A 126723-nucleotide genomic window follows, 5' to 3' on the forward strand; every position below is an offset into this window, starting at 1 on the left:
GGGGTATTGATTTTACAAGTCTCTGGATCCCTGCTGCATGCTGCTGATGGAACATTATTCTTCTAAAAGATATTCCCCTTATTTGGTGTTTTGATAATTATGGTGGAACTTGCGATTTATATAATGTCTATATTCAACCCAACCATTCAGTATCCCCATGTGTCATCTGAACGAGTGCATTCACATCAGGACAGAAATGTTTCTTCATAGGATTAAAGAGATCACCCAGAAGAACTGGTATTCATCAGCAGTGACCCTTCCCTCTATGGGAACCAGTGGACCCAATTCATGTAAGCGAAATCCCCCGATACAGTGTGGGCTCAAGGGCCCAGGTATTTATTTTTATAAAACACCCACTTCTTTCCCACTAGATTAATTTGGATTAAAGATTTGACCACGTTTGATGTTGTTTAAATAAATTTTTATGTATTTTTGACCTCAAAGGTTGGTGTATTTTCCTTTTTCTATTGGTTTTTGCAATAAAACCATATGGGTACTGATAAAGAAATTCTTAAAGCTGATCTTCACTAAAATGAGGAGAATGAGCTAGAGTAAATCGCTGTATTTTAAATTGTAGTTTTAAGATTATTTTTTACATTTTTGATTTTTTACATTTTCTTCTTGGCTCTTTTATAGGCTTCCTAGAGCGTCCTCTAGTGGAGCCTGCAGCCTGCTTGGCAGAGAGAGTTTGTGAGTTAGTTACGAGCGCTTAGTTTGACAAAAATGTCATTTTTTCCCCCTACTAAAACATTAAAACTGTAGAAATGTTAAAATGCTCACCCCAAATTCCAGAACACTCACACAAACGTGGTGGGCTTGCTTCAAATCTTAATGACTCTGCGCGCGCACGTCACGGAATCGAGCCGTGATTGCTCACCCGACACTGGATGGAGTGGTGCACGCACTTGTCCGTGTGCGCACGCGTTTATGCGAGTGCGCTCTCACGTTCTTGAATTTGTCCCGCGGATGCCTGAGAGGGGAAGATCTCCTCCAGTTTGCAAGCACTGCAAAAGTGTTGCTGGCACGAGGCGATGCGCGCACTGAGTCTAGAGAAGCGGACGTGGTGAGACAAACAGATTTTTTTGAGGGCACGGAGACGAAACTGCAAGCGATAAACAGGAACGACATCATCAAACCCCGATCATAACTCTGTATTTCCATTTTTTATGAGCACGCGCTTACAGAAAGCGAAGCGGGGGGCGTCGCGCGTGTGGGGTGCACCGTCTACTTGTTATTTCACCAGGACAGTTCAGTCTGACCGGCCCGGCTCTCGAGTACCAACGCTGCCGTGCGCTCCGATGATGGACCAACCTCGGTAATTCAGTGAAGGAGACGAGCCGCCCCGGATGACAGCAAGTCCACCGTGGTTTGAGAAAATGGGTTGTTTTTACATTGTGGCGGGGAGGGCTCTGCTGTAACACCGGCGGATCATGGCAGGGGTACACGCTTCAGATGGGGTGTCGGGACATTTATTGGATCCTGCCATCAGCGCCCCGCCAGCTCAGGGCGCGACCAACGCTGCGGGGATCACCGGCGATGCGGCCGCTCTGCCTCTGACTGGTACCCGGACGTACTTGGAGGTGTCGGCCGCCGCTCAGGGGTACGGGGCGGAGGGAGTTTACACCAATGGACGGTACAGGGACCACGGCAGTCCAAGGATCGGGAGTGGCAGCCGTGATAATTCAGCGGAGAGAAGTCAGGGAGCTGGAAACACACCTTGCGGCATCATGAAGGTTGGCGTTTAAAGCACTTATTCTCATTGTCACCGATCCTCAAGGTGACACAAGGGGAATTTGCAAAGTGGCGGTGCTACAGCTGTAAAGCAAGGCAGCCAATGTGTGCAGACTTCCAGAGTTTCCGAAAATGCCCCATAAAAAATGCGAATTAGGCAGCTTTTAGTTTTGCAGCGCCCCGTAGAACTTCGGCACAATGTCAAAATTCATAACCTTATGGGAATAAAGCCGAAAAGTTCGTTAAGGTTTCCGTAGAACATCTTTATTTTGTTTTTCACGTGTGGATTTTCCTGCTCAGTGTCAAACCAGTCGGGACACTTTCAGTCACCTTGAAAACCTGATATAAGGTTACCGTAAAGGTCCATATTATATTAATATTAGTTATCCTTAGGTTGTATCTGAATTGGAATTTGTTACAGGGGTAAGAAATGTGGGAGTGGAAGAAAGTCGAATTGATGGCGTGTAGAATTTGGTGTCCTTTGAAACTTTTTTTCCCACAATATAAATTTAGATCGTTGGCCAGGGCATACGCATTTCTTCTTATAGCTCCTTCAGTAATGGATAGTGTCATTCTAATGTTTTTAATGGCGCCCAACCCTAATTAGTGCTCCCATTACTAGAGGTTAATTAACTTGTCTTCCGCAAACCTGCACTGTCAAAATGGCAAGTTTCCTCATGTTATATATAATGCGACCCTACATGCTTTTAGTAGGCTACTGCATAATATCTGCCTTGTTGCAGTCTGTTAGCACGACAGACCATCATGGGGTCTCTGGTGGATATAGAAATATTATGGAGGTGGGACACACTGGAGAGTTGCAGTCTGTCATATCAGACTCAGCTTGCATAGCAACTGACAGCATGCAGGCAGGTTATTTGTTACCCCCCATTATTGGATTTCCCCTGAATGTGAACAGACACAAAGTACTCTCCTTCAGACCTTCAAAAAATGAACTTTCATATGTAAAATCCACTGCAAATTCCACTTATAGTGCCAGTAAAATACCTATAAAGGAGCCATTATTTGCAGCTTACATTCCTTAAAAAACATATATTTGTCACAAACAAAAGATGATCTCAAACCTCAGGTTTGTTTGTTATTCATAACAAACCTTCAAGGCTGATGGCTCATTGGAATCAACAAAACCCCCCCCAAAAAGAATACAGTAGGTATTTGAATATCTGGAATTACATGAAATATCTGTGAAAAAAGGCTTATCATTAGTGTTACTTAATTACAAGTGATACCTTTTTGATGCAGTATGGTCTCTTGTGAGAGATGCACTGATGTTTCTGAGGCTATTTTTTCTGCTGGATGTCCGTGTGCACTTGACTGCATCATGCATGTCCTTGGTGAAATAAAATAGAAGGCACATAAGATAGAATTTTGGACTGACAAGAAGGCCAGACTGATAAAAACACAAGGAAACTATAAACTGGCCATAGTTTGAATTCCCTTTTTTATGTTACACGTTACATGGTACAGTGTTAAGTTTAGAAAAGTCCTCTGCTCTATAAGGTTACTATGATACTTCAAATATTGTTACAGTTGCTTGTCTTGACATGTAGAAGAACGTGTAGATATTCGCCAACAGATATTCATATCTTGAAACGTTGATACTTTCTAATCTTCATCGTGCATCCAAGTAGGGTTTAATTTCTCTGGTCAGCGCTAGAACGATGCACTCCACTAATAAGATAACGATAAAGTATACACTGGTCAAGCAGGGCATGGTGGGAAAATAGATCAACCATTCTGTGCAGTTGGTTTCTGTATAGCTCCAGTGCACCAGTCTGCTTTTCAGCGGTTTACTGCATGTATGTTTAGGGCAAGGTCTAAAAGGTGAAGGGGTTGTGGGTGCATGTGAATCAGGAAGCAAACGAGCTATTGCAGCATTGCATCAGAACATTAACTTGGCCCTCGGTATGCAAATCTTGGAAGGAAGGAGTTTGCATGTCTGTCCTCTTCTAATTTCCTCAGCGGGGTGACATTTTCGTGGTGGAGAGACTGCAAAGTGGCTGGGGAGGTGGGTAGGTGGGGGGTGTTTGTGATGCAGCCTTGTTATGTAATGTCGGACTGTGGACAGCTGCAAGGCCGGCTCCAGCCTGGCTGCAGGGTGGAGGGGACTAACAACTAGCATAGCTAGTGAAGCAGCAACCAGTGTTTTATGAAGAATGTAAGGCGGATATTCTTGCAAGTCAACAGAATATACAGTACATTTAGCATATTGTTCCATTCATCTTTATGCATTCTAGATGGGTTTTTTTTCAGGCGAGTACAGGCAAGGTAAAGCATTTCGACCTGCAAAGTCAGGTTCTAATTTATTAGAAAAGCACAGACATAAATGATATAAACCCACTTCGACAAAAAATAAAAATCAATACGGGTCACACCGTTATCAGTTGTTCTTGCATAAGAACATCTCACCCTTTCACCTCTTTTCTCTTTTGCCACGAGAGGCAGGACATCACTTCAAATTTTCATTGATCTCATGTAATAGATTTGAGTCAAAATGACCCACTGTACCCCTCCCCACCTCCAGAATGCAATAGAATACTTTAAAAGAGCCTGACCTTGCGAGGGGATTAAATCATTGAGTGAAGTGAATGTCCTGGATGAAGATAGGGGCAGGTAAATGCTATGTTCAAATAATCTCAGATGAGACATTCAAGTTATTTACATATTTGCATGCAACTCATGCAATTTAAAAATAGATGCTGAGAATGTTTTTCTGTTATCTAAAGGACAAAATGTTCTCTGGGTTAAAACCAAGAAACAAAAGATTTTTGGCACTCTTGTCTCTGTTAGAGAAAAGCGTTCTGCCAAATAATTCCAAATAATCCTCGGTGCTGAAATGTTCCTTTCAATCTCAAGGTCATAGCCCTCCACTTATTTATCATATAAATAGAAAGAGCAGTTTATTACTGTGTTGACTACCCCTGATCTCGATAACAAATCCAGGACATCTTTCCCTTGTCTCAGCCAGATGACCTGTATGGTATCAGTGTTAAAGCTGACCAGGCAGATATCAGTGGATTTCATAACGCTCCAAGGTTGATGAGGGAGCAGTCCTAGTTCATGCCACAGGGGTTTTGTAAGATTAATTGGGAATGGTCACCATGACATGAACTGTTATTTCAATTTGAATCTCCTTAGAATTATTTCTGCAGGATTCTTGCAGTTTGATTGTATTTTTCAGTATACTGACTTGGAGCATGCTTCCTTACTTTTTACAAGAACACAATAACAGAATTCTTTGAAGACAGATCTTCTGGTTTGTATTATTCCAGTGAAATTTAAAACATGTCGAACACCTGGATAGAAACATAGCTGTAGGGGATCTTTCGCATATGAGACAGTGTCTTAAATCTCTGCCTCTGAGTCTGGCTATTGTTTCACTAATGTGAGTTTTGTCTGATCCTTTCCAGGGCTGTGGACAACTCAGTACAAGCCTGAACTAATAACACTGATTACATATAGAGGGATCATCTGAGATGATGAAAATGAGAATTGGAATAAGAGCCTGTTTATGCATCACTACTCCCATCACAGGGTTTATGAAGAATAATAGCTTTCTCCAGAAACTTACTTTAAAGGGAATATGGGTGCAGATAACTGAAGTTTAGGTAAAATGTGTGTCTGTTCATGGATTTCAAAGAGCATAAGTAATTCCCATGTGTCCTGCAGCAGCAACTTGTACTAAACGCCTAGATATTTTTGGAAGGCAGAGATCTGCACTGCGTTGAAAAAGAGGCACCAGAAGATGTGAAGTGGTGATTACAGACGTCTGGGGCTGCTGAATCATCGCTCGCTCTCTTGGCTGGTTTTCTAAAAGCAGCAATCTACGAAAGACAAACATCTCGAATAGGCTTTATTGTATGTGAAACCGCAGCTTAGCATCAAACGGGGAGCTAAAGCATAAACAGTTTTGTAAAGGTCACTCACCAACAAGAAGCGAGAACAAGCTCACGATCAGCCAAATCCAGTTATTGAACAGCAGTGATTTTAGAGTGTAGAATTCTGTGTGTTTTAAAGTTTTGACTTGCTATTTTAAGCATATTTGATAGGCATAACAAAACACTTTCCTCCGTTGAAGCTGACTTGCGTCATAAAGTATAGAAAGGACAAGCAGCATAAGTGCAGCGTGGTGTCATAGTGGTTAGCAATGGTGCCTCCCAGCAAGAAGGTTCCTGGTTGCATGAAAGTCTTTCGACTTTGAGGTGGTGACTCTAAATTGGTTGTGGATGTGACGTAGATAAAGCGCTTAAAGTGCAGAGAATAAAGCACTGTGTGAATGTGTGGTAAAATGTAGCTTGGAGGCTAAAGCGCTTTAAATGCCAGTATGTTCGATCTGGTCAATGGGAAAGTTTGATATCCTTGAGCCACTGTCTTTATTGGAGTTTTTGAAGCTTGGTTATAAACGCTTTCTAGAAACAGATTAAACTTATCCAGGTTATTATTGATAACTAGGCAAATTTCTAAATACAGTTCTAACAAAGATTTGGAGATTTTTATATCAGCTTCTTTAAAAATTGTTAAAAGGTCTCACGAACCAATCAAGTTTCTCTTGTACTTTTGGCCATTCATGTGCATGGAGCAAAGGTGCCTCCTAATCCTTTGTCCTGGTTTATTCCCTTGAAGGATAACAACTTTAACTATAACCCCAATTACCCATGTGTCAAATTGCAAAGAGATCAAACGAGAACAATTAATTTGATTGGACACCGTCAGGGAGTGTTTGAGGTGATGGCTTATCTTGATGATCCTTGAGGGATGTGCACAACAGTGATGTCATCAGAGGATAGGCAGGTTGTGTATGTAAATGTGGTACTCATGCCAGAGAAAATCTGCGGCTGAAACAATCCAGGCAGGGCACTGGTTTAAACATACACTATAGTAGAGTCTGGTATGGTCTTGGCTCTTCTGTAGAGTGGTTGTAAGGTTGAATAATGGTCAGATATGTCATCTGATCATTCCCAGGTTCATCTGAGCTAGGGGATGAGAGGTTTGAAAGATAACTAGAATATGTCTGTCAGAACTGCACCATCTCCATCAGGCTTTGCTTTTGCATGCTTTTACTGCCTTCATGCCACTTCCTCTCATCACATGTTTTTCTTCTGTCAATATACAGTAAGACAGAAAGTGAATGTAACAGCGCATCCTCAAGACTACTTTATGTGAATGATGAAACAATTTGCAATCCTTTGCAAAATACAAAAGCTGCATGTTTCGAACCATGAACATATTGGACGGATGATGACTTTTTTTAATGCAAATTGCATAATTAGTTCTGTTTGTTAGTAAGAATATTGACTGGTCCCCTCACTGATTCTCACTTAGAGTCCTGTGTGGAAAAAACATGCTTGTTTTTGATGCAGGTTTTTGTTACGAGCAGAACTGTTTGTTATCTTTGAATCTGAACATGCTGTAGAAATAGAGAGGGAGAAACCTCAAAGCAAAAGCTTCGCTGTCGGTACAAATGCTCTACTGTCATAAGGCTTATTTTACTGTTACTGTTCCATTGTGCAACTGTCAGAAAAACATGCCAGCATTGATAAAAGGAACAAAGGATTGGGAGGTTTACAATTCTTTTGGATTGGATCATTTCAACTGGAACCAGTCAAGCTGTTGTGGCTGATAATAAATGAAGCAGTAATAACTATTGAGTACAAATGGATAGGAATATGAAATCCCTACAGTATGGTGATCAGGATCACGTGTTACCACGATCACATATGCACATAGGCGCCTGTGTGCACAGACACACACTTACACAGAAATACAAGAGGAGAAAAGAAGGCTCGTGATAACATATATTAAAGGCAGTTTTTTCATTTCTTTTATTGACTCAGTCATTCTTAAGTTTGGTCTGCCAGATAGAGAGCTCTGTCTTCACGTTTGCATCATTTATTCATCCTCTTCTGCAGACAAGCCATGCCAGGGTGGTCAGGAAGACTTATCTCTGAGACTGAAATTTGAACATGAGGAGAACCTGAACAGTAGAGGGAATGATGTGAGGGATATGGAAATTTCTAACAGTTATATGCGACTAAAGACTGAACTTTCAGCCACATCTTTCTGTGAGAATACAATAAGATGAGAGAAAGTTAATACTGTAAGATAAGACCAGAGATTTGCTGGAGGAAGAAAGCGAGTCAGCATCTGACCGTCTGACCTTCTGGGTGGATTTACATGAAGGCATATCAGAGCTAGTATTATAAGTTTGTGTTAAAGATACTAATAAAGCTTAAAGTCTTTATCACTTGCAGTAATTCCCCTACAGGGAAAAAAAGAGTGTACTGCTGCACTTTTGTTGTCATATTTTTTGATTATGCAACACTGAAATACACCTTTTAGACTACTATACATAAATGAGGTCTTCACTGTTGTGAGCCTATCCTGGCTGTCATAGTGTAAGAAGCAGGGTACACCCTGGACAGGTTGCCGATCTGTTGCAAAGCTAAGGCATATAGAAAGGCAACCAGTCAAACTGACAGCCAGTTTAGAATGATCAATTAACTTAACCCCATGCATGTCTTTGGACTGTGGGAGGAAGCTGGAGTATCAGGAGGGAACCCACAAGACATTGGAAGAACATACAAACAGACTGGGTTCAAACCCAGGCCCTTCCTGCTATCACCATGGTGCCGTCCCCCCTTTATTTGTGTATTTAATTAATTCATGTGGATTTCCATGAATGAACCAGTTAGCACTTGCATCGACTGCTTCTTTTGCTAAAATTTTTAGAACTTTAGGGTTCTAAAAAAAGGGTATGAGGCTTTATTGTCTCTACTCCAGCCTGTCTCGTCAGCATTTTTATATCCAGCGCTGTCCTGCATCATGTTTGCTGTCTTCAATTGGTATAAGTTTCTACAGCTATGAACAGTGATTGATTTCTAGAGACCTGTAGCTTCATTATGCTGTCTGATTTCAGTATTTCTTTCTTTTTGTCAGCGTGGACGCTCGTGTACTCGATTTCTGTGTACTCGATTTCTGTGCTAGATATTTATTTATTAATTTTTTTATGTGTGCTTTTCCGCTTCGAGGCGCTCACCATGTCAAGACCTAGCCAACCTCAAACCTCAGCATATTTATAGCTTTCATAATCGTGGGACTGAGCTTATGGTAATTCACACTGAAAGCTGGACTGCACAAGTGCATTTTTCTGCTTCTTAGATGAGAAGAGGAGCTTGCTTTGTTTTCACATCTCTGTTGATAGATGAACGGTGAAATTACTGTATTTTATAATCTGTTTTTGGCTTACAGTCAAATATTTGTGGTTTCAGGGTGTAAATCTCAATACTTCTTTTTGGTACTGACTGAAATGCATGTTCAACACAAAGTAACAAAACCTGCCAAGTAGACCAAAATATCGAAACTAAGTCTGATTCAGTTTGTAGTCTTCATTGTTTAGATTTTTAATCATTGATCAGACAGTTTCAAGTTTAATGCTTATTCTATTAGAGACTTTTTCATAATTGTGATTGCTTAACAAAACATTAAAGACATTAAATGTCCAGTAGAAATGACAAACAGCAGCAATGATTAGCTTGATGAAAATTACTGTCTCTAAAACTGATGCTCCTTTGAATGATCATTCAGATGATGCTTGTAGGCTGACTCTTTCCTCAGTCTTATTTAGAACCACAGCTTAATACACAGAGTGATATGAAATTTTCAGCCTTAACATTGAGTATTGTGCTTGTCAAGATGCCAACTTCAGGTAATCGGTGCAGAGTACTGTATAACCACAAACCTAATTGTGTGAAAATCATTGTGTGCACAATACCAAGCTGCCTTCACTTTTTGCGCTGCTTTAAAAAAACAAAACTAGTCCAATGCATTGCAAAAGCATTATTCAAATTGCCCAAAGCATTATGCAAAACTGATACTGGAAAACAAGACACATCATCTTTTGGGTGGTAAAAACTTGCATGATCAGGTTCCTGTCTACTAACTGTGCAACTGTTGTACTCACTGTTATGAATCTAACTACTGGAACTCTGTCGGTGTTCAATTACACATTTAAGCTTTTTGGGCTTTATGGTTAGTGATTGAAGCAGCACATCACCAATGCTCATAAACAGTATTGGCTAGAATCTAAAGGCCTGCTGTCAGCTCAGCTATGCTTTATGCTTTCTTACCGTTGTGGCTGACGATAGCCACTAGTACAGAGAGTTTGCCAAGGATTCACAGATGGTCCCATTTTCTCTTTCTCTGGCACAGATTACATATGAACAGAGAATTTGGGGCTTTAAGTATAAGAGCTGAATGTTCATATCAATGGGAAGAGATATGATATAGAATTAATTGTCTTGTTGTGTGATTCAATTATTGACCCTTTCTGGGAATTTGTGTTTGTGTCTTTGTGTCTCATTTCATCCAGGAAGTGCTTAGTTTAAGCCTTCTCATTTGTGCATTTGATGGTTTGTGGAATTTGCCAGAGTTGCTGTGTCCGCCCAGTCATTCTTTAACTGCATCACCTACACAAACGGAACATGAGTTGGAATCAAATTTGCCTCAAACTTTTCAAACAAGATCTCTTAGTAATTCCGCTGTTTGTTTGAAATCTTGCACAGATGCTGCTTAGACCATATGCCTGGTTTATTTGAAAGATGTAAAAGTGGCTGTGTCTTGTGCCGCTGTGTCCTCAGTGATGCTTTCTGTGACCTAGTATGTATTGCCCCAGGGTGTCTTTCTGCAGGTTACAGTGCAAGCACAGACATGTGACTCAAACATTCCACTGATGTTCTGAAGACACGCACACACACGCACACACACGCACACACACATGCACACATGCAGATTAATACTTTCAATGCATATGCATATATAAATGACTCCTTTGCATTGCACAACTGGGTTTTTGTGTTTCCAGCTCTGTTTATCTGTTCATTACATCACCTGTCCACTATATGTCTGCAGTATTGTATTATATGTGTGCACTATATATATGTACTGGTAGTTATTGACAAATTTTAGGATTGGCAGACTAAGCTCAGGGGTGTCATGCAATACCAGCTTTCTATTTGCAATGGACTTCTGGTCTGCCTTCCCAAAGCTGCTGAATGTACTGTGCATCGGTTTGTATATTTATATTTTCTCTAAAAGTACACAGTTTGTGTGTGACTAGAGAACAGATAGGGCTTTGCTGTGACTTTGGAGTAAAGGATTATATGTGTGTTCTTTTCATTGCATGTGTAGGGTTCCTGAGAGACATAGATCTGGACTTTACAGTGTGAAATATGATACTATGCAGTGAGCTCTTCCTGGAGCTGGGAAAATAATAGACGGAGAGGGAGGAAGGAGAAGAGGCACAACCTGAAAGCAAATGAGAGAGAGCTCATTAATGTCTGTTTTCCTGAAAAGATAGAATTCATATTTAACAGCGCAATTTGTAGAAAAAGAGGTTTCCCAGGGGTCGCTGTTCTATCTGTTAAGCCGTGTCGACATTGTGAAGGCTCATTCATCATCATGTACTGATATTTGTGTTTTAATACTGACTCAGAGGACTCTTGGATCAGTGTAGAATACATCAACAGGATGGAAATTTATCCAACAACCAACCTGCATGTTGATCTGATGGATAACATATGCAGTGATGGCTTGCTGTAAAGACCAGGCATCTAGACTTCGCTTGATGACATTAGAAACAGTCTGCCAGGAAGCAAAACTTTGACAGAGGAACAGTGGTTTTCTTCACTTCTTCTTCAATCAACTCTTTAAACCAGTGGTGGTTTATACACCAGTCCTCATTTGTGTTTAGTCCTGTTTCCCTACCCTCACCCCTAATTGGTTGCCCTCTGGCAGATTCAGACTTCAAATTCAGGAGGTTTCTTTTTGTTAAAAGGGAGTTTTCCCTTTCCACTGTCACCAGGTTCTTGCTCTTTGAGGGTTGTCTGAGTGTTAGGGTTTCTCTGTATTATTGTAGGGCAGGGGTCTCGAACTCCAGTCCTCGAAGGGCGCTGTCCTGTTGCAACACACCTGAATACGATTAGTAGGTCATTAGCAAGACTCTGTAGAACTTGACTGGATGCTGAGGTGGCAATTCAGCCTTTTGATTCATGTTACAGAAGCTCATGAGTGAATGAACACGGTGCAATAAAAGTACTTGCAGAAGTACATTATTCCAAACACTTACATTTACTTAAATTTACTTGAGTAGGGTTAGGGGTTGCCACTTCAGCATGCAGTGAAGTTCTATTCTCTTGCTCATGACCTACTAATTTTATTCAGGTGTGTTGCAACAGGGACACATGGAAAAGTTTCAGGACACTGGCCCTCGAGGAGTGGAGTCCGAGACCCCTGTTATAGGGTCTTTACCTTTAGATATAAAGTGCCTTGAGGAGACTGTTGTTGTGAGTTGGCGCGACATAAATAAAACTGAATTGAATTGAAATGGAATTGGTCCCTGCTCAGCTTAAAAGCAACCCTCAACCCAGCCTGCTGTGTTGTCTTCTGTCCAGCCTGTTCTTTAGCTGTTTTTGCTTTACTTCAGCATGATTGACAAGAGCTCTGAATCATAGACTGTTTAAAAAGGAAAACAGCTTCTTACTTGCTTCTTACTTTTCTAATGTTGGACTGGGGAAAGACTGGTTGCGAACATGACTAACTATCCTGTCTTTAGGCCCAAAATGGTTCGGGTGCTACTTAGCAACTAAATTCACGTCTCTGCATCATAATACATAGAGGTTCTTAGAGTTGTCATTCTACTTTTTGAACCACTTAAAAAATATTAATGAACTCTGCTAACTGCTGCTTTTAGGGACAGAAATGGAAAGAAAGGGTTCTAGACCACAACCTGCCTGTGTGTCTTAAACCACATGATTGATGCATGGTGTGACAGCTGACACTGGCTAAATGCTTAAGTAGCAGGAATAGTATATCCACCACCTTGTGTTTATTTTTGCTTCTTTGACTGCTGCAGCTCCAGTTGAGCCTATCAGCAAGGAGCAAACACCTTTCTCTATTACAGTAAGATGAACGATTAGTCGGGAAATAGGTGATAAACGTCTGTGAATAGCAACAAAACGTGTAGTGAAATGCCCCGAATTCCTGTGGTTTAGCCAACCAGTTCTCTAAACCTTTCTTCTATTTAACAAGTTACTGTAAGATGGATGTCCAGTCTTCAAAACTAGCCGCCATGAGTGTTTGCACCAGTACAGACCAAAAAATCTGCTTTCATAAACTTCAAACATGCCAGAGTAATACATTGCAGGCAACATGTTGGCTCCATGTTTTTGCCTTCTTGCTTGTCGCTGGAGTAAAGCAGTTGTGAGCAGGAAATGTTTGAAAACTATGCTGGGTGGTCTGTTATTGGACATTCTGAGCTCTGACATTCCTAAAAAAAATAATTTACGTATGAGGTGGTTGTTTGAAAATGATGGCAGGGAAATCAACATTGAACAGTTTGCTGTTGGTTTTGACCAAAACAGGCAGGCAGACAGTCAGAAAGGAAACTTAAAAGTAATGAAATGTCGGATTTCCTTGAATGCATTCCCATGAAGGATTATTGCACCTTCTTACAACTGCAGTTGGATACGTTGAAACCAAAGTAATCAATTTGGAAACTGATAAATATATGCAATTTATTATTAAAGGAGGTGCAATAATGGTCCTTTATTGAGATCCTACTACCTAGATGGCCTTTTTATGCATTTACCTTCTTAATGCCATTGCGTAATGTCAGATTCCAATTAGCTTGAACAGAACAGGCCAGTCATAGTAAGTGAGTACAAATTCTCAGCCCAGTGTGACCCAGATGTCAACTGCCATGACAAGTTGTGTGAAAGGAGCGCTTGTTGTCATTGGCTTTTTCTTTAGTTTTTCTTTTTTCTAAAATTGAGGCAATTTAAAGAAATTGGAGGGAAAAAAACAGCTCGACTGTCTGGAATACAGTTTCATTTGTAAGCTTGTGTGTTTGTGTCGCCATATGATTGCACTCAAGGAGTGGATGCAAAGACATGAGTCAGTGTAACTTTGAGTGTGCGATTGTGTAAAAAGGTCAGACACTCATGCAACACGGAAGTCTGTTTAGTAATCAGGGAGAATTAAGGTCAGTGTGTAGATCTGATTGCCAGTGAGTTGCAGGTGCTGGGAGGTGTGGGTAGCACGCAGCGCGGGCCAAAAATAAACATAAGGATCTCAATTACATCTCAGTTTTTTTTAAATGGATTTAAATGCATCCACATCCAGCTCAACTTGATTTAATGTGACTGCGTATCCTAACTTTAGAAGGAGAGTAGGACATTTTACGGGAATACAATAATCAATGTCAATTTTCCCAATCAAGTGTTCCATTGATTACTCTGAGGGTTAATCATGTTAATCGATATGGACACAAAAGTAAATAATCTTTGCATTAACTTCATTAGTGACTTCTTTTTTATGGAAGTGGTGGGAAAAGCTTTGAGATCCTAGATTACCTACACTAGTGTATGTGTTATATTTGAAATTATTACATTGTTAATAAGGTATCAACCTCGTGCAAGCAGTGTTTTTTCTGGATGTTCTGAATGTCAAATGGCCTGCATTGAACAAGAAGTGAGGGAATAGCGTACCGATCAATGTTCAGACATCTCTGGTGAATGCTGTTCAACAGGGGAGAGGAGAAGAAAGAGCAAAGATGGAGCATGAAAAGGAGGATGAACAGAGGACTAGACCAAAGGAGAAGGCACTGTGTGTTCTACAGCTATAGGCCATTAGCACCTTCAGTTGGCAGTAAACCTGAACAGCCAGAGCTGCAGTCTTCTCCCAACAGCCCAGTCACGAAGCGGGAGGATGCAGAGAGAGGCAGGGAAGTGAAACACAGATGAACGAAGAGAGTGAAGATATGAGGGCATACATTTTGCATGTACATGCTTCAGTGAAGTCACAAGGGTGTTCCTCCTCCTTCTGCCTCTCTGTCCTCATTTAACCTGAGTATAGCGTGGGCGTTATCTGTAATTTATGAGAAGTTTGACTTAACAAAAAAGAAAAATGCTGTTTGTGTGGGTACCGGACGGATGCTATCTTCCTGAAGAGGCTCACGGTTGTGTTCATCAGATTTAGAGCGCCAACTTGAAATGAATTGTAATACGACTACAAAACAGTGTAGCTGTGTGCCATAGACTGAGGTCCTTACTCAAAGGGGTTGATTTGCGTGTGTGTGTGTGTGTGTGTGTTCAGATTGATGTGAAAACTAGTTCTAGTTGATCTAGATGGATGAGCTATAATGGCATATTTAATTATATTGAGTGACAGTCACCAAAGTAAATCGGTCATTCTAATTTTTTGGAGTTTGATATTCAAATCTTAGATTTGTTTAAAGTTTAGGTTTTAAAATTTATTTGCTCAATTTTCAGAGTTTTGTGCTTTAGTTCTAGTTTGTATTAATGGAATTTAGTCAGTTCCCTCATCGTTTCCCCCCAAATGTTAAGTTTATTCACGTGTCTGCGTTTCCTGATTTTCAGTTATTTTACTTACTTCCTGTTTTCTTTGTAGTCTTTTATATGTTTTGTCTTGCAGTTAGTTTTACTCCCCCTGCTGTCTCAATGTAATTGATTGTCTTTATCTGTGAGATTACTTTCATATGCGATTGATTCAAATTCCCTAATTATCGTCTTCTACCTAGTCTGTGTTGCAGTGTCTGTTGATTCCCCCCTTTGTGTTTTTATGAGTTATTTGACTTTTGGGATACGCAGCTTTTGGAGTCTAGTGTATTTTTCCATTGACCTGAATGACTGTCTTGCCTTTTGTTAAAGTCAGTTGCTTACTGATTACTTAATAATTAATCTATTCATTTTCTGTTCAAGACAATCCAAGTAGTTGCTGGAAATGTGGACATTTATACATGGCAATACAGATTTTTATCAGCATACATGTTAAATATTGAATGAAGTAACAAACTGGCAGTTAAACTTTTGGCACACCTGATGAGAGTATTTGAAGATCTTTATATTTGTAGTAGGGGCCAGCGATATAACCTCGAAACTATACCACAATAATTCAAGAAACTTTTTTGATGACATTTATGATACAGGAAAAATAGATTGCATCTTGCAGGCAGCAACATTTATTAGCTCAGACAAAATGAAGGGTGTTTTCCATCCTTCTTTTTCACTGAGCTCCTGTCATTGATGAATAATTATCTAATTCAAAGAATGAATCTATTGCCATGAGGGGGTTGCTGCAGTAGCTTTATAGCAGAATAAAAGTGTCACAACATTAGGGTTGTGGCATATCCTGTAGTCGGTGTGCTATAGACTGGTATAAAGGTAACTTTTTGTGTTGTGTGTCAGCCTCTCATGGTAAAAGCTACTTAACAACCTCCAGCAAAGCAGAATGCTTTTATAATACAATGAAACAGTTCCTGCTAAAGATGGAAACAAAAAACTTGTTTCACTGCTTGAAGTGAAAACACCATTGAGTACAACCAGACTGCAAAGGAGAAGAGGTGATGTGCGACTCAAAAGTAAACAAACGACTCAACCAAGTATGGCTGTAGCACTCACTAGTTGCACGCCATATGACAGGAAGATCAAATGGTCAGTGGATATTACTGATGAGGTAACATGGCGAAAAAAGAGGACTTTAAGCACATGGTTAAAAAAGTTCAACCCATTTTCATTTTTTTATGTCACAGTTTTGTGCATCTTGTGCAGAGCTGCAAGGTTAGCATGCTTTTTGTGTTAAACAGTGAAGCAGACATGTTATGCTTTTACTAACTGAACCTATATTAATGTAAGAGCAATATTAATACATGAGATTACAAACTTTTTTTTACTTTGCCTCTGCATGCAAACAGTCAGGGTTTAAAGTGAGATTTGGCAGGTGGAAGAGCCCTGATTGGTTGTAGTGGCTCAGCATGGTGAAACAAAATAACAATAATTTCTATTGTGAGCTTCAGTAGATTTTCTTTGTGTTCAGGATGTTTTTGTCTGACCTGTGCTGATGCTGCTGCTCCTCTGACATTTACTGCTCTTTGTGGGTTTACACAACCAAATTCAACAGGATGTAACCCAATATTTCACCTGCTATCTTTGCTGATTTCCATTCTCTACACGAACAATATGCTGTTTATACCAGACAGTATAAAGTTAGCATGAAGTTGGAGTTTAAATAATTAATCTAAGCTAATAATTAATCTAAGCATACACTATATGTAACCTAACACTGACCATGAACATTACAACCACTGTGCAGTAGACAACAGACACACTGTTCTTCACTGTAAATTCACCACAGTACAGCGAACTTACATATTTATCCTGCACTAAACTGCAGAGTATTTTCATGCAGTTTGTTTAGCTTTATTTTGACGAACATTTCACAGGATGGAAAACGACTCCACCTCATTCAGATCCAGTACCTAATTTAAAAAATAGAGCACCTTACAAGTAAATAATGTACAGTTCCAGTTCACTTTAACCTCTGATCATAACACTAAAGATTATGCATAAATCATCTTTTTGCTTCTCTCTTATATCCCTTTGTATGTGATAAGCGTTGGAGATGGAGACACCAGTGGGATTGTCTCTTATGTGTTATTGTTGCCTTCATAGTCTCAAATTAGTTTGATCTTTGAATGCAGACAGTGCAAGGAAATAAAAATTTCCCTCAAATGCGTTGAAACTTAACATAACAAACCTGTTTTGAAAATGTAAAGAGTAGAAAGTACAAATATTTTTGTAAAAATGTAGGGAGTAAAAGTAAAAAGTGAACAAGTACAGTAAAAAGTACAGAGAACAACAGAAGTCAAAGGTAAGAGGAAAAGTATCCTAGGTAGTGTTTTACCTGAAAAATGTAAGTAAAAGTATAGTATAACATCTTCTCACTGTGCTTTAACAATAACTACATTAACATAACTTTGCAACTCTGCAAACTGCTTTTTTGGATGTTTTTTTTTTTCTTTCTTTCAGGCAAGTAAAACAGATTTTCGTTCTAACATGTTGCTATGTATAGTTTCTGAGTCCTTACTAAGTGAATATGACAATGCAGATTAAAAATAATCTATTTATTGTGAGAAAATAACTTTACTCTTGCTCTGCTTTGACCAAAGATACATCCATTCGTGGACGGCTAAAGATTGTGTCTTATGTCTCTTCTACGCTTTTTAAATTTTCATTTAGTGACCAACAAATTAAAATGATTTGCCAATATCAGTATTCTAATAAATGGCTAACGCTGGCTGATAACATTGGCCAGCCGATATATTTTTCTGCCTCAAGTATGAAGTAAATGCTAACGCAACTGGAAAATGTCCTACTGCTCCAGGTACACATTAAAAAGTTTTGACCGCCAAAACATGAGCGCCTGCAGATGAGCAAAGGCCACAACTAAAATTTGAGTTCTGAGAAACATTCAAGGAATCTTTTGAATGTGTTAAACAGAGCAGATGCATCTAGGCTGTCAGTAATCGAGTCACCTCAGGTAATTAGTATTGATGCTGTATTACAAAAACACCTCATGCTAACGAAACTCCCTCAGGCATTACATAAATAGCAAATGGAAACAGGTGGACATTTCCTCTTTGTTTACACTGTTTGTGGTTGTGAGGAGGGTGAAATGTGGTGTGTGTGTGTGTGTGTTGTGTTGTTTATGCTGTGGAAGAAGCATTCATGGTGCTACCCCTTGTGGTGCAGCCTCTTTCCTAACTACCACATACACACCAGTCTCTAGAGACCAATAGATTCGCAGTGTGTGTGCGTGAGAACTGCCTTAAAAGACTCATACAACCCACACAATGGCACCACAATCGAGCTACCTGCTATCACAGTCGGAGCTGAGTGAGGGGGGCTAAAGTGTGCAGATGAAAGAATGAGAAAAGGAGGTCTGGCAATAAATGCAGCTGAAGGGAAAAAACAGCAATTTTTAAAAGTGTTGCTGCACAAGGAAAAAAAAGTGTGATGTATTTTTATGTTCCAGAAATGAAGAAAATAAAAACAAGCAAATTCAGGGGATGAGAGAAAAATGCTGGTAGTACAGGAGTAGATGGAGATTGACAGTGAAAACTGGCAGGAGTGCGGTTGTTTACAAGACCGAGAGGTATTCAGTTAAATGGTGGTGGAATGCAAATAGGAAGGAGCAGGAGAAGAAATTAGGGGTGGAGAGGCAACGCTGATGCTGTGCTTAGCTAAATCTTGCTGGCCATTAGATTAGCAGGAAATCTAATGGCAGTGATCTGTACAAATGTTAGTTTATAAAGCACACCGATGCTTTGGCAAAGGCCAAACTGCACGACAAGACCAACATCGGATCACAAGCAGAAGCGTACATTTGGCCACGCATACACGTGCATTGCTTGCTAATGTTGTTAAATCCTTTCCTTTCTACGCAGAAGTTTGTCCTTGTAGGTGTACATGCTGCTCCTCCCTGTTCTGCTGCTCAGCCCCTCCCACCTGTGTCTAAACTCACTGCCAGAAAAGAGAGAAATAGAGAAGGAGTAGAAAGAAGATCACATTTCCCAGAGTCAATGCTGCATAGGTGATATAGGAATCTGGCAGCCGACTATCAGTAATAAGCATCTACCAGCCCAGCCTGCACCAAGCACATCCACAGCCTCCTCCCCTACATTAAGTATTGATTTCTGACAGACAGGACTTGTGATTGCCAACGTAGATCTGCCACTGTGTTTGTCTGCCCTGACTTGTGTGATACCTGTCATGTATGTAGGGGCATTTGCATGCTTGTGCTGTCAGGGCGATTGCTGCATCTCTTATTGATGGAGCTGTTGACTGCGAGTAAATTGAAAAAAAAGGCTCGCACAGTGGAAATGTGTTATTGACTGGGGCCATAAAGTAAAGTATATCCCTGCAGTCCTGAAGAGGTGAATTGCCATGCACGCCTACGGGGCCCTGGCTTCCAGCTAAATAAAAGGGTCGCTGTGACACTGTGTGAATTATATTCTGTTTTAATGGGGTGCACTTCATATTTAATGTTTCATAATAGGCACATTTGTATGCAAAAACAAATAACTAAACTCCCTATGCATTAGCGTGTGTAAGTATGACAACATCCATCTATCCTCTTCTGCTTATCCCTTTCAGGGTAACAGTGGGGGGTCTGGATCCTATCCCAGATGTTATAGGATAACAGGTTGCCAGTCTATCACAGTGCTAACACAGAGACAGATGACCTCACATCCACACACATGGCCAATTTACAATAGCCAATTACCCTAACACGCATGTCTTTGGTGAGGTGAAATTACTTGTCTGGGCGTGCCACTGCATCAGGCAATAAACGTGACATATTTTACGTTGGCATGAAATATATATTTTTGTTTAAAAAGAGACAGCCGAAATGAAAATGACACAATAAACAAGGAACTGGAAAGCTGACTGCCATTTAGATCATCCATCTTTGTACTGGAAATGGAAATGCACAAGGCTGCGCAACAGCTTGAAATTTACTCGTGCACTCTTTTTTCTGATGTCCTCCCTGCCATGCTGTCAAGTTTATAGTGATAATGGTGTGTGGCAGATTCACCATAAAATGAAAGATGTAACTTTTAGAGCAACAAATCCCTTTCTGCTGTTGGTAGAAAATCTCAACAGATTTTTGTTTTTGTTTTTTACGTAATATTGTCCTGGAAGTCTTGAGGTTAATAGATGTCCAAAGCAAAGACTAATTGCCATCGCCACCGTAGAACTAGTTTGTTCCGGTGTTAAAAGCGTAATGCTAGAAGGACAATCAGAAAGGGCAAACTTATTCCAAAGCCATTTTTTTATCATGTGTAGGACCTCCCACACTACGAACAGAAATAACATTTATTCAATTTAATTCAATTGTATTTATACAGCGCCAAATCACAGCAACAGTTGCCTCAAGGCGCTTTATATTGTAAGGTAGACCCTACAATAATACATACAGAGAAAAACCCACCAATCATATGACCCCCTATGAGCAAGCACTTTGGCGACAGTGGGAAGGAAAAACTCCCTTTTAGCAGGAAGAAACCTACGGCAGGACCAGGCTCAGGGAGGGGCGGGGCCATCGGCTGCGACCAGTGGGGGTGCCTTATTAAAAGCATTTTGCTGATTGCAGTAGCTGATTCTAAAGAGTTCCTGAGGAAGACCTCACTTCTTATTTGGCAGATTTTCTGCTAATTTCCTATGATGGACAAACGGAACAGAAACTCAAATCCAGATAATTTTAGTGGAGCATGATCTGAAGAAAGTCTGTTTTCAAACCACATCTTCAATTTTTTGTTTAGCATGTTTAATAGCCATAATTTTGCATCATTTCTCTATGCTGGATAATAGCTAGCAAAAAGTAGTGTATCATACATTGTTTTGATAATGTTCTGATTTTAATGATTTAAAATAAAAGTTTTAAAAAGTGCTTCTGAGACTGACGGGGAATTGCTGTTATGTAACGTTTGTGTGTGCGTGAATGTGTGAAAGTGACTTGTAAGCCACACAGTACATGAAGGTCAGAATTATTCAATAGTCTAGCCTGCTTTTGAGAGATGCACTGCTTGCATATCAATGAGAAATATTCTCCTCCTGCATGTCTCAACATTTCTTCATGTTTGCAAGATGCTTAATGGAGGAGACACCTAATTTCATGCCTCTGGTCAATCCATTGTGTGTCTCATAATTTTCCCCTCAAATTTGATCGTTTTTTTTTTTCTTGCCACGAAGGGAGCCTTGCAGTGCCACTGACTCATTTAACCAGTGATTTTCCACTTAGTCATTCATCAGAATTCTTTCTGCTGATTAAAGCGCATCAATCAGGCTGTAGATTTGTGATATCTGTGGAATTTTGTTTTTTAAAAAGCCCAGGATGACACTTGTACTTGTACAGCCTTCAGCTGCACATACGAGCAGGGCAACTCACATTTTTTTAGACAAGGAAGATGGGAATTTAATCAAACATGCAATGGTGGTGTAAGTCACTATTGTCACTAAAGGTGGCAACGTAATACAGTAGTGGCATTGCAAGACAATTTTCTACTATGCAATTATCATATGTGTTTAATTGAAGCGGGGAAAATAGAGCTAAGAAGGCAGAAACTATATCTATTTACTGTATTGTGGTTTTAGTGGGTGTAAATTATTGTTATTATACAGTTTTGATAATCTGTGCTGTATGAACTGAACAGTTTGCTCTCATTCAATTGATAAACACCACCGTAAGGACTCAAGGCGCTGCTTCTGCTTTATTTCTTATTCTGATTTTTAAAATAATACTATAGATATATTGATTGGTGCCTATATATAGATAGTTGTACTGCAAATTACAAGTGAAATTATGTATAAAGTCATTGTTAGATATTTTTGATAATTTGAACATTAAAAGTAAAAAATGTGCTGCAGTGGCTTTTAAAAAATGACAAATCAGCTAAATGCGCACGAGTATGAGTGTTAAACGTGAACAACGTTAACTATCACACTGGCTTGATCATCCTGAAGTCTCCATGTGAGCTTTTTGTTTATTTATTTCAAGAATCACAACTTTGTCTGGTTTGAGAGCATGGCAAAGCGAAAGAGGATGTATAGCTGGAAAATGTTTTCTCTTCACTTTAAAAAGCAGAAGCTGAAAGTTGAGCATTCAGCTGGAAAAAGTGTCAACTTGGCTGTAATTTTGCGTGAATGTTTTTGAGTGAGGGGGGGGGGGGGAGGCAGAAAGAAGGGGGGGGGGGGGGGCAAAGAGAAATCAAGACATCTGTGAGGTAATGCCTCATAAAATGTTGTCTGTCTCTGTCTGGCTTTATTTTGGAGGCACAGGGGATGCTGGGTCGAGTGTGTGCGTGCGCAGCTGCTTGGAAAGAGCCTGTAACAGACAGCTGAGACTGAATTGAAAGGACAGTGACCAGTGAAAATTTGCATGCCTCAAGGCAGCTGATGTGATATTTTGCAGGCTTGGGTCAGACTGGTGATTTGCATGCTTGCATCATGCTGACTCAGCACCTAAAGGAAAAGAGAAAGAGCCAGAGGGAGAAGCACTGATGGCAGCTCCTTGGTGCCATTGAACTCTTCTAAAAACAGCTCTACATCACTCCTTTCCTCCTATCTTTTTATTGATGATTGATGTCTGGTGTGATAAAAGTTTTTGTGTGCAAACTGAAACGAATGCTGAAAAACTGAGACAAAGCTGTGATTTCATCTGTGTTTTTGTTTTTTCTTTTGGTAACTCTGCTTCAGAAATAAAGCTCAACCTGTGTCCCGTTTGTGCTTTCTGCCCTTAACCACTCGGCTGGAAAACGCATAAGCAAACACCCACAGCTTCACCTACGTTCTCTAACCCTTCAGTCAACCTATGTATTGATTCCTCACTGGATTTTCAACCAGTTTGAACAAAACTAAAAAAAAAATGACTCATTTCTCTGTCCATTGTTTTCCTCGTGAACTGGCAGTACACACCGAGATCAGCGTCCTTCAGGACGCCTCTGCATAGCTCCTGAACTCGATACACAAGGCTCAGCGAGTGGTGCAGAGCAGCCCGTCTTGTCATCTCTTACTCGAGATGAGTTGGGCTCCATCGATGCTCATCACCTACAACTGCTTTGATGTGTAGAATCAGTGATGTGACACTTTAGGGCTAATCATTCTGGCATGGCACATACATTTCATAGTTGCCAGTAGAATTTCTGTGTCGTTAACGCCTCTATATTTTAAATATATATAACATGGAACATGGACAATTATGGTAAACTGTGAAGACATACAGTGAGGAGTGTTTCTTTTTTTTGAGAATATATTATTGGCAATTTGTTTATGTATTTCCTCTTCCCGCCTGTTTGTGTCGGATCATAGCGGTTCCTTCTTCTGGTGGCTTTGAGTGTAAATTAACAACTGAAAGACATCACTGAGTTGCTAAGCAACTTAGACACCCTATTAACCTCATTGTACATCTCTGACTACATTTCAGATGAATGAAATGTTGGAAAAATGCTGTATAAACAGAAAGATACCACTGTATATACAGCATTGTACATAGTATACAGTACATAATGGCTTATTCTTAGGCTACATCAAGTTGCCAGTTTATCATGCGGTAATATTTAGACTACCTTCATTTATATGCATCTACATATATATTGGAGTTGCACATTTAAGTAAACACACTAACAATAAATGTTGATGTTTTGGAGCTGACCTTTTGAAGTTTTTACCGGCAGCAACTGTGAAAGAACTATATGACAACTCATCAGTAAACAGTCAACATAACCTCCCCAAATGAAGCACATTTATATACAGGCGTGAGCAAAATGCACAGAAACAAGTAAGTTGATCACTAAACTGTTACATAACAGCATTAATATTTACAGCAATGTCTTAATTTAATAATGTGCACAGAATAATCTGGCAACCGCATATGTAGCATATACTGTATAAAGTGAACGTCAAAAATGTATCAAATTATTTAATGTGATTTTTTTTTTTAAGATATGTTCATAATTGTATCTGAAAGAATCGGTGGATTAGTCTCTGCACTGCTGCTCAGTTTTTTTTCTTGCCTTGGCAGAAAAGCCATCAGTTTGGCTCACAAGTGTTTTAATTAATAAATCTTTTGGCCTAAGTGTGACAACACTGTTTATTTTATTAGTTGCTCTTTTAATATCCTGCTTTAACAGGAAGGAAGCACATTTTAAAATTCGTCACAGTTATGTAAAAGAAGTCACAGCAAATGGGTTATTCCCTTTTCGAACTTCACAACTCTTCAAGATAAAAGCAAATATTAAAGCATTAAATTTTTTTATGCTATGTTTCTTAGAGTGAGTTTAACAAAAGGTTTCTTTTTTATTAAGAATGAAATTATCTTAAATATTTAGCAGGCCTCTGTTTCTTGCTGTGCATGCTTAAACTGTATATACAGTCTCACAATATTTATGAAAGATGAAAATGTTATGCAAGCTTTCTAGTGTGCACTGAGCATGCAACTTTTTATGAATTCATACAGTCGATAGACTAAATTTTAAACAAAACCTCTCATCACCTCTCTTTTTTTTTTTAAACTTCCGTCTTGCAAGGCTAGTTGGGATTTATTAACATTTGACTTTCCTCCTGAATGTTTTTTTTCCTGGGATTACCCACCGTGGGGTTTCCCTGTTAGACTGATCTGTGTTAGACTACTTGCAAAACATGGATTCAAATTCCCGTCACATATCCTGTATTATAATTTTTACCTTTTTTTATTTATAGATTCTGGAAAAGCAACATATGTCAGTGTCCCTCCATTTTTAACTTTATCATTTTATCTACATGCTGACAGTATGCTGAACACCATATGGTTACTTTCTGTATTTGCAAAATCTTGTTTCATTTTCCAGCTAATATTTTCCCAGTTATCACAGGAAAACTTGTGAATAGTATAAAAATCTGGATGCAGTTATGTAAGCGCCCCTAAGGGAGGCCTTTCAGTTACTTATACTCAAGAAATTGGCAGTCAGTTGTAATCATGGTTCATATTTAGTCAACTTTGACATCACTTCACACTTGTAGCTCGTGAAAAAAAAAATCTAATCTGTGTTTGATGGGGAGGAGTTCTGCAAGTACACCCTGCTGTGCTCTACTGAAAAACATGGATTAAATATACATATGCATGTGGTATTTTCATTTTTCATTGAAAGTGAATACTGAATCTTCTTTTCTCAGTTCAGCTTCAACATTATGTTTGCTCACTGATGCCATTCTTCAGGATTATGCACCTGGTTGTTTCTTCTATCAGCCTAATGTTTGATCAGATTAGTTGTGGCGCATTTGCATTGTGTGGTGCATGCATGTTTGCAAGTGTCTTTGTTTGCTGTGTGCGACTGTCCTTCAGTTCGCTCACAGCGCAAAAAGGGGACAAACAGTAAGAACAGATAAACAGAGGCAGAAGCAAAGGAGGTCCAGGCATACACCTCTACCATGTAGTAAAACTCTCAGTGTTATCACTTTGCTGCACTGTGATAATTGTATTAAATCCCTCCTGCACACTAAGCCTATACAGTGGAGTAGTGCAGAGCTGGCTGTTGTCCCTAATAAATGTAGTAAATCAGCCAGGATGCTCAAGGATGCAGCACGCTAAATCACAATAAGCTCTTTGTGCAGGAAGTGACAAAGGAGCTTCCACTTGCACGGCCCAGTGATTGAAGGCCTTCTGGTAAACTGAACAGGCAATAACAAAAACACAAGACAAATGATGGTCATATTTAGCTCCTGCTGAGGATGAGGCATACTGCAGATGCAGCTGTTTAGACCCGGAAAAGAAATGAAAGTAAGAAAGACAAAACATAAGGCGAAGTCGGGAGGAAAAGCAAAGTGCCCCATAGGACCCACATTGTGTATGACGGTCTGGTGCACTGACGTCAAACGGTGTGGAGTTCAATAAACTAGAGAAGATTGGTCATTTCAGTGTGATGCTGTCAGCCCCTAAACCATGCACTGTAAGAGTATTGATTTTTCAAGCTCACCTAGGAATTTCATTCACTTGCGTGTGTAAGCATACTGTAGATGTTGTGCAGATGTAATCGTCTCTCGGGGCAGAAAAATTGCTAGATCCTTCAGCTGAAACTTTATTCAGCTACAGCTTAGGATTTGTCACTTTAAGAAGATCATGTTTATGTGGATTAACTGTGCTTTGTGGTGTGATTTTTCTCACCTGCTGATTTTTTTTTCTCTAACCTGCAACCCCCCAAAGTCCTTAACAGCTGCTCAAACCCTGGTTCCCCTCTCCCTGCCCTTGTAACACCCACACATTCCACCCTAATATGTCAATGCGCCCACTGCAGAGGCTTTATTTACTGCTTTATTTTTTCTTGTTGAAGGACTTAGGACACCCTACCCTTTCCTTAGTAATTAAACAAATGCACAATAAAAGCGTCCTTGGAGAGATGTGAGTAATACTGGCGCTTTGGGTTTTTAAGTAAGACCTCCATCTTTGTTTATGAGCTGCTTTAAAATAGGGCTGTAGTTTCCCAGTCAGATTGTCAATTGGTGAGAAGCACTAGCTTTCCAGGAATGATCCATTAATTCTGACAGCTGGAAGAGCTGAATAGATGCGAAAAACAACATGTTTTTTACAGCTTTGAACTCATTCAGCTAAAGGGAGATTGCCGTATCTGCCTTGTTAAAGAAGTTATTTATGTGGCTGCAGGTTTTTAAATGGTCATAGATTTAAGTGTAAACCTTAAACAGTTGTTTGCATATCACAGCTCAACAAAATAGTCAGGCATATGCTGGTCATCTCTGAAATCTCTGTTTGTAGTTATCACTGCGCTGTTAATACTTGATTTTTATGTTTTTGTAAGAGATTTTTCCTCCCCTAAGACCAATCTGTTTAACTGGTTGAAGAGTAGATATGATATCAGTTGACAAAAATTGCTTGTTCACTGCAGATATTATGTGTCTAAAGATAGCAAAGAGAATGGTGTGACAAAGCTGTGAAGTAGTCACTAAAGTAATGGACCAAAGATGAGATATACTTTTGTTTTCTTTGCAATAGAATTTGAGGAAATTCCGTGTATTTTATGCAGAACCCGACCTTATTGATCCCTACTAAGCTAATGCTTCTGCTAGCTGCTGGCTCTGGGTGTATAAGGTTTCTTGTGCTTTACAGAGAGCCATACAGTCAACCGCATCAAGAGAAAGCTCTCTTTGTGATACAGCCACTGTGCACCACTCACTTACAGTATCACACTGCTAGATGCTGTTTCCCTTTCAATACAGACTTCAGTTTTCCTTATTCAGTAAGTTGCAAGGGAAGATGGATATGCAGCTGGGATCTTCATACTGTGGTGCTTTAGCGTTCAGAAGTCAAACAAACACATAAGCTGAAAATTTGAGCCATTTCAATGTGTTTTCTAAAGACAAGAGAAGATGCTGAGACGTAAAGAGAAATATTTCCAAATAGACCGTTTTTGTGACCCATTAAGAAAACGCAGTGATATTGTGGTCTCATTTTAGAGAAGGCCCGCGTCCTTTAAACAACAGTTTATATGCCAAGCACGATATTCCCGTGATAAGATTAAACTGTGTGTGATTGTTTGGGGCCCGTTGCGTCCCCCATGTGTCAGAAAAAGAGGACAGTCTGAGGAAAATATGCTGATTGTAGACGATAATACACAGAACGTGCTTCAGTTCAAGACAGTGGAATAGTTAACCATGTTTTTGTTACCCCTCTCTGATTAACCTTCACATGACCTTTAGTAACAATAATACATCCTTTCCTGCGTTTATATTGATGCCTGTTATTAGTCTGTGCTTTAAAAAAAAAACACATCCTCATCAGATTCATCTTCCCTCCTTCTGTTCAGTTCTCTCCCAGGGAATCCTGACTTCCCCCCTCTTCTTCCCGGTAAAGTAAGGCCGTTACTAAAAATAGGAATTACAATTCTCCTGCTCGTCTCTATGCATATCAACCACCTTCTTTCCTCCTGATTCAAGAGACCTTCAGTTTTTTCACCTGTGACGTGCGTCAGCCAGTCCATCACCAGTGCCATTCCACCAAGCTGGTTTCAGATTGGATTGTCCTTCCTGCAGAATTTCCAGGCAAACACAAAGGTCACCTTCAACCAGAGCTCCTCTGCAAAGTGGGCACATTGAACCACTCTCCTCACGTGTCCTGTACCCTCTCTTTACTCTGCATTTACACAAACATGCTCACTTCCTCCCATGTCCTAGATTTGTCTCCACTGCTGTGAGAAAAAGCTTTTAAAACTGCTGTTCATCTTAGCGTCAACTCGGTTCCCAGCACTTAATATGTGTTGCTTGTCATTCCAAGACATTCATTTCCTTAAATGACAGCTGTAATTAAATGAGAGGACTCTTTGTCAGTGATAACTATATGGGTATATATGATGTAGAAAGATTTTAGTGATGTTTGTTTGCCTGTTTGTCTATTGTTACCAAATAAAATTTAATTAAAACCTGGTGGATGGTTGGAGTGTAGTCAAACAAAAAAAAATGCACTGTATTGGGCTTGACAGTTGTGTTTTCCAAGCGCTCTTGCAGCTATTAGTGCGTGATTGTCTGACCCACAGACAAGAGGCACGGACAGGAGACTGTCACAAGCCAGGATGCTGGTAGTGTATCATTTGGGTTTTGTGGCTCACTTGATCTTGATTCAGTGGCTCGTGCTGAAGCCTGATCAAATTGGGATCTGGGGATTTTGGAGGTCAGGTCTCTGCTTTGGGCTTTTTCCTGTGCCCTCATTTTCTGATCAGTTTTTATGGTGTGTTGGAGGATAGAAGTCACTCGGTCTGCAACAGTGTTGAGGTAGCATTAAGCTAAGCATTAAGTTTTAGTTGAGTCGGTTATATTTTATGTAATACGTAATCATATCTGATATCCTCATCCTCAAGTATGATTAACTAAGTGCAATGGTGAATGATTATCAAAGTAAAAAGAAGGTAGCTCTTCATCCAGCAGATCAAAGATAAGCGGGTGTAGATTGCAAGCAATTTTTTTTTTACAGTGGCCCTGGAACAGTCCATGAGTCGGTTTGCCAGCCTCTTGACGAGACAGAAGGAGCCTAGCCAAGGATCAGACTCACGGGGATTATTTATAGACTTGAGTGGGCTTCACGGACGCAGGCGTGGAATGTGTCAGAAAGAAAATGCATCATTGATCAAAGCTTGCTCAAAGACATCGTCTTATTTTTGCCAAATGCTGAGCAGAGATGGGGGATTGGGAAAAAAAACAACAGCGCTCACCAACGTCTCTATGTGTGCTGTGCTATAGTAAGCTTGCTTGCTCCACCACCCACACAGAGTCCTCTGCACCTACACAGGTGACTGGACTTCACTGAACACACGCCAAATTTAGCCTCCTTATCCTCTTTCTCTACTCCGGCATCTAAATAGCTTCTCAGCTCTGGATGTTTAAAATACATACATGGTGGGTGTTTGAATGTTGAGTGTGCTGCACATGGAGGCAGGTGTGTAACTGCGCGCTAATATGTGGGTTTAACAATGAAGTAAAGTGTGTTTGTGTAGGTGTATATGAGGAGGCGTAGAAGAAAAAACAGAACCTCGTAGGCGTCGGTTATGGATTGCACATCTTGTACCCCATGTGATTTTTTTTTTTCTAACATTTTTACCTCAGGAAGAGAATTGCTATCAAGGACAGGCTGTAGTGATGTGTGTTTATAGGTCCTTCTTTTTTAGTCTGCATATCACACTAAGGAGCATCCTTCAGAGGACAGTGCATGATGCTATTCCCCCTTTATCCCCACCTCCTGCTTGTCCTGTTCGCGAATAGAAAAGAGGGGAAATGTCAGGTGAGGTGTAGGGCGTGAAATGGAGCAGAGTGTAGTAGAGGTGTCCTGTGCTGCTGCTGATGCTGCTGCTGATGCTGCTGCAGCACAGCTCGTTGTTGGCAGGAGGGGGCACTTTTCTCTCTCTGCCAGTCGCTGCAATGCAGATGGCAGTCAAGGTTATGTCTGTCCAACCACACCGACAGACTGAAGTATTGAGGATGCTCGTGCAGGAATTCCAAGAGACAACAATTAAGCTTTGGGAAACTTTTGGTTGTGTTGTTCTGTGCTGGTTTTATTTGTATGCTCAGACTTGCAAATGTCATAACAGCTCCTTCAACTGTAACAGATGTTTCTTTGGCTGAGAGGCAATGTTTTGGTTCTTGTACACTTCACTAACATCTTTTATTTTCCTCTTTGTTGGAGGGTTGTAATCTATGGCTGGTTGTCATTTCACGGGAGTATTGTATTTGAAGTAGAGGGTAAATACTGTGGACGTGGATAGCACGGGACTGGCAGCGTGACATTTGTTGTTAATCAGCCTCCTGCTCATCCTCAGCTTCCTCTGTCTGGGTGTGATAAACATGTCAGTCTCAGCCAAACTGCAACACTGAGTACCACAGGCTGTATGTGGTCAGTGCTTTGGAAAAGTATGTTCAACGTTTCTTTGGAAGTGGATCAGAGGCCATGTTTAATACTATTGTATTTGAAAGCCACTCTAACATTCTCACTTCCTGTTCAAAGTGAGCTGCAGTCTTACACGGACATGCTGAGAGAAAACAAAAGAGGATGGGCAAATTTCCACATCCTGTGTGCTTGTCTATGCGCGCATGTACCCAAAAAGAATTCCTCTGGGTTCCCCTTTTTGCTGTGCCTGAGGCTGAGGCAAACCAGTCACTGTGAACAGGTTTAAAACAGCTGCCTCTGTCAGATATTATTGAGGAAGTGATAGATCATTTTCCACAGGGTGGAAACATTTAGCACACCACTAGAATGACCTTAATTGTTTCCCAGTATCAATTTGATCTCTTTGTTGATGCTGTATGAAGGGATATGTTTAGCGAAAGAGCAGATTAAGACCAGATAAAAATGTATTGTGAACCAAGAGATGCAATGATGATGACAGAAAGTGGAAACATGAACGACTGTTAGAGGTGAAAGGGCAAACGGTAGAAAAAAGGAGGAGACTGACAACAAGACCCAAGTGTTGAAAGGCTAATATCAACTAATATCCCTTTATTGCCCATTATCAGAAGTTAGTCAAACACACTTTCATGTCACACTCCCCTACAGCCTTCACATCTCTGTCTCTACATCAACACAGCTTAGAACAATTGCCTGTGGCTGAAGACCATTTGGAGAAATGATAAAACACCGTGGTAATGAACGTAATGAGAGGAATACTTTGGAATGAGACAAAACTGTTTAATTAGGCAATAATGACCACAAGGGGGTATTAAACTTAGTTAAATTTGACGTTGGTGGTTCTAATGTAGTGATTGCATGATGGGCTTGGCACACAGCTCTGTTTGTTAGCATACGGCTGTTGTGGGATTAATACCTTGCAAATCCCTTTGTGTTTTGTTTTTTTGCTTCCATGATTTTATTATAATAAGGTGACCCAGCTCTCCTTGAGCTGTGCAGTTCTACCAGCCTTTGAATTATTAGGAAAATAATTAGCCTTGTGTATTTTATTCAAACACAAACATCCCTAAAGAAGCACTGCACAAAATAAGATTCCTAACTTAAATCAGTTTGTTTTTCCATATAAAATCTACTGTCGTGATCTTAAATGCACAGGAAGTTACTAATCCAAGCGTAAGATGAAAGCATTAAACTATTGGCTAAACAAAAACAAGGCAAATACGAGTAAATCTCCCCTGTCCTTTTTGGTGCTTTCAGTATAATGCGATCAGAGAATAGTTGCTCTGCTATGAGGATATCTGAGAAATAATTCTTTAAAGTTTTTCTATTTTTCTATCACTGTCACTTCAGTATGCAGAGGTCAATTTGGATGCATGAGGAGATAACAAATTTAATTTGTGCATAGTCTTTTAAATATTAGAACCCTGTTCTCCATTGGCACATTCTATTCTGGGACACTCAGACATATTAGTTAAATGGGGGCAATGTGCTCAACAGAGGAGGTGCAAGATAAAAATTGTGAACATGAGCTGATAAAAAGCCTTCAAACATGCTCTGCTAAACAAGATAAAACTGTGGAGTGGATGCTGGTCTGGTGATGTTAGAGAATCCAGTGGCAGTTAACTGGAGCAATTATCCCCTCAATTCCCACGCACCCCACCGCCCTCACCAGACACAAGGATTATTCTATTATTTTACACAGCTTCCATGAAATTACAAACATAACCTTACATAATCACTCGGGACATTGAATTTCTACTTGGATTTGCCTGAAACAACTAATCTAGGCATCTAGTAAGCATCCTAGTCCAGTGGTCCCCAACCTTTTATGCGCCACGAACCGGTTTAATGTCAGACAATATTTTCACGGACCAGCTTTTAAGGTGTTGCGGATAAATACAACAAAAAAAAAATGATGCAACCAAGACAAAAACTGTGGTATTTTGTAAATATGATAATAAACGCGAATTCACTGTGTAATTGTGTACGTTTATTAGCAGCTTCCTCCTGAAATGCACCAACAACATTGAGAGTAAAATCCTCCTCTCTGCCCCTTAATGCTCTCTGGTCGCTATGGTAACGCGTAAATATTTCTTTCAAAATAAGACACACAACTACATCATGGGAAAAGACCCAGGGAAATCGAGTTAACGATAAAAACCCTGAAAACCATAAATTTCATACCCGAGCCTCAACTCTCGCTGCCCGGCACCAAACGACTCACGGACTGGTACCGGTCTGTGGCGCGGGGCTTGGGGACCGCTGCCCTAGTCAGTTGGCTGAAGCAACTCAACTAGCTTCTTTTGCGTAAATGAGTAGCAGCTCTACACTAAAGCCATCCCGTATAGCCAAGCTTCTCACCCACTAACCTAATCTCCAAGGGAGACTCCAGACACCCTTCAGAGGAAGCTTGCATCCATTCTCTTTCTTTTGGTCAATACAAAGAGTTCATGGCCAAGGTGAGGGTGGCAGCGTAGCTTGACCAGTCTCAGACTGGGAACTGGTCCACACTCTGGACAGACTTAAGGGATCCTGTGCTGAAATAGCGCCTGGGATCACTCGGACACATAAACTCCTTCAGCACGATAAGGTGGTGATTTATGGAGGACCTTTCTCTCACTTTATACCTATACCTGAATATCCTGAACAGAGATGTGAAATGTGCTGTGCACAAAATAAATATGTGCACCTTCTAACATGGTTTTACAAATTAATATATAAATACATTTATTAGAATTGGTCAAACTGATAATGCAGAGTTATAGAAACTGTATGGGGTCAATGAGCATGGTGTGATTGACAGTGACTTGCACAGTGTGATAAAGTGTTCACCAAATCCACAGCAAAATCCTTGAACGTTATACTGTACATGTCTATGGACTTGTTATACATGTTCAAGGATTCAGATATGATCGTATTAGGTGATAATGGTATGATAGGGAAAAGAGACACATTACATGCTCTGTGACTGAAGTATCTAGATGGCAGCAATGGTGTGGTTTTTGTGTTGTTTTTTTGTGGTCCCTGGCTCAATACCATTGACTTCTTCTTCTCTGTGGGCCAGTAATTAGTCAGACGATTCGGTGGGCTCTGACTTGTTCAGAGTTCTCTGGGGGATTTCCACTTATTATCTGACCGTGAAGAAACTAAGCTTTACATTCCAGGCACAACAAGTGTCAAACACAATGGACCACCTGGATGAAAATGTAAATTCATTTGTGGACTAGGACAAACACAAGTACGTCTGCACACAATCAATTCAGGCATCTCGCATTCCCTCGCAGACCTTGAATTTTCTCAGCTATTCACACATTATGGTCGTGTTCTGCAAAACACTCACTAAGATGGTGTAGTGGGTTTCGCAGTGTGCAACTAAGACCACTGCTGTGAGATTTTAAGCACTCGGCCACATTAGCGATTACTGTGACAAACAGTGACGGGCCCGGCTTCTCTCTCTTTTTGATTCTCTTTCCCTTGTCTGTTTTTCTCAATTCTCTCCATCCCTTTCTCGCCTTTCCTATTTCCAAATGTGTATTCAATTCCAAGATGGTTTATTGGCATGACAGATAACAATACCATGTTGCCAAGGCAAAATGTTACTTGCATTTTATTTATCTGTCAATCCCTGCCTTTCTATCTCCTTTCCTCCTATTAGGAGTCAGTTTTTCAGCTAGATTTAATTTGCCTAATTGGCGCTGAGGTTGCACAGCGTTGCCAAAACATCTAAACAAATTAAAGTTAACATTATCAAATCATCTTTCTTTCTCAATTTCTGTCAATTTCACCTTCCATCTCACATGTACTGTCTTAGCTTTGGCCCATTTTATCCCCTTTTTCACTTTCCCTTTTTTTCCCCTGTGGATGCCTATAACAGAAGATAGAGTCTGTTAGAGGCTGAATGATGTCTGCCCTAAGCTCTGGATTCAGACGTCAGTTTAAATAACTATCTAGGATGTAGGGAAGGAGAAGGCACTGCGGTGCTTTTGGGGGGGGGTGACGGGCAGCCTACATCTGAGGAGGGGACTGACTGTGACCTCTCACCTACCTCATGCAAGCAGACCCATGCTCACTGGCTTATGAAATCCTCTGCGGTGAAAGTGCTCTTTCTTTTTTAACACCTAGTGCTTCTGCCCAGAATGGTGTTGGTCTTGCTGGACATAACCCACGGTTACACTATCACATTCATCTGTTAATTTAGTTTCTGCTGGGATTGTCTAGAATAAAGACTGGAAATAAATGTGCCTTGTGACAAAGACAAATTTTGCCTAGTTACTCAGATTCACCCTAGGCACTTTGAAACAGTAAGCATGTGCCTTTGCGATACCTGCGCTTGTGTTTGACATGTCAATGTGTGCGTTTGCTGTGTAATGTGGCTTGATCCTGCGGCTCGTTTTCTATGATCCTCAGGCACACATGCTGGCAAACAGAGCACACATACTGTGACTCACATGTTGGAGAGCACGTCATCAAGAGGCCTCTGCTCTGTTCTGTCTTCACTCCCCATTACCCACGCCCCCCTGTTGCCTATTTCGCGGATTCTCATTGCACACACACAAATGACACTGGAGCTCTGTAGGCGAGAAGAACTGAGCCATGCCTGAATACTTTCTGCAAACCTGTTTTAGAGTTGAGATATGATAGCCGTGAGTGGCAAGCGGCCAATACAGCCCTGGAGGAAGTAGGATAGTTGGAGGTTTGCTAGAATGGGGTGGAAGTGGGCCACATTAGTGAAAATGAGCAGTATGTCTAAAGTGTCATGGAAAGTCATGTGTTTAAAAACAGGATTAGCTGAACTCCTAACCTTTTTGGTTATTTTAACTGTTGCAAACCTAGTGATGGAGACAAGAACTGTTTTTGGTTTTGTGTTTTTTTTTCTTTTCGCCTGACAAACTAGAGTGTTGTATTTTGGAGGATGTGAGTGTGTGTGGTAGCAGTCAAGTGGATCATGCCACCACACAAACAACTGGAGGAAGAGGACTTTTTAATTTTTCTTGAGCACACACACAAACACTCCAGTCTGTGGAGATAAAGGAGGAATTAATCTCTCTGATAATGTTGCTTTCCGGCTTCCACATCATAGTGGGAGAGTACAGAAAAGCAAAGGAGATGGACTGTATACATTTTATAGATTATATGCCATTACAAATATAAAGATTTAAAAACTATGCAAAGACTGGAAATCTGTTAATATATTGCATCTATTGTACACAGCAGTACAGTGAAGGGTTATTGTTTTGATGTGAAGTATTCAATAGGGGACTGGAGTGTACAGGCAACCTGGGAGCCACAACTGTTGTTACCTGGGAGAACAGAGAGTTTTTTCCATTAATTGCCTCCCTGGAGTTATGTTCTGCAGTCACACTGCTTATGGTGCCCAGTGTCATAGTGTGAAAACGGTGATAAGAGAAGCGAGAGAGCGTGACACACCACTGTCTTTCAGGGGGTGTTGAAACACTCATCTCACCCTTCCATCAGGAAGTATTTGACCAAGACTCAAGTTCCTGGTGTTCCCATTGAGGTTTTGTAGACATGTGACTACTAACCATGCGGCATTAACTTCAACATTTTGGACCTGTGACAAAGCAATGTCAAGGTAATAATGCATTTGTTAACCACTGGTCATGAGAGAAACATGGGTATTCCCCAAGCGGTTGCAAGAAGTTGCTGGATGGTTGGTTGGTAGAAGTCACTGGGAAAATGGCTGCTAAAGGCTGAGTCACACAGCCCTACAGACTGGTCAGTAAACCCCTGGCAACCATCTGTTGCTAGGGAAAAATCCATATTCGCCACCTGGTTAGCAAAAACGTACTTGTTATAACTGCTTTGATCGTTTGTGCGGTTGTAATTTGAATGGAGGTGGTGGATTTGTCTGCAAACAGCAGCCAGCTACTCTCTGAGCTCTAGTGAAATTATGAAAAGTGCAACACAAACTGGAACTGTAGACCATTTACCTTCAAAGTAAAAGCTGTGCCTTATGCAACATGCAGCACTTGTTTGCATTGCTGTTTTTCAGGTTTTACTACCCCTTGGCTAGTAGTCGCAGACAAACATGAAAAACTACAGGCAACTGTGGCAATCTGTTAGCAACTAGCAACCAAATCAATTACTAGGACGTGTCTGGTAAAGTAACTTATTTGCAACCAATTTCACCCACCGAGAGCCAGCAGCCTTCAGAATCCTCTGTCAACCAGCTGAAGTACACATTTTATCCTAGCAATTGCTGGTTGTGTCACATCCAACAGGACAGACTACTTTCAAGCAATGGGCACATGATGTCACGTTAGAAACCTCAATAGAAAGGGGAATGTGGGAGCTGTGGAAGATTACCAAAATACCCCAACATCACCATAGCAGCAACAACAGGCAGTCAAGCATACACACATAAACACACGTACATAAAGAAACACAGGGCCAAAGGGGATCTGAGAAAATATGTGAATCAGAAATAAAAGAGCGCAAGAAACAGTGAAAGAAGGTTTAAACAATTGTAAACAGGCAGTTCAAATCATTAAATTAACAAAAATATTTTCCATGAACTTTGTTAGTCATGCATGTACTATTATATTATCATTTCCAACTAGTGTGTAATCATTTACTACTACACTACTAATCCTATGAAAAGCAGAATTGTTTTCAGTTGTGTTTTGCTGCTTAGCTTTGATTGAGGGGCAAAGAGAAACAGCATGCTGTCTTGTCTGGTTGTCCAGCTAATTGTAACAGCATGTTAATGAGACACTAGATTACCCTTATAGCCTTTGACCCTCTGTGGCTACATCACTTCCCTGAAGAAGGCCTGGAAATAATCAGACCTGAACAGATCTTCCCTCGTAGAACCACTTGCTCAGTCTGCTTTCAGTCATATTCCCAATACCCCAGTTAATGTTCATGTCCATCTGGCTGATTTTGCAAATAGCTCATGAAGAGCAAACCAGAGGAGAGACCAACTGTCTTTCAGTCTGTTTTTTTAAAAATAGACTAGAGTGGTAGCTGTAATTTTCTGTCACATGAGGTGAAAGGACCGTGCTCGTCAAAATAAAGTGCATGACATTTGGGTTGAAATGTGAGCTCTTGATTATGGCCTCCAGATTTATCTCCCGCTTCTCCTATGATGGATGGGGCTGAATGATCTACTGGAGGAAATGAACGCAAGACAAATAAGGATCTAAGGACAGAATCAACTCTTTGGCCCGTTTATCTACTATGTGAAGTGGTTGATGAGCCCATATTACTCTGTAAAAAAAATTTGGAGCTACAAACTGACCAAACAGCACTGTCTTACCCTTACAGTCTTGGCACGGGTCCATGCATTTCCATGTGCCTGTGGCTCTTGGCACTAACTCTCACAGAAATTGCATGCAAGTGTATCTCAAGGGGAATAACACAAATACTAGCTTTATTTTAACGCATTGCAAGCAACCTTTTTGACCTGGGTGGTCCAGGCATGATTGGGCTAAAGCACACCATCTGGTAAGATCAGTGATCACTGACTAAACTTATCCAGAAGGTATTCTCAGAAGCACTGAAGAATTAAAGATTTTGACATTATGATATTGAGTGCTTATGTGTAGGACAATGAGATAGAGGTCATAAAACAAGGGCACAAGTGGAGTAATGATCATGTCATTTCTTCAGCTCTGCCTAAAATGGTGCTCATTAATCGTGATGAGTTGCTATGCATCATCTGCTTCTGGCTGTCAGGTGGAAGATGGATAATCCGGAGGTGTTTCACTGTGGCTAAAGTTGGACCACGCTTTGGGGAGATTTATCAGGCCTGTACAAGCAGTCACTGTCTTGGGTGTTAAGGGGATGCCCTGAGGGTGGCTGCCCTTTCTGGCTTTCCAAAAAACAAAACAAAAAAAAGATGAAGACACAAGAGACAAGGTCAAATTAAGTGGCTTTGGTTACATTTATCTTCTATTGGAGGTTAAACAAACCATAGCTACCGATATTGCTCTGTAGTAATGGAAATGCCCTTTTGAAAGAGTCTCAAAGGTGTTGTGTTTAGAGTCTTTAACAGTAATTTGTGGCTTGGTTTAGGTTTTTAATGTACTGTTTGTGCTATGCATTATTCAGCAAGCCTGTTTTCCAAGTTTTAAACCAGGCCATGTGCATTCAGGCTATCTAGCTAACCACAGCTCTGTGTGGAAATAGGACAGTGCTGTGTACTCTCACCAGTTAGACTAACAGACCTAAAAGCTGAAAATGTTCAGGCATGTCATTGCAGGTGGTGTTTGCAAGTTGCATTTTACTTGTAAGTTTTACTTTACTTTGCAAGCTTTATTTTAAAACTTACAAAAATTTAGCCCGGGGCTGTGTAGAGCGATGTCTCCTTTTCAAATTATTCTGCACCAATATTCTAAAAGTCTCACTGCAGTCTGTCATTCTCTCAGATTCTATATTGTACAAAAGAAGATTGAAAACAGATTAACTTCTGGGGTTTTCCTATGAGAGAAATCATACCATCGTACCGTCCAGCATTGTGTCTCATCTCTTAAAATGTTTATTTGAAATAGTTATTACTAAATCAGAATTAATATGTGATTTAGAGTTATTAATGTGTGATGGATATTTAGTAATAACTTATTAGAATTTAATAGTTTGTCATATTTAAATTATTAGCAGATGGAAGTGGTGCTGTTGTTGTTGTCTGTCTTTACCTTTTAGCAGCTATAGTATGGGATTTTCCTTCATTTAATTCAGTGTGGATTTACATATCTACATATAGATATATTTAACTATAGACATAATGCTATCTTTTTGTTTCCTTTCTGCTTTTGAATTCACATATAATATCTAACATGAAACATTTTCTCTCATCCAACTCTTCCCTACCCCATTTTGTTCCCAGGATGGTTCCAAACAGAGGCAGGTGAGGAAGAAAACGGTATCCTTCAGCTCGATGCCGAGCGACCGCAAGATCAACAGCACAGCTGCTTGCATGGCCTTCATGATGGAGGGTTGTGAAATGAAGAAGGTGCGCTCCAACTCGCGTATGTACAACCGCTACTTCCTGCTGGATCCGGACATGCACTGGTTGCGTTGGGAGCCATCCAAGAAAGATTCAGAGAAGGCTAAACTGGAAATCAAGAGCATTAAGGAGGTCCGTTTGGGGAAAAAAACTCCTGTTCTCCGCAGCAATGGCCTCTCTGATCAGTTTCCTGATGAATGCGCTTTCTCGATCATCTATGGGGATAACTACGAGTCCTTAGACTTAGTGGCTAGCACAGCAGATGTTGTCAGCACCTGGGTGATGGGCCTGAGGTATCTGGTGTCTTATGGCCGCCACACTGTGGATATGGTGGAACCGAGTCAGCAAAGTCTACGAACATCTTGGATTGGATCAGTGTTTGAGCTAGCGGATGTGGAAAAGGAAGGACACATAGACCTATTCAGAGCCACCCAGATAATTAAGGGGCTCAACCCTGGAATGAAAGAGTCTAGGATACAACTGAAATTCAAAGAACTCCAGAAAGCTAAAGACCAGTACGGAGAGGCAATTAACTTGGACACTTTTGTTGAGGCCTACTGTGAGCTATGCACACGGCCAGAGATTTTCTTCCTGCTGGTGCAGTTCTCCAGTAACAAGGAATATCTTGACAGCAAAGATCTGATGCTTTTTGTAGAGGTAGAGCAGGGTGTGGAAGGAGTAACAGAGGACATGTGCAGGGATATTGTTCAGAAATTTGAGCCATCTGCTGAAGGCAGGGAGAGAGGCTACCTCTCCATTGACGGTTTTACACACTACCTCCTGTCCTCAGAATGCCACATTTTTGACCCCCAGCACAAACGTGTATGCCAGGATATGACGCAACCTCTTTCCCATTACTACATCAACTCCTCGCATAATGCTTCCCTTCTGGAGGACCATTTCTGGGGTTCGTCAGACATCAGCAGCTACATCCGAGCTCTGAGGATGGGGTGTCGCAGCATTGAAGTAGTTGTATGGGATGGCCCTGATAATGAACCAGTAGTGTATGTGGGCAGTTCGGTAGCCTCACAGCTAGCTTTCTCTAAAGTTCTGGACATTATTAACCAATATGCTTTTGAGAGCTCTGAGTACCCCCTTATTCTCTGCTTAGTGACCCACTGTTGCATTCCCCAGCAGAGGGTCATGGCACAGCACACGAAGAAGATTCTCGGGGACAAGCTGTATATTGACTCACCCAACAAGGAGGAAAACTACCTACCCTCTCCTGAGAAACTCAAAGGTAAAATCCTCCTTAAAGGCAAGAAGCTGCCACCCAGCTGTACTGATGCTGAAGGGGATGTGACAGATGAGGAGGAGGGTCTGGAAATGTCCCAAAGAGTGGGAACTGATGAGAAAGACCAGCTGAATGGCTTGGGCTGTAAGACATTCAGGCTGTGCAGAGAGCTGTCTGATCTTGTATCTCTCTGCAAGTCAGTCCAGTTCAGGGACTTTGAGTTCTCTAAGAGGGAACAAAAGTACTGGGAAATATGTTCCTTCAATGAGGTAGATGCAAACAAGTTTGCTAATGAGTTTCCAGAAGAATTTGTCTGCTATAACAAGCGCTTCCTCTCCAGGGTATATCCCACTCCCATGAGGATTGATGCTAGCAACATGAACCCCCAGGATTTCTGGAAATGTGGCTGCCAGATTGTGGCCATGAACTATCAGACTCCAGGCCTGATGATGGATCTCAACCTAGGGTGGTTCAGGCAGAATGGCAACTGTGGGTATGTTTTACGGCCAGCCATTATGAGGGCGGAGGTGTCCTACTTTAGTGCCAATGCTCGGGACTCCCTTCCAGGAGTGTCTGCACAGCTTCTTCACATCAAAGTCATCAGTGGGCAGAATCTTCCCAAGCCTCGTGGTTCTGCTGCTAAAGGGGATGTGGTGGAGCCCTACATATATGTGGAGATACATGGCATACCAGCTGACTGTGCTGAGCAAAGAACCAAGACTGTGTCTCAGAATGGTGACAACCCTATTTTTGATGAGAGTTTTGAATTCCAGATTAATTTACCTGAACTTGCAGTACTGCGTTTTGTGGTTCTAGACGATGACTACATCGGAGATGAGTTCATTGGCCAGTACACCATCCCATTTGAGTGCCTACAGCCAGGCTATAGGCATGTCCCTCTGCAGTCTCTTACAGGAGAGTTCTTACCCAACACGACCTTGTTTGTTCACGTGGCCATCACTAACAGACGTGGTGGAGGAAAGGGTCATAAGAGGGGTATATCTGTCAGGAAGAGTAGGAAGGCCCGGGAGTACACCACAACCAAGACCACAGGAATCAAAGTAGTGGATGAGCTCTTCAGAGCTTCCACCCAGCCTCTCAGGGAGGCCACAGACCTCAGAGAAAATGTGCAGGTAAGGAACTACATACTAAGAAAATATTAAGTTACAGTTCAGAAACTGGCTTCTCAGTCTATAGATGGTTGGGGTGGGGTTTGTGGATGTGCTCTGCATATTCCCCCATCACTTCCTTTTGATTTAAAAGAAAAGTACAATGAAAAAACTGCCATATATACAGTTAAGCCCATAATTATTCATACCCCTGGCAAATTTTGACTTAAAGTTACTTTTATTCAACTAGCAAGTAATTTTTTGACTGGAAATGACACAGGCATCTCACAAAAGATAATAAGATGATGTACAAGACGCATCATTGTGGAAAAAAAATATTTCTCAGCTTTTATTTACATTTGAGCAAAAAGTATCATGTCCAGAATTATTCATACCCTTTATAAACTGTCACAGTCTCTGGGAAAATCCAAAGTTCCATACCATTCCAAATAGTCAAAGCTGTTCTAAAGCATCCTAATTACCCTGATTAATTGGAAATAGCTGTTTTGATCAACTCAACAGGTGAAAAACAGCAGCTCTCTGCAGGTGGTCTGTGGACATTCATGGCTAAGACAAAGGAACTCAGTGAGGACCTGCAGCTGTGCATTGTGGCTGCTCACAAGTGAGGAATGGGCTACAAGGCCATATCCAAATGTTTTCAAGTTCCAGTGGCTACAGTGCAAAGTATTATTAAAAAATACAAGATGTTCCGCACTGTGGAAACTCTCAGAGGACGTTGTCGGAAGCCAAAAGTGAAACCTGTGCTGGCCAGGAGAATAGTGAGAGAGGTGAAAAAGAATCCAAGGATCACCACCAAGGCCATTCTGGTGAATCTGGGCTCTGCTGGTGGCAATGTCTCAAGGCAGACAGTCCAACGGACACTGTTGGGTTCCACGGATGCAGACCAAGGAAAACGCCACTTCTCCAGGCACTTCTAAGGCATGCAAAAGCTCATTTGGCCTTTGCAAATGCTCATCTGGACAAAGAAGAAGATTTCTGGTCTTCAGTGTTATGGTCAGATGAAACAAAAATTGAATTATTTGGTCACAATGATGTTGCCTTCATTTGGCATAAAAATGGAGAAGCCTTCAACCCAAAGAACACCATCCCCACTGTCAAACATGGTGGTGGGAACCTAATGCTTTGGGGGTGGTTTTTTAGCCAATGGACCAGGGAACCTAATCACAGTAAACAGCACCATGAAAAAAGAGCAATACATGAAGATTCTCAACAACAACATCAGGCAGTCTGCAGAAAAACTTGGCCTTGGGAACCAGTGGACATTTTAGCACGACAATGACCCAAAACATACAGCAAACGTGGTGAAGAAATGGTTAGCAGACAACAACATTAACGTTTTGCAGTGGCCTAGCCAGAGTCCCGACTTGAATCCAATTGAGAATCTGTGGAGGGAGCTAAAGATCAGGGTGATGGCAAGAAGACCCTCCAACCTGAAAGATTTGGAGCTCATTGCTAAAGATGAATGGGCAAAAATGCCTGTGGAGACATGCAAAAAGCTGGTCTGCAATTACAGGAAGCGTTTGATTGCTGTAATAGCCAATAAAGGCTTTTCTATTGATTATTGAGAAGGGTATGAATAATTCTGGACATGATACTTTTTGCTAAAATATAAATAAAACCTGAGAAATATTTTTTTCCACAATGATGCCTCTTGTACATCGTCTTATTATCTTTGGGGAGACACCTGTGTCATTTCTGCTCAAAAAAGAACTTGCTTGTTGAACAAAAGTAACTTTAAGTCAAAATTTGCCAGGGGTATGAATAATTATGGGCTTAACTGTATGTGATTCCACAGTACAGATCACTAGAACATCAAATTCAGATATGATTTTCTTTGGTAATATGATATTTAAACTGGCTTATATAATGCAACATAGGGTAAAGACAGCATAAGAGTAGTTTATTTTTTTAAGTTTACCAGTTTTTTCTAAACATTTTACCTAGATTTTGAGGCTATAAAACAAGCTGATAATATTTACTAACCTTTTTTGGCCATTTAATTAATAATTTGTGTAATATCAAGGCTTTCAAAATAAATTTACATAATATTTTATTGCATCCATAGCAATAAAAGCCATTGTAAATGTTTCGCATTGTACTTAGTTCACTTGCTATTGTGGACAGAGGCTTGTCACTAATTGTGCTCTATTAATGTAATAAAAGAAAGGGGCAATAAAGCGACATTGGTGTACAATTCTAAAGTTTATGAATAGTGTAATCATTAATGAGGGACAATTACTGCCCCAGGATGACGAGTGGGTTGCTAGGCACTTAGTGCAGTATTTTAATGCTCCTCTCAGCTCAAATGAAGATTTGTAAGCACTGATGAGCAACAGCACGGGCCTTTCAGTGTCTTTGTTGGTGGTCATTAATATATGGTGTGTGGCGACTGCAGAGTGGCATAAATGCTTGTGCCATTTGTGCTGTCTACAAATTATAATTCAACTAGAGCTGGCTAGAGTTGTTTTGTTGTTGTGTGTGTTCTTAAGTTGTTAGTTTACGGCGGCAGCCTCTTGTTGTGTTTGAAGAAGGTCGTTTTTGTACACTGCTGAAACGGCTCCAACAACAGTGTTCTATCTTCCACTAAAAAGTAGATTTTTAAGTGAAAGAAAAGACTAAAATGAATAAATATATGCATGTTTGTTCTTCTTACTTGCCTATTGATCATATGTGTAAAGGAGCCCATGACTGGAGAGAAATGAGAGATTTAATCTTTTCCTCAAAGTCTAGTTTTAAAACATTACTGTAAATCACTTTACACACTTGTGCACATGGAACAAAGTAGTGATATTTTCTTTGTTAACAAAATGTTAAGTTTCTGGACTTTTTTCAAGGATAGCTGCATAGGCAGAGATTATCCTCGCTAACTTCTGATGGAAACTCAGTCATTTTGTTCTATAAGCCGGCCTGAAATATGACAGAAGCGGCTCAGTTCAGAGAAGAGCCTCCAGGCATAGTCTTAGTAGGCTTTTAAGGGGTAAAAAGTTAGGTCTTCAATACACTTGACTTGCTGTATAACTGGTGAATTTTTATAGCGGCAGACTTGACTGAATCAAATATGTAATGATGATGGGTTTTTTATAAGTAGAAATAAAATTTCGAGGTGCGTGCAGCACATCGCTTCTACGTATCATGATCATGAGGTCTGTTTGTCTTCAGATAGCAGCAACCTCAGTCTAATGGTAAAGCAAACAAAAGACAGACTGAACTAAATTAGCAGAGATGTAATGATGATTAGAGATCCCGTGGCATGCAGTCATGCATTTTTTTGTTGTGGAAATGGGCATGTTCTGAAAAAGGGCTTCATTATTCCTATTAGCACAGGAGAAAATATGTTTGTGTTCTAGGGTGAAACTGATCCTGTGATGCAGAAGAGGAATAATAGGAAAGTACGGTATTTCCTTTTTTTCAAAATTAAGTTAAACCTGTTAATACAAGCAGTTAGTCAGCACCACTGACTGAAATAAACGAATAAATAAAAAAATCCCCAGCCTGACAAAACATTTTGACATGTGGCATAATCACATGTTTTTCTTTTTGGCATGAACCAAAACCTTGAGTTTGTCATAAGGTCCTCTTAATCTTTACTTTGATGTCTGTCAGCAGAAATTATTAATAAGTCATGAAATATGGCCAAATCTGTCTTATAAATCTCTGACAGCCTAATAAATATTCTTACTTTTGTAAGAGTCAAATAAAATTACTAATGCAGATTAAGTATTTCGTTGCAGGCATGCCATGTGTCACAGTTAAGACCCTACAGACTCTGTTCTGTAGCTATGATTCATCTCTCATAACAAATGGCTTTAGCATTTTAATTTATAAGGCTTCATGAAAAATGCTTGGTGGTTGAAAGTGAACGTGTGTTCAGCTGATGCGATCGTGTTGGCACCTCTTATTAAACCACATTTTCCTCTGGTTTGAAATGTAAATACGCCTTTTTGAAACGAAGAGATAAAAGTTGATGAAATAGATGAAAGAGGTGAAGTTATGAGGGAGGCTTTAAAGAGAACAAATAAAGGTGTTTTTAGAATGAGGCATATTGCCTTTTAAATGTAAAATAATGGACAAATGGGAAGGGCTTGTACAGACCAGCTGCAGAGAGAGCGGTTCTGTGGATCTGGAGACAGCTGAATGAAAGGATCTGTGGCCAAAAACCCAAAGGCGACAACTAGACACTCTTTAAAAAACACATCTGTTGTACTCAGTGCGCACACACGCTTATTTTTTAAATATATTAAGCAAAATGAATTATTTGATTGCTTTCATTCTTTCAAATAAAAAGCATTATTTCACCTCATTTAGCTCTTCTAAGACTCCTTCATCCTTAAGCTGCAAAGCTTCCAGGTGTTCTGCTTTGAATAACAAAGGAACAAGAAGTAAATTTGAATATTAAAAAGACTAAGGGAATCCATGAACATTGACCAGTGGGCTATTATAATAAGTTGGCATTTTTAATATGTGGATCTATCTACGCAGCAGATTAATTACTTCTGCGGGAGACTTGAATAAAGTCCTTTTCTGAGTGCTGCTGCCCGTGAATGTTATAAAGTGTTGATGGATGAGAACTGCTGCCAGCCGGGATTTTCTTTTTATTTGCTGAAAATCATGTGGGCCATCATTGGCGCGTTCACCATCACTTAGTGCTGCGGGCAAGAGAGAAGAGAGTTATTCAGAGATAGAAGCAGAAAGAGAGACAGAAAAGGGCAAACTGAAACAAAAGCAAGGTCCTAACTGGACACAGAGCTCCCATTTGGGAAATGCTGGAAGAGGAACAAAGTGGGGAAGGGAGTAATTAAAAACACAAGCCTCTCATTGGGTTTTGTAACACCATGGCTTGGAAAGACTGCGGCTTTTATTGCTCAACAATTATCAAAAAACATTTACTCGTGTCGTCCCAAGCACACATGCGAGGAATTATACAAAACATAATGAATGTTAATAACTTTAGCTCAGACCACACTGAGACATAAACACATGCAGCCACACATGCTGATCGTTCAGGCACACGCATAATCACACAGTGGTTTTTAATCAAGAGCCCCAGAGCTGTCCCACTTCCACCATTGTTTTTCTCTGTAGCTGTGCTCAGCGGTCCAAGGGGTGTTAACCGTGTATGGTGCTCAGCATACAGATCCTGTGTCCCCTGACCACACTCTTTGTCTACAGTAAGGTTGGGCCTCCCAGTGACAACACGTCCTCTAACGTATGGGGATTTTTCTGCAGGCCTAGCCCAGGGAGACAGCTGGTTTCCCAAGCAGCAGACTCCACTATGTGGACTGATTTCCAAACACCGACACCAGCTTGTTTTCTCTAAACTGTTTTTTTGCTCTCTCATATTCTCTCTTTCGTCACTAAATTTTAACACCTTTTAGTTTTCTCAGTGTTTCTCATTAACTGTCTCTCCTTTTTTTTGCTTTTTCAGTTACTCATGCTTCAAACATGACTGTTTGTCCACACTCCTTCCCTTTCTCCGTCCCTTTCTCTTCTCTCACCTCACTCGTTCTCAAGGATAAGGTCTGCTTGCTTAAATTCCCATGCAAGCAAAAGAAGAAATTAGAGTATGTGCTTACTAAATGTTTATGTTAGATGGGTTCTTTTTGAGGAATTAGTAAGCAGATTCAGTATTAGGTTGCAAATAAATTCCATGACTATAAACACATTTCAGTTTTATTTAAGGTGTTATTGACAGCTGTGCAGAATTCTGTATTTTGTTTTAGTTAACTGTACAAGCAAGTACCTGTAAGACACTAAAAAAGGCAAAATTACCCAAGGTTTTTAAAGATTTGGCTGGAAACAAGCCTTGTCGACTTACTACAGTGACACATACTGATCAATGGGAGTACTTCAAGATTCAGTATCATCCTCAAGGCCTCTTGAATCTGTGACAAGAAGGCGACTGAGGTTTGGATCACGCTCAGTCGTCAGTGATAGCCATGCAAACATGATTTGCTGAGATAGAGATTTTAGATGATTTATTTTTGAGCAGACTGATATTATAGGAAGTGGGAATAATTTTAGGGTCATCTTGGTCATCAAGAAAAACACTGTGCTGATTTATCTTGTTTCTAATCAGGCGAGAAACTCACAACTCTCTTTATTAAATCTCTTTACTTAAACTGATCCGAAAAAGTAGTTGTATTCTATTAGGACAACTATGACGTCATCAGTCACCAAGTGCAATATATCAACAGGAATTTTCCTTAGCTGGATACATTGGCAGTTGAGATAAACACTGCAGTAGCTATTCTGAGACCAATGACATACAAGGGCACAGAATGCTGTTTATAGAATATTTATGTTTATTGATTTATTTGTAGTTTAACATTAACTTTTAATTAATGGAGGATCTTGAAATTAAGAACAATGCCCACACAAATGTGTCACACAGTCTTTTTTATGTCCACCATTTGTACCTGTTTATAACCAGATTCCTATTTTCTCATGTGGGTGCTTTCTTCCCAGAATGCAATGGTGTCCTTCAAGGAGCTCTGTGGTCTGACCCCTGCAGCCAACATGAAGCAGTGTATCTTGACGGTGTCTACATGGCTGATGAACAGCGAGAGATCGCTGAGGGTAACTGTGGACCTGAGCGAGACCTATCCCACCATGGAAGCTCAGGGTGTTGTGCCTGAGCTGCTGCGCAAAGTACTGAACGCCTATGACATGGTAAAAAAACAAACAAACAAAAAAAAACCCAGCACACACAGACAAGAGTGAATGCCACAGCCTTTGACGCTGTCAGGCAAACAAATGCGTTAATAATACAGATATGCGTAAATGTTATGTGAATGGATCTGAATTTTGCACTGGAAGTACTTTTGTGTTTTCCTTTTAATTTCAGTTGTTCAAATTCAGTTCACACAAACATTCAGACACACTTGATTACATTTCGCGCTGCGTGTGTGATGAGAGACAGTAACACCTGTCCTTTATCGTGCAGCATCCAAGTAAATATCGATTTGGGGTAAAGATGAGATCTCAAAGCATAAAGCCTTCAAGTGTAACAACAAAGTCTGCGCTGGGATGATGTGATTTGCATTTCTTGCCCCGTGCAGATTTTCATACATGCTCTGCTTACAAAGGTAAACTAGAAAAAAAGGCAAAGCAGAGAGTAAACTTGTTCCCTGCCTTATTGCCTGATTGCTTAACATTGCATGCGTTAACACAGCTGGTTGAGTCATACACGGCTTCTAAACATGGCTCAAACCAGCTCAATGACCAGCCGGATTGTATAGCTTCAGCTACTCATTGTATTATTTCACACGTCCTTCTCTGTCTTGCCTCCTCTCTTGCAAGAAAACCATATTTTTCACCCACTCGACATTGGCTGTGCTCAGAAAGGGGGTTGGAGGACGCTGTCTGTAATTAGTCATCACCCGCTGTTTGTCCTCCCCTCCTCTCTTGTGAGACTTAGTGGGAGCTGATGAAGTGAACGAGTGGTGAGGAAAAGGTTGTAGCATGCACACTGCTCAGGTCAACAGCGCTCCTGCTGTTGACACCTACAGATGCACGCAGACATCAGAAAGAGCACAGGGCACAGCTCCACGTACAGTATAGTCTGCTTTGGCTTCACAGCAGGAGGCTTGGTCCTATCAAACCAACTTTCCAGTCTACCTACAAAAAGGTTTTTGGGGAAGAAGCTAAAAAACAGGCCCCAACTCTCATTGTCCATTGTCCATTGTAAATATGTAAGAAAAAATTGTTTATGTTTCTGTTCTGTGTCCTGTGTACTGTTTGTTTGTATATGTGTCTTTCTGGCTGCTGTTACAACCAAATTTCCCCTTGTGGGACAATTAAAGGATTATTCTATTCTATTCTTCTATTCTATTCATGTTTCTCATGTTTAATGTTCATTATTCTCCCTGTTTCTCTCTCTCGTGACAAATCCTGTCACCTTCCCCGATTTATTTCCCAGTGTTTTTTCTAGCACTTGTAATTGTTCTGTTAATTGTGTTATCTTAGAGGTTTGCGGTTCTACAGCAGATACCCAAGGTCTAAGGAGCTAATAAAATGTTGGATGCTCAGTAACCTATAGTCTTGTCCCGAAGCTTGGGGCTTGGCAGCTGTGTTTGCTTCTCTGAGATTGGCTTGTTGCCACACTCCCTGCTGAAGAACAGAGGACTTAGTGTGTGCGTGTGTGCGTGTGTGTTGTTTGTAAATGCTTGTAACTTCAAGAGAGCATGGCTGCCAACACAAGGCCGTTTACTGTATAATTTCAGATTGTAGTTCATGTCCCGAGTCACCCACAATTGGGTCAGTGTGAGCTACTTACAAGACCAGAGTGTAATGCAGCTTAGAGATATGTTGCATATCTTTTCACTTTTGTAAATGTCCATGAAATTAACAGTACTAACTCCAGTCTATGGGGTTTTGTGAAGATTTTTCATTTAGAAATATAGATTGATTACATATTATACATGAACATTTTTTCTATTTCTACTGTAATCTTAAACCATACTCATAATGACATTTTTGTCCCAAATGACTTCCCATTGCATAATTTCTGCATTTAAACTAGTTTTCTTGAAAAGATCAAAACAAGAAGAGGCATGTGCATGCACACAAACACACACACACACATTATGAGAGTCCACTTCCTGTCTCCCACAGGAGTGTGAAACTTCATTAGCCTCCTCCTCTGTGCTGTAGCGATAGTCCAGCTGCTCCTCATCAGCACTGTGGTGTGATGTCTATGGCTTAGAGTATAACTTTTCCATTAATAATACTGATACTAACAGAGAGAGCTGTCTAAAGCATGTTTTGTTAGATAATTAGGAAATAATGTCTGCTTTAAGACTCATTAACCGCTGACATACCAAACACGTTGCTTGCAAGTACATTCGTCTCGTGAATTTTACCTAACTTACTTATATAATTGCATAAAAGACAAAGGAAATCTCAGCCTTGTTGTTTAGATGCCCAATTAATTGAAAAGAATTTTCTGATTATGATCTTACCAGAATTAATCTAGTCAGACGTTTACATGGCAGCTTTGTTGCCTTAATTGGGTTAGGCTGAATTGTTATTGTCCCTGTAAACGTAGCAATTACGAGCTCATTCCAAATACTTCAAACTGAGCCCTGACTGAGGGGATCAAATCTGTTATAAATGAACAAAAACAATGTGGCAGGAAAGACAACTCTAAATTTTTTTGGAGCATTTCCCTCTTAGCATTTTTATTTGTTCTCATCTTTATATTCATTGATTAACCACAGCATTAAAACCACTAACCTGCCAAAATAGCTCTGGCATAAGCTACCTCAGGGGACGACAGGCACTGTAACGTTGGCAGTCCATCCTGTTGCTTAGAGCCCTGTATTACGAAGCATACCCAGAGTATCTTTCCGTTATCTGGATTCACTTACCCTAATACTGGCAATTGGGATAAGCAGTCACTCAAAGCTGGTTATCAACTCGTTAAGTTAACCCAACATTTCCCCCCCGCTCGTTCACATGAAAGGAGTGTTGTCAGCATATGATCAATCACAGACATGGAGGAGTATATTAAAAAGTAGAGCATCTGATTTTACAAAGGAAGATAAAACTATACCACAGAAAAATATGCAGCTTTTAAACACATATTACAGTTTGAAAGTAACACAGCTGCTGCGGACAAAGCGGCGGTGTGAGCGTGTGTGAGAGTAAAAGCACTGTAGAGTAAATATAATGTAGTGCTGAAAGTGTGTGCTTTGAAGACTGTAAAGAAAGCTGGCAAAAATGCTGACTTTGTAATTTAACAGACTTATCAGTATCATAGCTCTATCATTAAAACCTTCCTGTCGTGTTCGACTCAAATCTTTACAACTTACAACTTTACAACTTAAAACACTCATAAATATTGTGTTTTACATCTGATTGCCTCAAGGCCTTATGACATCCTCCACACTATGCACTTGAACATATGAAAGTGATGAGCACCTCTTTCATTGAATTTTGAGTGTTTATATCAACCTAGTTACATCTGCTGTGTTCCCGATCAAAAGTGAGCGCCATAGGAAATGAATGGGAATCCACTCGACCCCCCACCCCAACCCCATTGGCCCCTGACCCCCTGAATGGCCCACTGAATGACCAAATGAAAGACCCACTGAACGACCCACTGAATGACCCACTGAACGGCCCACTGAATGACCCATTGAACTGAATTTGGTGGTGAAAAATGTTTGTTATGCTAATTTAAGAGCTTTTAAAACTGACCGGTCAATTTTGACTGGGAACACTAAAGTAAGAATCTGATGGACTATAATTGTGTACTTCATTAAGTTATTGTTTAAAGGACAGTTTTGGTTTTTATTCTTTCCTTACATCCAATGTGGACAAAGCCATCAACAACTGAGGTGACTAGCAAACAGCTTGCTAGCTAGCCGATGCCTACCTGCTTCTTTCTGCTGTAAATCTTAATGTGTTTCTTATAAGGACTGATTCACTTTTAGAACCACCTTCAAGTGGCATTTCGAGGAACTGCAATTTTTGGGGGTTCTTCCAGTGTGGTTTCCCAAGCGGGGGTTGCGGTCTCTGAGCTCCGTGGATTAGGCTTGTTCTGGCACATCCCTCTAATGCTTGATTGGATTGGGATCTGGGGAGTGTCGAAGCTGAATGAATTCCTTGAGCTCTTTTTCATGTTCCTTGCACTGATCCAAGGAACATTGTCCTCGCTCGTCGGGGGGCGGGGATGTCGTGTTGTGTTGGAGATTGCCTTTGCCTTAGGAGTTGAGGGTAGTAATATCCACATGAATGCAAATAATCCAAGGTTTAGATGATCGAGTTTATTCACTCTGTAATTGCTTTTAATGGTGATTTTTTTCCATATTGGGAGGCCCTGGTAGGGCATTAAGGTGTTCTACAAATTAACTCCATGTCTTCTTTTTATTGTAGCTGATCCAAACCAGCAAAACGCTGATTGAGTCAGCTGATGTGGTCTACTCCAAGCTCACACAAGCACAACGAGCAGGTATGTACCACTGTTTAGTCACTGTTTAAACTCAGAAATATGCTGACCTTTATGCCTTTTCATTAAATATCTAAACAAATAAAAAAAAGAGGATATGGACGTGTAAATAAGGATCTTAAAAAGAGGTTGAGATAAACGGGCTGTTAGCAGCAACATTCCATAACAAAACTTATATTTATAACTGGAAACTTGAGTCAAGTTGATATTTATCCTTCCCGTAGGCTGTTAAAAATGTGTGATATTGTACTGTTCCTTCCTGTATTCAAAGTCTTTCTTCTTATGACACTTAAAAAAATAAGCGTTTCTATGAAGCAAAGCAGGAAACCGCAATCTCTCTGCTACTGTGATGAAAATGACTCATAATTCAAGGACAAAATTTATGAGAAATAATTTAAATTACCTCTCTTACTGGCACATTTTATTAATTTGTTTAAGAAAAATAAGATCCACAAGAAAACAGCCTGTATTTATTTAAGGAGGGATGGATGTTTTTAGCTTCTCTGCTTTAATCCCAATGAATCATGTGATGTACGAATGTGCATCTGCACCCTTTTAAACATATTGTGTGTCATGTCCTCCTGCCCAGCAGAATGAGCATAGTGTGTCTACTCCTACAGCATCTGCATCAACATCAACAGCCGTGGCTGCTGTCAATAGAGCAGGCCATCATCAGTGAGTCAGCAGAGTAGTAATCATGTCAGTGGGCAGGTGAAAACAATCATCCAGCCACACAGACAAAGGGCTGCAGGAGAAAGAGGACAGAGAGCATAAACATCCTTTGAGAGGAGGAGAGAAATGAAAAGGTTTGACAAAGTGTGCAGTAAGAGGGGGGAGGAATGGAAAACGGTGAGAAAGGACTGATTTAACAAAGCATTTTATCAGTGCAGTCTTTTAAAAGGGCTGCTTGATGCAAGAGGTCCAGTGTTTTAGGAGAGAGGATAAAATTGACCATAATAAGATCATTAAGGGAGAAATGGCTTAAAATCAAGAAATCCTGTGGCTTGTCTTCTCGAGCCTCTTTTAAATTCAGCGCTAATTCCTCCTCATTTGCCTTGCTGCTTTGCTATGCAGCAGTGCCTCTGCTGAAGAGCTCCTCGAAAAGGAGCTCAGTTTGAATAGTGACATCTTCATTTTTCATGTTAAGACATTTTATGGCTACAGGAAACCAAAGACATGATTGAAACTAATGTGAACCTTCAGATTTGGCTCCGTTATAGACCTGGTGTGAACTTGAAAATGTGTATTTTATTTTATTTTTTATGTGTGAAAACTGGGGTTGGCTAATTGGCTCATGTCAACCCAATATCTTGAGGCCATTAAGTCCACTTTAAGCCTGCTTTATTCCCCGGTGTCACTCAGAGGCAGACATATGCTTAACACCCCTGACCACAGCAAGCCAAGCTGATATTTGTGCAGCGCAGTTACACAGTGAAGTAGGCTAAACCCTGGAGCTTCAATCATAGAGATGCCCTCCCGCTCCAAGGTTCCCCAGTGCAGAGCTAGAAGCATCTTCAAAGGCGATGACAGGAGAGTTAAGCAAAGCTTAAGCCTCACACAGCTACAGCCTCAATCACATCAGTGTCTGCTAAAAATCAGAGGTTTCAGCTTTGTGTGCTGCTGCAGACACATGAAATTTTTTTAAACGGAACAGTAATAAATGAACCTTGTTCTGTTTTGTAGATTAAGTGTATGCTTTTCTGACATAACTGAAATAACATTCAAAGGGGCTCATCAAAAGCCTCCCAATCCAAATGAAATGCAAACATTAAAGTTCCTAAATATGGAGTTACATATTTTCTTTCTAAATGTAAGTTAAAAGAAACATACAGGGACACAAAAGGTAGGAGCAACAGCCTTCAGGGGCCTCAGCTGCATGCCAAACACAGCATTTTTCCTATTACTCACTCTAATTCCCTCTGCCCCAAGCACTCACACACATGCCTCGGTCCAAACCATGCAGTTCTCAAATATACATCTCCTCCGTGTGTATGCGTGTCCATACTTTCAGGCATTGTAGTTTTGATGGCAGTAAATGAGGCAGAAAAATAAAAACACGTTGGCCAAAGAGCAATCGTTTTCAGTGACACAGTATAACATTACAGCAGGCAGCAAAACAAACACTTTCCCCAACAGAGTTTAGAAAATTTAACTTACTTGGCTTTTTATGCATAAAGTTACCTATTGCCTAAAATGAAAATTGGAAAATGGGAATTCTAAGCTTTAAATAAAATCTAATCTTGTTGACTTAAGTGAATATAAAGGCAAGTTAGCCTTTATTAAGTAATTCTAGCTTAGAATAAACAGAGCCGAGTGAACCTAACACCAGTATTTCATACCATACTTGTTTTGTTTTTGCAGCTTCACTTGCTGCAATGCCATAATAATTGGCTTAATATTGTAAGATTGCTCCCTGTGCAGCAACACATGTAATCACACTTGGTATAAAGAACAAAAAACACACATTTGTATTTGTGTTAGAACATTCTTGAGGGCAAAATATCCCGCACACTATGACACCACCACCACCAGCCTGAACTGTCAGTACAGCGCAGGATCTTTGCTTTCAAGTTGTTTGTGCCAGATTCTGACCCTACCATTGGAATGTCACGGGGGGTATTAGAGACTCATCGGACCAGGCGACGTTTTATTTTCGTTTTCTGTTGTCCAGTTTTGATGAGCCTGTGTGACTTATAGCCTCAATTTCCTGTTCTTAGCTGACAAAAGTGGCACCTGATGTGGTTTTCTGCTGCTGTAGCCCATCTGCTTCAAGCTTTGACGTATTGTGTGTTTACAGATGCGCTTCTGCAAACCTTCATTGTTACACTTGGTTTTCTTGAGTTACTGTTGCCCTCCTATGAGCTCAAAGCAGTCTGGCTATTCTTCTCTGACCTCTAGCATCAGCAAGCATTATGGTCTAGAAAAGTTGGATACTGGATTCTTTTGGACCGTTCCTCATGGATGGCTATGTGGGAAAATCCAAGTAGATCTGAGTTTCTGAAATAATCAAACTAGTCTGTCAGGCACCAACAACCCACTTTCAAAGTCACTTAACTCACCTGCGTGAACTTCAGCAAGCTGTTGTACAATGTCTGCATTAATGGATATTTGGAGATTTGCATTAATGAAGAGTTGAACAGGCACTTCTAATAAAGGGGACACTGAGTGTATGTATATCTACTGATGCCTAAGCAGTATTGGTGGTTCATGGTGGTTCCTTAAATTTAAAATCTGCGGTTGACAGAAATCTTGAAAACCCTCATTTGATAAATTATGCCAGTATTTGCAAATCTTACTTCTCTTATCTAACCCTCTACCAGCAGATGAACATGGAAACAAACCCTGCTTCATGCACAAAGGTCACCGGCTTAATCACATGCTAATTTGGACTTTTTATTTCCTTATACTACTAACCAGAAGTCAACTCATGATCAGCAATCACAAACCTGACAGACGACCGTAGGCGCAGGCTTTTAGTTCCCTGTTGCAGCACTTAAAATTCAATATACTCTAAGGTTATTGTGGATTATTTTACTGTAACATATAAAAGATGCTGCCTGCTTCATCTTTAAGTGTTCAAATGTGTATTTTAACATAAATATGGATCAAAAAGCAGCTTAATAATGCAAAGCGAAACATACTGAGCTGCTTGCTGTGAAACTTCTCTAAAATTTGTTGGTGGACAAATAAAATTCTAGACAGATTTTCTGCAGTAATGCTACAGTGTCCCTTAATAGACTTTCCCTCTGTTTTGATCATGTTCTTAACCTGTGTCTCAGTTCATTAAAATGATTTCTTAACCCTGGAGAAAAGAAAAGTCATGCATTGCACTGGGTTTGACTCGACTCCCCCACCAAAACTCGGCATCATTCTGATGGCTTGGAAAGCATGAATTTACCTCTCTTGATAGATTGACAAGTACTGAATGCATCCTTCAGAAGCCATTCCATCAACCATATGATTATGTACATACTGACAATGACAGTAGCATCAGCCTGAACATAGAGAGTCAGTGAGAGGCATGTGAAGCGCGAAATGATGGATTTGCATGGAATAGAAGGTTTTGTCCTCACGATCAATCCAGAAGTCGAAGTTATAATTTTGCTATAATGGCTCTGTGAGAAGCAGAAAAGGTGCTAATGGAGGACAGGCTGTCAGTATCCAAAAGAGAATGTGGAGTAGGATGCGTGAGTATGTTCGCTTCATGTAAGCACATGCACTCATTAATTTTAGGACCTGTGATTGAACCTGACACTTTTGCCCTAGACATTAAAATTGTTCTCTGCTCATCAGCTAAATGCTGTTGTGACAAAGCCATAATCACACCAATGGCCACGATCTGAATGAGAGGCCCAAACTATCCTCTTACATCCTAACCTGCCCATTGGCACATTCCTCATTTTACGAGTAGGAAGTTAAAAATGGATAGTTTGGGGTTGCTGTGGTTTTTAAGTCTCAGCAGCACCACCTCCTTCCTTCCTGTGCACAGTTTTTCCCAGTTATTATTGCAGCTAATCAGTTCAATTTGGGCAGTGAAGCTGACGTGTTGATGAGGATGGAGAGGTGTTAGATAATTCCCCTTGGGCACTATTGATGGCTCACTATCACACACATTGCTAATGTGGGACCAGGAAAACAGCTGGGATGCACACTCTGGCACCTCCAGATGCTACCACTGTGTTTTTGTGCACATTGTGTACACTGGCTTATTTGTCTGCATGCATATCTAATCTGTGTGTGGGTAGCCTGGTTTCCAGTCATTCTCCCCACTAGCCTCTGCTTCACTAGCTTATTTAAAGATTTGTTCCAGCAGTGTTTCTCAAAAATGTAACGCATAAGCTTTGTTGTGTCCAGAATTCATTTAGATGTGTGTGTGTGTCGTGGTGTACTAGTTTGTCAGTGCACCGATTTACTCACATCACAAAGAACGGAGCATTCATTTTCAAATGCAAATGTGGCATGACTGTACCTTTATTATGAAGGTGATATACTTGGTGATCAGATGATATAAATACTTAAATACACACGTCCTGATTGCGGGAGAAAGATTCTAAGCAGAGATGCCTAGACCTCCCTCTTCTTGGCCACATCCTTTAACCCTTCTTTCGGGACACCAAAGTGTTCCTTAACCACCTGAGAGATAAAATGTCTCCAGCATGTCATGGGTCTACTCCGGGCCTTCATCCCATTGGGACATGCCCAAAACACCTGACCTAAGAAGCGCCCAGGAGAATGTGGAGAAGTACATACTCTGAGCCCCTCCCCAATGAGAGATAAGCTGAGCACCTTATCCTGTCTCTAAGGCTGAGCCCACACATCCAGGCATTCAGAGGAAAGTCATTTCTGTCACTTATATCCACCATCTCATTATTTCGTTCACTACCCACAGCCTGTGGCCATAGGTGAGCGTAGGTGGACCAGTAAATCAACAGCTTCGCTTTCCCGCTTTGCTCTCTCTTCACCACAACATACCAGTACAGCATCTGCATTGCTGCAGATGTTGCAAGAGTATTTCTGTTAATCTTCTGCTCTCCCCTCACTCATTAACAAGACCCTGAAGTACTCCGACCTAAAATCGAAGGTGCTGATTGTCATTTCTCACACTCCCCGGTGCAAGCTGGAGGTCATGACTCAGTGAAGCTAACAGAACCACATCTGCAAAAAGAAGAGGAAAGATTGGGAGACCACCAATACTGACATCATCTACCCCTTAGCTGTGTCTAGAAATTCTGTTCATAAAAGATTTTAACAGAATTGGTGCCAAAGGGCAGCCCAGTGAACTCAGTACTCACAGGGAATGAGTCTGACTTGTTGCCTCAGAGCGAATCAAGCTCTCACTGCAGTTGAACAGAAACCAAATGGGCTGAAGCTGAAGCAATCCTGAAGCACGCCTCACATTATACTTTGAGAAATGCAGTCGAGTGCTTTCTCCAAATTCCCAAAATGTATGTAGACTCATTGAGCAAACTTGAATGCATTGTTCTTCCTGGATCCAAGGTTCGACTAACAGATGAACTCTCCTCTCTGGTAACCTGGCATAGACCTTCCCAGGGTGTCATGGATTGGCTGTGTGGGAGCAAGGGTGGAACTTTATGCAGGACTCAGGGGAAATGGGAATAACTCCAAAAAACTGCTTTAATGCTGTCAGGCAAAGAGTAAACAAAAGCCAAAAATGTACGCAGAAGAGAGCCAGGAATTCCAAATACCAGAAATGACGGAGCAAGGGAACAAACAGCAGTGAGGGACAATATGACAAAGGACAAGGAGAGACAGAGGCAACATATACTCACAAAATAATGAGGGAGAGGTAGCACGTGAGAACACAGGTGAGGATAACTTAACATAATAACTCAAAAGGAAGTAAAACTGAACACCAAGCACAAGAGACAAAAGACTACCACAGTAAAAATGGGAAGTAGCAAAACACAAAGACTAAACAAGACATGGAAACACAAGGGAGGCAGGAACTCAAGGATTTAAATATAAACCAAAGTATAACCATAAACAGAACTAGAAGTGAAAATGAAGCCAGATAAAATTGGTGCAAAGGAACCAACCAGGAAATGCAAAAACTCAGAACAAGTAATTCTCAAAACCAATAGAACAGTAATTTATAGAAAACTCAAAACCCAGGGACTCTGAGAAAGGGAGGCTGAGGAGTGAAGTTAGAGCACACCCTCCTGCCCCCCTTCTTGAAAAGGGGGCACCAGCTGTATTTCTTGGCACCTCTATGTATTCCACGTCTGGTGGCGAGGTGTTCAGGCATCTGGCTTGAATATAGCCATGCATCATGCCATATTAAGGCAGGTCCAGGAACAGGTGCAAGCTTACTATATGAGTTAAAGACCTGCTGCCTCTCTGCCAGCCCTACCATGTGTATTTATTGATGTTCTCTTCCTTGCAAAGGTTTTCGCTATGATGAACCACTGTTTCAGTCAGCACTGTGTATTTTATTGCCAGTAGAAAAGATGAAGAACTCTCCCTCCCTTTATCTTCCTTGGATTTAACCAGTTTTTCTCCCAGCTCATCAGCAGCTGGAATATCCCATGTTCTGCTTCATGGCATTGTGTTGGGCTTTCCAGTGTGTATGAATAGAGATAAATTAATGAAACACTGAGCTGACTGTCATGCATTCCCCACTCAGAGCATTTCCTATCTTTTTATTCATTATTTCTTTTCATCAGATCCTGTTTGAAGGTTCTGTTTGATTTTATTATTTACTTACCTTTCTGTCTCTCTGCCTGAAGCCACTGTATGTTTTTGAAGCAGAAGAGGTGCTGCAGTACTTGTTACAAAGGCAAAAACCCTCTCTGCTCTTTACTCTACTGAGGTGTGTGTGTGTGATATGTTTGCATTTGTTTGGCTACTCAGAAGAGATATATTATTCCCTAAGTCCTCCTTAGGACCCGACTCTCCCTGTCTCTCTCTCTCAACGTAAAATTCAATCTCTTCAGAGTGTGCTACAGGGCCACATTTTTATTAGCTCAAATTTCACATAGTTTAAGTGACACTAAGGAACAGCAACATCAAGACTGTTAGGGGAAGGGAAAGCTTCATAATGCCAAATTAAATGCTTCAAGAGCTGTATTGCCTCCTCTAGCTAATTTGCTAAATTCATGACTTACTCCGCTCCCTGCCATCCTAACTCCTCGTGTCCTGTGAACACAAACTTCCTTGGCTCCTCTCTGAGCCCATTAACTACAACAGATTACGAGATCAAATCAGTCCTAATCCCTGTTAGCAGAACTTTCAGGCTCTGAAACAGATATTCTGCATTGGTTGTACATCACCATCAAGTTTGGAAATTATAGCGCATCTGTGCTGGTTCAGCCTGGTATGCCCTGAAAACTGGTGATTGTGTCATTTTGTTTTTATTTTTAATTTTAATTTTTTTTTTATCTTGACTTCATAAAGTCAACATAGTCTCATTTTTCTTCTTACAAAATGAGAGGCCTCTATACCCCTTGCATGTTTCTGTGCTTCAAGGATGCACTCTGAAGATGATAACACAAACCGTTTGTCAAATGGGAACAATGTAGCTACATTACAAAACCAAGATGGCATCTCATACTTTCCCAGCACAAATTTGGGGTGTTTTGTTGAATATTAAAACAAAACAAAACAAAAAACCCTAACAAAACAGTGTTTCGATATTATACGGCTCTGGTACTTGCTGACAGTACAGTAAGTCTCCTACTCTCCACCAGTTCAACTAAAGAATGTTCCTGAAAAGAGGTTTGTTGCAGTACCTGCCACCTGGAAATGTTCAAAGACTAAAGAAGGAATGACTTGAGGTGACGGGCTTCTTGTGAATTGTAGTGTATTATGTTTCATCATTGTTTTTGCAGTAAATCGAAGCTGAAGAACCATAAGGTCACTTGTCAGGGACAGACTGACAAGCAGGCTGAGCCTTAGGTTTAGGAGGAGTTTGCTCTTAAAGCCCGGGGGATTAGTTACGGTCTGCCTGGGCTAAATGAAGCAGGAAGCACTGATAGATTAATTAGAGTTTAGCCTGCTTCATATGACCTCAGTTTAGACAGCCATAGCAACACAACACACTGCATGCTAAAATCCAACTGTAGTGCTCCAACTTGGTTGTGGGTACAAGAACAAACAATAAAATCTACTAAAAGATGGTTATATTACAGTATGTCATTGGATTTTATAATGTCTGTGAATTTATATGCATAACAGATCTGGACTAATATGCATTAATGCATTTATGGCAGAGTTTTGTACACTGCAAGACACTTTACCTAAAACTTCTCAGCGGGCATATTTTGTTTCATGGTGATTTTTGCAAAATTGCAAAATGTAGTTATTTTCCTTGGTCTGCATACATGAGGTTATTTACTCTTGTATGAAATTTCTTCTACTAAACATTGTAAAACAAATACTCCAATGTAGACTATGCCTAAAAGTGTTTTTTGCATTGTATTTTTTCCACTTTAATATGTTTTGCTTTTATTTACATGGCACGCCTGCCTGTGTGTTTGTCCAGGTTTGGACTTCCATGAGGACCTGCATCGCATTGGAGCAAAGGAGGGTCTGAAAGGACGTAAACTGCAGAAGGCTATGGAGAGCTACGCTTGGAACATCACTGTGCTGAAGGTTAGTGAACCCCTCCTACAACACAGCAACAAGCCTAATAATTAATCTAAACCCCCCATTTGTATAAAGTACAGCTATTAAAAGTGATTAATGTGCATTTGAGATTACTTTGGGGACTGTACCCAACTGGACAAGCAATCTGAGACCATGTTGCTGAGATTAAATAACATAATGTCTTAAGAAAGCTCACTGGGCTAATTGTATTTCCCTCTTCTCTAATCCCTAAACCTCTTAATTAATTACTGTTGAGTCCAAGTACCATTTTATTTATTTGGTCGTGTAACTATCTTGACAAGACACGATAGGATTGTTCGCGCTTGTTTATAGACACACATATGCTGCTCTGTTATTCCTCATAAGGAGACACTGGATCCCCTAGACATGCCTTGATGATGATGCATTCTTGTCTTTGCCTGCCCCTTGACACAGGAGATAAGGCTGCTCAATGCTCTCATCTCATTTCCTCTACGACTGCTGCCGGTAATAGCAACGCTAAAATAACGCCACATGCTAAGTACAGACAGAGTGGCTTGAGCATTAGGATAGATAGATGTCTTCTCCTTTTCATGCCAGTCTTGCCAGATGGAAAACAACAAAAAGGGGGTTGCATTGCTGTTAGGGTTAAAATGATGTCCTCCACCCATCTATGGTGCAATTTACGCCCTTGCTTCCTTTAGCTAGACCAGCTGTCCAGAATCTATCCCAGCACTAACCACATTCACACACCTTATTTTTCCGATCGCAGTCTCCCCCCCGTTTCGTCTGTTCTCCTGTGATGAGCCACCCTTTCAACAACAAGGTGGCACACACATAACTCCTTCTTGTCCTCTTCCCATTCTTCAGTTGTAATCTGCGTCTCATAGTGAACATTTGGTGAGAGCTTGGTGCTTGTTTGCCAAGGCTGGCAGCCGTACCCAGTTATTATTTCACCTGTCAGCCTCTCCAGATTCTCAGCAGGCCAGGAAGTACTCGCTAGTCGTTAGAGATGGAAGTGTGGGACGCTGAGAGGAAAGGCGAGGGAAGAGTCATGTCCTATCTGTTTGTCAGTGTTCGTCTCTAGCTCCATCTCCACCCTTACTTTGACAGTTTCGGTCAGTTCGGGGCTGTCACGGTGAATGAGGGTATTTGCCCATTTCTGCCACTTATTGTTCCAGTTAGTCAAGAAAGAAGAAAAATCAAAGAGACAGAAAGAGATCCTTTGAAGCAAATGTCAGCCACATTGCTGTCCTTTTTAGAAGAATAACAGGGATTGAAAAAAGATGTCTCCCAAATCGCTCATGTTTGTACTTTCTAGTGTTATAATCTGTTTTCTTGGGCAGTTACATATAATTAAATAACCTCCTCTTAAATTCACTCAGATTTTGGCCTCTTCAGTCTTTTCTGTGTGAAGCCAATGTAACTCTAACCCTTTTATATGTGATTAAATCAAATTCTCGCAGATGTCTTGTTGTTATGGTTAATCCTTAATATAAGAACTGACTCAATCTATATGTTCCAATGATGCTTATACTCTGCTGTCTCTTCTAACTTCCCATGGATGTCTATAAATGTAAAATAATACCTAGAGGCAGGTTATCGACTACTCAATTTCTCTCAAAGGAGTGGTCCGTTTCTGATAAACAAAAAGGACACTGGTTTAGAATTTAATGAGGATATAGTTGTGGGATTTAGTAGCTGTCCTTACATGAGCTTAGCCCCCTGCGGACAACGTTAGGCCAGCTGTAGGGGTGAATGCATTCAAAGACAAGTGTAGCCGTTATTTGACTCAGGCAGCACAGGATAAGCTTCTTGCTGCCTTATTTTATGCCTGGTGAGTCATGACTTACATAATTTCTTTTTTTTCCTCCTTCTTCTTCTTTTTTTATTCCAAACATATGACATGCTCATACTCCCGGTTTGCGTGCTGTATTGGTTGAGCTAAAATGCCACTTGCAGTGTATTAACATCACCAACGAGTAGATCGCAGGCCATCGTCTGCAGGGCATCACCTTTAGTCTTACCCCAGTATGTCATACCGCTGTACCTGCCTTGTGGCACTAAGAACTTTATCCCTTTCGCCGTTTATATTTTAGTCTGGTCCACAACAGGTCAGACTGTGTCTCTTCACAAGGAGGTTAGCCCAGCAAGCTGTCGCAGCAGGTCAGGCAGACCGAAGTTCAGTGCGAGGGAGGTAAAATATGCAGATTCGCAGATAAAAGGAAAATTGCTTTCAACTTTCTTGTGAGCAGATGTTGAAGTGGACATGCTGGAGGAATCTGGCGAGAGTAAACCCTGAGGGTCGAGAAATTAGATTGTTCAAGTGGAGGGAGTTTGTCTGAAGCGTGTGGTCTTTCTCCCTTTTTTTTCATCTCCTTTGGACAGTTCTAATAATATAAGCACCTCTTACACACAGAAATAACTGCCTGTGGAGAAAACTCCACCACATTTCCACATGGCAGAGACAGCTAGCTTAAGGAGGGAGGCAGCCATGGCAGTGGCCCAGATTGACTTGACAGTGCCGTAGCGCAGGATGCCTGCCCTGACCACTTCCTCCACATATGGCAGGGTTTCATCTCTGGGGTGTTCAAATAAAGAGCAGAAATGTAGTATAACATTGCCACCATATGCCAGCAGTACTTGCAAGCTGAGAGGAACAGTACAAAGGGCTGGCAAGAAACCAAAGGCCTTTGTTCATTGGCTTCATACTGCCCCCTTCTGCATCTTTTTGAGTAATACATTAACAATAAGCAATAATATAAGCACCTTTACTTTCTTCTCACTAAAAAGTCATGCAGATAGTGGTCGTTTAGAGATTAAAATCTGTTTTCTAAAAAACAAAGAAGAGGGATAAAAGGAAATTGCATTGATGGTGTTATTTAAAATAGAGTTAGTATAAGTAGCCTTTAGGGAATGCTGTTTGAATGCATTTAAATTTTATATAGTTCAGTGATATTAACAAATGTTTCTTTCTGCCTCTTCTTCTGTGTCTAATTCTTAGGGCCAGGCTGACCTGCTAAAGCACGCAAAGAGTGAGGCACTGGACACTCTGCGTCAGATCCACTGTGCAGCTCAGTCCTGTGGCCTCAGTAAAAATGGAGCAGCTTCCCCACAGCTTCAGCACCATCCTCACCACCAGCCGCAGCAGACACAGCAGCAGCCTCAGGCCAAGACCCACCCAACGCCTCCACTGCTGTGCCAACCCCAAAATCAGCTCCAGTCTCAGACCGCACCTCAGGCTTATCTGCACCCGCATCCCCAGCAATATCCCCAGCTGCATCCCCAGCTATCGGCTCCTCCTCTGGCCCCACCTGTTCCAAAACCACCTGCCTACCCTCAACCGCCACCGCTACCCCAGCACCAGTTTCAGTTCCAAAACCAGCAGCAGAGGGCAGCAGTACCTCTCGACACCATCCCCGAGAAAGAAAAAGAGACTGTCAGTGACAGTCCTGCGGGATCCTGCTGACCCGCTGCCTGTGCCCACAGAGAATCCGTCCCAAAGAGAGACAGTGAGACAGAGAAGCAGAAAGGTGTAGAAAGAAAGCAAGAGGTCAGTAAAGAAAGAGAGATGGAAGAAGTTGCTGAGAAATTAAAAGAGATGATGATGAGGAGGAAGCCTCGTCGTGTTAGAAGCGAGACGCAAGTTTGAGAGGTGATTTGAGTTGGCCAGAGATATGAAAGAGAAGAGAGATACTACACTTCAGCTAGAAGTGAAAAGCAGAAGGATAACGGCTGAAAACATCAGTGAGTTACATATCCCTGTCTCTCTCTGGGCACTGCTATTTTCAAGCCCCTCCACGATGTACTCTAGCTCTGTGGGTACAGGCTTTACCTCACTTTGGCATTTAATGCCACAAATTTGCCTTTTTTATTTTCAGAGACTCCTTGGCATGTCTTCAAGTGTTTATTTCTTCACATTCACACTTTCCCTCCCACAACTAAGACATACAGGAAACCCTCACTTATTTTGATGATGAAGAGGAGGCCATTTTAATTTAGTGGCACAAAGTAGAGCAGCTCTGCTAGTCTGTAGGGGTCACAAATGGCCATTTCAGCACAAAATAAGCAGCTATAGTGCTAAAATAGAAAAAAAAAATCACCCTGATGTATTATTGCTGGTGTCAGTCTTCATCAGGCCCCTCAGATCTCTAGTGTCATTTCTCTTAGGGTTTAAGTTCTCCGGCATTCTTGGACACTCCCCACACAATCTTTTTGTCTCCTTCCTAGGGGCTACGTATATGATGTTATGTGAGTTGATGTCCTGGTCCCTAGGATGGAGCACGTCCTTAAGTGGCGGAGTTCACCAGTCAGTCACAACTGGAATATTTGACCCCTCCCGTTAGAGGTCAAAGATCATCAGGAACATGATACTGCTGTCTATAAGAATAAAGTGACTATAGATGTAAAATGTATGCAAAGTGTATGAAGGGAACATATATTGCTATAATAATTCTCGGACATTCATGATTGATATTATTATAACTGTTGTTAGTTTTATTGATATTCTAAGTATTTTTTAACATTACTTCCACATACACAGTGATTTGACACCTGTTGTTCTGTGGTGCAGATCAAGCCAACCAGTGCATGTGCCATTGGAATGAAAGGTTTAGGGGTTAGCACCACAACACAACAGTCGAACAATAACCTGACGTGTTTCACTTCAAAGTGAGTGTGGATTCTGTAAGAGATCTCTTAAGTGGCCCATTAAAACTGGCTTCATTGTTTCTCCTGTCTCCTCTTGTTCATTACTATTTAATAATCATTCAAGTAGCTATATGTACAAATGAACTGGGATAAATGGATGTAAATGGATGCTCTTTGCAATTTTATTTAGATTTTTAAACTGATATTTTTTTTTAAAAAAAAGGTTTTTACTGTGCAGGGTTCACACACGGTGCCACTGCTTTTATTTTTTTTAAAGAGACCTAGCCATTTAAAAGCAACAATCAATATAGCTTTACAAAAGTGCACTGTAATGCATAGTCAATTCTCAATCGATCTTAAATGATTCCCTTATTACTAAAATAGATTTAAGCCATTTAGTTTATCATGAATGAGATAGCACTGCTTCCTGTTGTCCATAAGATGGCAACAAACATTAAGTAAATGGTTGTGGGGATAAAAACAATCAAGCGTTCAATATTTGCTTTTAAGAGTTGTTATCTTGTTATTTTTACTGCAAATTTGTCCCTGATTTGTAAAGCAGATCATTTGTGCACAGATGTGCCTGACATGCCTGACACCCTACCGGAAGTCTTTTTCTAGGTCTTTACTTGTGAAGTGCTTTCACTATGAGAGAGAAAAGTCCATGCATCCTCATTAGCATAGCCTTTGAATGAACTTGTCATTAGAGCAGAGAAAGGGCATCCGTTTTTTAAATATATATATATTTGCTAATTGACTTCAGCCCCTCACCAGTCATTGTAATGGTATGTCTTAATAAACCTTTAGCATGCAGCCACAAAAACATACCTGCAGTGCATCAAAGGTCCACTCAGGCGTCTTGGAGATGACCTGGGATAGGCCACTAATTAATGGCAGCGAGCTTTACAGCAAACTTCAAATGAGCAAAGACTAGAAAAAAAGAGAATCAGTGGTTTTGTGCTACGTTTGTCACTGGTCTAAATGACGTCCAGAGGACTGATGGGATGGACGGCACAGGGCAATATAAAAGACACTCATTCGACCCCTGGGACCAGATGACTTCCCTTCAGACAACAGAGCAGATGTTGTGGTTCCCCACTAAGTTCCAAGAAGCTGCTGGGATGGAAATGAATAACAGGGTAAGAAGACAGCTTCATTTTTTTGTTTGTTTGTTTAAAATTTTCATGGTTTTACTTTGCTGATTTTTTTGTTTGTTCTTTTTAATTGCTTTTTCTACATTAGCATCCCTTTGTGCTCTAAAGGTATAAGCAGCCTACTGAAAAACAATTTGGGATATTTGGTATCAGTTATTCAATTCTCAAGTGTAGTGGAGGAATAAATTTAATTTAATGCATTTTACTGTAAATATTTAACACTGACCATTTCCTACTGAATGTGGTTTTATCATGTCACTAAGCTCCAATGATAAATATATATGTACATTTATTATACAGCATCTTCTCTTCTGTAACCCAGGAGTGAGGGGATTAAAATAAATAGAAGAATAGAAATAATTTACCTATGATATACGATAAATAACAAATTATGCCTGGCTATATACATATATGTTCAGGCTTATAAGCTTTATCATTAAATGGGGGCTGTTTGTATTGTATTGTACGTAATGCAATGTTGGTTAAAATTTAAGCTTACCAACATGTTGCATGGGCATGTTGATACTGACTGACTAGTGCTTTGGGTTTATTATCATTGTTTATAATAGATTTAGATGGATAGTATTATTTTATTATAAATTCAGTGATTTATATTTATTATGCATTGGAATTTGTCCATTCAACTTCATATTAATTCACATTTACATGTACTTCATGCACTCTGTATTTTTTGTTATTTATAATCATACCTCTTTAATCCTAAAAATCATATTTTTAATCTAATTTCTTTTAATGACCAGAAAGCCATGGTATTGGTCTTGCTGCTGCTACTGTCTCAGCTGGCCTGTGACGCTCACAGCGTGTCTGAGTGCTGCAGAGAACCGTCTCGTCCCTGCCGCCTTTATGTGTTGCTGTGTCGCTCAGGCAACAAGGGACCGGGTGGAGTCCTCACAGATGATGCGGCCGCTGGGATCCTCACTCTGGGCAAACGAAAAGAGGACGAGTATCGCTTTCAGAGCCGACTCCAACAGCTCCTACAAGGCTCCAGGAACCAAGCAGCAGGGATTCTGACAATGGGGAAGAGAACCAGAGAGAGAGCTGGGGAGCAGTACATGGACTGGATGGCTCAATCTGGAACGACCATTATGACACCCCTGCCTGTTTGAAACTAATCGAGTAAAACCAGGGACGCTGTTTAAATGAAAAAAGTCACACTTTACACCAAATGTATATTTTTTTGCTCAGAAATAATGTGAATTTGAATGTGATGTCCAAATTTTAGGAAAAATGTTCTATATTGTACATAAAAGGGTCTGTGATCTAATAAAAAAGAATCAAAGCTGATCAACTGTTAACTTTCATGACTATATACAAACGTGACAAATACTCAATTTTATATTCTGGAATAAGTTAAGCATTTGATAGACATCACATACAGTAATGATCATTTCTTGGTTGATGGGATGAATACGAGATAAAAAGCACACTGTGGAAGACACCCAGAGATTAAAAATAGATAATAAGATTTATCCACTAGAAAATCACAGATGAATGCCTGAATCCAGCCAAAATATAAAAACAACCTTTGTGTTAGTCTATAAGCACAATCCATCAGCCACACCCAAGGTAAATGGTAAACAGCCACCATGCATGTAGGGTGCTTCAAGGTGTCTTAAATTTAATTTTGCTTCATCTAAGTGTAGTATGGTGAAAAGATATGATCCCTGTAGCTATAGGGAGAATAAAACATAAAGCATAAACTATTTGTTTTAACTGCTTCCTTACCAGGTATTCAAGGCATAGTCTGCTAATTTGAAATATTGGAACAGACACATGCCTCCCTGTAATGCTCACAATCATTGCCAGGCACCTGACTTAAACTCAGTCCGGCTGGTGGCTTTTTAAAGAATTTTTTACATCTGCCAAACTGACACAGATGCATATAAATCTCAAATCTGTCCAACAGAAAGTACCTCTGATTAAAACGAACAAAAACATAACTGTTTGTGATTAAAAATAGAAATTTTCATGGGTATGAATTTATATGCGGAACTAATATAGTGGATTTGTGTGCACAACAGCTTTATGCAACCATATGGAGTCGAGAGGAAATGCTAATAAGTGACGATGAAACATAAAGAACCAGTGAAATCTGTTATTTCGAGGTCAGTTTATGTGTATAGGTTTTTACTGCATCTTCTACAGCAACTATCTGCGTGGGTGTTTGTTGATGCATGGGGACTAAATAAAAAGTGAAATAGAGGTGGTGATACAGACAGCAGCCTGTTAGATTCTTCAAGCACATCAACAAAAAGCCTAGCAGCAAATTGACTGTTATTACACTGAGCCAAAACGTGAATCGCTTGATGCTGTGCTTTATTCAACTTGACCTAGCCTCATGTGTCAAAAGAAGGGCTGATAAAAACACAAAATCTTTCCAGAGATGCCAAAGAAGATATTCAGTTGCTTTCTTCCACAGCAAACAAAACGTGCACACACCTCCCTTTCTGTGTTATTAACGCGGGATCCAGCTGTACCTCAGAAAAATGATTGGTAATTTAAGTGAGAAGTCTAAGCAACAGAAAACCCTCTTCTGCCTCCCATTGTGGAGTTTCACAAAAGATAGAGGTGAGAGTGTGAGAAAGCAAGAGATGGAAGAAAAAGGAAAGTTATTTCTAATAACTTCTCTGGGGAGAAGGCAAGGTTTTATGTGAGAAAGAAAGTGAAGGCAAGAGATATTTCATAAATTCAGTGGCTAGAACGGGGGATGGTTCAAGCTTTTGTATGAGAGAGAGGGAGCGAGAGAGACGGGGAGGGAGGGAGCGAGAGAGACTGGGGACTCAATGGCAAGATTCATGGAGAGTGGAGTTACACTGACTGAAGAGCAGCTGAGACTTTGCTGTGATACTGGAGCAGTGCTGAGCACAGAGCGATGCACAACTGAACCTGAATACTTCTGACTCAGGCTGAGAAAAGCTTTAGAGCTTTAGCACGGCAAACCTCTGAATTTTCCTTCAAAGAAGAAATGGAAAGCTCTGTGATACATTTCAGTAGTTTTATCCACTCAACATAGAATATATAAAACTTCCACTCCACTGAAGAGTTACAAGCAAACTCAAGAAGCAGTGTTGAAAGTCTAATTCGGGTCTTCTGTAGGGAATGGTGACAAACTACTTGAAACTGGGACTCTGCAACCTTTTTTCTGGTGAAAGATGCCTGTAATGAAGGGCCTCCTTGCTCCACAAAATACCTTCTTGGACACCATTGCCAACCACTTTGATGGAACTCGTAAGTATTTTGGGGAGAGGGGATCACTTTGAATTAATACAGGTTTTTTAAAAGAATGCTGATAATGACATTTCTGATGAATATCCATGAATAGTACATCGATTAACCTGCAGACCAAGTATTTGGAATCTGCGACTGATATTGTTGGACAAGTCAAACTGCTAGTGCCCGCAGATTTTGATCAGTATGTGTTCTTCTTAAAATGTGGATTACTTATATTGAAAGAAATGGCACATAATACATTTATATATGAAACATGTTGCCTGCAAACGGTTTGGTATCAATTTTAAAGATGAAGCTTTCCCAGCTTGCGTTTAGGATTTTTGCCTTTGGCATTTCTGTAACCCAATTTAGGACTGTGACAGGCACTGATAAACACTGCTGTCAATCAATATGTCCAACAGTAGTGAGATCCCATTAAATATGTTGGAGCTGAAGAGCCACTTGTTGAGATGCCGTGTTACTTGTTAGAATATTTCCCTGTTGAGAATAATGTCAAGGTCTTTCTCAACAGCAAACAACAAAAAACAGTCAAATCAAATTATTCATGAGCAACATTAAAGTTGTAGAGCTAAAGTCTGGCATCTTTCTTTCAGTTTGAAATCTACCGAAAAAGAAGAAGAAAAAATATATATGAGCTTTTTAAAAAGTTACTGAAAAATCTACTGTTTATTCTAAGACCGACTCAGCACTGTGTTGCTAATTAAATAACTATGTGCAGCAGTTACAGAATGATGCTAATAACTGTGAAAACACTATTGGATTTAAACACTAGACTTTGCTGAATAATTAATCTGATTAAAGACCAGCTCTAATAAAACATATTACTTTTTAGCATTTAATTACAGCCATGAAAGTTTCAAATTAAAATGTAGCTTATGCATCAAGCACTTGAAATGATTTGATTTTTGCTCATTATGCGAAACTAATGCAATGTAAAGCTAATATTTACATGTGCTTGGATTAGTAAGAAAGCACAATTATTTTTCCAGTCTTGTGTAATCTAGCATCAGATGAAGAGGCAGATTAACCGTATCACTCCACACAATTTATAGCACATAGAATATTGTACTTTTTTTCTTCTTGTTCCTGGGTGATAAGTGGCTTTTCTTCCTGCTTGTTATGCTTTAGAAGCAAAGAAATTAAACAATATTTTCAAACTATAACACTTAATACACAGAAACAAAAATCTTATTACCTAGGCATATGGAGCAGATCCACCTGGTTACACCCACACAAACACATATGAACCATACCAGGCATGGAAAGTTACATCTTACATCAAGTATCCAAGCATGTCAGTTTTACTCTACATCAGATTTAGTGCAAAAAAAAAAAAAAGAAATACATCAACAAAATATATATATATTTTCAGAAAACAAGAAAAGTGGTGCACAGGTCAGACGTTACGTTTCTCTCGCCATTGAAAATTCTCCATCTGTTCTCTGAGGTTTTTTGCCCTCACCTTCACATCCGCAGAAAGCAGATATAGAATTGCATTTACACAGATCTGGGCAGCAAACAGTGCCTCTGTATGAGAGTCGTGCGTCGGTGGACTGATCAAGTCACTGAGTAGGATGTAAAAGGATCAACTGACAAGAGATGGCTTCAGCATAATGCCGCAGGAATCCAGGAATAGTCGAAAAATATGTGTTAATTGATTTGAAAGTGTTTCTATGAAAAACTGCTTTTGGATCACATACTGTGAGGGTGACTGAATATAGGCAGTATGATCCTGACATGAGAGGAGAGAGATTAATTTAGATGAATTACAGCATATGCAAGAGACAAAGAGCCAATCAAATATAATTTGAGGTGTGGTTCAGTCAACCTGTGAAAGCAGGAAAACTCTACTTTTTCACCTAGTCACTCACAAATTATACAGGGTACCTATGTTAATGGCCAATTTTAAAGCTTTCAGGATAATAGTCATTAGATATATGTGCATTGTAACCTGTAGAAACAAAAGGACTCTACCAAATATGTTTGTTTTTGTGCTGAAATTGCAGTTTCCTCCTCCCCACATGCTGATGTGGATAGTTAGGAATAATAAATGCATCTGAATCAACAAATGCTTGCATTTTAACAATGTTTTTGCAGTGATTCACATCATTTTGAGGTTTGATGACTGTCAGTGTTAACCATTGACCCACCTGCTATTCAAACCGTTTGTTTGTGAGGGGTGGCTAGTCAAAAGAAAGTCAGAGTAGCTTAAGACACTCAAAAAACGCCTTGTTACATAAAGTGGTTAAACTGTGGGCTTGCACCAGTATAAGATAAATTAAGGTTATCTGAACTGTAAATCATGCACAGCTAGTCCAATAATGCCCCAAAATACAAATGTGGTGCAGGAAATTATCGTAGCAGGTCCCCTTTGAGCAAGTGGGCTTAGTCAAATCTATTAAATGTGTTTTGTAGAAATCAGAGTGAGGGTACTGTTGCAACATTACCATTTTTTTCCTGCACAAATTGCCATGGCAACATAGGCGCAGGAAGATCTTAATTTAGCTTCTTATGGGATTAAGTGCACACACTTCAGGTAAAAAAAATAAAATAAAAAAAACTTCACTAATTGCACATGTGTTCTTCTGGAGGCAACACTTTGTTAGCACCCTTTAGTGATGCTGGCAATTATTTTGTGGTTGAAAAATCATTTCAAATACAATACCGTATGACAGCATGCATCTGAATAATCTGCTATTATCAGTCTCTGTTTACTTTCCAAGCTTTAGAGAGAACACAAAGCTTCAGCCTCATTATATCTGGCCGCAGTACAGGTGCTTGGTGTTGTCCTTGCAGCTATATCATCATTGGAGTGCTTTGCTACATAAGCAAACAAAGAACTTTTGGGGAATTAAATTTCCTCGCATCAAAGTGTGTTTGAATGAACAAATAAAAGATGACATGTCAGTGTACTCAGTCTAGTTGTCTAAATATTGATGGGTTGGACAACTGAAAGCACACTTCCATTAGTCATTGAATGATGAAGACATCTGGTTGTTGCGTCCCTTTACAATAGAGTCTAAGCTGCATGACCCCAAACCATTTATTTCTATATTTCAGTTTGTAACTTAAGGAACTTGGCAAGTTGGGTAAGCTATTCTATTTTCCACCATTTTAACAGGTGATACAGAAAAAAACAGCTATTCTTACACTGTTATTTAATTATTAATTATTTGGCAACAATGATAAGAGCTATTGTTGGTGGAGTAAAGATGTAATGTACAGTCTGTCAAGCAGAGTGGTGGCAGCATCTTACTGTGGGGCTGTTTTCCATTCACATTGTCAATGGACTGATTCTTATATAGTACTTTTCTGCGCTCCCAGAGCACTCAAAGCACTTTATACAGCATCCCTCATTCACAAAAACTTTAACCTAAACTTCATTCATAATTGTGCCAGCTTCATGCCAGGAAATCAATCAGTTTAAGTGAACTCAATTCTGCACAGTTTGGTCGAGATTTAATTGTACATTTTGGTTAACAAGATAAAACATTTTAGGAAATATTCATCAGTGCAATGATTGAAAATGTTTCAGAACCAGAGCCTCACTGAGGTCGTAGGACCAGCTGGCATCCGGCATATATTCTTGGACTTAATGCTCACCAGCAGCAAACTTCAAAGCTCTCTTTGATGTACACTAGATAACTGCCAACTTCAGGGTTCTGAGCTCAAACTACAAAGAATGATGCAGATAGGAGAAGTTACTTTTTGTGCTTTAAGAGAATTTGTATTAAAAAAATTATATTAAAAATATAATAATTGGCACATTTAAATGTTTTCTTTCAGAACTGCAGCTATGCAATTTGGTTACATCTATGCACTTACTCATTTAAAATTTCCTACTGTTCGGTTTGCCATTTCTGTTTCTCCAGCCACAGTAACTTTACCTGACCTTCGATCTTTTCATTTTCCTCACAGACTGTAACTTCCTCCTGGGAAATACTCAGGGGAGCTGTGGATACCCCATTGTCTACTGCTCCGATGGCTTTTGTGAGTTAACCGGCTTTGTTCGAACAGAGGTGATGCAGAAAACCTGCACGTGTCGTTTCCTTCACGGGGCTGAGACCAGTGAAAATGTGATTCAGCAGGTAGACAAAGCCCTGGAAGGCCAGCAGGAGTACCAAGGAGAAGTCTGTTTTTACAGGAAAAATGGTGAGAATCACAGTCACTCAGGGGCACAAACGAGAATGACTTGAGCTTGGCAACAAGAAAAAAATATTGTTATTTCATCAGTATTAGAGCTCTAATCATCATTTTGGTGAATTAATTGTCTGACAGGGTAATGTTTCTGTAATAACATTTTTAATACTCCCAGGAAATCCATTTCGGTGCCTCCTGGATATTGTACCAATTAAAAATGAGAAAGGTGAGGTTGTGCTGTTCCTGTTATCCTTCAAAGATGTCAGCGAATCACATGGAAAAAAACATCGCTGTACTCAAAGAGACGGTGAGGCCTGGCTGCTTGCGTTTCTTTAGTTTTTATGAAAAGCACCTTCTTTTTGTGTCATTTAATGTGCATTTTTGGCATAATTTATACACAGTTTTATTTAGTGCATATTATTTTCCTTACAGGAATGTTAGAGACTGCTCACCAGAGCAGAAAAAGTGGACAATCACACTTTTTTCAAAGTAGAAAGAGGGGGAGAACCATTCTACACCACTTGAACAGGCTGTTCACCAAGAGAAACAAGAAGAAGTTGCCTAATGTGAGAGCAAACCACTGGCTTAGAAATAAATACATAAAACTAAAGCACCCCTTTGCACTTTTACTAGCTAAACATTTACAACTCAACAACAAAGCGGTCCTTTGTTATGCTAATAATCAGGTAACCCTGAGTCAGGTGAGCTTTGCATTTAGTGCCAAGGTACATACTTTGTGTACCAGACAGGGGCAGTTGGCCCTATTCAAACAGCTGTGATGATGACGATGTGTCATACTTTTAGTGCCCTTCAGGAATTAAAGTACCTGTAAACAAAGTCCAGGCTACTTGAGATTTGCAGGCTTGTAAAATTAGCTTACTCTCTCCATCTGTGTCATCACTCTGCCACCAAGCAAGGAGCTGAGCAGTCATGATTTGAAGTCTAAAGCTGAATGACTTGTTATCTTTTCAGAGTGTGTTCCAGAAACCGTCCCTGCCCGAGTACAAGGTGGCAGCTGTGAAGAGGTCCCGCTTTATCCTGCTGCACTACAGCATGTTCAAGGCTCTGTGGGACTGGTTAATCCTTCTGGCAACTTTCTATGTCGCACTCACAGTGCCTTACAACGTCTGCTTTGTCAGCCATGATGAGAGCGGTGACCATCGGCCACTTGTCAGCCGCAGTACTATAGGCAGTGACATTGCTGTAGAGATGCTCTTCATTCTGGGTATAATATATTTGTATTTATTGAAAAAAAAATAAGGATGCAATAGTATAACCTTTAATATTTTTTTAAATAAAACTGAACTACTTCTAAACACCTTAAACAAATGAAAATGTTTTTCCAAGAGGTTCTGATCTTCTACATGTTACTTACATTATGAAGAGACAACAATGTTAAGTTTAAATGAAGAAACATATTCCCCAGTGCAGCTGCAGTAGTTTCCCTGGCAATGGCTAACACACGACTGCCTCCTACTTTTTCTCACCCACTCAGGCTGTCTTTGTTGCCCTAGGTTAGAAATCATAATTAGATTTCTCTCATGTCGTCCCATTTTTCCTCCGAAGAAAGTGCGATAGCACATGTGCCACGAGGCTCGCTGACTTCCTGTCTCTCAACAAGTTTGTCTGGGGACAGACACCATCACAAAATTAGCTCACCTGGTAACACGTTTTTCCTTTTTTCTTTTCTTTTTTTTCTCAGTTCAGTCTTACTGAAATGAAACAAACAGTCGCCTTTTCAGTGTACAAAAGAGAGTTGGGTATATTGCCAGGGAAACCTTGCATTAACTGCTTTGTGTTTCTTGTGCTGCAAATTCTATTTGTCCTTGCAACATGCAGCTTGATATGTTTCTTTGTTTAACATTGTTGATCTGCAACCCCCGCCCCTTACTCATAGAATCTGTGCAACTTTAATCAGCACTATAACTATGATTTAATTATTTGCTGAGGTAAGGTTTTGTATCTTAATATCCCACTGTCTTCTTGAGCTATATTGTTGTAATGTATATTATTTTATATATTAACTGCCCCAGCTATGACTCTAGTGAAATCTTGTTTTCTTTCTTCTGGTTTGTCATCTTTCTCTTTTGTTTTCAACTTTACTGTTCCTTTTCAGATATTCTCCTGAATTTCCGTACCACCTTTGTGAGTCAGTCAGGTCAGGTGGTGTATGACACCCGATCCATCTGCCTCCATTATTGCACTACCTGGTTCTTTGTAGATCTGATTGCAGCACTCCCCTTTGACCTTCTCTATGCTTTCAACATTACAGTGGTAAGACTTTTATTTCAGATATGTGAAAATCTAAAATGACCTTTGTTTTATACTTTCCAGTGTCTTTAAATGGACTAACTTTAAGCCTATAGTGAGTAATGCTATAGTGCGATTTCCCCCAGAGAAGAGAGTGGAGATGATTATCCTTCTACATTCATGCCCTTCACTGAGCATTCTTGTTAGTCTGCTTGCTTCGACACTAGTACTTCTCATGGATTAGTCTTAGTTTGCCAAAGGCAACCTCAGCTGACGCACAAAGTCATCTCCCTAACTGCATTTTTGTTTTGTCGGAAGTCCGCTGCAAACTCGCCAGCTATTACGCTGTTCTAACTTTGATAGTATTTGAGGGTACTAACAGAGAAGTGAGGACTTGTCACAAGTTAAACACACTCATACAGATCTTTGAATAGCAAAACTACTAAATAAACTAATCTGCATCTTTGATGTTGTACTTTTCCACTCCTTTTCCAGACTTCATTGGTGCACCTGTTGAAAACGGTCCGTCTGCTGCGTTTGCTACGGCTGTTACAAAAACTGGATCGATATTCTCAGTACAGCGCTGTGGTCCTGACCCTGCTCATGTCTGTGTTTGCATTGCTTGCTCATTGGATGGCTTGCGTCTGGTATATCATTGGACGCAAGGAGATAGAAAGCGGTGACCCTGTTACCTGGGACATAGGTGGGGACACTGCAGTTTTGTTTGAATAGTCCCACACAGTTAAAAGTATAATATTCTCCCTCACTCGTTTGCTTTACTGAGACAAATTAGGTGTCTTTTTTTTGGCAACATCGCCGTGTCAGTGCTGCACATCTCTGCTAATGCTTGAATGCTTCAGCATCATTTCATCCCCTAGCTTGTTTCCTCAGAGGAAGTGTAGGTCAAGAAATGATTGCATTATATCACCAGTAACACATTATGTCATTCTATATTTTATCATGTATTATATCACCTACGACAGCAGAAAAGTTCATCCATTAAAAAACAACAACAAAAAAATAAAACATTATTCTATCATTAGTTTAGTCACTCACATAATCCTACGTAACGTCTCACGTCTTCCACCAGGTTGGCTTCAGGAGCTGGGAAAACGTCTGGAGACGCCGTACATCAACAGCACCATGGGTGGTCCATCCTTACCTAGCGCCTACATTGCTTCTCTCTATTTCACCCTCAGCAGCCTTACAAGTGTTGGTTTTGGGAACGTGTGCGCCAATACAGATGCAGAGAAAATCTTCTCCATCTGTATTATGCTGATGGGAGGTGAGCTTAAAGGACATGGCAGGAAATTCCAACTATATGAAAAATGTTTCAACATTGTCCCCATATTTCTGTCTCTGTCACCTCCAGCCCTGATGCATGCAGTAGTCTTTGGCAACGTGACTGCCATCATCCAGCGCATGTACTCACGTCGCTCCCTCTACCACACCCGCATGAAGGATCTCAAGGACTTCATCCGTGTGCATCGGCTACCTCAACAGCTCAAGCAAAGGATGTTGGAGTACTTTCAGGCCACCTGGTCTGTCAACAATGGAATCAACACCAATGAGGTGGGTAAAGAATCACACTTTAGCTGTGTTCTCCTGGCTCTTTGTGCTTATGAAAAAATATTTGCTTGGACATAATAAGTTATTTTTCTGGCAGAATGCATCATTTTTAATATGTAGCTGAAGGGTCTGTGGGCTTCCTCAGGAAGAATATGTCTATTCTTTTTGGATATTGGTTATTCTACACTCAGAAATGCCATTCTTAAAATATGGGGCACCTCAGATTCTCTGGAGTCTTATTCCAGTTCTTTAAGTAGATAGTCCTTTTTTGCAAATAGAATTTCAGTATACCGCCAGAGCCTATCTAGGAGAAGTTCCTGTAATTACAAGGGTTGGAGCTGAAATAGAGAGAGCACTCATTAACACCCCCAACCATCAGTATCCTCAGATAATTAATTCAGTGTTGAAGGTAACAGAGAGAGCCACTGGTTTCTGAGAACATGCTGGCAGCATTGTCGTGTCTTTAAAAAGACAGTCTGTCCTTTTTTTATATGTTTAATTTAGAAGTTGTTAACCATACCATATGTGTAGGATTCTTAGTAGCACTACTGCACAGTCAAATACCTCTAAGCAATTGTCTAAAACAAAAAGATTGAAGTATTTTAAAAGGAGAGTACCTGGTGATTTTTGACTACAAGAGGAAGGACAGACTTTGCAGGAAACATGTAAATGCAGTACTGCAATATTCCAGTTTTATCAAGCCGAAATGTAGCAAGATGAGAAGGCAGTGGAGTTTTGTTTCTGTGAGAAGAATATCTGGGTGAACAATGAGCTGATAATTACAAGTACTTAAAAAAGAGGGTAATTTGTGTCTTGCAAAGCTCTATATGCATTTAAGTACCGAACAGTGGTTAACTATTAAATAGTGGTTCTTATTTTTATCGTGTCCTCGCTCTTAGCTGTTACATGACTTCCCAGATGAACTGCGAGCTGACATTACCATGCATCTGAATAAAGACATACTGCAGCTGCCTGTGTTTGAGCGAGCCAGCAGAGGGTGTCTGCGCTCCCTCTCCCTCCACATCAAAACTTCCTTCTGTGCACCAGGGGAATATCTTATCCGCCAAGGAGATGCCCTACAAGCTAATTACTTTGTGTGCTCCGGTTCCCTGGAGGTTCTGAAAGATGGCATGGTCCTAGCGATCCTGGGTCAGTGTGCACTAAGAATTTAAATGTTAATCTCATACAGATTTCTCTATATATTAGCTGTATAGTGTCATATTACACATACTATGTTTATGTGACAATCCCTACAGGCAAAGGCGACCTCATAGGGGCTGACCTACCAGAGCATGACAAGGTGATCAAGACCAATGCAGATGTGAAGGCGCTGACGTACTGCGACTTGCAGTACATCAGTGTCAGGGCTTTGAGGGAAGTCCTGGGGCTTTATCCAGAGTACAGCAGTCGGTTCAGCTTGGACATCCACCACAATCTCACCTACAACTTGAGAGAAGGCAGTGAAGCTGATGTAAGACATTTACTTTGAAGCAATGGAATAAAACTGAGAATGAGACACATTCAAATGCACCACAATTCAGAATATGGTGTACAAACATACCTATGCTATACGCGACACTTTACATGTTCAGTTTACAATGTGAGTGTAATGCTTTGTTCATTTTCACCTCCATACCTTTAGGGAGTAACACGGTTTCAGCTGACACCCAGGCAGTCTCAGGTATGTCTGCCTCATTAGGATGATTAATTTAGCCTTGACATGCTTGATACAGGCGTCAGCTAAATCTGTCTTAGCTTAAAGGATTAGTCAGCCTTGCATTGCATTTGAAAACTTAGAACTCTTGATAAATGTCATGTAGATATGAAAACACTTAAAATGCCTTTTTTTATAGCTGAGATAACAATGCTCCAGTTGCTGCTAGGTAACAGAGAGAAATGAAGCAAACAGCATACACTATATATGGTTTCTACACTCTAGTCATCAAGAAAAAACACTAAGCTTAATTAAAACTATCCTACAAGAGAAGTATTTCTGACACTATCAAGATCACTAGACTAAGAATTTTTGTAGCAAACAAATCTATTACCCAACCAAAAAGCATGCACAAATCTTTGCAATCAGCTTCATTGAGTTTTCCATCTGTTTTCTCCTCAGTTTATGGATCATAAACTACCCTATATCATTCAGGGAGCTGATGCAAAACACACAGACAACGTAAATTACTCTCAGCACCGGAGACTGCCTTTACTACAGAGTATGGGCAGCCCTGTCCATCAACCCTGCCTCAGCACGTTGCTAGGCGAGGAGCTCCGGCACATCAGCGCACTGCAGCTCTGCCGATTGCCTGCTCAGGGAAGCAGGGGTTGTAGTCCTTCCCCACAACCTTTTTTCAGTGAGGAGCTCTCTCCATCTCCTTTACCCAGTCTTACCAGTGACCTAGACTTGAACCATCGGCCTGCCAAACTCATGCCATCTGGTTCTTGTATTAGTCCTCTGAACCTCAGTCCCAGGTGACCTATTCATTCTCCTTTGGTCAAATATCAATAATCTGTTTGCATATATTTAAATGAATATAACACCCATTTGTCTTACTGTCAGGGTCGTGGATGGAATTGAGGATAATGATCACACATTTCAGTTTAATATGGAACAGAGCGAGGCAAAGACTAATGTTGCAGGTAAAGTGTCTGAAAACTGCATGATTAATGAGAAATTGTAAATATAAGCCTTTCTATTAAGGACTAGACATTAAATATAACCCAAAGTCGGGACAGATTAGATGAGTTTCTCACTTTTTAAAAAATAATCCTCTTTCAGATCGGTTACACGTCTGTAACCTGCTTCTTGAGACAGAAGAAATGAGACAGAGCGTCAGCAAACTGAGCAAAGAGGTATGTTCCCTTATTAGGCAAAAGCGCTGCTCCTTGAAATATGCCCAAATGTGTTTTGTGAGGACACAGTAACCTTTACCTTTGAACAAGAAAATCTAATCAGTTACAGCTTGAATTCATATCAACTTAACATGATAACAGTTACTAATAAACAGTTAACAGTTTTGAATAAAAAGTCAATTTTTCTCACTCTTTCAGGTAATTAACTTAAACCAAGATGTTTCCAACCTTGCCAAGGAACTCCATGACATAATGCATTTTCTGCATTCTCATATGACAATGCTCCACAATAACTCTCCAGCTTCCACATGTTCATGTGGCACTCAGGTGCTCCCCAACCCAAGTGTGACAACGTGTAGCCACTGGCAACCGGATGTCCCTTTAAATATCTCCACTGGGTTACCAACTGTTCATGAAATGATTAGCCATCCTGCTAGAAATACATGGCACTCCAGTGGAATACCCTCCCAGTGCACAAGTTCCGCCTTGCTGTACTCGTCAAGCACAATGCCATCCTGTTCACACCTGGGCTGCTCTGACAGAGACACAACTCAAAGGCTTCAGTGCTTCTCTAGCCCTTTCCAAACACCCAGAACATCTCCAGGCTCTCCCTACATGACCTTCTCTCATGCCCATGGAGGTCCATCCCTCCTGGGCATCAGTTCTGCCTTCAGTGGCTACCCATTAAGTTGTCAGGCCTCACACATGGTTAGTAGTGCACAAATCCACACAATAAGCAGCACCCACTCCTTATGTTCTACGGTAAACTGTGGCTACTCCCAGCCACCCCTAAGTGTTCAAACCAACTCGGATTCTTTACATAATCAGACCAAATCCCAGACACCTATCCATTTATCCACCACTCCTTCAGCCCAACCACAGTATCACACTGCCTTCAGCTCTTTGACGCCATCAAGAGCCCACACTTTGATATACACAGGATACGAGGACCAGCGAGGTACTGTCGAAGGCTCCAGACAGAATGATCCAGTAGGATCCAGTCCTGTCCACCAAACACAGGACCTGGCAAGTTCTCTGATGGAGCAAGTACCAAACATGGACTGCAAAGCTTCACTGTATAAAGAGAGGACAGAGACCATGGAGTCTCATTCCACAGGGGACAGCATTCTTGATATGAAAGAAAGGCCACACTGATGACATCCCTATCTGGTTATGCTATCAGTGAGTAAATAACAAAGCTGATGTAATGTTTAGAGTACCTTACCAAGAAATCTGGTGTGAAGTTTGAAATTAATAAATTGTTATTTAGCCAAATTCTCAATCAACTATTGGAATCCAACTGCCACTACAGAATAAACCTTTTTTTCCACTGATGGTTCTTGTGTTTTTATCTGGCATTAATAATGTTTGTGAATTCTGGTTGAGATTAAGGCATGGTCTGCATATATCATAGCTGAAGCAATCTTATTTTCAAGCCATACACTCTCACTCAAGCATTCAATGCAAAATTGTTTGACTAGTTATTCATTTTATTTGTTTATTTATTTTTTTCTATCAAGTGAATTGTCACTGCTGTATTCATCCACAAAATGTTTCCAGGGTTGACTTAGAAGCCACAAGTGGATGGGCAGCACCCCTGAGTGGTGATATGTCGTTACTACAACAAACACAAGACTGACATTTCGTCACACTGAGCTCAAAATAACTGATCTGAGTCAGATATGGCCTTTTGGAGCCACAACCAAGCTTTTGACCTGTAGAATGATGTAAAATATTCCTGAAACATGTTAATCATATTTGACCAATCTTGGTCCAACCAACCTGGCATATAGCAATGACATTTTCTACAGACTGCTGAAAAACCTTGATATTGTTATTCATTGGTAGTATCATGGCAGATATATTTATGTCCATGTGACTCTTTAGCATTTAACAACAATTCTGAAATTAATAATATACTGAGGGGCATCATGTAAGATTTTGTGTCATTAGTCCAAGCAAAGAAGGCCATTCTTTCACTATTAATTAATCTTTTGTTTTGAACATGTAAAGATGCAAGAAGAGATAGTGAAAGTTGGTGAGTTTAACAATGAACAGTGCCCATTAGTGGTGAAGAAAAATGAGTAGGCAGGTTAGAGTGGGTGGAAATGAGTGACAGGTGATTTGTGACAGAAGGATAGCAACAAAAGTGAAAGGAAACATTTACAAGATGTTAGTGTTTGGAGATGGTGGCACTTACAAAAAGGCATGAGGTTGAGCTGGGGGTGGCAGAACTGAAGATGCAAAGATATTCATTGGGTTGTAACCAGGATGGACAAAATTAGAAATGAGTATATCAGAAGGACAGCTTAGATTAAGTGGCTTGGATACAAAGTTAAAGAGGCAAGGATGTTTTGGACATATATAGAAGAGGATAGTGGATATACTGGGCAAACACTGAGCTGCCAGGCAGGAGGAGAAAATGAAGCCCACAGGAGAAGATTCATGTAGTGAAGAAAGATATGCAGAGGATTAGTGTGACAGAGGAGGATGCTAGGGATAGGGTGATGTGGCGGCAGATGATGTGGCGACCCCTAAATGAAGAAGCCAAAGGAAGATGAAAATCATACATACAGTTCGACATTGGAGACATCACAAGGATCATTAAAAATATTAGTAAAAATTTAAAAAGGATCCTTCTTTATGAAAGCAGCTTCCAAGCTTATCCCAAGCTTATTAAAAATATTACGCTAAACAAAATTTGTTACAAATTTTCACGCCATTTGAAAAGCACAAGTTTTATTGTCAGTGTACATAATTTTCATAAACACCATATCATTATATTATAATTATATTCAAATTAACATCATTTAAGATGTTATTTATGACTAGATATTATAAAACCTTGATAAAAATGCCGTGCTGCGGACTGGAGGGTCTAGCGTAACCCGCTGTCCTCATTGGTCAGAAAGCCACTGACAAAAAGTGGGAGGTTCCCGGAAAAATTGCTAACCGGAAGGGAAGGCCGGAGCCCAAGAAGAAGAAGAAGAAGACAGCTGCTGCCGATGAGACCAGCGAAGGAAGAAAAAGTAATGTAAGTAAAACAACTTGAAATTAAGAGTCATGTTGGTGAAGAGCAATACTGAACGTGTGTTGGATTATTTTGTCGACAAACTGTTTACTATAGTTTGATCTATTTTGTTATTATTATTTTTTTCTGCTTAGCATATCAGCCAAGTCCGGGCTCAACCGAAATGCCTTATCAGAGTGGATCGAGGGGAGCTACGAGCTGCCCTGTGGGACAAACATTCTAAATATTGAAAAAAATATTAATGCCACGGCAGAGCCCTGAGGTTGCTTAGAAAAATATGACATCGTTTCATGCCAGCAAGTGGACGCAATAAGAAGTCCCGGAGTTTCTCAAACGTCAGACGGCTGACGACACAGGGCCGAGAAAAGGAAAGTTGTCTAATGACGCTTTCGACTTTTGGCCATAGCTGCTAACACAGCTAATGCTATCAGAAGTCAAGTTTCCTTGCCAAGAACATAGCCTTTGTTTTCTTTGTCAGTTTAGGCTAGCAAATGGGTGCTATTGCCAAGTAAGCAACAAGGTTGATTCTTTCACGTTGTGTAGTCAGCGTTAATTTTGTTAGCCAAGTGCTTAGTGGAACTCACAAGTTACAGTTGTGTCGTCTACGTTAATGATAGCGGTTCCTTATCGCACCTAAATGTAACGTACCGTTTTAGCCAAGACAGGTGCATTGTTGTTTGATAGTTATTTTATCGATTGTTTTGAAGCAAGCCTTACCTTTACAGTTTAAGTTGCCTTATCATTGTGCTTAACCCGGCGTCGACCGAGCAAAACTTCTCACTTACTTTGAAATATTAGTTGTAGATTAACTAACTTAATATGTTACGTTCCTGCCACCGGTTAAGTGTTTAATAACTGGTTTTATGTGCGAGGTCTAGGCTCAGTCGAGGCACATCACAGTCGTCTTATGTTCTCTAAATTAGATGTACTATCAAGGCAGCTGTAATCTCTTTTCACAATCTTGTGCTTTTTATTATCAGTTGCATTTGTGCATCACATAGTGTGACAGAGTAAATGTGCGTACATAGTCTCTTGCTTACCTCTGAAGTTGTATTTATGGCAGTGCCTTCTCATCATTAAAATGTCATTACTGCTGACTTTGTGGTGTAACATCCGCATATTGCATCGTTGGGGTTGTTATGTGCCTGCACGTGTGTCTTCTTGCATTTAACAGCAAATACTTTTTTTGTATGCTGTGTATCTTCACAGTGTATGTTTATGGCTTAATAAGGGGAACGGAGCTTGGCCTTTGAGACAAAGATGTGATTTACAGTTGCTTGCCTGAGCTCTCATGTTTATGGCATGTGGACCTTGTCCTTCTTAAACAGCCACTCTTTTTGACAACCCAGCCCTAAAATAAAGGAGGACTGCAAATTAGTTGAACACTAGTATGGATAACATTTGGGTGCTATGTTTTGGCATTGCCTTTAAAGTTGTAAGTTGTTGTAGTTAAACGGACAGCTGGATCTACTAAGTGTCACTCAATCAACTAGACTCCATTTTTGAGTAAATCTGTGTAAAGGATCAAATATCAAATCCCATTATTTAACAATTCACTTAAAATCATTTGAAGTCATAAAGGGGACAAAGTCTGTTTTAAACAATTTGATGAGATAAAAGGTCTCAGTTTGGGATCCATCTGACCATCCATACAGATATGATTGTATTTTTCATTTCAGTTAGATTTTAAGAGAGCTTTCTTTTTTCTTATTGCTATAATTTTGGTAGGTAAAGATCTGACCTCTGGCTAATGCTGATTTTAGGCTTAGTGACTAAGGTTTTCACTCATTCATCACAATAGGGGGGGAAAGTGCCAGTGATGCTCGTGATGAGTGTGGTGTTTGCTTTTCCTGTATTGTGTCCACACATTCCCATCTAAAATCACAATGCCAAAGCTATTCTTTGTTTTTAACCCCCCCAAACTGTAAAAGAACCTATCTTGGATTCAGAGCATTTCCTGTTTCTTTCGAGTTCCCAAGTATGGCGCTGCTTTTCAATCTTTGTTTACAACCTAGGACAAACTATTACCTTTGGCGGCAATAGATAGGCCTTTAATATATGCTCATGTGTCCATGCAAATTTGGACACAGCCATCTGTACAAGCAGATGAGATTATAATCAAAAGACAAAAGTATGGTCATGCAGCCCCTCATCAGATACCATTTTTGCACGACCCCACCCTTCAAATAAAGTGAACTGCACATGTCTCTGCTTGCCTTCTTAATTACAGTGTTTTGGTGGCAGGTTGTTAATCTAGTTTATAAATTGAATGTGAAAGTGATTTTCTTTTATTAAAATCTAGTCTGAAGATCATACTGTCCAAGCAAACCAAAATTTATTAATTACAAAATGTCATTTTTAATTGTGTGACCAGGAATGGAGGATTAATCCTGTTATTTTCCTTCTGCAAATATGGTCTTCTGAGAAATGGTGTTAGGGTGTTAGGTGACACCTTGTTTTCTGCATAAGAAGAGCCTCGATGATGCACTAGTACAACAATACAAAATCTTCAAATCTAGCAGTCACAAAAACACTTGTAAACTGGTCATAGCAGCTGGTAACCTGATCTTTCTGCTTAATTTTTCAGTATAACTAATGTTTAACGATACCTAGAGTTTGTTCACGGAGCAAAAGCAATTAAAAAAATGTTTTCATTACTTCTTTGACTGTTTAAACGTATTTCATTTGTGCATGCATTCTCCAATTTAGATTGCAATAAACCGCAATCACTAAGTTCTTGGATATTATGCCAGCAGCAGAACATACAAGGGGGCCACAATAAATATTTCACAGCCTCTCCCTCTCGTCTGTTGCTTTTTCCTGCCTTTTCTCCTCCCCCTCTGACCTATGTCCCACTGTCTCTCGTTCCCTGACCCACTTCCCTGTGGAGGTTTGCAGTACCCATTAGGGATGCCATCACAGCATCCGTCAGATGCTGCTTAAGATGTGCGAAGGTCTCTATCAGTGTAACAAGGAGTCTCTGATTGCAAGCCTGTCAGCTGCTTCCAGCTCTGATGTTACTGTTGTGGCTCTCAGTCATTACTAAATCATCAATCCGGCAGCTAGGCTTTGTGGATAGAATTTGATTTTTAGTACTTTGTTTTCCCATTTATATATCCTCTTTTTATTAAAAAAAACAAACTCCGTCATGGTCCTTGGTTGAAGATAAATTTTTGCTACCAAAAGATGCCTAACTTGTGTGTGTTTTATTTACGAATGCAGTGCTTTTGTCATCATCAAAAGTTGAAATACAGTATTAAATATTAAATACTATTAATAGTAGAAAATAATTTTCTTAAGGAATGTTGGTTGAATAGTTCTTAATTTCCCAGTATCATGGGAGAGTACCAGTACAGTTTATCTATTACTATATAGCTTATTTCGAAGAACAGAAGAATTAAGTTAATTCTTCTGTTTTAAAAAGGAAAAAAGAAAAAAGAAACAACTCATTCGCCTAGTGAGGAATGTTAATCTTATGAATACAGACTGACTTTTCCAACTCTGCTCTGCTATAAAGGATTTCCTTTCACTGTTAGGCTGTGAAAGAGAGCCGATCTACTAGTTAAGGAGCCCAGCGTAAACTTTAGTGTACTGCTAGAGATATCTACTGTACATGTATACAGCTGTAATCCCATGTAAGAGTTAACTGACTTTAATGCTTTAATGAAATTGTACCATAACACATGTAATGCCTGTGTCTTATGGCCATCGTTTCTGTTTGCGTAACAGGAAACTGTAAAGGAACTGGTGTATTTTTTTTTTTTTTTAAATAGCTCCTTATATCTCCAAATGCTAAATTAAACCAGTTTCTCCAAAAACATAATGGAAATGTGTGGGAGACAAGTTAGTCTGTTGAATGACTGTAGCATGGGTGATTCACTGTCAAATAAAACATGCCATTTCTTAATATTTCATTGACAAAGCCATGATCAGTCACATGCTAAAGATTAAGCATAGCTCAGAAACAGGCGGGGTGGAGCTGGCACAACCAAATCATTAGCCATGATGCTGCCTCTTGAATTTCCCTCATTCTTGAGATATCCCCCTGTCTTTAAGGAAGAGTCCTCATACGTGGCTTGATTGTTCATTATGCTTCTGTGTTCAGCTATTCCTGTGATCAAGCTGAGACTATCCCAGGTTTTAATGTGCTCAGCAGTAAAATGTCTTCTGCAATCTTCACTTCCTGCTTTGAGCTGAGTTGTGTTTCCTGTCTTTTGACCAAGCAGAAGCTGGCTGACCTCATGTGTATCACCCAGCTGACATGCACGCACGCACACACACACACACACACACACACACACACACAGGCAGGGTTTCACATGCTAACAGCAGACGAAATGAAAGGAACAAATTGGTGGTGTCCTGTTCACACCTAAGCTACAGATTTTATTTTGTACCAAATTAAACTAACCACAACCCCCCCCCCCCCTTTTTTTTTAAAGGTTTCTTTTTATTGTTCTTACAGCCATATAGTCCTTGCAAAACAAAATTTGGCCAATAGCCACTGTTGGCATTCTTTTGTGGTTAATGCTTAACTTTTAATGAGTTTATCTTCTTTTCTATATAGATAACAGCCACAAATATATTAATGATGCATGACTATATCTTTGAACTGTGGCTATTTTTGAAATCACAGGAACACTTTGAATTGTATTACATTTATATTTGTGTATTAGGCAAGTTGCTTTAACTGGTAGTTAAGCCAAAAAATTAAGCAAAAGTAAGAATTTCATCCTGTAATGCATGCTTCAGCCATTTAAATGTTTAATAACCTAACCTGTGAGAGCAAGTTGGAGGACACAATTTGAAATCAGACTAAGTGCTCTCCTTCGGCTCTTGTTTATAGTAAATAAAGTTAGGTTATAAACTCTGTGGATGTTTTGAGTAGAAATCTGTTTTGTTTGGAGTAGAGCTTAACTAAATTTGTTGTGTTTTGCAGCTCCCACTGGTGAGGCCTCCTCTTCTTCCAGTAAATCTGCCAACCAATCTAAACTTTCCTACATCCAGCTTAACATCATCAGCTCCCCTATAGTAAGCCCAAGCCTGAAGTCAGCCATACACCCTCTTCCCCCAGCTCCTCCTTCTTTCTCCCAATTTTCAACACTGCAATATGGCAGGGCGAGGTGGACCAGCACGGACCAACGGCACCGCAGCAAGCAGCAAGATTTGCCAGTTTAAGCTAGTGCTGTTGGGAGAGTCGGCAGTGGGCAAGTCCAGCCTGGTGCTGCGCTTTGTCAAAGGCCAGTTCCATGAGTACCAGGAGAGCACCATCGGAGGTGAGGGGGGTTTTTTTGTTTGTTTTTTTCCTTGCTTGATTTCCACAATTGTCTATTTTATTATTCTTTGACTTTCTGCTTTACTTACAAACATATGTAGCATCAAAGCTATATATGTCTTGTGTGTATGTGCAGGTAAGCAGACTCTTAGTGTATGTGTGAAATTGTTCATCTACAATATAAAAGTAGACTTTACAAATAATTTCAAAACATTTAAAACACAATCATAAACAAATGTTTTTATTTTTCTTCTGACTCTTAAAAAGTTTTAAACTTAGGCGCTCAAGCAGAAAAACATGTCCTCGCTAGTTCAGAGAACTGCTTGCCTGCAGCTCTTAATCTTTTCCGTTACTAGAGTCTACGCAGGAAGAGTCGTGTAACCAGTTCTTTGCAGCTAAAATGAGCCACCAAACTCCTCACATGTATATTTGATGATATTAAAATATATTTGAGGTGATGGCTAAATATGTTTTTCTCTACACTATGGAATCTTCTGCCTGAACAAAATCATTGGTCCAGCTGGACAAACAATCACTGAGTTTAGTTATTAATATATTTACTCTCCTACTAGAATTCCAGTGCTGAATACTCAATACTGTACAGAAATAAGAAATTGGTAAAGTAAACAAACTAATGCATGTATTTGTAAGCACGTAATGGAGACTGAAAACCGATTAATGACTTTAAAAATGAAATTAATTGATAACAATTTTTTGACAAATACAATGTAAGGAGGTGTGCAAAGTATCTGTATTTGTTTCCTGGGTTGCAGCCATGCACATGCTTCTCAATGTTGGGTTTATATGGAGTTTCTTTACAGTTGTAAAAACTGTTAAGTATGTTGTGATTAGCAAGCCCAAAAAGATCTTTCTATATAATACAAAGGCATGGCAAAAAACATTCTTACCTTAATGACAAAGTTTGAGTTCAGTGAAAGTGAGGGGAAGCTTCTTCTTCAGTTCTTCATCTACCTCATCTCACCTATCTCAATATTATTGCTGCAACATTTATTACACCACCTCTCTGCTCATGTCTGGATCCAATATTTATGTATTATTGCAGTTTCTCACTTTTAATTAAAGTTGTTTGTATTGCAATTCTGTATCAGGTGAAAGCCAAAAGTAAACTGTGTTAAATCAGTGCTGAACATTTGGTTCATTCGTTCTGTCTTTTCTTTTGGTTGTTTTTCCTTTTGCTTTGTGTAGAACCAACTTTCCCCATGTTTCCTGTATCAGGTTGCTTCTGAGTAATGTGGCTGTAGGATGTAATGACAGGAAGCTCAGTGCTTACACTCGCCAAAAGACTTGAAACGAGTCAGCATTTTTAATTTTTTTTCCCGAACTTGTGGTTGGTCAGCAGCATGCCTAGTCAAAGATTACAAAGCTTTAAAGTATGTGCTATGTGAATGCTCTGTTTTCTCTGTCTTGTGACAGTTAGCTAATTAAATGGAGCTTTGCCTCTGTTCATAAACCGTAGCATGTTGTATGTACCTCGTAGCTTCTTTTGTTTTTTCTTTTTGTTGTTTTTCTGCTTTATAGATTTATCTCAATAGCTGGCATGTCCTCTGGAGTCTGAATTTATCAGCAAGTTTTAAACTTCTTTTCATTCAATGACTGATTTCCCTCATTATATTAATTATATTGTGATTACAAAACCAAGTTTAAATATGTAAGACTTTTCTGCTTTCTCTAAACCCCCTCTTTGTCAAATATTGAATAATTTCTTTCTACTTCCTTTCCAGCTGCCTTCCTCACACAGACGGTATGTTTGGATGATACAACAGTTAAGTTTGAAATCTGGGACACTGCTGGACAAGAACGGTATCACAGCTTGGCACCCATGTACTACAGAGGAGCCCAGGCTGCCATCGTGGTCTATGATATCACCAACACAGTAAGTAACATGCACTGTGACAGGACTGTGGACAGTCAAAAGTCGTATGTCATTTGTTTGCTGACCCTTGTCTTCCAGCTTGGGTTGATAATTGCTTAACAGCAATCAGACCTTTGGCCTTGTTTTTTTTTTTTTCAGTCAAATGTAAAATGAAAAACCTGCAGTAGTGATTTAAATTTTAAAAGCACAGCGTTATGCAATGATGCACATTAGACTTTTTTCTTTTCATTTTTTAAAGGATACATTCACACGTGCAAAGAACTGGGTGAAGGAGCTCCAGCGACAAGCCAGCCCGAATATTGTAATTGCAATTGCAGGAAACAAAGCAGACCTGGCCAACAAGAGAGCTGTAGATTTCCAGGTAATGAGGAAGTTCTGAAATCAATTGCTGAAGCTCGTGAAAGCTTCTGAAATTATTTAACAGACGATTGTGAATTCATACTGCTTGCATTTTTCTTTTTTTAGGAAGCACAAGCATATGCAGATGACAACAGTTTGCTCTTCATGGAAACCTCAGCTAAGACTGCAATGAATGTCAATGAGATTTTTATGGCTATAGGTAAGTGTTAGACAGGGATAATAGCTTATTAAGTATTGAAGTGGAAAATAAATCAGCAACCATCCTGATGATGGGAATTCTTAAAGTCTGGATTAAGTAATCATTTTCTTACAATGATGTGAAGAAATGATGATAAATGTCAAGAATGCAAGGTGGCAAACTTTAGACTTCATTTTTATGCACTGCTCAGTCCATCGGCCAAAATAATCATTTCATACAAGGAAGAAAAAGGGGGATTGCCAGAAATCAAAACATACTGCATAAGACCACTGATGGTCATTTCTCATGTAAATGTTTAATTGAATTGCTGAAGATTGTAAAATGTGAATTTGCTGATTTTCTTCAGTTTGCATTACACTAAATTGGATAACGTTGGTGTTTGGACTGTTCAGAGGAAAAAAAGGCTTTTTGCTATTGAGATATTGACACCAAAAATAGATTAGGATATTTTCCTCTGTCCTACAGTGCTATTTATAAATCTAGACTTGTTTGTGAGAGTTGCACAGTTCTGGAGATGTTGTCAGCATCTATGCCTTCTCATAATAACTAATAAATGATAATTATTATTATTATTATTGAACCAGATGGCATTTGACTTGTTGTGGGCAAAGTAGAAAAAATAACCCTTTGAATGCATCGTCTGGTTTAGAAATGATACCCCCCACACACAGAGACACTTGTGTACAAAGACCTTAAAGAAACCCTCTAAACCATGGTGTGGGCCTTCTGTTAGTATCGGCCAACTAAATGAAATGCTCACTGACAAGAGACGCCTTTTAATATTTACATCCTGTTACAAGTGTAAGCCTCTCATGGGTAAACAGGTGCCTAGTTCTACAGTCTGGCACCTTTCATGCTTTGCAGGTGTAGTTCAGTAAAAGAAACTGACGCTGCAGGTCGCATTTTCATGTCATTACCAGAAAAATTCTATCTGGAAAAATAGCCCTACATGTTCCTTTTAAGTTATTAAAAAAAATCTTATTACTAATGAAAATAGCAGGTTGTTGGACGCTTACTGTCATGTTATTATAGTACAGGAATTAAGTCTTTGTACTTTGTACCACAAAACAGCCAAGAAGCTTCCGAAAAACGAGCCTCAGGGTGCAGCAGGCGCCGGCGGACGAACCAGAGGTGGCGTGGACCTGCAGGAAGCTGCACCACAGGGCAGAAGTGGCCAGTGCTGCGGGGGCGGCAACTAGCACAATGAATCGGCTGATGCAACCAATCTAAAGCTTCGATCAACCCGACCAGAAATTAGCCAGCTGTCAAACGATGTCCCATTGGTCAAACCAAACCACGGTCAGACCAACCACCCTATGAGCAACACGGCACCAATTAACTGTTTGGCAAATGAATCCACTGGCCAGTAAACTGCCAGACTCCACTGATGGTTTAAACTGGCGAACCAAGCAACAGATCAAGAAATCAACTTATTCGTAGAGAATCATGTTTCATGCCAATCCATGACCTCTCGATTGATGATGGACCCTTGATGTCATCTTGGGGGGGAAAACGCATCCCATTCATGGAAGAAGGAAAAAGCAAAGCTCAGTCATTACCAGTGGCACTTACTAGCGCCACTCATTTTTGTTTCTGTATTTGTGTAAAGGATTTCAAAAAGTAATGCAACCAGAAGGAGTATAAGAAGACTCACTAGCCCTACCCTTTCTATTCTGCCCTCTTTCTTTCCCGTGCACCATAAATTTCTGAAGTTTTTCCCGTCTTGGTCTTGAGACACAGTTAAAACTCAAATAGAGGTGCATGCAGCATCCTTCACTTTTCTGTCTTGTCCCTGGTCAGATTTTGGAAAAGGGTTTCTACCAGGAGAAGAGGAATGGAAACATATTTCCATCTTGATGGAGCTGTGTAGATTGAAATAAATCATTATTATTTTTCTGTTTCCTTTTGACACAAGCTGGTCAATATGATTTTAAAGCCTAGTCTTTAGGTTTTACAATCATCCAACCATGTTATTAAACAATAAACAGTAAATAGTACTTTAATAACATTGTCACACGTGTAATTTTTAGCATTAATGAAATGTCTTTGAATCATCGGTGTAAAATGGCAAATGCATAAAGCAAGATTTGTTTTTGTGACCAAAATCACAATTGTGTACTGAAAACATATGACTGTATTTGTATCTGACTTTTCAAGTTTATAATCAAACAGTAGTTCTTGTCAAAACATTATCTTCCCAATCTCTACATGATGTTTTGTCAACCTTAATTATGTTGTGATTTTTCTTTTTTGTTTGTTTGTTTTTTTTCTATGTCTTAATTTTTTCTCTCTGAAGATCTATGGTATTAAATGCACTGGTTCTGTCTCATCATTTTGGTGAATTTAGATGTTATCCTCAGCTTCCTTTTTCTTTTCTCTCTCCTTATTTGTATTCTGCACATCAGGGAGGGATTGCTTTTCAACACTGTTGTCGTCATCCTGTTATGGCATCAAAGACTAGCACAACAGAACTTGCACGGCAGTCGCTGCTGTTAGGTGAGGGGGAGGGAGGAGGACGCTGGGTTGTGGGCGGAGGAAGAGGAGGAAGGAAAATGTAATTTTATGAATAAACAAGGGTAAGGTTATGTTTCTTTGTATGCCTGTTTAATCATTTTGTCCTATCACACTGGATTTTTAAAAATATATCTACATCAGCTTCTGCTAGTAATGACAGCTATGAGTTGTACTGTTGTGGCTGAGTACATTTTAATAGAATATTTGAAGCAACACTTGTAGATGATTTTATCCCACTGCCTGACGAGAGTTTAAAAGGCATGTATTATCTGTAGCTGGTTACAAATTGGCTTTGGCCTTACTTTTACTAACTCTCTATATTTCCAGATTCCTTTCCTGTTTCTTCTCTCTCTGGGGTATGGTCTAAATATCCTGCGATTTCCTAAAGATTAGATTTCTATTTAAACTGGCTTTGCTTTCTTGGCTGTTAACACATGCTGACTAGAGTTTCCTGGAAAATACCAAATATAATAATCCCTTAGCTAATCTAAGTGCGTCTGAAGAGATCAGTAAAGTAGAGAGGTAGTTGTTCAGTTAGCGCTAAATACAGGTTTACTGTTAGGTTTTTGTTTGTTCCTGTTATCCCCCAGGTTTTTTGTGAAAAGGTGAATCCTTTGTGCCAACCAAGGCTGCAAAGTGGTTTGTAGAAATTTTAGACTCATAAATCGTAGGCATCTCATCCAAACAAACATAAACTATTTAAATATATAATTATATAAAGATGTGGACAAAATTAAAAGCCCTTCTATGACTTTTTTTTTTGCCAGAAACTTCCCAAGTGCTCTTTTACAAAGCAATGTAATATTTCTAAATGGGCTAGTTTTCTTTATAAGCATAAATGATTTCTATTTGCACACAATGACATAATTATTTTTTTTAAGTTATAAGTTGCCCACTGAAAAACTGACCTTTTTAAATGACCCATAGCACACTGCTCTGCATTGACCTGCTTTAAATTTGTAATGCTCAGAGCTTGTAAATTACATACAGTATATCTCCAAAAGTTGAATCTGTTCATCTGGACGTAGCGTTTTGTGGGAGAAACGTTTCGTCACTCCCACAGACTGAAGAAGTCACTTGGATGAGTGACGAAACGTTTCTCCCACAAAACGCTACGTCCAGATGAACAGATTCAACTTTTGGAGATTTACTTTCCTGGATGATTGAGAATGCATCAAGACGATACATACAGTATAAAACTTCAGCAAGATTTCCAGCTGCCGCTTGAGAATGCATCATACCATAAACAAAAATAAATTCAAGACATAAAATAAATAAGTAACTAAAAATTTCAAAGACCCCAGAACTGCCAAGACTTAGCCAAATTGATAAATGTAGTCTCAAAGAACACGATCACTAGTCCTCTCCACAGGGATGGACAGCAGACCAAGAAAAACCCCACATCTGCATAAGAGACATCTTCAAGCCAGACTGAAGTACACTAAGGACAACCCGGAGAAAAATTAGACGTACTGGAGGAATGTCTTTGGTCAGATATGACTACATTACAAGTAGCTTTTTGACCATAAAGACACTGCGCAGGAGACAAGGGTGTGACATGTTGAAAACTACAATTTAAAACACAATTGATTGCTCGCATTAGGCCCTGGTAGTTTTTGGTTTTGTAAAATAACTTTGTTTACCTGCATAAAACAAAAATAATGTTAAAAAAAAACAGATGTTTTAAAAATCCCCTGCTCATTTCCCAAGTCCCCCAAGTCATTCACAAGTCTGTGAATGGTACTCATAGCCACTGGTCAGTAATCATGAGAATTTGCATATTGACGATGATGAAACTGAACTCACTGTTAGTTAGTGGTGCTACTTTCAGTCGTTATGCAAATGTACCATTTATAAGGCTGGGGAAACCTGTAGTCAGCTGAAACTGAAGCTGTACTTTGCACTAAAAACACTGCGACCAGATAAACAGAATGAGCTCTCTGGGATTTCATTACTGTGATGATTGAATATTCATCAAGACATGATGTATAAAAGCTACTTAAGGGGTCGTGTGAGTTGAGTTTTATGCCAAATATCCTGCCTGACACAACCCCTAGGGGGATTTGGATCTCTGGCTAGAACGGTTATTATTATTATTATTTATTGTTAAATTACATTTTCACATTGTGGAAACTAACATGCATACACACTTGAGGTCAGTTGCTGTCTGTGGCAGCTGTTTTGCTGACATGCCTAAAAGAGGACATGTATAAAAAGGGATATTTAATCCTGAATTTGGATGTGTGGAGCTATCCAGTTTAGTTATTCCTTAGTCAGAATGTGTTTACTCTGTTTGATAAACAGAGTAAAAAGTCCATCTTATCCTTTAACATTGTCCTATAGAAAAGGGCCAAAAGGAGCAGATTTTAGCCTTCTATAATAGTCCTAAAGGAATCCTAAAACTTTACATTTACCTGATGGGGTTTATTTGATAATGACACTTCCGTTTAAACATTTATATTGGATATTTTTTCTAATACTTGCTGTGGTTTGTCATTTACTTCTGGGGTGCATACAGTGACATCTAGGGCTCCTTTTACGTCAAAAAATAATTGTGAGAGCTGCAGATCCCACTATAACCAATAGAGGGTGAGCTGCTAGCTAAAGAGGGTTTAACAACACACGGCAGGAAGGTGGGCAACGAAGACATGCAAGCGGAGATCTGTGGTAACATTTACGTTAACGCATTTAAAATAAAAGGACGTATAACTGACAAGATTCCTAACCTTACAGGCACTTAGTTAGCTATTTTTGCACGTGTTACACATGCAGAAGTGTAGCATATTAAAGGAAAAACCTAAACCCTCACAGTGAGTTGATTCGTTTGATCTATGCTGTGGGCGGATTTAACTGGTCGGGGTCCGTTAAGGGGAGGGGCAATATAAATCAGTTGTCAATAAATCTGAAGAAGGCTATATCGGTTCTAACCGTAGACAGTACAAAATAACTTTGCTGCGATTCTAACAAATCCTACTTTGCCGACAGAACTTGAATGCAGCATATGAGCTAAACGGGAGCTGAGGAAGAGACTGTAGCAGCGTGGATATGTCGGACCCGGCGGCGCAGGCCTTACAACCCCGGCTTCTTCAAGCCCAGTCTGCTGGGTCAGCGAGCTCCAGTACTACTACTACTGCAGGCTCAGGATCAGGGAATAGTGACCCGGTCAGACCAGGGCTCAGCCAGCAACAACGTGCAAGCCAGAAAAAAGCACAAGTCCGAGCTTTCCCACGGGCGAAGAAGCTTGAAAAACTTGGCGTATTCTCCGCATGCAAGGTAGCTAGCAACGCTAGCCAAAGTTCACCATAACAAAGCAGTCTTCGGACAGTATTAGCATTACTGTGTATATTCAGAAACAAACATGTACCACGTAACCTAACATACGTGTTGCAGTATCAGTTTTTAACTGTCAAGGCAGTCTTGTATTTGCTGTATTATTTACATTAAAGCCTCAAAATGCATTTATTGTTAGCCTAACTGAACAGTCATTCATTGACGTACAAAAGCTACAGTTGTGTTATTGTGTAAATCGATGTGTATGGATTATTTGCGTATTTTCAGGCTAATGACACATGCAAGTGCAATGGATGGAAAAACCCAAACCCACCGTCGGCCACACGTATTGATCTGCAACAGCAAGCAGCCAGCTTGAGCGAGCCCTGCCGCAGCTGTGGACATGCTCTGGGTACAAACTAGCATCCACGTACTGCTCACCTTGAAAATCCTGTGAAAAAGAATAAACGTGTATTACAGTCATTTATTTACATTTTTCTTTACACCTTAATTACAGCTAATCATGTGTCACATCTGGAGAACGTGTCTGAGGATGAGATTAACAGGCTGTTGGGGATGGTGGTTGATGTGGAGAACCTTTTTATGTCTGTACACAAAGAGGAAGACACTGATACCAAGCAGGTCTATTTCTACCTTTTTAAGGTATGTAAAATGCATTCACGCATTAGTGTGATCGTGATAGTGGTTCAGTTGGACTCAGAAGTTGATGTACATTACATTTTTTTTTAGCCCTTTATAAACTTGTCTCGTTACTACTTCACTCTTTCCGTCAGCTGCTGAGGAAATGCATCCTTCAGATGAGCCAGCCCGTCGTAGAAGGATCCCTCGGAAGTCCACCTTTTGAGAAGCCCAACATTGAGCAGGTAAGTTTTAAGAAAATAGCTTTGGTGAATGTTTTGGTCTTAAGCAGTGTCTGACTGGCGAGCACAGACTTTAAATCTTTAAATATTTTTTGTGTTTCTTTTAATTTCACAGGGGGTTTTGAATTTTGTCCAGTATAAGTTCAGCCACCTTGCACCAAAGGAAAGACAGACCATGTTTGAACTGTCGAAGATGTTCCTTTTGTGCCTAAATTACTGGAAGCTTGAGACCCCTACGCAGTATCGTCAGCGTACCCAGAAGGATGATGGGACAGCTTACAAAGTGGACTACACTAGGTGCGTTCATTTGATATTAGAGAAAGCTGATGCGTACATTTACTTGTTTCTAAGGTGACTATTGTATGTCAATCTGTGCAATAAGGCGTTTCTTTTTATGATCGCAGGTGGTTGTGCTATTGCCATGTTCCACAAAGTAATGACAGCTTACCGCGCTATGAAACCACTCAGGTGTTTGGGCGCAACTTGCTCAAGTCCATTTTCACCGTCACCCGACGCCAACTCCTGGAGAAGTTTAGAGTGGAGAAGGATAAACTGCTACCAGAGAAACGTACACTTATCCTCACACATTTCCCCAAGTAAGGACAAGCTTTATTGAAACAGTGTATGCTTGTATTCAAGTTAAAAGGAAAACTGAAAAGCTGCAGAAAGATTATCAATGTACTTGATGGTGCACTGGACAGTGGGTATCACTTTATGGTTATTACATTTGTACATGTGTGTCTTCAGGTTCTTGTCCATGCTGGAGGAGGAAATCTATGGTGAGAATTCACCCATATGGGAGGCTGATTTCACCATGCCTGCCTCAGATGGCACACAGCTCGGACATCAGACAGGTGAGGCAGTCATAAAGTTGTACAGTTGAGCTTTTGCAGTGTGTTTGGTCTATGTGTAAGGCACAGGTGTCGAACTCCAGGCCTCGAGGGCCGGTGTCCTGCAGGTTTTAGAGTTGTCCTTGATCCAACACAGCTGATTTAATGGCTAAATGACCTCCTCAACATGTTTTGAAGTTCTCCAGAGGCCTGTTAATGAACTAATCCTTTGATTCAGGTGTGTTGACCCAGGGTGAGATCTAAAACCTGCAGGACACCGGCCCTCGAGGCCTGGAGTTTGACACCCCTGGTGTAAGGCATAAGTTTAAAGGCAAATTAAGAGTGAATGTGGTAGTATGCTAGCAACCCAAGAAGTCACAAGAAGGTTTTCGGTGCAGCACACAACGTTTCAAGGAATGTGCATTTTTCTTGCGCAACCTATGGTTGCCAGGAAGTCTCTAGATCTGTGTTACTGAAGGCTTAGTTCCTGTTGTATAGTTTGTAAATATGTCAAGTCTTTGTGTCTGTCATTGCAGTGATCAGTCCAGCTTCAGTCTCTGGCTCCCCTGCTCTGTCCAAGTGTCTGAACAGCAGCTCTTCTGTCAGCAGCATGGATACTGGAGGAGCAGAGCCAAAGACAGGTGTGTAAACCAACATTAAAACCACCTGCACAGGACTCTAGAATGTCTTGTAATGTCTAGTGCTTGGATGCTGTCAGTGGCCTCTGTGGATCAGACATGTTTTCAGCACCTCCTGTGGGTGCACAATTGGATGAGATTTTGAAGGTGAACCAGCAAATTGGTTCCTTGTAGTGTTCCTTAAGTTTCTGAACAGTTGTTTTCCAGTAAGGTGGGGGAGGCCAACACTATATCCTTGGTTTTTAACAATCTGTAGGTAATGCAATATATATCAAATGAACATAATAATGAATTCTCTAAGGTTTTTTTTTTTCCCCCAAAATGTTCAATATTCACTTTGCATGTCACTGGATTTTACTGTTGTGGCTGATCGATCAGACAGTCCTGTTTCATAGATCACTGTCGGCGAATGTTTATGCCTTTTATTGCTTTGACCTGAGAAATGTTGCACTCTTTTCAGGAGAAAAGCGTAAACTTCCCGAGACCTTGACCCTGGAGGATGCCAAGCGGATTCGTGTGATGGGAGACATACCAATGGAGCTGGTCAATGAAGTCATGATGACAATCACTGACCCTGCTGCTATGCTCGGACCAGAGGTCAGTTGGTTAAACTCCATTCTTTTAGTGTTTGGTTAAGCTCATAACATGTGTCATGTGTAAGGAGACACCCTGGTCAATTTTCTGTGATCAAAATTTTAACTCACCAGGCAAGGTAACATTTTTAGCATGGAACAATTATGAATGAGTTCAGTCACATTTACTATGATGTGTCATAACAGCCTAAGTGGTTGTATTTAAAAAGCTTTGACTAAATGTAAAGAAATTGGTGTTGTTTTGGTACAATTTTAAAGACATTTAATACTGATGTTGTGTTTTGTTTTGTTTGTTTAATATTGCTAGACTAATCTGCTGACACCAAATGCTGCCCGTGATGAGACTGCAAGGCTGGAGGAGAGACGTGGTATCATAGAGTTTCATGTCATTGGAAACTCACTTTCCCAGAAATCAAACAAGAAGATCCTGATGTGGCTGGTTGGCCTACAGAATGTCTTTTCACATCAGTTACCTCGTATGCCCAAAGAGTACATAACACGACTGGTGTTTGACCCGTAAGTCTAACGTTCTTTCCACATGTCGTGCCACCTGAGGCCTACACATGTTTGACATCTGTCTTTTTAATTAATTAATTTTTTTTTTTTTATAGGAAACACAAGACCCTAGCCCTTATCAAAGATGGCCGTGTCATTGGAGGCATCTGTTTTAGGATGTTTCCCACTCAGGGCTTCACAGAGATCGTCTTTTGTGCCGTCACATCCAATGAGCAAGTTAAGGTATATAATAAAGGCTACATTTATACTCAGTAAAAGTTTTCAGTTCAGAAAAAACAGCTTACTTACACATACCTATAGCAAAAAAAAAAAATACACATGAATACGATTATGAGCAGTATTGGTGAATATTGTTGGAATTTCTTTTATAAATACGGTGTTTTTTCTCGGGTCTCTTTAAGGGCTACGGTACCCACCTGATGAACCACCTTAAGGAGTACCACATCAAACACAATATCCTCTATTTCCTCACCTATGCTGATGAGTATGCCATTGGCTACTTCAAGAAGCAGGTACTGCAGGCGTGACTTGTGCATTAACTGTCCCTCGTCCATCTCTCGTTTTTGTCTTTCTATTAATTTTTTTCTTTTTCCCTCCGCAGGGCTTTTCCAAAGACATCAAAGTGCCGAAGAGTCGATACCTTGGATACATCAAAGACTATGAGGGAGCGACCCTCATGGAGTGCGAACTGAACCCTAGAATCCCTTACACCGAGCTTTCTCATATCATTAAAAGGCAGAAGGAGGTATGTCAGAAGTTCTCATTAAAGCAAACCTTGTTTTTCTTCATTTTTGTGAACATGTCGGTGTGTTTCTTATGAGATAAATTTGAAAATGTCAATAGATTATTAAGAAACTGATTGAGAGGAAACAGAGCCAGATAAGAAAGGTTTACCCGGGTCTCACCTGCTTCAAAGAGGGAGTACGACAGATCCCAGTGGAGAGCATTCCAGGCATAAGTGAGTGTTTGTTTTTGTTTGTGAGTGTATGCACGCTGAAAAAATATATAATAAAATACTTATTAATGTTTTACTTACAAGTATTTTTATGCATATTTTTTTTTTGTCTTTCTATTTAGGAGAGACAGGCTGGAAACCCAGTAACAAGGACAAAGGGTAAACTCTTTGGATATATTTTTAAATGATGTTGCTTTGGACTGTGACCTCCCCTGCAGGGACACTTTCATTGAACAGTTTAAGATATAGAAATGACTGAGTTGTGAAGACGTAAACCGTAAACAAAAAAAATATATAATAAGAAATACCTACTGAAATATAAAATTTATCGAAGTTGTTATGATTTTGGTATTAATGCTAAGATGCCACTATTGTTCTTGATCTTGATCTTTTCAAGTCTACAGGTCCTCTAAGTGTAGTCAAAGGTTTACTTATTTATCATTTATATCTTTCATAGGAAAGAGGTGAAGGATCCTGATGTGCTATACAACATGCTGAAGAACCTTCTTGCCCAGATAAAGGTGAGGATCACCAGAGGCCTGTATTAGGAAGCAGTATTTGGGGCTTAACTTCAGGGTTAACCATAGATTTTTGCTGTTATAAGGGTTAACTTTTTTACCAGAGTACATCACAGTGCTAAAAAGTTCCCATAAAAAGCCTCATCCATGAGAGGTGAAATGTCTTAAAACAAACAAAAAAAAGTCTAGTTGTATTTGTTTATTTTCAAGCTCTCATGGCTACCATGACCTGGATGAGTGAGAACCTACACAGACAAGTCACTGTCTGCTGACTGCAAATTTCCCTAACCTTATAAACAGTACATTTGCATAACAGTCAATTTGCATTGACTAACAATGGACCGTGAGTTCAGTTTCACAATCTCGAGTATTAAAATTGTCATGCCTATCGATCTATTTCCATGGGTACCATATTCACGGAGAGTTTGGGAATGGCCGCTGTCACAGTATTGTAAAGCCTGGATTATACTCTATTGCACACACGGACAATTGGAGACCCAACGGCCGAATACTCATTTCTGTTATACTTCAAAGTCCGCTGCCTGGGCATATGTGTAGTTTGTGCACTGTAATGTAAATTCTGCACAGACAAGTCTGCCCAGTCACAAAACAACAGGCAGGCACATGGACATTCACGTATATCCTCAGGCTTGATGTCCGATGACGAAATTTAGGTCACAGTCTGCCCAAGTGGAGTCATGGATGAAATATGTACTCAAAGGCCCCCTCCTCAGTTCAAAACTGGTCACTGCCTTTTCATATAATTGACCTCCTTGACTCTCCACTCAATCCCACACCATTGCTTTGGATGCAGCACTTGTGTGGACTTCAGTCAGTATTTTTTCTAATGTTGTAGTTTTCAATTTTTGTAACATAAGCTGCTCTGCTGCCAGCAGATTTGCATGTTTGTCATTGGACACTTAAGGAAAAGAGATTTTTGGTATGTTGAACTTGCTTGCAGGTACAAGCCCCAGCTAACACCTGAGTGGAGCACACACAAGGATACACCCAGACTAACAAGACCTGAGATTAACTAAAACTTTGTCACCTCTGCAGACTCATCCTGATGCTTGGCCCTTTATGGAACCAGTGAAGAAATCTGAAGCTCCAGATTACTACGAAATCATCCGTTTTCCTATTGGTGAGTAAGCCTCTCCTAGATAATATACCTTGATAGAAGTTATTGTTGTTGTTTTTTGTTTTTTTTAAATGCCCAATCATGTTACTGATCTGTTGTGGATTAACCTAATTTTTAGTAAAATGTTCCTCCCATCTTGACTTGACACATGAGTAGTAATATACCTACAGCTTTTTTGCCCCCCCCCCCCCCCCCCGCATCCCCCCTCCCCTCCGCACACACACACGCGCACACACACACGCACATATTTATGCCACTGTATAAAAAAACCATATCCTTAAACCATGTAGTGTGGCTCTTCTATGCTCAGAGGGTAAGGATTTAACCTCCAGTTTTCAACCCCTCTGGCACCAACAAGACTTTCCCTGTCATCACATACCCTGAGAATAATAAAGTCATCGGGTCTACGGTTAAAACGATCAGCCTCGCCCTGTAAAGCTCAGGGCCTGTTGGACTGTTCCACTGGGAAACATACAGCATCTCTGGGATGTCTACATTGTCCAAGACAGCGCAAACATGACTTGTGACTCCCCCCAAACACTCCCTCACCACAATCTACGCGAAGTATAACCGCTCCGCTGTTATATTTAACGGTATACACATACCTATTACTGTCTTGCTATTCTAACTTAAATTTAGACCCATCTACGACGTTTTCACAGCGTTGCTTTTTACGATGAGGGCATCGGGTATATACACCTGTACACGTACCTAGAGCTTCTGTGGCTTGGCCGATGTTCTGGCTGTTCGTCATGGTTGATGCCGACGTCATCCTGCACTCCTTAGTTAGAGGTGTCTGTGTTCCTTAGGTCACTCTGTTGATGTTCCAAATGATGAAAGAGTCTTTATATGTATAAGGGTTAGACCAGACCACTAGGAGGTGTCATTACCCCCCGGGGTTGGCCATGGTTTCAGTTGTCCTCTGAGATGCAGAGATAAAGGTGTGGGGGGTGTAAACAAAAGGTGAAACCTGTTTGGAGGATCGGATGGTCAGTAGAAAGTGTAATGGATAGATGAAAAACCTTTGGTGGCTCCGCTGGACCTGGTTTCAGTTGACCTCTGACATGATAAGATAAAGGACACTGTTTGTAATGGAAACTATGGAAGTACAGTTGAGATGCTCTTGATAAGGATGACCTCTTCTGCTGACTGTAGGGGGTCTAACTGTAAGCCCCCTCTGTCTAACTGTTGCAGAATTAAGAATCTGAAGTTTTAGATGTATCAGAGCAGGAATACCTGCTGTTTGTGGTATTCTGTTTGAAACTATTACCCCCTGTGTGTTTCAGAGCACTAAAGAAAAGCAAAATACCCCTAAACTAGTTAAATTAAATCATCTATGTCTAAATAACAGAACTCTGAGACCTATACAATCCTTTAAAAAAAAAGAGTTTAATTAAAACACATAATGGTTTCATTAAATAAAACGCTATTAAACACATGTAAACACATATGACCCCTGAACTCACAAGCACGTGCAAAGTCCATTCACGCGCACATGCCCTCACATGAACGCGCAGGGGGATAGGGGAGGGGGGATGCGGGTGGGTTGGGGGGCGGCGCAAAAAAGCTGTAGGTATATTACTACTCACATGCTCAATCATCCAGGTAAGTAAATCCCAAAAAGTTGCTTCTGTTCATCTGGATGTAGCGTTTTCAGTGGGAGAAATATTTTGTCTCTCATCCAATTGACTTCCTCAGACTGAAGAAAACGCTATGACCAGATGAACACAATCAACTTTTTGGGGTTCCTCCCAGCTGTTTCCCTTGAATCCAGTTTACTTTTCCAGTTGCTTGTGCCTATGTTCCACCTTGTTTTTGAGATGTGTTACTGCCATCAAAATGTTTTCTGTGATAATATAGATAATATATGGGTTTGAGATTTTCACATCATTGCATTTCATTTTTGTTTACATTTTACATCCCAGTGTTTTTGGAATTGGGGTTATTGTTTATGGTATTTAAGCCATTACTTTTTAATTTATGCAGATTTTCTTTGTCCTTGTTTTGCCCTCACAGACCTAAAGACTATGACAGAAAGACTCAAGAACAGATACTATGTGACCAAGAAACTTTTTATTGCCGACCTACAGCGAATCATCACCAATTGTCGCGAGTACAACCCCCCAGACAGCGAGTACTGCAAGTGTGCCAACACCTTAGAAAAATTTTTCTACTTCAAATTAAAAGATGGCGGTCTGATTGAGAAATGAAGCCTCAGAACTATTTCGACTGACAAGGAGTTAATTTCACAGCAGCCAAACGCCAAGATAGAGAAGATTGTTAGCTATTGTCATATCTTGGTTAATAAAAGGTTATGTTCAAGGGAAAAAAAAGAATTGCTGAAAAATTGTTGGACTTGCATCACAGCCGGTTGAATACTACAAGTTTCAAAATGTGATCCAGTAAAACTTACCTGATGACGTCTTCTTTCAGTACTCGCAGTGGGTGAATTATCTGCTAATACATGTTTCAATGAGTGTACCAAAGTTACAGGTCCAAGTAATAATGCGACTTTCCTTCATTCTTTGTAGAGTGACAGATTCAGTTTTGTTGCATTTTACAGGAGCCAGTGTTTAAGTAGTGTAGAGTTCATTCAAAACAAAAACAACAAAAACTGGACCTTGGGACCTAAAGCCACGTTGCCTTCCATTACTGAGACACTTGACCATCCCAGTCATTTTCATAGGAATGAATATAAATGCTCTAAGGGCCAAAGTGCTTAGAGCACTTGAAAAATGGGAAGTACTTTGCTAAGTAGTACTGAAACAATTGAATTAGTCATTTGTTAAAAAAATGAAGAGTAAAATTGTTACTCTCACATGAAGTGCAAATTCTGAATGTTTGCAAGTGAGGATTTTTTTTTTTCGCTTTCTTTTTTAATATTTACCATCTATTGATTTTGAATTTTTTTTTTTTTTTTTTTTTTTTTTTTCTAAATGTTTGACTGTTGGTCATGATAAAAGAAAACTGTCATTTGGATAAATGACTAATTATGAGAACAGCACTGCAGATGAAAATAACTGCTGGTTGCAGCTCTACTGTTAAGACAAATTGAGGCACTCCGTGTGATGGACTGGGCATAAAATACTTCCAGCACTTGTGTGCTAAAGAAAAGAAGTAAATCAAAAGTTACCTTAATAGAAACATTTTCATGCTAATATAATACTTATTTATACATAAAATATAATACATAATGTTTATGCAGCATTCCAAACGATTTTTGACGAGGTCACAGTTAGTATAGCTTCTTTTGCAGGTGTTTACTGTACATGTTTGAACTGATTTGTCCTGTAGGACTGTCACCTCCACATAGGCAGTGTTTTGTGTGTAGCCTCACTTTTGTGGTGGTTCCATGTTTACTGGTTAGTTTTTGTTGCAAACAAAAAACAGGGGAGGCAGAAGTTAATCAGCAGTCCTGTATAGATTATGACTTTTGGAAAGAGAACATGACTTGGTTTATTTTATCACACTGTTCACAAGCTGTGGAAGGTGTTAATGCATGGCTACAGTTTACAATGTGCATTAAAAAAACAAAACCTTCAGGCACAGTTGCAGGGTTTTTTAAGTCCTTTTTTTTTTTTGTTTGTTTGTTTTTTAAACTTTGTTTTTGTGCCTGTTCTCTTTTTGTTCTTTTACTGAACATTTTTTGCTCAGCGGTCAGTGTCAGTGCTTCTTAAGATGCATCCGAAGGGAAGTAACTGTCGAATGCTGGTTGAGCCCTGCTTTTTTTTTTTTTTTTTTTTTTTTTTTTTTTTTGCTTTTAAACTTTTCATCTACATTGTATGTTTGCGTGTGTGTGAATGTCTGTTTTGTTTTGTACTTGAATCATGACAAGCTTTGAATTGTTGGAGTGATGTCAGTGTTTCATTATTCAGGGTTGTCAGTTATGTAGTTCATCCTCAGACTACCAATGCTGCATTTCAGACTTTCTTAAAAGGTGTCTGAGTGAACCTTCCAGCTGTTTGAGGATGGCTACTGTTGAGTTATGGTTTAAATACCATTTACTGTAACTGTAATACTGTTCACGACAATAAAGTTGTTGGGGTTGTTTTGTTTTTTTGGTAAACAATTCTTTTCATGGTCACTTGACTGAATAAAGATAAGGTCATCAACAAACACTTAATCTGAGCGAAAAATATTAATAAAATCCTAAAAGGCTTTGTAGATGAAAGTGAACATTATAACCTAATAACACTAGAAATGGTGTGCCTTTAGTTAAGGCCAGGTAGTCTGTAATGGTTTATTCCGTCAATGTACTTTATGATCCACTCAAATGTAAAAACATTGCGTGTATATAACTAAATAGGTGACTGTTATCTATAATGCATCTTTATGCTCTCTTGTATGATTGTGTATAATAGGTTTTAGAGTTCTGTTTCCTGATGCAATGAAAACAAGACGGGTGTATTAAGGGCGTGGTGCATGCGAAAACTGAAATCTACAACGCCCTAAGGTTTACACAGTACTAAGATATATTTAGGGTAACTTTTCAGTTGGTCTGACACTTTCAACTAAAGGTTTTATCAGGAAAAATCTTTATTTTGTTCAAAAATACTTGAGGCTTGTAAAGGCTAGTGGATCATTAACATTGCTATCTCCAAAAGTTGAATCTGTTCATCTGGACGTAGCGTTTTGTGGGAGAAACGTTTCGTCACTCATCCAAGTGACTTCTTCAGTCTCAGCTGACTGCAGGTTTCCCCAAACCTTATAAACAGTACATTTGCATAATGACTGAAACCAGCCCACTGAAGGAACAATGGGCTGTGAGGTCAGTTCCTTAATCATAATTATGCAAATTCTCATGACCATTGATCAACAATCACTGACCAAAACCCACTGATCAAAGAACACTGATCAATGGCCATGAGTACCATTCACAGAGAGTTGGGGAATGGCTGCAATCACAGCATTGTAAGATGTGAATGGTACTCATGGCCATTGATCAGTGTTCTTTGATCAGTGGGTTTTGGTCAGTGATTGTTGATTGAGTGATGAGTTGACTTGGATGAGTGACGAAACGTTTCTCCCACAAAACACTACGTCCAGATGAACAGATTCAACTTTTGGAGATTTACTTTCCTGGATGATTGAGAATGCATCAAGACATTAACAGTGCTACCTAAACCAGTTAGATAAAATAAAGAAATTAGTCATCTCAGGCAAAAGTCCAGCTCCTCAGGGTAAGGAGGTGGTGTTTTTCAGTTGTGGTTTGTTTCTTGTCAAAGAATGCAAAGTCTTAAAGACATTTTGGTAAAATCTAATGTGAAAAACAATGAATTGTGAAATTTGAATTATTTATGGACACACCCAAAAAGATATATTCCTTTAATGTACAGTAATGGTATACTTTACTTCTTTTCATGGTATTTTTCATTGTTTTCTATGAGTTACAAAGAACCCAAATTTCCTCCACAGTTAACTGCAAAATGTCTTGCTGCTGTATTATGTAAGGCTTGTAAAACACAACTGCTTTATTGTCAATGACATTTAGGCTTTGTCACTGCATTTGAGTTGTGATTTGTTGTTCCTCCAGAGCCTCCCTCAGTTGGCCCATTCTGCACAGAGCTTTTGATTTCGTTTCTCTGTATCACACAACCCGTCCACTCCTGTTGAAAACTTCATTAAACCAGAAAAAGGAATGTGATATCACATTGTGTGAATCAAAGCACTCCTTACTGTTGATATTTTTGTGCTGTGACTCACATAGTGGATAGGTAATGGAAATTACCAAAGAATTTATTAGAACTTTATGCTTATTGTTTACACAGTGCTGTAAAAAAGTAGTAAAAATTCCTACTTGGAATCAGCTGGGATTTTTTGTACATTAACTTTAACTTATCCTTTTGCAACTTTTACAAACTTGGATTCATACTATGAAAAATTAAATCAGCTGGATTGGTTTGAAGTACAACCCCAATTCCAAAATATGGGGCCCCATATAAAATGTAAATAAAAGCACAAAGCAATGGTTTGCATATCTCATAAACCCACATTTTATTCACAGTAGAACACAGTAAAACACACCACATGTTAAAACTGAGAAACGATACTATTTTAAAGGGAAAAAATATGTTCATTTTGGATTTGAGGCCCGTGTTCACCATAGTGTAGCATGCTCTCTTCTTTTAACGCTTTACAAGATCTGCAGATAATTGCATTTTGTTTTGATATTTTACACGATGTCTGAACTAATTCTAAGGAGCTTAGAAAGAAAGCCACAGGACTTTTTAAAGTTTCATGACGACGTTTCTTCTGTCATCCAAGAGGCTTCTTCAGTTCTAAACAGCCAGTCCAAAAAACATACATGGTGTTATATAGAAGAGCCACCTCGACTCAGTGGTACATCTGCAGCTAAAGGATAAAGGTCACTCTTTTAAGAATGCCAATGTTCGCATTTTGAATCGAGAAGATGACGATGGTTTCAAAGTGGAGTAAAAGAGGCCATAGTTGAACAGAGTGGGTGGCTTATTCCACCTTCAGTGCAGTTCTGAGATCCCTTCCTTAACCCCGATTCACACCTTGCGTCACGTTACCTTAATACAGGGGTTCCCAAAGTGGGGCGTGCGCCCCCTAGGGTGGGCGCAGAGCCATTAAAGGGGGGTGCAGTATGAGTTTAAAAAAATGCTTGGACATTGCTAGCATAATGGACAGGGTTTTGACGGGGCTCCCACACAAACGCAAAGCAGAAGATGAACCATTGCCAAATATGCTTCCAAACCAGCTTCATTCCAAGCCAAAGACTAGAAAATATGAAGAAGCATATCCTGCCTTTGGCTTCACCTGCACAGCGGTGGTGCCAAAGTAGGTATCCCCGGCAGAATTTGTCTCCCCTGCGTCGGGAGCACATGCTGGTCTGTCCAAATCACGGACAAACAGTATCCCACAGTTGTTTATGTTTTTAAACCCTTTTTGCACAGAGAGACATTTTTTGAAAAATGTATTGATAGCAATGTTGAGTATTCTTACACAGTAAAAACAAACAAACAATAAAAAAACCCAACTAGATGTAAAATATTTACACCATAAAGATGGTTTATTTTTCTATTATTTTTTGCAGTTTACTTTTATTTGTTTTATTGTTTAAAAAAAAAGTTTGGGAACCACTGTCTTAATAGGTCACATGATAGGGTGAGGCTTCTCACCCTCTTAAGGGACAACCACCATTAAGGTTTACATACCTGAGATTCTCCACCGTTTGGTTTTAGAACTGAAGAAGCCACTTTCTTTCCAAGCTCCTCTTATACCATGACCTGGATGACTGAGAACCTACACAGACAGAACGCCCCAACTAATTGGGAATAGGACATGTAAATATAGGTTGGCTGAAATTTTTTTTAAATTGTTGTATTTTTTCCAGCACTTTTGATCACTAATTACTTCTAAACTACATGATGTTAACACACAAAACTTTCAGCAATGAAAAATACATTTAAGCTCTGAAAACAAGCCTGGTGCTTAGGTGCTGTTAAAAAGCTTTATTTCTATACATGGCTTGTTTTCACCCTTTTTGAAGTTTAACAAAAACATACTTTTTTAGGTACATACTTTTTTCCCCACTGAATTATTAGAAAATAAAATCTTTTCTGTTACTCTACATCATCATAAGACATTAAAGTGGTGGTGTTTTAGTCTCCTAGCTGTAATGTATCCCATGATACCAAAGCTCAAAGTTGTTTTAAGGAAAGTGGTTTTGAAAAAAGGGCAACTTTGGTTTTAGTTTTTGGTTTTGGTCATAGTTGAGCGTATGGGGGGATACATCAGAGAGAGGCCTGCTCAAAATGAGACCCTTGAGCGACAGTTGGATCACATTGCGGAACGGATCACTGCAGCTGTGAGGTCTCAGAATCAAAAGAATGACAACAACACGGAAAAGAAGTTTGATACCATCATGGGGAGGCTCGCGGCTCTCCAACGGGAGATTGAGGGACCAGCGTCAGAGTGTTAAAGAGCAGCTTGACATTCTCCTGGCCTGCTCGCAAGAAAAATCAACAAAACCAATATCGAAATACGGACATCACCACGGCGCCAGCTGCAGGCCCAAGGCTGGAGCCGAACAATTACTCCCTGATAATGACTTTGATGACTATTCTTCCCATCCCTTGCAAGGCCACCTGGATTGGCTGGAGGACTGTTTACTTAGCCTGATAGGGCGAAGGACAGTGTCTCTGCTGAACTATGGACACGCAGACACATACATTTACACTGATACGCACTCACTGATCCCCCCCTCCCCTCCCAACGTCTTCGATGCTTACCTCCCCCATGATGTGGACATCGGGTCAGCTGGCGGCGCAGTCGAAAGGTTGCAGCAGTCCCAGATCAGATGTGCACACTGTGTTTATTGTGTTATGATATTCCCCTACCCAACCCTGTGGCTTGTCGTGTCTTTCATAATGTTGTGCTGTGGCCATTCATGTGCACAGCATGAGAGGAGGTCTCTTTTTTTTTCCTCTTGTACCGTCCCGTTGTTGTGTACATTTCAGTGTTCTTTTCTGCAACGCTACCGATCTCCGACTTGTAACCCCATGTGATGTCTGTGTAATGTGTGTAAGGTCGGGGGGGGTGTCCCATCTCACTGCAGGGCAACCTGCTTGTGAAAAATAAAGCTGATTCTGAGTTACTTGTGAGTTTATATGTTTTCAGACAACACAACTTTTATGGTGGTGACTTAAGCTGTACACAAGCTCTGTAAAGCAGCCAAATACTGTTGAAGCTCTTTCCTTGCCAGAGGGCAGAAAACAAGTGAATGAGTACATGTAAAAAATCCCCATGCCTTTTTTAAAGATTAATTCTGACAAGCTGTGTCTGGAAAACAAAACTACAAACAATGAGTACGTTAAGTTAGGGAATATCCTTGAATAGATTATACATTTAGATGGGATATCTAAGTAGGAGCTTGGGTGTGGCTTCTCTTAGAAGAACCTACTTTATTTCAGTGAAGCTCATTCTTCCCTTGTCACTGCATAATGATCACCTGCTGCCGTTCTTCAAGAGACTCCCTCATGAGGCCCACTATTCTCAGAACATAGAGGTTTCGTTTTCCAGTTTCCACGTGACACAGCCTGTCCAAACAGAGTTTAAAACCTCACCAACTTGCAGTGCCTGGTGACAGCGGAAGAGGAAAGAAGCAGAACAACACAGAGCGCTGTCAGCATTGACTGGTGAGTTAAAATTAAATTTTCTTTCTAACAGCTCATATATAAATGATATCAAGTGTTTCTATTCACTATGCCTCTCAGAATGCCTGCTTGTTTTGTCACCAGCTTTACTCCTACAGACGTTTAAGCCTTCAAATTGCAATGTGGTGTCCATTTCTCTTCTACAGTATCTGAAATCTATGCCATTCTAAAGTATTATTGGACAAAAAGACACTGGAAAATGGCAGATTTTGGACTATATACCTACCAGCAGGAAGTGGTTGAAAGGGCACTTAAACGAGAGAACATCATAATTTGGTTACCGACTGGAGGTGGAAAGACCCGCGCTGCAGTGTATGTGGCCAAAAAACACCTGGAGACCACACCAAATGCTAAAGTGATGGTCCTCGTAAACAAGGTACCTAAAGTAGAAAGAGGGCAATAAAAACCATCATAAAACTGGTATAAGAAGGTGACTTCATATAATGTTTTTGATGGGTTCTATTATTCAGGTTCATCTTGTTGACCAACACTACAACAAAGAGTTTGATCCTCACCTGGGTCTACGCTATGCTGTTAGGAAAGTGAGTGGAGAGAGTGATGAAAAGGACTTTTTTGGTTTAGTGGTGCAAGACTCAGATGTGGTCATCTGCACAGCACAGATCTTGTACAACGCTCTGATTAACAAGGAGGAAGCAAGACATGTCGAGCTCTCAGGTGAGTCAAAGTGAGCTTAAACATTTCTGATTATGCTGTTATGCTGAAATGAACTGACTTGAGGATTTTCTACAGATATTACTCTGCTGATAATTGATGAGTGCCACCACACTCACAAGGAGTCAGTCTACAACAAAGTAATGAGACTCTATGTGGAGAAAAAGTTGAAGGGAGAAAAACCACTGCCACAGATCTTGGGCCTCACAGCATCCCCAGGAACAGGGGGAGCAAAGACCCTGGACAAGGCTGTGGAGCATGTACTAGAGGTCAGGAATTCATTTTTTTATATATCATTTGCCACAAATGTGCTCCCACAAGTCTCTTTTTCTCATAATTGACTATGCTCTCTCAGATTTGTGCCAACTTGGATTCAGCCATAGTTTCAACTAAACAGTATGCTCCTGAACTGAAGAAAGTGGTGCCCAGACCCAGAAAAACCTTCAACATTGTCAACAAGAGAGATAGAGTAAGCAGATATTTTTTTAAAACCAAATGATGGATTTTGAAAAACTGCATTTTCTTGTAACATATACAAATGCACTGAGAGACTAATCCGAGAAGCCTCATCTACTAGTTCACCTCAGAAATGACCGCAAGTACTCCTATTGCCACTCCCAAGACTAGTGTTAATGTAATTCCATCTTGGAAAAATGCTAATATAAGAGTCAAATATATCTGTAGTAGAAGAATCTAAAATAAAGATTTTCAAAAACTTCCTTTTAATTTTGCCTGTGCTAAAAGACTGACTGTCTGAGGCATTTTTTCCCCTGGGATAACAACCACCTGGCAAAAATTGGGACCCGCTAGTAAACACAAATACATGTTTTTCTTTGAGGATCCTTTTGGTGATCATCTGAAGTCGATGATGACGATTATCCACGATTACATGGAGCTTCCTCCAGACTTCAAACTGAGAGAGTGTGGAACACAAGAATATGAAGCAGATGTGGTGGTTCTGGAACAGCGAGGTAAGACCATAGCATTTAATCCTTCTGCTGATGGCAGTGGTAAATACAATGGATTTTGTGAGAGTTAAGGTAATCAGTATTTAAATAAAATAATACTGCTGTTTGTATCTGTCCTCTTTGACCAGGAGTACGAGACAACAACAGACTGCTTGCACAATGTGCGTTACACCTCAGGCAGTACAATGATGCCCTCCTCATCAATGACACCTTGAGGATGATTGATGCTTATCGTTCCCTAGAGGAGTATTACTCCACAAAGAGCACCATGGCCATTGATGGGACAGACTTCTTCTTGTTGGGACTTTTTGAAGGTGAAAATCCTAATATTTTCATCACTTGCTGTTATGTGTTAATACCATAACTTTATGTTGTAGCTCATAATGCAACTTTTGATGATTTCAGCCAATAAAAATATTACTCTTTTGTGGCACACAGAGAATCAGGTGGAGCTAAGGAACCTTGCTAGGGATTCTCGCTTTGAGAACCCAAAGATGGATGAACTTCAGAGCACTCTGTTAAAACAGTTTGGTTCAGGTGTCCCATCAAGGGGAATTCTCTTCAGTAAAACTCGCAAAAGCACCCACTGCCTGAAAGACTGGGTCCTCAAAAACAGGGCATTGAAAGATGCTGGCATCAAGGCAGACATCCTCACTGGTGCTGGTAATGGCATCACCTACATGACACAGGTATGGTGATATACAGTCTTCGCCTAGAAGCTTTGAGTCAGTCACATTCAGTAACATCTCTATGGACATTTCTGCATGTTTCTATGCTTTTATTTGCATATTTCTTATAGAATGAACAGGCAGAAACAATCAAGAATTTCCGTATGGGTTCTCTGAACCTCCTGATCTCCACCAGTGTGGCCGAAGAAGGTCTTGATATACCTGAATGCAACCTGGTGGTGCGCTACGGACTCCTTACAAATGAGATCGCCCAGCAGCAGGCCAGTGGACGTGCACGAGCAAGAGACAGTCAGTATGCAGTCGTAGCCCAAGCAGGTGGGCGTGAACATCGCAGAGAGTGCATCAATGAATATCTGGAAGAGCTGACTGGTAAAGCCATTGACCGTGTACAAAGTATGAGTCACCACGAGTTTTACTTAAAGGTGATGTTTAAGGACACTACCGAGCCATAACTTACTGCTCTCGCTCTCACTGCCTAGTGTTACTAACATTATCGTGCATTCTTCTGTGATTCTAGTTAAGTGAGCTTCAACAAAAGGCAATTATTTCTAGTAAAATTGAAGAAAGCTGCAAAACGGAGAAGAGGAGGAGTAATACTGCTTCCAGTATCCAGTTCTTGTGTCGAAACTGTTTTACCCCTGTGGCTTCTGGCAGTGACATTCAACTTGTTGACAATATGCAATATGTCAACGTCAGCCCTGACTTTAAGTGAGTTAAAGATGTTCTGATTTAAGTGTTAAAGCAAAAGCATGTTGAGACCAAATAAAAATATCTTTTCTTTTTGTTTGTCCTCAGGAATCACTACAAAGTTGCAGAGCGTGTGATTCTAGAAAGGAGCTTTGAGGACTGGGAGCCTGGGTGTAGAATCAGATGCAAAAAATGCAACATGGTACAGTGCACTCACTGTTTAATACTGTATCTAAATAGATCCACAGTTCATGCTCATGTTGGAATCTGACTGTTATTCTTATACAAATTCACAGGAATGGGGATTCGAGATAAAGTACAAAAAGCATGTCTTAATGCCAAATCTAGCCATTAAGAACTTTGCCCTGGAAACCCCCAAAGGCAGGATAACAGTAAAGAAATGGAAAGATGTACCTTTCACTGTTGAGGACTTCGACTATGAAGAGTACTGCCAGGAAAACTTCCCTGACCTCTTTGGTTGAGCCACGAACCAGAAAGCTCTGTGTGGTTTTCTTCTGCACTTTACTTGACTTTGAGACTCCAGTTTCTTTTAGAAAACCATACTGTTGTATGGTTGGAGGTTTGCATGAACACAGACTTCAAAAATTCACTCCACATATGCTCGGTCTTTGTTCCGTGGTGCCTGAGGCAGCTAAAAAACCTCAGTGCATCAGTCATGTTTATAATTAGCAATTAGTGGAAGCTTCGTTTATGCCCATTGCCTGAGTTCATTTACGTTCCCCTATAACATGACCCTTAAACATCATGAATATTTGACATGCCATCAAGAGGAGATTAATTAACATGAACTGTTTTAGCTATTTTAAAATGTGTTCAGATGTAATGCTGCTGATGTGTGTATGAAGTTTGACATTGTGGACAATTTCTGTGACTAAATCAGACGTTTTATGAGAGCCTAAACTTAAGAATTATCATTGTTCACTAACAGATGAAATCATCCTTTTTATATTTTCTGTATCGTAGCATATCAATTTTTAAACTAAATCTAAAGTTGATTAATTTAAACAAATGCTCCTTTTGAAATGATTGATTTTTCATAATTTTGCCTTTATTAATCAGTAGGTGTCAGTCTTGGCTAGCACAGGAAATGTGATCATAAAGCCAGGATTAAAGCTTTCCTCGAGGATTTTCACAATGAAAGATGTGGACATAATAGAAATGTCTGAATCTGCAGATAATGTGTAAATATACTGAGAATGAATGACTCACAAGTCACAGTCAAACATGACAGACCCATGAGCAAGGCATTTAATCCCCAACTGTTTCTGTAAACTATGGTATTATCCACATCAGGAGTACAGTTGGTCAGATTGTGCAGCCTTCTGATGTGTCTAGGCAACCACTGTAAAAGAGATGTGCATTCAGTTGACTGAATAGACACATATTATTTGCTGGGATGAGGATATAAAAATATATATTTCTGTTTATATGTCTGTGTTACATAAATAAAAACAAAAAAAGATATGTGAAAATGCTGACTTGAGAGACTTTAATGAAATGTTTTAACACCTGAGGATGCACCCTCAGCATTACTGGATCAATACATAGTTATGTACTTTAACTGTTATGGTTTTACACCATATAACTGATCTACATAGGAGATATGATTATTTCAAATTGCAATTTGTCACACTGGAGTAAGGCATAAATTTTTTAAAATTATAAAGTCTGTTTAAAGCAGACTTATTCCCAAGAATAAGTCAAACAAATATATTTTACTGTGATCTGGCCACGGATAAGTGGTTTAACCTTCAATAAGACGTGGGACAGTATTAGTTCTGAACACTCTGAATCTTTATTAGATCTATTTTAAAGCTTCAGTTTAGATGTAATTTATCACTGAGTCATAAAACAAATCTATAAACTCATTAATTCAAATTATTACTGATTGTCTGCAGCTCTCTTGACTTATTTGCAACACCAGTGCTGGCTTTAGCCGTAAATATTCTTTATACATCTTTGTTTGACTCACTCCTAATGTCTCTGAACTAGACATCTGTCAAATCTGTCATTTTTCTGCAGAAGAAGTGTAAAATGATCCATCAAATGCCTTATTTCCTCTGAGTGCACACAGAGCCCTAAGACAGAAAGCCTGGCTATGTCAAACTTGCTTCATAAGCTGCTCTGCTCAGAATTTCAGAGTTCACTGCTGTACAAAGTTGAATTTATAACCCAGTGTCCACTTCTGTTGTACAATATACATATGGACACAGCCACATTTTTTAACTCTATTTGTAGACAGACAGAGACCACACCAAAGGCTAAAGTGATGATCCTGGTAAAAGTGGTACATAAAAAGCTCAAATCTGACAGGATAAAGAAATCAGACACTGATATCTGTTAAAACACAGTTTTCAAACTTCTCTAGCTGAAGATGATGACAAGTAATTTTTTAATGCAATCTATAATTTAGGTTTGTCTTGTTGGCCAATCCTGAAGAAAAGAGTTTGAGAGCAAAGAGCTGGACCAAGTCAGTGGAGAGACTAATAAGAAGCATTTCTTTGTGTTACTGGTGCAGACGTCAGAGCTTTTCATCTGCACAGCACGGCTCTTATACAATGCTCTGACTAACAAGGAGGTATTAAGACATGTTGTGCTCTCAGGTCAGTGAACGTCAACATTTCTAACATTTTGGGAACTGGGCGCCTGGATGTAGAATCAGATGTAGTAATTTAAACAGGGCACAGTCTTTAATACTGTGTTCAATAATAATAATAATAATAATAATAATAATAATGATAATAATAATAATAATAATACTATAATTTAATAATACTTTAAATACTAGTGTCAATTTGGGCTGCACGATTCGTCGACATAATCGATGACGTCGACTATAAAAATTTGTAGATGCAGAATTTTACTGTCGACTTGTCATACTAATACTAATACATATGTTTTTGTAATACACAGTATATACACTGCAGTACACTACAGGAAGATTGCGGTCAAGTGAGCCCTGGCTTGCGAAGTCACAGTCAAGCTCGCTGCAACGCCAGCCGTACCTATACAATCCTGTTGCACTTTTCATACACATATTACGGTACGGGTGCCGACTGGCTTAGAAACACGAGCGTCTTCTGAATACTTGCATTTTTCACTATTTTACTTCTTAATCCACTTCGAGTTTTTAAATATTAGCTATATATATATATTTATATATGACATACATTAATTTATAATTATTACAGTACACGATGAAAATAATAAAACAAATTACAAATCCGGCAAGAGTTGACAGTACCTTTCCAAAGCATTGTCTTCTCACTATACTGTGCATTTTTGTTCAACCTGACCTCATCCCCAACTAAATAAAACTGCTGTACTGTATTTTTGATATTGTGTATTTTTTAAATTTTATAACAAGAAAATTGTTAAAGGTGATGCGAATATTTCACTGGATTCTTACTCTGGATCAACCTCACTCTTCACCCTCCGCCTCACAGCCCAATGAACTGTACGGTCTCAGAGAAAATAACAGTACGGTACTTTGAATATTTTCAGAAGTGTTGCTAAGCCAGTCGGCACCCGTACCGTAATATGCGGAAGAAAAGTGCAACAGGATTGTAGGTGCGGCTGGGGGTGCGGCTAGCTTGACCTGACTTCGCGTGTGAGGGCTCTCTTGACCGCAGTTACAGGAAGTACCCTGGAGCTGTGACGTCAACTCTGAATGGGTCAGTTTGAGAGTTTGAGTTGACCGTGTTTATGTTAATGCTTGTACAGTGATATTTATGTTCATGTTTGTCCAGCAATGTTTATGTTAGCTTACCGGTCGGAAACCTCTCAGGATATGCTAGCTAATCACCTGGGCAGGTGAGGTACTGGACCCTAGAACAGGAGGTTTGCCTACAGGAAGAGTTATTGAAATACTCGTTGACTAATCAAAAAAAAATAATAAAAAAAATGGAAGATTAGTCTTCTGTTGCAGCCCTAGTGCAAATAGGCCCATAGTTAGGGATTGTGTTGTTCTTATGTAAATGCACAGGAATAGGATAACGTACAAGAAGTCTGTCTTACTGCCCGAACGAAAGAGAAATAAATATATAAATATTACTGCCCCCCCCCCAAAAAAAACCATCATGACGTTCTCACAATTGAGACCCCTGTAAGGGAGGAAAGGGGTTTTTCTTTTGCAATCAACTGGAGTTTGTGAGCCTATTTTCATTTAGAAAATGCAATTTAACCATTTTGCAGCTGGAAGTTTGCATGAACCCAGTCCACGCCCATTGTCTCATCCCCTTTGCATGTTGTTGTAAAGAGTTCTTCACTTTCCTCTCAAGTCCAGCACAGAAGTAAATGATAAAATTATCTCCTGCTGTAACATGAACCTTAACCATCGTAGACACTTTATGTCATCAAAAAGATGAATTTACATGAACTCTTTTAGTCATTTTACAGTGCACTTAGATGTAATACTACAAATAGGTTTACAAAAATATGATATTGTGCATACATTGATTATCTCAAATGTAGATGTTTCATTTGAGCTCAGTCTTTAGAAAATGCCATTGTCTACTAACAGATGAAATCTTCTTTTTTTATGGTTTAGATCTATAAACATTTAGACTACATTCTAAAGATGACGAATTTGACTGTAACACAATGAAATGAAACTGAAACCAAATACTGCTGAAGCTCTTGTCCTGCCAGAGGGTAGAGATCAAGTTACGTGAGCTGTTACATCAGGAAAGCAAAACTAAAAACAATAGGCAGAGCGAGTTAAGAGTAGATATTTTAGTGATCACCTTCTGTTCATCCAGAGACTCCCTCATGAGGGCCAACTTTCTGATTTCAGATAAGTTTCATTTTCCAGTTTCCACGTGACACAGGCAGTCCAAACAAAATTGAAAACATCACCAGCTTGCGACTGTCTTGTACTGCTGAACAAGAGACAAAACTACACAGAGCTTCGTCGCTGGTGAGTTCAGAAGGCTGACTGTCTTTCTGTTTGTTTTGTCTCGAGCTTTGCTCCAGCAGACTTTTAAGGCTAAGAGTTTGAAGTCACAACTGGGTGTCCATTTCTCTTCTACAGTATCTGTATTCTATGCCACTCAAAAATATTACTGAACAAAAAGACACTGCGAAATGGCAGATTTTGGACTGCATACCTACCAGCAGGAAGTGGTTGAAAGGGCTCTTAAAGGAGAGAACATCATAATATGGTTACCGACGGGAGGTGGAAAGACCCGCGCTGCAGTGTATGTGGCCAAAAAACACCTGGAGACCACACCAAATGCTAAAGTGATGGTCCTCGTAAACAAGGTACCTAAAATAGAAAGAGGGGATTTAATTTTTGAGACAATAAAAACTATTATACACCTGCTGTGGCTTAAGGTTACTAAATCTAATGTTTTTGATGTGCTCTATAATTCAGGTTCATCTTGTTGATCAACACTACAACAAAGAGTTTGAGCCTTACCTGGGTCATACCTTCATTATTAAGAAAGTCAGTGGAGAGAATAAGGAAAAGGACTTTTTTGGGTTAGTGGTGCAGCAGTCACAAGTAGTCATCTGCACAGCACAGATCTTGTACAACGCTCTGATTAACAAGGAGGAAGCAAGACATGTCGAGCTCTCAGGTGAGTCAAAGTGAGCTTAAACATGTCTGATTATGCTGTTATGCTGAAATGAACTGACTTAAGGATTTTCTACAGATATTACTCTGCTGATAATTGATGAGTGCCACCACACTCAAAAGGAGGAAGTCTACAACAAAGTAATGAGACTCTATGTGGAGAAAAAGTTGAAGGGAGAAAAACCACTGCCACAGATCTTGGGCCTCACAGCATCCCCAGGAACAGGAGGCGCAAAGACCCTGGACAAGGCTGTGGAGCATGTACTAGAGGTCAGGAATTCATTTTTCATTTGAGCTTTTTATATAATTTATCTCTATTTAATCAGCTGGCTTTGCTTGAAAATGCTCCTCCTTTCAGATTTGTGCCAACTTGGACTCAGCCATAGTTTCAGCTAAAGAATATGCTTCTGAACTGAAGGAAGTGGTGCCCAGACCCAGAAAAATCTTCAAAATTGTGAAAGAAAGAATTAAAGTAAGCATATTTTTTATACCTGTTTTCATTTCAATAAGAGCATTTATTTGAAATGCGAAAATTACAATTTTCTTGTATTTATAAAAACACAACACGTTGTTGTTGTTGTTGTTGTGACAGTAGCACTAGAAGCAGTTTTTCATTTGCTGTAATAAAAAAGAAATTACCAGATATGGGATAAATATTTCTTATCTTTCTTTAAAGTTTGTTTTTCCCTTATTATCTTTGTTTCTATTCCCATTCCTAACTTTATTCTATGGTGTCATCAGCTCTTGGCATGAAACACAAACAGAGCACTTGTTAACCTTGTTGATCTTATATGAAAATTGCAAGACTAACTCTAAATTTGAATGTTTTTGTATGTATTCTTTACTTGCTCATTTAGAAAAAATGATGGTAACATTTTGTAATGCACTTTTAAAGAAAAAAAAAAGAAATAATCTATCAGATCTTCCGGTGATTTAGTGACAGAATTTTAATACTTTCCCTTTCTTTGTGAAATAATTCACTGTGCTGCTTGTAAACCTGTTTGTGTTTTTGACTGCTCACATGTTGCCAACAACATGCCTTTCACATGAAAATGCTTTTAGATACATTGGGAAACTCAGGTTTGACTTAACGGCCTGTTTAACACATTTGCTTTACCACTGACGTTACAGTTAGTGAAGCCAGTTAAGGTATCGTGGATATGCTGAACTTGCATTGTAGCAGAGACCCCCAGCTATCACACACATATTAAGTTTAGATATCTTAAACAAATCATGGAAAAATGCTAAACTAAGAAGCAAATGCAAATTTTAATATATAATATATAATAAATAATAACCCTGTAGTAAACATTTTTTTATTTTTAATGTAATATTATGTTATTGGTCCCAGAGGTATCATACAAATGTTGGCCTCAGGACAACAACCACTTGTCGAAAAACAGTATCTGCTAGTAAACACAAACACGTGTTTTTCTTTGAGGATCCGTTTGGTGATCATCTGATATCGATGATGAACACCATCCACAGTCGCATGGGCCTTCCTCCAGACTTCAGACTTAAAGAGTGTGGAACACAAGAATATGAGGCAGATGTGGTGAATCTAGAGCAACGAGGTACAGACTTAGTTTTTTATCTTGTAACGTGATTTGTTTTGAGTATATTTTTTCATAGAATTAGAGTAAGTAAATCTTTAGATGAAACAATGTTTCTGCTTACATCTGTCTCTTTGACCAGGCGTACAGGAGAAAAACAGACCGCTTGCACAATGTGCGTTACACCTAAGGCAATATAATGATGCCCTCCTCATCAATGACACCTTACGGATGATTGATGCTTATCGCTCCTTAGAGGAGTATTACTCCAAAAAGAGAACCAATCCCATTGATGAGACAGACACCTTCCTGTTGGAACTTTTTGAAGGTGAGAGTCCTCATATCTTCATTATAATCCACATTTTCATGGTTTCAGCAAATATAACCATCACTTGCATCACTATTTTGTGGCACACAGAGAATCAGGTGGAGCTAAGGAACCTTGCTATGGATTCTCGCTTTGAGAACCCAAAGATGGATGAACTTCAGAGCACTCTGTTAGAACAGTTTAGGTCAGGTGTCCCATCAAGGGCAATCATCTTCAGTAAAACTCGCAAAAGCATCCACTGCCTGAAAGACTGGGTCCTCACAAACAGGGCATTGCAGGAAGCTGGCATCAAGGCAGACATCCTCACTGGTGCTGGTAATGGCATCACCTACATGACACAGGTATGGTGATATACAGTCTTCGCATATAAGCTTTGAGTCAGTCACATTCAGTAACATCTCTATGGACATTTCTGCATGTTTCTATGCTTTTATTTGCATATTTCTTATAGAATGAACAGGCAGAAATAATCAAGAATTTCCGTATGGGTTCTCTGAACCTCCTGATCTCCACCAGTGTGGCTGAAGAAGGTCTTGATATACCTGAATGCAACCTGGTGGTGCGCTACGGACTCCTTACAAATGAGATCGCCCAGCAGCAGGCCAGTGGACGTGCACGAGCAAGAAACGCTCAGTATGCCTTCGTAGCCCAAGCAGGCGGGCGTGAAGATCGCCGAGAGCGCATCAATGAATATCTGGAGGAGCTGACTGGACAAGCCATTGGCCGTGTGCAAACCATGACCCCTCAAGAGTTTTGCTCAAAGGTGAGCGTGTATACTCTACCAGTCCTTAATGAATTTCACAGCCCCGTGGTATTAACATCATCTTCCATTCTTCCTTGTCTCCAGATTACTCAACTTCAAGAGATGGCAGTCACTTGCACCAAAATTGAACTGAAGCGCCAAGCAGAGAAGAGGAGTCGTAACACTGCTTCCAGTTTCCAGCTCTCGTGTCGAGGCTGTTTTACCCCTGTGGCTTCTGGCAGTGACATCAAGCTAGTTGAGAACATGTACATCAACGTCAACCCTGCCTTTAAGTGAGTTAAATATGTTCTGATCTAAGAGTTAAAGCAAAAGCATGTTGGCTACAAAGTGAAATATCTTTTCTTTTTGTTTGTCCTCAGGAATCACTACAATGTTGGAGACAAACCGACTCTAGAAAGAAGCTTTAAGGACTGGGAGCCTGGGTGTAAAATCAGCTGTAAAAAATGCAACAAGGTACCCTCTTCAAATAAAAACAAAGCACAATGTTACGTTCATGCTCGTGTTGGATTCTGAGTGTTGTTCTTGTGTAAATTCACAGAAATGGGGAAATGAAATAAAGTACATGAAGTGTGCCATAATGCCAAATCTAGCCATTAAGAACTTTGCTCTGGGGAGCCCTGGTCAAGAGTGGCCACCAGTGAAGAAGTGGAAAGATGTACCTTTCACTGTTGAGGACTTCAACTTTAAAGAGTACTGCCAGGAAAATAACCCTGACTTGCTCGATTAAGACATCATTAAGAGAGCTCTGTGTGGGTTTTCCTATTCTCGAATTTCTGTTCACAGATTTGCTCCACAGATGTTAAGTCTTTGTTCTGCGAGCCCTGCGTGCCAAAACCTTTAATGCACCAATCATGCTTGTATTATTTGCATTTGTTTTGTATATAGAGTATTTCCTCATTTACATCTCAAGTCAAGTACAGAAGCAAAGAACATGAACCATCATGAGCATTTGACATGTCATTAAGAAAAGATTAATTTTACATGAACTTTTAGCTATTTTACATTTAATTTAGGTGTAATATTATCAATTTGTGTTTGAATTATGTAAGTGGGAGTACAGTGACCATCTGAAATTTATATAAATGCTTTGCCTAATGTTAAGAAATTGTCTAAAAGTCTAAATCATTTTGTGTGTTTAATATTAATTAATGTTACATTAATTAATATCAAATAAAATCAGACATGTCTTTTGAAATGATTAATTTTGACTTTATTAGCCAGTAGGTGTCACTGTTGGATAGCCAATGTTCACAATCTGCAAAATGTTACAGTTCTCATCTGCCCTCATTACTGCTAACAAATGGTGTGACTAAAGCCAGGATTGAAGCTTTCCATGTGGATTTTCACACTAAAAAATTGTCCTCTATGGCCCGAGGCTCCGATGTAATGGAAGTGAGTCTGAATACACAGATGAAGTAAAGATAAGGCTGAGAAAGAATGAATGTGTGACTCTACTCACAGTCAAACCTGTCAAAACCCTTGAGCAAGGCATTCAATCCCCAAATCAGTGAAGTTTCTCATTAGCGACAACATCGAGATGGTATAGTCTCCTGATGTATGTGTGGAGCATCTGTAAAAGAAATATCAGAATCAGAATACTTTATTGATCCCTAGGGGAAATTATTTTTCGTTACAGTGCTCCATCATAAACAAACATTAACAAAGACAAACAGTACACTAACTAAGAATAGCACAATATGTACAGGCATATATATACATAAAAGTCACTTTTATAATAAGCGCACTCAGTAGCAAAGCAAATACTGTGCACTCTTTTCAGTCAACTCATATACAAGAAAAGATGCTTTTTATATCTATAAGTAAAAGCGTTACATGAAAAGGTGGTACTTAAAAACACTGTCCTCAAAGACCGTCTGTTTACATATTTAAACTTTAAC

At 39.9% G+C, this 126723-nt stretch overlaps 7 protein-coding genes across 10 annotated transcripts; all 7 read left to right on the forward strand.

Annotated features, from left to right (window-relative positions):
• The first annotated feature begins 880 nt into the window (after positions 1-880).
• On the forward strand, positions 881-66640 carry plcl5 (phospholipase C like 5). Its single transcript, XM_003442159.5, has 6 exons — positions 881-1733; positions 39392-41878; positions 48341-48544; positions 52754-52829; positions 61828-61937; positions 64915-66640. Exons 1-6 carry the CDS (start codon positions 1431-1433, stop codon positions 65377-65379), a joined length of 3645 nt encoding a protein of 1214 aa, XP_003442207.1. The 5' UTR covers positions 881-1430; the 3' UTR covers positions 65380-66640.
• Positions 66641-67613: 973 nt separating this feature from the next.
• hcrt (hypocretin (orexin) neuropeptide precursor) lies at positions 67614-69019 on the forward strand. The gene is given in 2 exon segments (NM_001279703.1): positions 67614-67699; positions 68476-69019. Coding segments are annotated over 2 exon segments (423 nt in total). The 5' UTR covers positions 67614-67642; the 3' UTR covers positions 68842-69019.
• A 1518-nt stretch (positions 69020-70537) lies between these two features.
• Positions 70538-83103, forward strand: kcnh4a (potassium voltage-gated channel, subfamily H (eag-related), member 4a). The gene is made up of 16 exons (XM_005468849.4): positions 70538-70963; positions 74885-75118; positions 75282-75413; positions 75539-75672; positions 76079-76331; positions 77223-77380; positions 77852-78059; positions 78447-78641; positions 78729-78928; positions 79825-80074; positions 80182-80396; positions 80568-80606; positions 81042-81397; positions 81486-81565; positions 81705-81778; positions 81977-83103. Exons 1-16 carry the CDS (start codon positions 70888-70890, stop codon positions 82931-82933), a joined length of 3561 nt encoding a protein of 1186 aa, XP_005468906.1. The 5' UTR covers positions 70538-70887; the 3' UTR covers positions 82934-83103.
• A 1569-nt stretch (positions 83104-84672) lies between these two features.
• Positions 84673-94869, forward strand: rab5c (RAB5C, member RAS oncogene family). Its single transcript, XM_003442032.5, has 6 exons — positions 84673-84812; positions 89749-90085; positions 91827-91978; positions 92217-92339; positions 92444-92537; positions 93609-94869. Exons 2-6 carry the CDS (start codon positions 89920-89922, stop codon positions 93734-93736), a joined length of 663 nt encoding a protein of 220 aa, XP_003442080.1. The 5' UTR covers positions 84673-84812; positions 89749-89919; the 3' UTR covers positions 93737-94869.
• Positions 94870-97597: 2728 nt separating this feature from the next.
• kat2a (K(lysine) acetyltransferase 2A) lies at positions 97598-108445 on the forward strand. Of its 3 annotated transcripts, none has more exons than XM_005468850.4 (19): positions 97598-97718; positions 98037-98324; positions 98610-98733; positions 98839-98984; positions 99116-99205; positions 99318-99499; positions 99607-99798; positions 99950-100056; positions 100569-100673; positions 101131-101267; positions 101571-101779; positions 101875-102001; positions 102181-102291; positions 102381-102524; positions 102623-102737; positions 102857-102893; positions 103192-103255; positions 104309-104393; positions 106407-108445. In XM_005468850.4, exons 2-19 carry the CDS (start codon positions 98097-98099, stop codon positions 106598-106600), a joined length of 2397 nt encoding a protein of 798 aa, XP_005468907.1. In that variant the 5' UTR covers positions 97598-97718; positions 98037-98096; the 3' UTR covers positions 106601-108445. The 3 variants fall into 3 exon arrangements, with proteins under 3 accessions (XP_005468907.1, XP_005468908.1, XP_025762175.1); XM_005468851.4 differs by lacking the exon at positions 97598-97718 and adding an exon at positions 97808-97861; XM_025906390.1 differs by lacking the exon at positions 97598-97718 and having other exon boundaries at positions 97935-98324.
• A 4997-nt stretch (positions 108446-113442) lies between these two features.
• On the forward strand, positions 113443-118078 carry dhx58 (DEXH (Asp-Glu-X-His) box polypeptide 58). Of its 2 annotated transcripts, none has more exons than XM_019357728.2 (12): positions 113443-113551; positions 113716-113945; positions 114040-114244; positions 114320-114510; positions 114597-114710; positions 115080-115212; positions 115338-115523; positions 115648-115898; positions 116009-116320; positions 116416-116606; positions 116694-116787; positions 116882-118078. In XM_019357728.2, exons 2-12 carry the CDS (start codon positions 113769-113771, stop codon positions 117065-117067), a joined length of 2040 nt encoding a protein of 679 aa, XP_019213273.1. In that variant the 5' UTR covers positions 113443-113551; positions 113716-113768; the 3' UTR covers positions 117068-118078. The 2 variants fall into 2 exon arrangements, with proteins under 2 accessions (XP_019213273.1, XP_019213274.1); XM_019357729.2 differs by having other exon boundaries at positions 113487-113551; positions 113654-113945.
• A 2054-nt stretch (positions 118079-120132) lies between these two features.
• Positions 120133-126023, forward strand: LOC100702615 (probable ATP-dependent RNA helicase DHX58). Its single transcript, XM_019357726.2, has 13 exons — positions 120133-120280; positions 121402-121524; positions 121639-121868; positions 121981-122185; positions 122261-122451; positions 122540-122653; positions 123623-123755; positions 123877-124062; positions 124153-124403; positions 124514-124825; positions 124910-125097; positions 125185-125278; positions 125364-126023. The coding sequence occupies exons 3-13, from the start codon at positions 121692-121694 to the stop codon at positions 125550-125552; spliced, it is 2040 nt and encodes a 679-aa protein (XP_019213271.1). The 5' UTR covers positions 120133-120280; positions 121402-121524; positions 121639-121691; the 3' UTR covers positions 125553-126023.
• Positions 126024-126723: the final 700 nt, after the last annotated feature.

Source organism: Oreochromis niloticus, linkage group LG4, assembly GCF_001858045.2.
Source record: "Oreochromis niloticus isolate F11D_XX linkage group LG4, O_niloticus_UMD_NMBU, whole genome shotgun sequence".
NCBI classification, from domain to species: domain Eukaryota; kingdom Metazoa; phylum Chordata; class Actinopteri; order Cichliformes; family Cichlidae; genus Oreochromis; species Oreochromis niloticus.

Coding starts and splice junctions, on each gene's coding strand:
- plcl5 (XM_003442159.5), top strand. CDS start 1,431: ATGGCAGGGGTACACGCTTCAGATGGGGTGTCGGGACATTTATTGGAT. Junction 1,734..39,391: donor CACCTTGCGGCATCATGAAG/GTTGGCGTTTAA, acceptor TTTTGTTCCCAG/GATGGTTCCAAACAGAGGCA. Junction 41,879..48,340: donor ACCTCAGAGAAAATGTGCAG/GTAAGGAACTAC, acceptor CTTTCTTCCCAG/AATGCAATGGTGTCCTTCAA.
- kcnh4a (XM_005468849.4), top strand. CDS start 70,888: ATGCCTGTAATGAAGGGCCTCCTTGCTCCACAAAATACCTTCTTGGAC. Junction 75,119..75,281: donor CTGTTTTTACAGGAAAAATG/GTGAGAATCACA, acceptor TAATACTCCCAG/GAAATCCATTTCGGTGCCTC. Junction 78,060..78,446: donor CCCTGTTACCTGGGACATAG/GTGGGGACACTG, acceptor GTCTTCCACCAG/GTTGGCTTCAGGAGCTGGGA.
- rab5c (XM_003442032.5), top strand. CDS start 89,920: ATGGCAGGGCGAGGTGGACCAGCACGGACCAACGGCACCGCAGCAAGC. Junction 90,086..91,826: donor CCAGGAGAGCACCATCGGAG/GTGAGGGGGGTT, acceptor CTTCCTTTCCAG/CTGCCTTCCTCACACAGACG. Junction 92,538..93,608: donor TGAGATTTTTATGGCTATAG/GTAAGTGTTAGA, acceptor ACCACAAAACAG/CCAAGAAGCTTCCGAAAAAC.
- kat2a (XM_005468850.4), top strand. CDS start 98,097: ATGTCGGACCCGGCGGCGCAGGCCTTACAACCCCGGCTTCTTCAAGCC. Junction 99,206..99,317: donor AGAAGCCCAACATTGAGCAG/GTAAGTTTTAAG, acceptor TTAATTTCACAG/GGGGTTTTGAATTTTGTCCA. Junction 101,268..101,570: donor CTGCTATGCTCGGACCAGAG/GTCAGTTGGTTA, acceptor TAATATTGCTAG/ACTAATCTGCTGACACCAAA.
- dhx58 (XM_019357728.2), top strand. CDS start 113,769: ATGGCAGATTTTGGACTATATACCTACCAGCAGGAAGTGGTTGAAAGG. Junction 114,511..114,596: donor CTGTGGAGCATGTACTAGAG/GTCAGGAATTCA, acceptor ATGCTCTCTCAG/ATTTGTGCCAACTTGGATTC. Junction 115,213..115,337: donor GGTGGTTCTGGAACAGCGAG/GTAAGACCATAG, acceptor CTCTTTGACCAG/GAGTACGAGACAACAACAGA.
- LOC100702615 (XM_019357726.2), top strand. CDS start 121,692: ATGGCAGATTTTGGACTGCATACCTACCAGCAGGAAGTGGTTGAAAGG. Junction 123,756..123,876: donor GGTGAATCTAGAGCAACGAG/GTACAGACTTAG, acceptor CTCTTTGACCAG/GCGTACAGGAGAAAAACAGA. Junction 124,063..124,152: donor CCTGTTGGAACTTTTTGAAG/GTGAGAGTCCTC, acceptor TGTGGCACACAG/AGAATCAGGTGGAGCTAAGG.